Here is a 142,600-nt window from a genome sequence, read left to right as displayed (position 1 = left end):
GTAGAGGGTACCTGTGTATTCAGGGTTAGGGTCACTTTACAGGGTCCCTGTGTATTCAGCGTAAGGGTTACTGTACAGGGTCCCTGTGTATTCAGGGTAAGGGTCACTGTACAGGGTCCCTGTGTATTCAGGGTAAGGATTACTGTACTGGGTCTCTGTGTATTCAGGTTAAGGTTTATTGTACAGGGTCCCTGTGTATTCAGGGTAAGGGTCACTGTACAGGATCCCTGTGTATTCAGGGTAAGGATTACTGTACAGGGTCCCTGTGTATTCAGGGTAAGGGTTAATGTACAGGGTCCCTGTCTATTCAGGGTAAGGGTTATTGTATACGGTCCCTGTGTATTCAGGGTAAGGTTTACTGTACAGGATCCCTGTGTATTCAGGGTAAGGGTTACTGTAGACGGTCCTCGTGTAAACAGGGTAAGGTTTACTATACAGGGTCCCTGTGTATTCAGGGTAAGAGTTACTGTACACGGGCCCTGTGTATTCAGGGTAAGGTTTACTGTACAGGGTCCCTGTGTTTTCAGGGTAAGGGTCAGTGTACAGTGTTCCTGTGTATTCAGGGTAAGGGTTACTGTACAGGGTCCCTGTGTATTCAGTGTAAGGATTACTGTACAGGGTCCCTGTGTCTTCAGGGTACGGGTTACTGTACAAGGTCCCTGTGTATTCAGGGTAAGAGTTACTGTACACGGTCCCTGTGTATTCAGGGTAAGGTTTACTGTACAGGGTCCGTGTGTATTCAGTGTAAGGGTTAATGTACAGGGTACCTGTGTATTCAGGGTAAGGGTTAATGTACACGGTCCCAGTGTATTCAGGGTAAGGGTCAGTGTAGAGTGTCCCTATGTATTCAGGGTAAGGGTTACTATACAGGGTCCCTGTGTATTCAGGGTAAGGGTCACTGTACAGCATCCCTGTGTATTCAGGGTAAAGGTTACTGTACAGGGTCTCTGTGTATTCAGGTTAATGTTTATTGTAAAGGGTCCCTGTGTATTCAGGGTAAGGGTTACTGTACAGGATCCCTGAGTATTCAGGGTAAGGGATACTGTACAGGGTCCCTGTGTATTCAGGGTAAGGGTTACTGTACACGGTCCCTGTGTATTCAGGGTAAGGGTTACTGTACAGGGTCCCTGTGTATTCTGGGTAAGGGTTACTCTACAGGGTCCCTGTCTATTCAGGGTAAGGGTTATTGTATACGGTCCCTGTGTATTCAGGGTATGGTTTAATGTAAAGGATCCCTGTGTATTCAGGGTAAGGGTTACTGTACACGGTCCCCGTGTAAACAGGGTAAGGGTTACTGTACATGATCCCTGTTTATTCAGGTAAGGGTTAATGTACAGGGTACCTGTGTATTCAGGGTTAGGGTTACTGTACAGGGTCGCTGTGTATTCAAGGTAAGGGTCAGTATACAGGGTACCTGTGTATTCAGGGTTAGGGTCACTGTACAGGGTCCCTGTGTATTCAGGGTAAGGGTTACTGTACAGGGTCCCGGTGTATTCAGGGCAAGGGTCACTGTACAGGGTACCTGTGTATTCAGGGTTAGGGTCACTGTAAAGTATCCCTGTATATTCAGGGTAAGTGTTACTGTACAGTGTCCCTGTGTATTCAGGGTAATGGTCACTGTACAGGGTCCCTGTTTATTCAGGGTAAGGGTTACTGTAAAGTGTCCCTGTGTATACAGGGTAAGGGTTACTGTACAGTGTCCCTGTGTATTCAGGGTAAGATTTACTGTACAGGGTCCCTGTGTATTCAGGGTAAGGGTTACTGTACAGGGTCCCTGTGTATTCAGGGTAAGGGTCACTGTACAGGGTACCTGTGTATTCAGGGTTAGGGTCACTTTAAAGGGTCCCTGTGTATTCAGACTAAGGGTTACTGTACAGGGTTCCTGTGTATTCAGGGTAAGGGTTACTGTACAGAGTCCCTGTGTATTCAGGGTAAGGGTTACTGTACAGAGTCCCTGTGTATTCAGGGTAAGGGTTACTGCACAGGTTCCCTGTGTATTCAGGGTAAGGTTTACTGTACAGGGTCCCTGTGTATTCAGGGTAAGGGTTACTGTACAGGGTCCCTGTGTATTCAGGGTAAGGGTTACTGTACAGAGTCCCTGTGTATTCAGGGTAAGGGTTACTGTACAGAGTCCCTGTGTATTCAGGGTAAGGGTTACTGCACAGGGTCCCTGTGTATTCAGGGTAAGGGTTAATGTACAGGGTTCCTGTGTATTGAGGTTAAGGGTTAATGTACAGGGTACCTGTGTATTCAGGGTAAGGGTTAATGTACACGGTCCCTGTGTGTTCAGGGTAAGGTCAGTGTACAGTGTCCCTGTTTATTCAGCGTAAGGGTTACTGTACAGGGTCCCTGTGTATTCAGGATAAGGGTCACTGTACAGGGTCCCTGTGTATTCAGGGTAAGGGTTACTGTACAGGGTCTCTGTGTATTCTGGGTAAGGATTACAGTACAGGGTCCCTGTCTATTCAGGGTAAGGGTTATTGTATACGGTCCCTGTGTATTCAGGGTAAGGTTTACTGTACAGTATCCCTGTGTATTCAGGGTAAGGGTTACTGTAGACGGTCCTCGTGTAAACAGGGTAAGGTTTACTATACAGGGTCCCTGTGTATTCAGGGTAAGAGTTACTGTACACGGTCCCTGTGTATTCAGGGTAAGAGTAACTGTACACGGTCCCTATGTATTCAGGGTAAGGGTTACTGTACAGGGTCCCTGTGTATTCAGTGTAAGGGTTAATGTACAGGGTACCTGTGTATTCAGGGTAAGGGTTAATGTACACGGTCCCTGTGTATTCAGGGTAAGGGTCAGTGTACAGCGTCCCTATGTATTCAGGGTAAGGGTTACTATAGAGGGTCCCTGTGTATTCAGGGTAAGGGTCACTGTACAGCGTCCCTGTGTATTCAGGGTAAAGGTTACTGTACAGGGCCTCTGTGTATTCAGGTTAAGGTTTATTGTAAAGGGTCCCTGTGTATTCAGGGTAAGGGTTACTGTACAGGATCCCTGAGTATTCAGGGTAAGGGTTACTGTACAGGGTCCCTGTGTATTCAGGGTAAGGGTTACTGTACACGGTCCCTGTGTATTCAGGGTAAGGGTTACTGTACAGGGTCCCTGTGTATTCTGGGTAAGGGTTACTGTACAGGGTCCCTGTCTATTCAGGGTAAGGGTTACATTATACGGTCCCTGTGTATTCAGGGTAAGGTTTAATGTAAAGGATCCCTGTCTATTCAGGGAAAGGGTTACTGTACACGGTCCCCGTGTAAACAGGGTAAGGGTTACTGTACATGATCCCTGTTTATTCAGGTAAGAGTTACTGTACAGGGTCCCTGTGTATTCAGGGTAAGGGTTACTGTATAGGGTCCCTCTGTATGCAGGGTAAGGGTCAGTGTACAGTGTCCCTGTGTATTCAAGGTAAGGGTTAATTTACAGGGTCCCTGTGTATTCAGGCAAAGGGTTACTGTACAGGGTCCCTGTGTATTCAGGGTAAGGGTTACTGTACAGAGTCCCTGTGTATTCAGGGTAAGGGTTACTGTACAGAGTCCCTGTGTATTTAGGGTAAGGGTTACTGCACAGGGTCCATGTGTATTCAGGGTAAGGATTATTGTACAGGGTCGCTGTGTATTCAGGGTATGGGTTACTGTACAGAGTCCCTGTGTATTCAGGGTAAGGGTTACTGTACAGAGTCCCTGTGTATTCAGGGTAAGGGTTACTGCACAGGGTCCATGTGTATTCAGGGTAAGGATTATTGTACAGGGTCGCTGTGTATTCAGGGTATGGGTTACTGTACACGGTCCCTGTGTATTCAGGGTGAGGGTCAGTGTACAGTGTCCCTGTGTATTCAGGGTAAGGGTTACTGTACAGGGTCCCTGTGTATTCAGGGTAAGGGTTACTGTACAGGGTACCTGTGTATTCAGTGTAAGGGTTACTGTACAGAGTCCCTGTTTATTCAGGTAAGGGTTACTGTACAGGGTCCCTGTGTATTCAGGGTAAGGGTTACTGTAAAGTGTCCCTGTGTATTCAGGGTAAGGGTTAATGTACAGGGTCCCTGTGTATTCAGGGTAAGGGTCACTGTACAGGGTTAATGTGTATTCAGGGTAAGGGTCAATGTACAGGGTACCTGTGTATTCAGGGTTAGGGTTACTGTACAGGGTCGCTGTGTATTCAGGGTAAGGGTCAGTATACAGGGTACCTGTGTATTCAGGGTTAGGGTCACTGTACAGGGTCCCTGTGTATTCAGGGTAAGGGTTACTGTACAGGGTCCCGGTGTATTCAGGGCAAGGGTCACTGTACAGGGTAACTGTGTATTCAGGGTTAGGGTCACTGTAAAGTATCCCTGTATATTCAGGGTAAGTGTTACTGTACAGTGTCCCTGTGTATTCAGGGTAATGGTCACTGTACAGGGTCCCTGAGTATTCAGGGTAAGGGTTATTGTAAAGTGTCCCTGTGTATACAGGGTAAGCGTTACTGTACAGTGTCCCTGTGTATTCAGGGTAAGATTTACTGTACAGGGTTCCTGTGTATTCAGGGTAAGGGTTACTGTACAGGGTCCCTGTGTATTCAGGGTAAGGGTCACTGTACAGGATACCTGTGTATTAAGGGTTAGGGTCACTTTACAGGGTCCCTGTGTATTCAGACTAAGGTTTACTGTTCAGGGTCCCTGTGTATTCAGGGTAAGGGTTACTGTACAGAGTCCCTGTGTATTCAGGGTAAGGGTTACTGTACAGATTCCCAGTGTATTCAGGGTAAGGGTTACTGCACAGGGTCCATGTGTATTCAGGGTAAGGGTTATTGTATAGGGTCCCTGTGTATTCAGGGTATGGGTTACTGTACACGGTCCCCGTGTATTCAGGGTAAGGGTCAGTGTATATTGTCCCTGTGTATTCAGGGTAAGGGTTACTGTACAGGGTCCCTGTGTATTCAGCGTAAGGGTTACTGTACATGGTACCTGGGTATTCAGGGTAAGGGTTACTGTACAGAGTCCCTGTTTATTCAGGTAAGGGTTACTGTACAGGGTCCCTGTGTATTCAGGGTAAGGTTTACTGTACAGGGTCCCTGTGTATTCAGGGTAAGGGTCAGTGTACAGTGTCCCTGTGTATTCAGGGTAAGGGTCAGTGTACAGGGTCCCTGTGTATTCAGGGTAAGGGTTATTGTACAGGGTCCCTGTGTATTCAAGGTAAGGTTTACTGTACAGGGTCCCTGTGTATTCATGGTAAGCGTTACTGTACAAAGTCCCTGTGTAATCAGGGTAAGGGTTACTGTACAGAGACCCTGTGTATTCAGGGTAAGGGTCACTGTACAGGGTACCTGTGTATTCAGGGTTAGGGTCACTTTATAGGGTCCCTGTGTATTCAGACTAAGGGTTACTGTACAGGGTCCCTGTGTATTCAGGGTAAGGGTTACTGTACAGAGTCCCTGTGTATTCAGGGTAAGGGTTACTGTACAGAGTCCCTGTGTATTCAGGGTAAGGGTTACTGCACAGGGTCCCTGTGTATTCAGGGTAAGGGTTAATGTACAGGGTACCTGTGTATTCAGGGTAAGGGTTAATGTACACGGTCCCTGTGTATTCAGGGTAAGGTTCAGTGTACAGTGTCCCTGTGTTTTCAGCGTAAGGATTATTGTACAGGGTCCCTGTGTATTCAGGGTAAGGGTCACTGTACAGGGTCCCTGTGTATTCAGGGTAAGGGTTAATGTACAGGGTCTCTGTGTATTCAGGTTAAGGTTTATTGTACAGGGACCCTGTGTATTCAGGGTAAGGGTCACTGTACAGGATCCCTGTGTATTCAGGGTAAGGGTTACTGTACAGGGTCCCTGTGTATTCAGGGTAAGGGTTAATGTACACGGTCCCTGTGTATTCAAGGTAAGGGTTACTGTACAGGGTCCCTGTGTATACTGGGTAAGGGTTACTATACAGGGTCCCTGTCTATTCAGGGTAAGGGTTATTGTATACGGTCCCTGTGTATTCAGGGTAAGGTTTACTGTACAGGATCCTTGTGTATTCAGGGTAAGGGTGACTATAGACGGTCCTCGTGTAAACAGGGTAAGGTTTAATATACAGGGTCCCTGTGTATTCAGGGTAAGAGTTACTGTACACGGTCCCTGTGTATTCAGGGTAAGGGTTACTGTACAGGGTCCCTGTGTATTCAGGGTAAGGGTCAGTGTACAGTGTTCCTGTGTATTCAGGGTAAGGTTTACTGTACAGGGTCCCTGTGTATTCAGTGTAAGGGTTACTGTACAGGGTCCCTGTGTCTTCAGGGTACGGGTTACTGTACAAGGTCCCTGTGTATTCAGGGTAAGAGTTACTGTACACGGTCCCTGTGTATTCAGGGTAAGGGTTACTGTACAGGGTCCCTGTGTATTCAGGGTAAGGGTCAGTGTACAGTGTTCCTGTGTATTCAGGGTAAGGTTTACTGTACAGGGTCCCTGTGTATTCAGTGTAAGGGTTACTGTACAGGGTCCCTGTGTCTTCAGGGTACGGGTTACTGTACAAGGTCCCTGTGTATTCAGGGTAAGAGTTACTGTACACGGTCCCTGTGTATTCAGGGTAAGGGTTACTGTACAGTGTCCCTGTGTATTCAGGGTAAGGGTTACTGTACAGGGTCCCTGTGTATTCAGGGTAAGGGTTAATGTACACGGTCCCTGTGTATTCAGGTTAAGGGTCAGTGTAGAGTGTCCCTGTGTATTCAGGGTAAGGGTTAATATACAGGGTCCCTGTGTATTCAGTGTAAGGGTCACTGTACAGGGTCCCTGTGTATTCAGGGTAAAGGTTACTGTACAGGGTCTCTGTGTATTCAGGTTATAGTTTATTGTAAAGGGTCCCTGTGTATTCAGGGTAAGGGTTACTGTACAGGATCCCTGCGTATTCAGGGTAAGGGTTACTGTACAGGGTCCCTGTGTATTCATGGTAAGGGTTACTGTACACGGTCCCTGTGTATTCAGGGTAAGGGTTACTGTACAGGGTCCCTGTGTATTCTGGGTAAGGTTTACTGTACACGGTCCCTGTCTATTCAGGGTAAGGGTTATTGTATACGGTCCCTGTGTATTCAGGGTAAGGTTTACTGTAAAGGATCCCTGTGTATTCAGGGTAAGGGTTACTGTACACGGTCCCCGTGTAAACAGGGTAAGGGTTACTGTACATGATCCCTGTTTATTCAGGTAAAAGTTACTGTACAGGGTCACTGTGTATTCAGGGTAAGGGTTACTGTATAGGGTCCCTCTGTATTCAGGGTAAGGTTCAGTGTACAGTGTCCCTGTGTATTCAGGGTAAAGGTTAATTTACAGGGTCCCTGTTTATTCAGGCTAAGGGTTACTGTACAGGGACCCTGTGTATTCAGGGTAAGGTTTACTGTACAGAGTCACTGTGTATTCAGGGTAAGGGTTACTGTACAGAGTCCCTGTGTATTCAGGGTAAGGGTTATTGCACAGGGTCCATGTGTATTCAGGATAAGGGTTATTGTACAGGGTCCCTGTGTATTCAGGGTATGGGTTACTGTACGCGGTCCCTGTGTATTCAGGGTAAGGGTCAGTGTACAGTGTCCCTGTGTATTCAGGGTAAGGGTTACTGTACAGGGTCCCTATGTATTCAGGGTAAGGGTTACTGTACAGGGGATCTGTGTATTCAGGGTAAGGGTTACTGTACAGAGTCCCTGTTTATTCAGGTAAGGGTTACTGTACAGGGTCCCTGTGTATTCAGGGTAAGGGTTAATGTACAGGGTCCCTGTGCATTCAGGTTAAGGTTCACTGTACAGGGTCCCAGTTTATTCATGGTTAGGGTCACTGTACAGGGTCCCTGTGTATTCAGGGTAAGGGTTATTGTACAGGATCCCTGTGTATTCAGGGTAAGGGTCACTGTACAGGGTCCCTGTGTAGTCAGGGTAAGGGTTATTGTACAGGATCACTGTGTATTCAGGGTAAGGGTCACTGTACAGGGCCCCTGTGTATTCAGGGTAAGGGTTACTGTACAGGGTCCCTGTGTATTCAAGGTAAGGGTTATTGTACAGGAGCCCTGTGTATTCAGGGTAAGGGTTACTGTACAGGGTCCCTGTGTATTCAGGGTAAGGGTCAGTGTAAAGGCTCCCTGTGTATTAAGGGTAAGGGTTACTGTACAGGGTCCCTGTGTATTCAGTGTAAGAGTTACTGTACAGGTTCCCTGTGTATTCAGGGTAAGGTTTACTGTACAGGGTCCCTGTGTATTCAGAGTAAGGGTCACTGTACCGGGTCCCTGTGTATTCAGGGTAAGGGTTACTGTACAGGGATCCTGTGTATTCAGGGTAAGGGTCACTGTACAGGATCCCTGTGTATTCAGGGTAAGGATTACTGTACAGGGTCCCTGCGTTTTCAGGGTAAGTATCACTGTACACGGTCCCTGTTTATTCAGGGTAAGGTTCACTGTACAGGTACCTGTGTATTCAGTGTAAGGGTTACTGTACAGGGTCCCTGTGTATTCAGGGTAAGTTTCACTGTACAGGGTCCCTGTATATTCAGGGTAAGGGTCACTGTACATGTCCATGTGTATTCAGGATAAGGTTTACTGTACAGGGTCCCTGTGTATTCAGGGTAAGGGTTACTGTACAGTGTACCTGTTTATTCAGGGTAAGGGTCATTGTTCCGGGGTCCTGTGTATTCAGGGTAAGGGTTACTGTACAGGGTCCCTGTGTATTCACTGTAAGGGTTACTGTACAGGGTCCCTGTATATTCAGGGTAAGGGTCACTGTACAGTGTCCCTGTGTATTCAGGGTAAGGGTTACTGTACTGGGTCCCTGTGTATTCAGGGTAAGGGTTATTGTACAGGATCCCTGTGTATTCAGGGTAAGGGTCACTGTACAGGGTCCCTGTGTAGTCAGGGTAAGGGTTATTGTACAGGATCACTGTGTATTCAGGGTAAGGGTCACTGTACAGGGCCCCTGTGTATTCAGGGTAAGGGTTACTGTACAGGGTCCCTGTGTATTCAAGGTAAGGGTTATTGTACAGGAGCCCTGTGTATTCAGGGTAAGGGTTACTGTACAGGGTCCCTGTGTATTCAGGGTAAGGGTCAGTGTAAAGGCTCCCTGTGTATTAAGGGTAAGGGTTACTGTACAGGGTCCCTGTGTATTCAGTGTAAGAGTTACTGTACAGGTTCCCTGTGTATTCAGGGTAAGGTTTACTGTACAGGGTCCCTGTGTATTCAGAGTAAGGGTCACTGTACCGGGTCCCTGTGTATTCAGGGTAAGGGTTACTGTACAGGGATCCTGTGTATTCAGGGTAAGGGTCACTGTACAGGATCCCTGTGTATTCAGGGTAAGGATTACTGTACAGGGTCCCTGCGTTTTCAGGGTAAGTATCACTGTACACGGTCCCTGTTTATTCAGGGTAAGGTTCACTGTACAGGTACCTGTGTATTCAGTGTAAGGGTTACTGTACAGGGTCCCTGTGTATTCAGGGTAAGTTTCACTGTACAGGGTCCCTGTATATTCAGGGTAAGGGTCACTGTACATGTCCATGTGTATTCAGGATAAGGTTTACTGTACAGGGTCCCTGTGTATTCAGGGTAAGGGTTACTGTACATGGACCCTGTGTATTCATTGTAAGGGATACTGTACACGGTCCCTGTGTATTCAGGGTAAGGGTTACTGTACAGTTTCCCTGTGTATTCAGGGTTAGGATCAGTGTACAGTGTCCCTGTGTATTCAGGGTAAGTTTTACTGTACAGGGTCCCTGTGTATTCAGGGTAAGGGTTACTGTACAGGGTCCCTGTGTATTCAGTGGAAGGGTTACTGTACAGGTTCCCTGTTTATTCAGGGTAAGGTTTACTGTACACGGTTCCTGTGTATTCAGGGTAAGTGTTACTGTACAGGTTCCCTGTGTATTCAGGTTAAGGATCACTATACACGGTCCCTGTGTATTCAGGGTAAGGGTCAGTGTACAGTATCCCTGTGTATTCATGGTAAGGGTTACTTTACTGGGTCCCTGTTTATTCAGGGTAAGGGTCAGTGTACAGTGTCCCTGTATATTCAGGGTAAGGGTTATTGTACAGGGTCCCTGCTTATTCAGGTAAGGGTTACTGTACAGTGTCCCTGTGTATTCAGGTTAAGGGTTACTGTACAGGGTCCCTGTGTATTCAGGGTAAGGTTCAGTGAACAGTGTCCTTGTGTATTAAGGATAAGGGTTACTGTACAGGGTCCCTGTGTATTCAGGGTAAGGGTTACTGTACAGGGTACCTGTGTATTCAGGGTAAGGGTTACTGTACAGAGTCCCTGTTTATTCAGGTAAGGGTTACTGTACAGGGTCCCTGTGTATTCAGGGTAAGGTTTACTGTACAGGGTCCCTGTGTATTCAGGGTAAGGGTCAGTGTACAGTGTCCCTGTGTATTCAGGGTAAGGGTCAGTGTACAGGGTCCCTGTGTATTCAGGGTAAGGTTTATTGTACAGGGTCCCTGTGTATTCAAGGTAAGGTTTACTGTACAGGGTCCCTGTGTATTCATGGTAAGCGTTACTGTACAAAGTCCCTGTGTAATCAGGGTAAGGGTTACTGTATAGAGTCCCTGTGTATTTAGGGTAAGGGTTACTGCACAGGGTACATGTGTATTCAGGGTAAGGGTTATTGTACAGGGTCCCTGTGTATTCAGAGTATGGGTTACTGTACACGGTCCCTGTATATTCAGGGTAAGGGTTACTGTACTGGTCCCTGTGTATTCAGGGTAAGGGTTAATGTACAGGGTACCTGTGTATTCAGGGTAAGGGTTAATGTACACGGTCCCTGTGTATTCAGGGTAAGGGTCAGTGTAGAGTGTCCCTGTATATTCAGGGTAAGGGTTATTGTACAGGGTCCCTGTTTATTCAGGTAAGAGTCACTGTACAGGGCCCCTGTGTATTCAGGGTAAGGGTTACTGTACATGGTCCCTGTGTATTCAGGGTAAGGGTTATTGTACAGGAGCCCTGTGTATTCAGGGTAAGGGTTACTGTACAGGGTCCCTGTGTATTCAGGATAAGGGTCAGTGTAAAGGCTCCCTGTGTATTAAGGGTAAGTGTTACTGTACAGGGTCCCTGTGTATTCAGTGTAAGAGTTACTGTACAGGTTGCCTGTGTATTCAGGGTAAGGTTTACTGTACAGGGTCCCTGTGTATTCAGGGTAAGGGTCACTGTACCGGGTCCCTGTGTATTCAGGGTAAGGGTTACTGTACAGGGATCCTGTGTATTCAGGGTAAGGGTCACTGTACAGGATCCCTGTGAATTCAGGGTAAGGATTACTGTACAGGGTCCCTGTGTTTTCAGGGTAAGTGTCACTGTACACGGTCCCTGTTTATTCAGGGTAAGGTTCGCTGTACAGGTACCTGTGTATTCAGTGTAAGGGTTACTGTACAGGGTCCCTGTGTATTCAGGGTAAGTGTCACTGTACAGGGTCCCTGTATATTCAGGGTAAGGGTCACTGTACATGTCCCTGTGTATTCAGGATAAGGTTTACTGTACAGGTTCCCTGTGTATTCAGGGTAAGGGTTACTGTACATGGACCCTGTGTATTCATTGTAAGGGATACTGTACACGGTCCCTGTGTATTCAGGGTAAGGGTTACTGTACAGTTTCACTGTGTATTCAGGGTTAGGATCAGTGTACAGTGTCCCTGTGTATTCAGGGTAAGTTTTACTGTACAGGGTCCCTGTGTATTCAGGGTAAGGGTTACTGTACAGGGTCCCTGTGTATTCAGTGGAAGGGTTACTGTACAGGTTCCCTGTTTATTCAGGGTAAGGTTTACTGTACACGGTTCCTGTGTATTCAGGGTAAGTGTTAATGTACAGGTTCCCTGTGTATTCAGGTTAAGGATCACTGTACACGGTTCCTGTGTATTCAGGGTAAGGGTCAGTGTACAGTATCCCTGTGTATTCAGGGTAAGGGTTACTGTACTGGGTCCCTGTTTATTCAGGTAAGGGTTACTGTACAGGGTCCCTGTGTATTCAGAGTAAGGGTTACTGTACTGGATCCCTGTGTATTCAGGGTAAGGGTCAGTGTAGAGTGTGCCTGTATATTCAGGGTAAGGGTTATTGTACAGGGTCCCTGCTTATTCAGGTAAGGGTTACTGTACAGTGTCCCTGTGTATTCAGGTTAAGGGTTACTGTACAGGGTCCCTGTGTATTCAGGGTAAGGTTCAGTGAACAGTGTCCCTGTGTATTCAGGGTAAAGGTTACTGTACAGGGTCCCTGTGTATTCAGGGTAAGGGTTACTGTACAGGGTACCTGTGTATTCAGGGTAAGGGTTACTGTACAGAGTCCCTGTTTATTCAGGTAAGGGTTACTGTACAGGGTCCCTGTGTATTCAGGGTAAGGTTTACTGTACAGGGTCCCTGTGTATTCAGGGTAAGGGTCAGTGTACAGTGTCCCTGTGTATTCAGGGTAAGGGTCTGTGTACAGGGTCCCTGTGTATTCAGGGTAAGGTTTATTGTACAGGGTCCCTGTGTATTCAAGGTAAGGTTTACTGTACAGTGTCCCTGTGTATTCATGGTAAGCGTTACTGTACAAAGTCCCTGTGTAATCAGGGTAAGGGTTACTGTACAGAGTCCCTGTGTATTCAGGGTAAGGGTTACTGCACAGGGTACATGTGTATTCAGGGTAAGGGTTACTGTACAGGGTCCCTGTGTATTCAGGGTAAGGGTCAGTGTAAAGGCTCCCTGTGTATTAAGGGTAAGGGTTACTGTACAGGGTCCCTGTGTATTCAGTGTAAGAGTTACTGTACAGGTTCCCTGTGTATTCAGGGTAAGGTTTACTGTACAGGGTCCCTGTGTATTCAGGGTAAGGGTCACTGTACCGGGTCCCTGTGTATTCAGGGTAAGGGTTACTGTACAGGGATCCTGTGTATTCAGGGTAAGGGTCACTGTACAGGATCCCTGTGAATTCAGGGTAAGGATTACTGTACAGGGTCCCTGTGTTTTCAGGGTAAGTGTCACTGTACACGGTCCCTGTTTATTCAGGGTAAGGGTTACTGTACATGGACCCTGTGTATTCATTGTAAGGGATACTGTACACGGTCCCTGTGTATTCAGGGTAAGGGTTACTGTACAGTTTCACTGTGTATTCAGGGTTAGGATCAGTGTACAGTGTCCCTGTGTATTCAGGGTAAGTTTTACTGTACAGGGTCCCTGTGTATTCAGGGTAAGGGTTACTGTACAGGGTCCCTGTGTATTCAGTGGAAGGGTTACTGTACAGGTTCCCTGTTTATTCAGGGTAAGGTTTACTGTACACGGTTCCTGTGTATTCAGGGTAAGTGTTAATGTACAGGTTCCCTGTGTATTCAGGTTAAGGATCACTGTACACGGTTCCTGTGTATTCAGGGTAAGGGTCAGTGTACAGTATCCCTGTGTATTCAGGGTAAGGGTTACTGTACTGGGTCCCTGTTTATTCAGGTAAGGGTTACTGTACAGGGTCCCTGTGTATTCAGAGTAAGGGTTACTGTACTGGATCCCTGTGTATTCAGGGTAAGGGTCAGTGTAGAGTGTGCCTGTATATTCAGGGTAAGGGTTATTGTACAGGGTCCCTGCTTATTCAGGTAAGGGTTACTGTACAGTGTCCCTGTGTATTCAGGTTAAGGGTTACTGTACAGGGTCCCTGTGTATTCAGGGTAAGGTTCAGTGAACAGTGTCCCTGTGTATTCAGGGTAAAGGTTACTGTACAGGGTCCCTGTGTATTCAGGGTAAGGGTTACTGTACAGGGTACCTGTGTATTCAGGGTAAGGGTTACTGTACAGAGTCCCTGTTTATTCAGGTAAGGGTTACTGTACAGGGTCCCTGTGTATTCAGGGTAAGGTTTACTGTACAGGGTCCCTGTGTATTCAGGGTAAGGGTCAGTGTACAGTGTCCCTGTGTATTCAGGGTAAGGGTCTGTGTACAGGGTCCCTGTGTATTCAGGGTAAGGTTTATTGTACAGGGTCCCTGTGTATTCAAGGTAAGGTTTACTGTACAGTGTCCCTGTGTATTCATGGTAAGCGTTACTGTATAACGTCCCTGTGTAATCAGGGTAAGGGTTACTGTACAGAGTCCCTGTGTATTCAGGGTAAGGGTTACTGCACAGGGTACATGTGTATTCAGGGTAAGGGTTACTGTACAGGGTCCCTGTGTATTCAGGGTAAGGGTCAGTGTAAAGGCTCCCTGTGTATTAAGGGTAAGGGTTACTGTACAGGGTCCCTGTGTATTCAGTGTAAGAGTTACTGTACAGGTTCCCTGTGTATTCAGGGTAAGGTTTACTGTACAGGGTCCCTGTGTATTCAGGGTAAGGGTCACTGTACCGGGTCCCTGTGTATTCAGGGTAAGGGTTACTGTACAGGGATCCTGTGTATTCAGGGTAAGGGTCACTGTACAGGATCCCTGTGAATTCAGGGTAAGGATTACTGTACAGGGTCCCTGTGTTTTCAGGGTAAGTGTCACTGTACACGGTCCCTGTTTATTCAGGGTAAGGTTCGCTGTACAGGTACCTGTGTATTCAGTGTAAGGGTTACTTTACAGGGTCCCTGTGTATTCAGGGTAAGTGTCACTGTACAGGGTCCCTGTATATTCAGGGTAAGGGTCACTGTACATGTCCCTGTGTATTCAGGATAAGGTTTACTGTACAGGTTCCCTGTGTATTCAGGGTAAGGGTTACTGTACATGGACCCTGTGTATTCATTGTAAGGGATACTGTACACGGTCCCTGTGTATTCAGGGTAAGGGTTACTGTACAGTTTCACTGTGTATTCAGGGTTAGGATCAGTGTACAGTGTCCCTGTGTATTCAGGGTAAGTTTTACTGTACAGGGTCCCTGTGTATTCAGGGTAAGGGTTACTGTACAGGGTCCCTGTGTATTCAGTGGAAGGGTTACTGTACAGGTTCCCTGTTTATTCAGGGTAAGGTTTACTGTACACGGTTCCTGTGTATTCAGGGTAAGTGTTAATGTACAGGTTCCCTGTGTATTCAGGTTAAGGATCACTGTACACGGTTCCTGTGTATTCAGGGTAAGGGTCAGTGTACAGTATCCCTGTGTATTCAGGGTAAGGGTTACTGTACTGGGTCCCTGTTTATTAGGTAAGGGTTACTGTACAGGGTCCCTGTGTATTCAGAGTAAGTGTTACTGTACTGGATTCCTGTGTATTCAGGGTAAGGGTCAGTGTACAGTGTCCCTGTATATTCAGGGTAAGGGTTATTGTACAGGGTCCCTGCTTATTCAGGTAAGGGTTACTGTACAGTGTCCCTGTGTATTAAGGTTAAGGGTTACTGTACAGGGTCCCTGTGTATTCAGGGTAAGGTTCAGTGAACAGTGTCCCTGTGTATTCAGGGTAAGGGTTACTGTACAGGGTCCCTGTGTATTCAGGGTAAGGGTTACTGTACAGGGTCCCTGTGTATTCAGGGTAAGGTTTACTGTACAGGGTCCCTGTGTATTCAGGGTAAGGGTCAGTGTACAGTGTCCCTGTGTATTCAGGGTAAGGGTCAGTATACAGGGTCCCTGTGTATTCAGGGTAAGGTTTATTGTACAGGGTCCCTGTGTATTCAAGGTAAGGTTTACTGTACAGGGTCCCTGTGTATTCATGGTAGGCGTTACTGTACAAAGTCCCTGTGTAATCAGGGTAAGGGTTACTGTACAGAGTCCCTGTGTATTCAGGGTAAGGGTTACTGCACAGGGTACATGTGTATTCAGGGTAAGGGTTACTGTACAGGGACCCTGTGTATTCAGAGTATGGGTTACTGTACACGGTCCCTGTGTATTCAGGGTAAGGGTTACTGTACAGGGTCCCTGTGTATTCAGGGTAAGGGTTAATGTACAGGGTACCTGTGTATTCAGGGTAAGGGTTAATGTACACGGTCCCTGTGTATTCAGGGTAAGATCAGTGTATAGTGTCCCTGTGTATTCCGTGTAAGGGTTATTGTACAGGGTCCCTGTGTATTCAGGGTAAGGGTCACTGTATAGGGTCCCTGTGCATTCAGGGTAAGGTTAATGTACAGGGTCTCTGTGTATTCAGGTTAAAGTTTATTGTACAGGGTCCCTGTGTATTCAGGGTAAGGGTCACTGTACAGGATCCCTGTGTATTCAGGGTAAGGGTTACTGTACAGGGTCCCTGTTTATTCAGGTTAAGGATCACTGTACACGGTTCCTGTGTATTCAGGGTAAGGGTCAGTGTACAGTATCCCTGTGTATTCAGGGTAAGGGTTACTCTACTGGGTCCCTGTTTATTCAGGTAAGGGTTACTGTACAGGGTCCCTGTGTATTCAGAGTAAGGGTTACTGTACTGGATCCCTGTGTATTCAGGGTAAGGGTCAGTGTAGAGTGTGCCTGTATATTCAGGGTAAGGGTTATTGTACAGGGTCCCTGCTTATTCAGGTAAGGGTTACTGTACAGTGTCCCTGTGTATTCAGGTTAAGGGTTACTGTACAGGGTCCCTGTGTATTCAGGGTAAGGTTCAGTGAACAGTGTCCCTGTGTATTCAGGGTAAAGGTTACTGTACAGGGTCCCTGTGTATTCAGGGTAAGGGTTACTGTACAGGGTACCTGTGTATTCAGGGTAAGGGTTACTGTACAGAGTCCCTGTTTATTCAGGTAATGGTTACTGTACAGGGTCCCTGTGTATTCAGGGTAAGGTTTACTGTACAGGGTCCCTGTGTATTCAGGGTAAGGGTCAGTGTACAGTGTCCCTGTGTATTCAGGGTAAGGGTCAGTGTACAGGGTCCCTGTGTATTCAGGGTAAGGTTTATTGTACAGGGTCCCTGTGTATTCAAGGTAAGGTTTACTGTACAGGGTCCCTGTGTATTCATGGTAAGCGTTACTGTACAAAGTCCCTGTGTAATCAGGGTAAGGGTTACTGTACAGAGTCCCTGTGTATTCAGGGTAAGGGTTACTGCACAGGGTACATGTGTATTCAGGGTAAGGGTTACTGTACAGGGTCCCTGTGTATTCAGAGTATGGGTTACTGTACACGGTCCCTGTGTATTCAGGGTAAGGGTTACTGTACAGGGTCCCTGTGTATTCAGGGTAAGGGTCAGTGTAAAGGCTCCCTGTGTATTAAGGGTAAGGGTTACTGTACAGGGTCCCTGTGTATTCAGTGTAAGAGTTACTGTACAGGTTCCCTGTGTATTCAGGGTAAGGTTTACTGTACAGGGTCCCTGTGTATTCAGGGTAAGGGTCACTGTACCGGGTCCCTGTGTATTCAGGGTAAGGGTTACTGTACAGGGATCCTGTGTATTCAGGGTAAGGGTCACTGTACAGGATCCCTGTGAATTCAGGGTAAGGATTACTGTACAGGGTCCCTGTGTTTTCAGGGTAAGTGTCACTGTACACGGTCCCTGTTTATTCAGGGTAAGGTTCGCTGTACAGGTACCTGTGTATTCAGTGTAAGGGTTACTGTACAGGGTCCCTGTGTATTCAGGGTAAGTGTCACTGTACAGGGTCCCTGTATATTCAGGGTAAGGGTCACTGTACATGTCCCTGTGTATTCAGGATAAGATTTACTGTACAGGTTCCCTGTGTATTCAGGGTAATGGTTACTGTACATGGACCCTGTGTATTCATTGTAAGGGATACTGTACACGGTCCCTGTGTATTCAGGGTAAGGGTTACTGTACAGTTTCACTGTGTATTCAGGGTTAGGATCAGTGTACAGTGTCCCTGTGTATTCAGGGTAAGTTTTACTGTACAGGGTCCCTGTGTATTCAGGGTAAGGGTTACTGTACAGGGTCCCTGTGTATTCAGTGGAAGGGTTACTGTACAGGTTCCCTGTTTATACAGGGTAAGGTTTACTGTACACGGTTCCTGTGTATTCAGGGTAAGTGTTAATGTACAGGTTCCCTGTGTATTCAGGTTAAGGATCACTGTACACGGTTCCTGTGTATTCAGGGTAAGGGTCAGTGTACAGTATCCCTGTGTATTCAGGGTAAGGGTTACTGTACTGGGTCCCTGTTTATTAGGTAAGGGTTACTGTACAGGGTCCCTGTGTATTCAGAGTAAGGGTTACTGTACTGGATTCCTGTGTATTCAGGGTAAGTGTCAGTGTACAGTGTCCCTGTATATTCAGGGTAAGGGTTATTGTACAGGGTCCCTGCTTATTCAGGTAAGGGTTACTGTACAGTGTCCCTGTGTATTAAGGTTAAGGGTTACTGTACAGGGTCCCTGTGTATTCAGGGTAAGGTTCAGTGAACAGTGTCCCTGTGTATTCAGGGTAAGGTTTACTGTACAGGGTCCCTGTGTATTCAGGGTAAGGGTTACTGTACAGGGTCCCTGTGTATTCAGGGTAAGGTTTACTGTACAGGGCCCCTGTATATTCAGGGTAAGGGTCAGTGTACAGTGTCCCTGTGTATTCAGGGTAAGGGTCAGTGTACAGGGTCCCTGTGTATTCAGGGTAAGGTTTATTGTGCAGGGTCCCTGTGTATTCAAGGTAAGGTTTACTGTACAGGGTCCCTGTGTATTCATGGTAAGCGTTACTGTACAAAGTCCCTGTGTAATCAGGGTAAGGGTTACTGTACAGAGTCCCTGTGTATTCAGGGTAAGGGTTACTGCACAGGGTACATGTGTATTCAGGGTAAGGGTTACTGTACAGGGTCCCTGTGTATTCAGAGTATGGGTTACTGTACACGGTCCCTGTGTATTCAGGGTAAGGGTTACTGTACAGGGTCCCTGTGTATTCAGGGTAAGGGTTAATGTACAGGGTACCTGTGTATTCAGGGTAAGGGTTAATGTACACGGTCCCTGTGTATTCAGGGTAAGGGTCAGTGTACAGTGTCCCTGTGTATTCCGTGTAAGGGTTATTGTACAGGGTCCCTGTGTATTCAGGGTAAGGGTCACTGTACAGGGTCCCTGTGCATTCAGGGTAAGGTTAATGTACAGGGTCTCTGTGTATTCAGGTTAAAGTTTATTGTACAGGGTCCCTGTGTATTCAGGGTAAGGGTCACTGTACAGGATCCCTGTGTATTCAGGGTAAGGGTTACTGTACAGGGTTCCTGTTTATTCAGGGTAAGGGTTACTGTACACGGTCCCTGTGTATTCAAGGTAAGGGTTACTGTACAGGGTCCCTGTGTATTCTGGGTAAGGGTTACTGTACAGGGGGCCTGTCTATTCAGGGTAAGGGTTATTGTATACGGTCCCTGTGTATTCAGGATAAGGTTTACTGTACAGGATCCCTGTGTATTCAGGGTAAGGGTTACTGTAAAGGGTCCCTGTGTATTCAGGGTAAGGGTTACTGTACACGGTCCCTGTGTATTCAGTGTAAGGGTTACTGTACAGGGTCCCTGTGTATTCTGGGTAAGGGTTACTGTACACGGTCCCTGTGTATTCAGGGTAAGGGTTACTGTACAGGGTCCCTGTGTATTCTGGGTAAGGTTTACTCTACATGGTCCCTGTCTATTCAGGGTAAGGGTTATTGTATACGGTCCCTGTGTATTCAGGGTAAGGTTTACTGTAAAGGATCCCTGTGTATTCAGGGTAAGGGTTACTGTACACGGTCCCCGTGTAAACAGGGTAAGGGTTACTGTACATGATCCCTGTTTATTCAGGTAAGAGTTACTGTACAGGGTCCCTGTGTATTCAGGGTAAGGGTTACTGTATAGGGTCCCTCTGTATTCAGGGTAAGGGTCAGTGTACAGTGTCCCTGTGTATTCAGAGTAAGGGTTAATTTACAGGGTCCCTGTGTATTCAGGCTAAGGGTTACTGTACAGGGTCCCTGTGTATTCAGGGTAAGGGTTACTGTACAGAGTCCCTGTGTATTCAGGGTAAGGGTTACTGTACAGAGTCCCTGTGTATTCAGGGTAAGGGTTACTGCACAGGTTCCATGTGTATTCAGGGTAAGGGTTATTGTACAGGGTCCCTGTGTATTCAGGGTATGGGTTACTGTACGCGGTCCCTGTGTATTCAGGGTATGGGTCAGTGTACAGTGTCCCTGTGTATTCAGGGTAAGGGTTACTGTACAGGGTCCCTATGTATTCAGGGTAAGGGTTACTGTACAGGGGACCTGTGTATTCAGGGTAAGGGTTACTGTACAGGGTCCCTGTGTATTCAGGGTAATGGTCAGTGTACAGTGTCCCTGTGTATTCAGGGTAAGGGTCAGTGTACAGGGTCCCTGTGTATTCAGGGTAAGGGTTATTGTACAGGGTTCCTGTGTATTCAAGGTAAGGTTTACTATACAGGGTCCCTGTTTATTCATGGTAAGCGTTACTGTACAAAGTCCCTGTGTAATCAATGTAAGGGTTACTGTACAGAGTCCCTGTGTATTCAGGGTAAGGGTTACTGCACAGGGTACATGTGTATTCAGGGTAAGGGTTACTGTACAGTGTCCCTGTGTATTCAGTGTATGGGTTACTGTACACGGTCCCAGTGTATTCAGGGTAAGGGTTACTGTACAGGGTCCCTGTGTATTCAGGGTAAGGGTTAATGTACAGGGTACCTGTGTATTCAGGGTAAGGGTTAATGTACACGGTCCCTGTGTATTCAGGGTAAGGGTCAGTGTACAGTGTCCCTGTGTATTCAGCGTAAGGGTTATTGTACAGGGTCCCTGTGTATTCAGGGTAAGGGTCACTGTACAGGGTCCCTGTGTATTCAGGGTAAGGGTCACTGTACAGGATCCCTGTGTATTCAGGGTAAGGGTTACTGAACAGGGTCCCTGTGTATTCAGGGTAAGGGTTACTGTACACGGACCCTGTGTATTCAAGGTAAGGGTTACTGTACAGGGTCCCTGTGTATTCTGGGTAAGGGTTACTGTACAGGGTCCCTGTCTATTCAGGGTAAGGGTTATTGTATACGGTCCCTGTGTATTCAGGGTAAGGTTTACTGTACAGGATCCCTGTGTATTCAGGGTAAGGGTTACTGTACAGGGTCCCTGTGTATTCAGGGTAAGGGTTACTGTACACGGTCCCTGTGTATTCAGTGTAAGGGTTACTGTACAGGGTCCCTGTGTATTCTGGGTAAGGGTTACTGTACATGGTCCCTGTCTATTCAGGGTAAGGGTTATTGTATACGGTCCCTGTGTATTCAGGGTAAGGGTTACTGTACAGGGTCCCTGTGTATTCAGGGTAAGGTTTATTGTAAAGGGTCCCTGTGTATTCAGGGTAAGGGTTACTGCACAGGGTCCCTGTGTATTCAGGGTAAGGTTTAATGTACAGAGTCACTGTGTATTCAGGATAAGGGTTACTGTAAAGGGTCCCTGTGTATTCAGGGTAAGTGTTACTGTACATGGACCCTGTGTATTCAGGGTAAGGGATACTGTACACGGTCCCTGTGTATTCAGGGTAAGGGTTACTGTACAGTTTCCCTGTGTATTCAGGGTTAGGATCAGTGTACAGTGTCCCTGTGTATTCAAGGTAAGTTTTACTGTACAGGGTCCCTGTGTATTCAGGGTAAGGGTTACTGTACAGGGACACTGTGTATTCAGTGGAAGGGTTACTGTACAGGTTCCCTGTTTATTCAGGGTAAGGTTTACTGTACACGGTTCCTGTGTATTCAGGATAAGTGTTACTGTACAGGTTCCCTGTGTATTCAGGTTAAGGATCACTGTACACGGTCCCTGTGTAATCAGGGTAAGGGTCAGTGTACAGTATCCCTGTGTATTCAGGGTAAGGGTTACTGTACTGGGTCCCTGTTTATTCAGGTAAGGGTTACTGTACAGGGTCCCTGTGTATTCAGAGTAAGGGTTACTGTACTGGATCCCTGTGTATTCAGGGTAAGGGTCAGTGTACAGTGTCTCTGTATATTCTGGGTAAGGGTTTTGTACAGGGTCCCTGCTTATTCAGGTAAGGGTTACTGTACAGTGTCTCTGTGTATTCAGGTTAAGGGTTACTGTACAGGGTCCCTGTGTATTCAGGGTAAGGGTCAGTGTACAGTGTCCCTGTGTATTCAGGGTAAGGGTTACTGTACAGGGTCCCTGTGTATTCAGGGTAAGGGTTACTGTACAGGGTACCTGTGTATTCAGGGTAAGGGTTACTGTACAGAGTCCCTGTTTATTCAGGTAAGGATTACTGTACAGGGTCCCTGTATATTCAGGGTAAGGTTTACTGTACAGGGTCCCTGTGTATTCAGGGTAAGGGTCAGTGTACAGTGTCCCTGTGTATTCAGGGTAAGGGTCAGTGTACAGGATCCCTGTGTATTCAGGGTAAGGGTTATTGTACAGGGACCCTGTGTATTCAAGGTAAGGTTTACTGTACAGGGTCCCTGTGTATTCATGGTAAGCGTTACTGTACAAAGTCCCTGTGTAATCAGGGTATGGGTTACTGTACAGAGTCCCTGTGTATTCAGGGTAAGGGTTACTGCACAGGCTACATGTGTATTCAGGGTAAGGGTTACTGTACAGTGTCCCTGTGTATTCAGAGTATGGGTTACTGTACACGGTCCCTGTGTATTCAGGGTAAGGGTTACTGTACAGGGTCCCTGTGTATTCAGGGTAAGGGTTAATGTACAGGGTACCTGTGTATTCAGGGTAAGGGTTAATGTACACGGTCCCTGTGTATTCAGGGTAAGGGTCAGCGTACAGTGTCCCTGTGTATTCAGCGTAAGGGTTATTGTACAGGGTCCCTGTGTATTCAGGGTAAGGGTCAATGTACAGGGTCCCTGTGTATTCAGGGTAAGGGTCACTGTACAGGATCCCTGTGTATTCAGGGTAAGGGTTACTGTACAGGGTCCCTGTCTATTAAGGGTAAGGGTTACTGTACACAGTCCCTGTGAATTCAAGGTAAGGGTTACTGTACAGGGTCCCTGTGTATTCTGGGTAAGGGTTACTGTACAGTGTCCCTGTCTATTCAGTGTAAGGGTTATTGTATACGGTCCCTGTGTATTCAGGGTAAGGTTTACTGTACAGGATCCCTGTGTATTCAGGGTAAGGGTTACTGTACAGGGTCCCTGTGTATTCAGGGTGAGGTTTACTGTACACGGTCCCTGTGTATTCAGTGTAAGGGTTACTGTACAGGGTCCCTGTGTATTTTGGGTAAGGGTTACTGTACATGGTCCCTGTCTATTCAGGGTAAGGGTTATTGTATACGGTCCCTGTGTATTCAGGGTAAGGTTTACTGTAAAGGATCCCTGTGTATTCAGGGTAAGGGTTACTGTACACGGTCCCCGTGTAAACAGGGTAAGGGTTACTGTACATGATCCCTGTTTATTCAGGTAAGAGTTACTGTACAGCGTCCCTGTGTATTCAGGGTAAGGGTTACTGTATAGGGTCCCTCTGTATTCAGGGTAAGGGTCAGTGTACAGTGTCCCTTTGTATTCAGGGTAAGGGTTAATTTACAGGGTCCCTGTGTATTCAGGCTAAGGGTTACTGTACAGGGTCCCTGTGTATTCAGGTTAAGGGTCACTGTACAGAGTCCCTGTGTATTCAGGGTAAGGGTTATTGTACAGGGTCCCTGTGTATTCAGGGTATGGGTTACTGTACGCGGTCCCTGTGTATTCAGGGTAATGGTCAGTGTACAGTGTCCCTGTGTATTCAGGGTAAGGGTTAATTTACAGGGTCCCTGTGTATTCAGGCTAAGGGTTACTGTACAGGGTCCCTGTGTATTCAGGGTAAGGGTTACTGTACAGAGTCCCTGTGTATTCAGGGTAAGGGTTATTGTACAGGGTCCCTGTGTATTCAGGGTATGGGTTACTGTACGCGGTCCCTGTGTATTCAGGGTAAGGGTCAGTGTACAGTGTCCCTGTGTATTCAGGGTAAGGGTGACTGTACAGGAGCCCTATGTATTCAGGGTAAGGGTTACTGTAAAGGGTCCCTGTGCATTCAGGTTAAGGTTCACTGTACAGGGGCCCAGTTTATTCATGGTTAGGGTCACTGTACAGGGTCCCTGTGTATTCAGGGTAAGGTTTACTGTAAAGTTTCCCTGTGTATTCAGGGTAAGGGTTAATGTACAGGGTCCTTGTGTATTCAGGGTAAGGGTCACTGTACAGGGTTCCTGTGTATTCAGCGTAAGGTTCAATGTACAGTATACCTGTGTATTCAGGGTTAGGGTTACTGTACAGGGTCGCTGTGTATTCAGGGTAAGGGTCAGTATACAGGGTACCTGTGTATTCAGGGTTAGGGTCACTGTACAGGGTCCCTGTGTATTCAGGGTAAGGGTTACTGTACAGGGTCCCTGTGTATTCAGGGTAAGGGTTAATGTACAGGGTACCTGTGTATTCAGGGTAAGGGTTAATGTACACGGTCCCTGTGTATTCAGGGTAAGGGTCAGCGTACAGTGTCCCTGTGTATTCAGCGTAAGGGTTATTGTACAGGGTCCCTGTGTATTCAGGGTAAGGGTCAATGTACAGGGTCCCTGTGTATTCAGGGTAAGGGTCACTGTACAGGATCCCTGTGTATTCAGGGTAAGGGTTACTGTACAGGGTCCCTGTCTATTCAGGGTAAGGGTTACTGTACACAGTCCCTGTGAATTCAAGGTAAGGGTTACTGTACAGGGTCCCTGTGTATTCTGGGTAAGGGTTACTGTACAGTGTCCCTGTCTATTCAGGGTAAGGGTTATTGTATACGGTCCCTGTGTATTCAGGGTAAGGTTTACTGTACAGGATCCCTGTGTATTCAGGGTAAGGGTTACTGTACAGGGTCCCTGTGTATTCAGGGTAAGGTTTACTGTACACGGTCCCTGTGTATTCAGTGTAAGGGTTACTGTACAGGGTCCCTGTGTATTTTGGGTAAGGGTTACTGTACATGGTCCCTGTCTATTCAGGGTAAGGGTTATTGTATACGGTCCCTGTGTATTCAGGGTAAGGTTTACTGTAAAGGATCCCTGTGTATTCAGGGTAAGGGTTACTGTACACGGTCCCCGTGTAAACAGGGTAAGGGTTACTGTACATGATCCCTGTTTATTCAGGTAAGAGTTACTGTACAGGGTCCCTGTGTATTCAGGGTAAGGTTTACTGTACAGGGTCCCTGTGTATTCAGGGTAAGGGTCAGTGTACAGTGTCCCTATGTATTCAGGGTAAGGGTCAGTGTACAGGGTCCCTGTGTATTCAGGGTAAGGTTTATTGTACAGGGTCCCTGTGTATTCAAGGTAAGGTTTACTGTACAGGGTCCCTGTGTATTCATGGTAAGCGTTACTGTACAAAGTCCCTGTGTAATCAGGGTAAGGGTTACTGTACAGAGTCCCTGTGTATTTAGGGTAAGGGTTACTGCACAGGGTACATGTGTATTCAGGGTAAGGGTTATTGTACAGGGTCCCTGTGTATTCAGAGTATGGGTTACTGTACACGGTCCCTGTATATTCAGGGTAAGGGTTACTGTACTGGTCCCTGTGTATTCAGGGTAAGGGTTAATGTACAGGGAACCTGTGTATTCAGGGTAAGGGTTAATGTACACGGTCCCTGTGTATTCAGGGTAAGGGTCAGTGTAGAGTGTCCCTGTATATTCAGGGTAAGGGTTATTGTACAGGGTCCCTGTTTATTCAGGTAAGAGTCACTGTACAGGGCCCCTGTGTATTCAGGGTAAGGGTTACTGTACATGGTCCCTGTGTATTCAGGGTAAGGGTTATTGTACAGGAGCCCTGTGTATTCAGGGTAAGGGTTACTGTACAGGGTCCCTGTGTATTCAGGATAAGGGTCAGTGTAAAGGCTCCCTGTGTATTAAGGGTAAGGGTTACTGTACAGGGTCCCTGTGTATTCAGTGTAAGAGTTACTGTACAGGTTGCCTGTGTATTCAGGGTAAGGTTTACTGTACAGGGTCCCTGTGTATTCAGGGTAAGGGTCACTGTACCGGGTCCCTGTGTATTCAGGGTAAGGGTTACTGTACAGGGATCCTGTGTATTCAGGGTAAGGGTCACTGTACAGGATCCCTGTGAATTCAGGGTAAGGATTACTGTACAGGGTCCCTGTGTTTTCAGGGTAAGTGTCACTGTACACGGTCCCTGTTTATTCAGGGTAAGGTTCGCTGTACAGGTACCTGTGTATTCAGTGTAAGGGTTACTGTACAGGGTCCCTGTGTATTCAGGGTAAGTGTCACTGTACAGGGTCCCTGTATATTCAGGGTAAGGGTCACTGTACATGTCCCTGTGTATTCAGGATAAGGTTTACTGTACAGGTTCCCTGTGTATTCAGGGTAAGGGTTACTGTACATGGACCCTGTGTATTCATTGTAAGGGATACTGTACACGGTCCCTGTGTATTCAGGGTAAGGGTTACTGTACAGTTTCACTGTGTATTCAGGGTTAGGATCAGTGTACAGTGTCCCTGTGTATTCAGGGTAAGTTTTACTGTACAGGGTCCCTGTGTATTCAGGGTAAGGGTTACTGTACAGGGTCCCTGTGTATTCAGTGGAAGGGTTACTGTACAGGTTCCCTGTTTATTCAGGGTAAGGTTTACTGTACACGGTTCCTGTGTATTCAGGGTAAGTGTTAATGTACAGGTTCCCTGTGTATTCAGGTTAAGGATCACTGTACACGGTTCCTGTGTATTCAGGGTAAGGGTCAGTGTACAGTATCCCTGTGTATTCAGGGTAAGGGTTACTGTACTGGGTCCCTGTTTATTCAGGTAAGGGTTACTGTACAGGGTCCCTGTGTATTCAGAGTAAGGGTTACTGTACTGGATCCCTGTGTATTCAGGGTAAGGGTCAGTGTAGAGTGTGCCTGTATATTCAGGGTAAGGGTTATTGTACAGGGTCCCTGCTTATTCAGGTAAGGGTTACTGTACAGTGTCCCTGTGTATTCAGGTTAAGGGTTACTGTACAGGGTCCCTGTGTATTCAGGGTAAGGTTCAGTGAACAGTGTCCCTGTGTATTCAGGGTAAAGGTTACTGTACAGGGTCCCTGTGTATTCAGGGTAAGGGTTACTGTACAGGGTACCTGTGTATTCAGGGTAAGGGTTACTGTACAGAGTCCCTGTTTATTCAGGTAAGGGTTACTGTACAGGGTCCCTGTGTATTCAGGGCAAGGTTTACTGTACAGGGTCCCTGTGTATTCAGGGTAAGGGTCAGTGTACAGTGTCCCTGTGTATTCAGGGTAAGGGTCAGTGTACAGGGTCCCTGTGTATTCAGGGTAAGGTTTATTGTACAGGGTCCCTGTGTATTCAAGGTAAGGTTTACTGTACAGGGTCCCTGTGTATTCATGGTAAGCGTTACTGTACAAAGTCCCTGTGTAATCAGGGTAAGGGTTACTGTACAGAGTCCCTGTGTATTCAGGGTAAGGGTTACTGCACAGGGTACATGTGTATTCAGGGTAAGGGTTACTGTACAGGGTCCCTGTGTATTCAGGGTAAGGGTCAGTGTAAAGGCTCCCTGTGTATTAAGGGTAAGGGTTACTGTACAGGGTCCCTGTGTATTCAGTGTAAGAGTTACTGTACAGGTTCCCTGTGTATTCAGGGTAAGGTTTACTGTACAGGGTCCCTGTGTATTCAGGGTAAGGGTCACTGTACCGGGTCCCTGTGTATTCAGGGTAAGGGTTACTGTACAGGGATCCTGTGTATTCAGGGTAAGGGTCACTGTACAGGATCCCTGTGAATTCAGGGTAAGGATTACTGTACAGGGTCCCTGTGTTTTCAGGGTAAGTGTCACTGTACACGGTCCCTGTTTATTCAGGGTAAGGTTCGCTGTACAGGTACCTGTGTATTCAGTGTAAGGGTTACTTTACAGGGTCCCTGTGTATTCAGGGTAAGTGTCACTGTACAGGGTCCCTGTATATTCAGGGTAAGGGTCACTGTACATGTCCCTGTGTATTCAGGATAAGGTTTACTGTACAGGTTCCCTGTGTATTCAGGGTAAGCCTTACTGTACATGGACCCTGTGTATTCATTGTAAGGGATACTGTACACGGTCCCTGTGTATTCAGGGTAAGGGTTACTGTACAGTTTCACTGTGTATTCAGGGTTAGGATCAGTGTACAGTGTCCCTGTGTATTCAGGGTAAGTTTTACTGTACAGGGTCCCTGTGTATTCAGGGTAAGGGTTACTGTACAGGGTCCCTGTGTATTCAGTGGAAGGGTTACTGTACAGGTTCCCTGTTTATTCAGGGTAAGGTTTACTGTACACGGTTCCTGTGTATTCAGGGTAAGTGTTAATGTACAGGTTCCCTGTGTATTCAGGTTAAGGATCACTGTACACGGTTCCTGTGTATTCAGGGTAAGGGTCAGTGTACAGTATCCCTGTGTATTCAGGGTAAGGGTTACTGTACTGGGTCCCTGTTTATTAGGTAAGGGTTACTGTACAGGGTCCCTGTGTATTCAGAGTAAGGGTTACTGTACTGGATTCCTGTGTATTCAGGGTAAGGGTCAGTGTACAGTGTCCCTGTATATTCAGGGTAAGGGTTATTGTACAGGGTCCCTGCTTATTCAGGTAAGGGTTACTGTACAGTGTCCCTGTGTATTAAGGTTAAGGGTTACTGTACAGGGTCCCTGTGTATTCAGGGTAAGGTTCAGTGAACAGTGTCCCTGTGTATTCAGGGTAAGGGTTACTGTACAGGGTCCCTGTGTATTCAGGGTAAGGGTTACTGTACAGGGTCCCTGTGTATTCAGGGTAAGGTTTACTGTACAGGGTCCCTGTGTATTCAGGGTAAGGGTCAGTGTACAGTGTCCCTGTGTATTCAGGGTAAGGGTCAGTATACAGGGTCCCTGTGTATTCAGGGTAAGGTTTATTGTACAGGGTCCCTGTGTATTCAAGGTAAGGTTTACTGTACAGGGTCCCTGTGTATTCATGGTAAGCGTTACTGTACAAAGTCCCTGTGTAATCAGGGTAAGGGTTACTGTACAGAGTCCCTGTGTATTCAGGGTAAGGGTTACTGCACAGGGTACATGTGTATTCAGGGTAAGGGTTACTGTACAGGGACCCTGTGTATTCAGAGTATGGGTTACTGTACACGGTCCCTGTGTATTCAGGGTAAGGGTTACTGTACAGGGTCCCTGTGTATTCAGGGTAAGGGTTAATGTACAGGGTACCTGTGTATTCAGGGTAAGGGTTAATGTACACGGTCCCTGTGTATTCAGGGTAAGGGTCAGTGTATAGTGTCCCTGTGTATTCCGTGTAAGGGTTATTGTACAGGGTCCCTGTGTATTCAGGGTAAGGGTCACTGTATAGGGTCCCTGTGCATTCAGGGTAAGGTTAATGTACAGGGTCTCTGTGTATTCAGGTTAAAGTTTATTGTACAGGGTCCCTGTGTATTCAGGGTAAGGGTCACTGTACAGGATCCCTGTGTATTCAGGGTAAGGGTTACTGTACAGGGTCCCTGTTTATTCAGGTTAAGGATCACTGTACACGGTTCCTGTGTATTCAGGGTAAGGGTCAGTGTACAGTATCCCTGTGTATTCAGGGTAAGGTTTACTCTACTGGGTCCCTGTTTATTCAGGTAAGGGTTACTGTACAGGGTCCCTGTGTATTCAGAGTAAGGGTTACTGTACTGGATCCCTGTGTATTCAGGGTAAGGGTCAGTGTAGAGTGTGCCTGTATATTCAGGGTAAGGGTTATTGTACAGGGTCCCTGCTTATTCAGGTAAGGGTTACTGTACAGTGTCCCTGTGTATTCAGGTTAAGGGTTACTGTACAGGGTCCCTGTGTATTCAGGGTAAGGTTCAGTGAACAGTGTCCCTGTTTATTCAGGGTAAAGGTTACTGTACAGGGTCCCTGTGTATTCAGGGTAAGGGTTACTGTACAGGGTACCTGTGTATTCAGGGTAAGGGTTACTGTACAGAGTCCCTGTTTATTCAGGTAATGGTTACTGTACAGGGTCCCTGTGTATTCAGGGTAAGGTTTACTGTACAGGGTCCCTGTGTATTCAGGGTAAGGGTCAGTGTACAGTGTCCCTGTGTATTCAGGGTAAGGGTCAGTGTACAGGGTCCCTGTGTATTCAGGGTAAGGTTTATTGTACAGGGTCCCTGTGTATTCAAGGTAAGGTTTACTGTACAGGGTCCCTGTGTATTCATGGTAAGCGTTACTGTACAAAGTCCCTGTGTAATCAGGGTAAGGGTTACTGTACAGAGTCCCTGTGTATTCAGGGTAAGGGTTACTGCACAGGGTACATGTGTATTCAGGGTAAGGGTTACTGTACAGGGTCCCTGTGTATTCAGAGTATGGGTTACTGTACACGGTCCCTGTGTATTCAGGGTAAGGGTTACTGTACAGGGTCCCTGTGTATTCAGGGTAAGGGTCAGTGTAAAGGCTCCCTGTGTATTAAGGGTAAGGGTTACTGTACAGGGTCCCTGTGTATTCAGTGTAAGAGTTACTGTACAGGTTCCCTGTGTATTCAGGGTAAGGTTTACTGTACAGGGTCCCTGTGTATTCAGGGTAAGGGTCACTGTACCGGGTCCCTGTGTATTCAGGGTAAGGGTTACTGTACAGGGATCCTGTTTATTCAGGGTAAGGGTCACTGTACAGGATCCCTGTGAATTCAGGGTAAGGATTACTGTACAGGGTCCCTGTGTTTTCAGGGTAAGTGTCACTGTACACGGTCCCTGTTTATTCAGGGTAAGGTTCGCTGTACAGGTACCTGTGTATTCAGTGTAAGGGTTACTGTACAGGGTCCCTGTGTATTCAGGGTAAGTGTCACTGTACAGGGTCCCTGTATATTCAGGGTAAGGGTCACTGTACATGTCCCTGTGTATTCAGGATAAGTTTTACTGTACAGGTTCCCTGTGTATTCAGGGTAATGGTTACTGTACATGGACCCTGTGTATTCATTGTAAGGGATACTGTACACGGTCCCTGTGTATTCAGGGTAAGGGTTACTGTACAGTTTCACTGTGTATTCAGGGTTAGGATCAGTGTACAGTGTCCCTGTGTATTCAGGGTAAGTTTTACTGTACAGGGTCCCTGTGTATTCAGGGTAAGGGTTACTGTACAGGGTCCCTGTGTATTCAGTGGAAGGGTTACTGTACAGGTTCCCTGTTTATTCAGGGTAAGGTTTACTGTACACGGTTCCTGTGTATTCAGGGTAAGTGTTAATGTACAGGTTCCCTGTGTATTCAGGTTAAGGATCACTGTACACGGTTCCTGTGTATTCAGGGTAAGGGTCAGTGTACAGTATCCCTGTGTATTCAGGGTAAGGGTTACTGTACTGGGTCCCTGTTTATTAGGTAAGGGTTACTGTACAGGGTCCCTGTGTATTCAGAGTAAGGGTTACTGTACTGGATTCCTGTGTATTCAGGGTAAGTGTCAGTGTACAGTGTCCCTGTATATTCAGGGTAAGGGTTATTGTACAGGGTCCCTGCTTATTCAGGTAAGGGTTACTGTACAGTGTCCCTGTGTATTAAGGTTAAGGGTTACTGTACAGGGTCCCTGTGTATTCAGGGTAAGGTTCAGTGAACAGTGTCCCTGTGTATTCAGGGTAAGGTTTACTGTACAGGGTCCCTGTGTATTCAGGGTAAGGGTTACTGTACAGGGTCCCTGTGTATTCAGGGTAAGGTTTACTGTACAGGGCCCCTGTGTATTCAGGGTAAGGGTCAGTGTACAGTGTCCCTGTGTATTCAGGGTAAGGGTCAGTGTACAGGGTCCCTGTGTATTCAGGGTAAGGTTTATTGTGCAGGGTCCCTGTGTATTCAAGGTAAGGTTTACTGTACAGGGTCCCTGTGTATTCATGGTAAGCGTTACTGTACAAAGTCCCTGTGTAATCAGGGTAAGGGTTACTGTACAGAGTCCCTGTGTATTCAGGGTAAGGGTTACTGCACAGGGTACATGTGTATTCAGGGTAAGGGTTACTGTACAGGGTCCCTGTGTATTCAGAGTATGGGTTACTGTACACGGTCCCTGTGTATTCAGGGTAAGGGTTACTGTACAGGGTCCCTGTGTATTCAGGGTAAGGGTTAATGTACAGGGTACCTGTGTATTCAGGGTAAGGGTTAATGTACACGGTCCCTGTGTATTCAGGGTAAGGGTCAGTGTACAGTGTCCCTGTGTATTCCGTGTAAGGGTTATTGTACAGGGTCCCTGTGTATTCAGGGTAAGGGTCACTGTACAGGGTCCCTGTGCATTCAGGGTAAGGTTAATGTACAGGGTCTCTGTGTATTCAGGTTAAAGTTTATTGTACAGGGTCCCTGTGTATTCAGGGTAAGGGTCACTGTACAGGATCCCTGTGTATTCAGGGTAAGGGTTACTGTACAGGGTCCCTGTTTATTCAGGGTAAGGGTTACTGTACACGGTCCCTGTGTATTCAAGGTAAGGGTTACTGTACAGGGTCCCTGTGTATTCTGGGTAAGGGTTACTGTACAGGGGGCCTGTCTATTCAGGGTAAGGGTTATTGTATACGGTCCCTGTGTATTCAGGATAAGGTTTACTGTACAGGATCCCTGTGTATTCAGGGTAAGGGTTACTGTAAAGGGTCCCTGTGTATTCAGGGTAAGGGTTACTGTACACGGTCCCTGTGTATTCAGTGTAAGGGTTACTGTACAGGGTCCCTGTGTATTCTGGGTAAGGGTTACTGTACACGGTCCCTGTGTATTCAGGGTAAGGGTTACTGTACAGGGTCCCTGTGTATTCTGGGTAAGGTTTACTCTACATGGTCCCTGTCTATTCAGGGTAAGGGTTATTGTATACGGTCCCTGTGTATTCAGGGTAAGGTTTACTGTAAAGGATCCCTGTGTATTCAGGGTAAGGGTTACTGTACACGGTCCCCGTGTAAACAGGGTAAGGGTTACTGTACATGATCCCTGTTTATTCAGGTAAGAGTTACTGTACAGGGTCCCTGTGTATTCAGGGTAAGGGTTACTGTATAGGGTCCCTCTGTATTCAGGGTAAGGGTCAGTGTACAGTGTCCCTGTGTATTCAGAGTAAGGGTTAATTTACAGGGTCCCTGTGTATTCAGGCTAAGGGTTACTGTACAGGGTCCCTGTGTATTCAGGGTAAGGGTTACTGTACAGAGTCCCTGTGTATTCAGGGTAAGGGTTACTGTACAGAGTCCCTGTGTATTCAGGGTAAGGGTTACTGCACAGGTTCCATGTGTATTCAGGGTAAGGGTTATTGTACAGGGTCCCTGTGTATTCAGGGTATGGGTTACTGTACGCGGTCCCTGTGTATTCAGGGTATGGGTCAGTGTACAGTGTCCCTGTGTATTCAGGGTAAGGGTTACTGTACAGGGTCCCTATGTATTCAGGGTAAGGGTTACTGTACAGGGGACCTGTGTATTCAGGGTAAGGGTTACTGTACAGGGTCCCTGTGTATTCAGGGTAATGGTCAGTGTACAGTGTCCCTGTGTATTCAGGGTAAGGGTCAGTGTACAGGGTCCCTGTGTATTCAGGGTAAGGGTTATTGTACAGGGTTCCTGTGTATTCAAGGTAAGGTTTACTATACAGGGTCCCTGTTTATTCATGGTAAGCGTTACTGTACAAAGTCCCTGTGTAATCAATGTAAGGGTTACTGTACAGAGTCCCTGTGTATTCAGGGTAAGGGTTACTGCACAGGGTACATGTGTATTCAGGGTAAGGGTTACTGTACAGTGTCCCTGTGTATTCAGTGTATGGGTTACTGTACACGGTCCCAGTGTATTCAGGGTAAGGGTTACTGTACAGGGTCCCTGTGTATTCAGGGTAAGGGTTAATGTACAGGGTAACTGTGTATTCAGGGTAAGGGTTAATGTACACGGTCCCTGTGTATTCAGGGTAAGGGTCAGTGTACAGTGTCCCTGTGTATTCAGCGTAAGGGTTATTGTACAGGGTCCCTGTGTATTCAGGGTAAGGGTCACTGTACAGGGTCCCTGTGTATTCAGGGTAAGGGTCACTGTACAGGATCCCTGTGTATTCAGGGTAAGGGTTACTGAAAAGGGTCCCTGTGTATTCAGGGTAAGGGTTACTGTACACGGATCCTGTGTATTCAAGGTAAGGGTTACTGTACAGGGTCCCTGTGTATTCTGGGTAAGGGTTACTGTACAGGGTCCCTGTCTATTCAGGGTAAGGGTTATTGTATACGGTCCCTGTGTATTCAGGGTAAGGTTTACTGTACAGGATCCCTGTGTATTCAGGGTAAGGGTTACTGTACAGGGTCCCTGTGTATTCAGGGTAAGGGTTACTGTACACGGTCCCTGTGTATTCAGTGTAAGGGTTACTGTACAGGGTCCCTGTGTATTCTGGGTAAGGGTTACTGTACATGGTCCCTGTCTATTCAGGGTAAGGGTTATTGTATACGGTCCCTGTGTATTCAGGGTAAGGGTTACTGTACAGGGTCCCTGTGTATTCAGGGTAAGGTTTATTGTAAAGGGTCCCTGTGTATTCAGGGTAAGGGTTACTGCACAGGGTCCCTGTGTATTCAGGGTAAGGTTTAATGTACAGAGTCACTGTGTATTCAGGATAAGGGTTACTGTACAGGGTCCCTGTGTATTCAGGGTAAGGGTTACTGTACATGGACCCTGTGTATTCAGGGTAAGGGATACTGTACACGGTCCCTGTGTATTCAGGGTAAGGGTTACTGTACAGTTTCCCTGTGTATTCAGGGTTAGGATCAGTGTACAGTGTCCCTGTGTATTCAAGGTAAGTTTTACTGTACAGGGTCCCTGTGTATTCAGGGTAAGGGTTACTGTACAGGGACACTGTGTATTCAGTGGAAGGGTTACTGTACAGGTTCCCTGTTTATTCAGGGTAAGGTTTACTGTACACGGTTCCTGTGTATTCAGGATAAGTGTTACTGTACAGGTTCCCTGTGTATTCAGGTTAAGGATCACTGTACACGGTCCCTGTGTAATCAGGGTAAGGGTCAGTGTACAGTATCCCTGTGTATTCAGGGTAAGGGTTACTGTACTGGGTCCCTGTTTATTCAGGTAAGGGTTATTGTACAGGGTCCCTGTGTATTCAGAGTAAGGGTTACTGTACTGGATCCCTGTGTATTCAGGGTAAGGGTCAGTGTACAGTGTCTCTGTATATTCTGGGTAAGGGTTTTGTACAGGGTCCCTGCTTATTCAGGTAAGGGTTACTGTACAGTGTCTCTGTGTATTCAGGTTAAGGGTTACTGTACAGGGTCCCTGTGTATTCAGGGTAAGGGTCAGTGTACAGTGTCCCTGTGTATTCAGGGTAAGGGTTACTGTACAGGGTCCCTGTGTATTCAGGGTAAGGGTTACTGTACAGGGTACCTGTGTATTCAGGGTAAGGGTTACTGTACAGAGTCCCTGTTTATTCAGGTAAGGATTACTGTACAGGGTCCCTGTATATTCAGGGTAAGGTTTACTGTACAGGGTCCCTGTGTATTCAGGGTAAGGGTCAGTGTACAGTGTCCCTGTGTATTCAGGGTAAGGGTCAGTGTACAGGATCCCTGTGTATTCAGGGTAAGGGTTATTGTACAGGAACCCTGTGTATTCAAGGTAAGGTTTACTGTACAGGGTCCCTGTGTATTCATGGTAAGCGTTACTGTACAAAGTCCCTGTGTAATCAGGGTATGGGTTACTGTACAGAGTCCCTGTGTATTCAGGGTAAGGGTTACTGCACAGGCTACATGTGTATTCAGGGTAAGGGTTACTGTACAGTGTCCCTGTGTATTCAGAGTATGGGTTACTGTACACGGTCCCTGTGTATTCAGGGTAAGGGTTACTGTACAGGGTCCCTGTGTATTCAGGGTAAGGGTTAATGTACAGGGTACCTGTGTATTCAGGGTAAGGGTTAATGTACACGGTCCCTGTGTATTCAGGGTAAGGGTCAGCGTACAGTGTCCCTGTGTATTCAGCGTAAGGGTTATTGTACAGGGTCCCTGTGTATTCAGGGTAAGGGTCAATGTACAGGGTCCCTGTGTATTCAGGGTAAGGGTCACTGTACAGGATCCCTGTGTATTCAGGGTAAGGGTTACTGTACAGGGTCCCTGTCTATTCAGGGTAAGGGTTACTGTACACAGTCCCTGTGAATTCAAGGTAAGGGTTACTGTACAGGGTCCCTGTGTATTCTGGGTAAGGGTTACTGTACAGTGTCCCTGTCTATTCAGGGTAAGGGTTATTGTATACGGTCCCTGTGTATTCAGGGTAAGGTTTACTGTACAGGATCCCTGTGTATTCAGGGTAAGGGTTACTGTACAGGGTCCCTGTGTATTCAGGGTAAGGTTTACTGTACACGGTCCCTGTGTATTCAGTGTAAGGGTTACTGTACAGGGTCCCTGTGTATTTGGGTAAGGGTTACTGTACATGGTCCCTGTCTATTCAGGGTAAGGGTTATTGTATACGGTCCCTGTGTATTCAGGGTAAGGTTTACTGTAAAGGATCCTGTGTATTCAGGGTAAGGGTTACTGTACACGGTCCCCGTGTAAACAGGGTAAGGGTTACTGTACATGATCCCTGTTTATTCAGGTAAGAGTTACTGTACAGCGTCCCTGTGTATTCAGGGTAAGGGTTACTGTATAGGGTCCCTCTGTATTCAGGGTAAGGGTCAGTGTACAGTGTCCCTTTGTATTCAGGGTAAGGGTTAATTTACAGGGTCCCTGTGTATTCAGGCTAAGGGTTTTACTGTACAGGGTCCCTGTGTATTCAGGTTAAGGGTCACTGTACAGAGTCCCTGTGTATTCAGGGTAAGGGTTATTGTACAGGGTCCCTGTGTATTCAGGGTATGGGTTACTGTACGCGGTCCCTGTGTATTCAGGGTAATGGTCAGTGTACAGTGTCCCTGTGTATTCAGGGTAAGGGTTAATTTACAGGGTCCCTGTGTATTCAGGCTAAGGGTTACTGTACAGGGTCCCTGTGTATTCAGGGTAAGGGTTACTGTACAGAGTCCCTGTGTATTCAGGGTAAGGGTTATTGTACAGGGTCCCTGTGTATTCAGGGTATGGGTTACTGTACGCGGTCCCTGTGTATTCAGGGTAAGGGTCAGTGTACAGTGTCCCTGTGTATTCAGGGTAAGGGTGACTGTACAGGATCCCTATGTATTCAGGGTAAGGGTTACTGTAAAGGGTCCCTGTGCATTCAGGTTAAGGTTCACTGTACAGGGGCCCAGTTTATTCATGGTTAGGGTCACTGTACAGGGTCCCTGTGTATTCAGGGTAAGGGTTACTGTAAAGTTTCCCTGTGTATTCAGGGTAAGGGTTAATGTACAGGGTCCTTGTGTATTCAGGGTAAGGGTCACTGTACAGGGTTCCTGTGTATTCAGCGTAAGGTTCAATGTACAGTATACCTGTGTATTCAGGGTTAGGGTTACTGTACAGGGTCGCTGTGTATTCAGGGTAAGGGTCAGTATACAGGGTACCTGTGTATTCAGGGTTAGGGTCACTGTACAGGGTCCCTGTGTATTCAGGGTAAGGGTTACTGTACAGGGTCCCTGTGTATTCAGGGTAAGGGTTAATGTACAGGGTACCTGTGTATTCAGGGTAAGGGTTAATGTACACGGTCCCTGTGTATTCAGGGTAAGGGTCAGCGTACAGTGTCCCTGTGTATTCAGCGTAAGGGTTATTGTACAGGGTCCCTGTGTATTCAGGGTAAGGGTCAATGTACAGGGTCCCTGTGTATTCAGGGTAAGGGTCACTGTACAGGATCCCTGTGTATTCAGGGTAAGGGTTACTGTACAGGGTCCCAGTCTATTCAGGGTAAGGGTTACTGTACACAGTCCCTGTGAATTCAAGGTAAGGGTTACTGTACAGGGTCCCTGTGTATTCTGGGTAAGGGTTACTGTACAGTGTCCCTGTCTATTCAGGGTAAGGGTTATTGTATACGGTCCCTGTGTATTCAGGGTAAGGTTTACTGTACAGGATCCCTGTGTATTCAGGGTAAGGGTTACTGTACAGGGTCCCTGTGTATTCAGGGTAAGGTTTACTGTACACGGTCCCTGTGTATTCAGTGTAAGGGTTACTGTACAGGGTCCCTGTGTATTTTGGGTAAGGGTTACTGTACATGGTCCCTGTCTATTCAGGGTAAGGGTTATTGTATACGGTCCCTGTGTATTCAGGGTAAGGTTTACTGTAAAGGATCCCTGTGTATTCAGGGTAAGGGTTACTGTACACGGTCCCCGTGTAAACAGGGTAAGGGTTACTGTACATGATCCCTGTTTATTCAGGTAAGAGTTACTGTACAGGGTCCCTGTGTATTCAGGGTAAGGGTTACTGTATAGGGTCCCTCTGTATTCAGGGTAAGGGTCAGTGTACAGTGTCCCTTTGTATTCAGGGTAAGGGTTAATTTACAGGGTCCCTGTGTATTCAGGCTAAGGGTTACTGTACAGGGTCCCTGTGTATTCAGGTTAAGGGTTACTGTACAGAGTCCCTGTGTATTCAGGGTAAGGGTTATTGTACAGGGTCCCTGTGTATTCAGGGTATGGGTTACTGTACGCGGTCCCTGTGTATTCAGGGTAATGGTCAGTGTACAGTGTCCCTGTGTATTCAGGGTAAGGGTTAATTTACAGGGTCCCTGTGTATTCAGGCTAAGGGTTACTGTACAGGGTCCCTGTGTATTCAGGGTAAGGGTTACTGTACAGAGTCCCTGTGTATTCAGGGTAAGGGTTATTGTACAGGGTCCCTGTGTATTCAGGGTATGGGTTACTGTACGCGGTCCCTGTGTATTCAGGGTAAGGGTAAGTGTACAGTGTCCCTGTGTATTCAGGGTAAGGGTGACTGTACAGGATCCCTATGTATTCAGGGTAAGGGTTACTGTAAAGGGTCCCTGTGCATTCAGGTTAAGGTTCACTGTACAGGGGCCCAGTTTATTCATGGTTAGGGTCACTGTACAGGGTCCCTGTGTATTCAGGGTAAGGGTTACTGTAAAGTTTCCCTGTGTATTCAGGGTAAGGGTTAATGTACAGGGTCCTTGTGTATTCAGGGTAAGGGTCACTGTACAGGGTTCCTGTGTATTCAGCGTAAGGTTCAATGTACAGTATACCTGTGTATTCAGGGTTAGGGTTACTGTACAGGGTCGCTGTGTATTCAGGGTAAGGGTCAGTATACAGGGTACCTGTGTATTCAGGGTTAGGGTCACTGTACAGGGTCCCTGTGTATTCAGGGTAAGGGTTACTGTACAGGGTCCCGGTGTATTCAGGGCAAGTGTCACTGTACAGGGTACCTGTGTATTCAGGGTTAGGGTCATTGTAAAGTGTCCCTGTGTATTCAGGGTAAGTGTTACTCTACAGTGTCCCTGTGTATTCAGGGTAAGGGTCACTGTACAGGGTCCCTGTGTATTCAGGGTAAGGGTTACTATAAAGTGTTCCTGTGTATTCAGGGTAAGGTTTACTGTACAGTGTCCCTGTGTATTCAGGGTAAGATTTACTGTACAGGGTCCCTGTGTATTCAGGGTAAGGGTTACTGTTCAGGGTCCCTGTGTATTCAGGGTAAGGGTCACTGTACAGGGTACCTGTGTATTCAGGGTTAGGGTCACTTTACAGGGTCCCTGTGTATTCTGGGTAAGGGTTACTGTACAGGGTCCCTGTGTATTCGAGGTAAGGGTCATTGTACAGAGTCCCTGTTTATTCAGGCTAAGGGTTACTGTACAGTGTACCTGTTTATTCAGGGTAAGGGTCACTGTTCCGGGGTCCTGTGTATTCAGGGTAAGGGTTACTGTACAGGGTCCCTGTGTATTCACTGTAAGGGTTACTGTACAGGGTCCCTGTATATTCAGGGTAAGGGTCACTGTACAGTGTCCCTGTTTATTCAGGGTAAGGGTTACTGTACAGGGTCCCTGTGTATTCAGGGTAAGGGTTATTGTACAGGATCCCTGTGTATTCAGGGTAAGGGTCACTGTACAGGGTCCCTGTGTATTCAGGGTAAGAGTTATTGTACAGGATCACTGTGTATTCAGGGTAAGGGTCACTGTTCAGGGCCCCTGTGTATTCAGGGTAAGGGATACTGTACAGGGTCCCTGTATATTCAGGGTAAGGTTTATTGTACAGGATCCCTGTGTATTCAGGGTAAGGGTTACTGTACAGGGTCCCTGTGTATTCAGGGTAAGGGTCAGTGTAAAGGCTCCCTGTGTATTAAGGGTAAGGGTTACTGTACAGGGTCCCTGTGTATTCAGTGTAAGAGTTACTTTACAGGTTCCCTGTGTATTCAGGGTAAGGTTTACTGTACCGGGTCCCTGTTTATTCAGGGTAAGGGTTACTGTACAGGGATCCTGTGTATTCAGGGTAAGGGTCACTGTAGAGGATCCCTGTGTATTCAGGGTAAGGATTACTGTACAGGGTCCCTGTGTATTCAGGGTAAGTGTCACTGTACAGGGTCCCTGTTTATTCAGGGTAAGGTTCACTGTACAGGTACCTGTGTATTCAGGGTAAGGGTTACTGTACAGCGTCCCTGTGTATTCAGGGTAAGTGTCACTGTACAGGGTCCCTGTGTATTCAGGGTAAGGGTCACTGTACATGTCCCTGTGTATTCAGGGTAAGGGTTACTGTACAGGGTCCCTGTGTATTCAGGGTAAGGGTCACTGTCCAGTGTCCAGGTGTATTCAGGGTAAGGGTCAGTGCACAGTGTCCCTGTGTATTCAGGGTAAGGGTCACTGTAAATGGTCCCTGTGTATTCAGGGTAAGGGTTACTGTACAGGGTCCCTGTGTATTCAGGGTAAGGTTCACTGCACAGGGCCCCTGTGTATTCAAGGTACGGGTTACTGCACAGGGTCCCTGTGTATTCAGGGGAAGGTTTAATGTACAGAGTCACTGTGTATTCAGGATAAGGGTTACTGTACAGGGTCCCTGTGTATTCAGGGTAAGGGTTACTGTACATGGACCCTGTGTATTCAGGGTAAGGGACACTGTATACGGTCCCTGTGTATTCAGGGTAAGGGTTACTGTACAGTTTCCCTGTGTATTCAGGGTTAGGATCAGTGTACAGTGTCCCTGTGTATTCAAGGTAAGTTTTACTGTACAGGTTCCCTGTGTATTCAGGGTAAGGGTTACTGTACAGGGACCCTGTGTATTCAGTGGAAGGGTTACTGTACAGGTTCCCTGTTTATTCAGGGTAAGGTTTACTGTAAACGATTCCTGTGTATTCAGGGTAAGTGTTACTGTACAGGTTCCCTGTGTATTCAGGTTAAGGATCACTGTACACGGTCCCTGTGTATTCAGGGTAAGGGTCAGTGTACAGTATCCCTGTGTATTCAGGGTAAGGGTTACTGTACTGGGTCCCTGTTTATTCAGGTAAGGGTTACTGTACAGGGTCCCTGTGTATTCAGAGTAAGGGTTACTGTACTGGATTCCTGTGTATTCAGGGTAAGGGTCAGTGTACAGTGCCCCTGTATATTCAGGGTAAGGGTTTTGTACAGGGTCCCTGCTTATTCAGGTAAGGGTTACTGTACAGTGTCTCTGTGTATTCAGGTTAAGGGTTACTGTACAGGGTCCCTGTGTATTCATTGTAAGGGTCAGTGTACAGTGTCCCTGTGTATTCAGGGTAAGGGTTACTGTACAGGGTCCCTGTGTATTCAGGGTAAGGGTTATTGTACAGGGTACCTGTGTATTCAGGGTAAGGGTTACTGTACAGAGTCCCTGTTTATTCAGGTAAGGGTTACTGTACAGGGTCCCTGTGTATTCAGGGTAAGGTTTACTGTACAGGGTCCCTGTGTATTCAGGGTAAGGGTCAGTGTACAGTGTCCCTGTGTATTCAGGGTAAGGGTCAGTGTGCAGGGTCCCTGTGTATTCAGGGTAAGGGTTATTGTACAGGGTCCCTGTGTATTCAAGGTAAGGTTTACTATACAGGGTCCCTGTGTATTCATGGTAAGCGTTACTGTACAAAGTCCCTGTGTAATCAGGGTAAGGGTTACTGTACAGAGTCCCTGTGTATTCAGGGTAAGGGTTACTGCACAGGGTACATGTGTATTCAGGGTAAGGGTTACTGTACAGTGTCCCTGTGTATTCAGAGTATGGGTTACTGTACACGGTCCCTGTGTATTCAGGGTAAGGGTTACTGTACAGGGTCCCTGTGTATTCAGGGTAAGGGTTAATGTACAGGGTACCTGTGTATTCAGGGTAAGGGTTAATGTACACGGTCCCTGTGTATTCAGGGTAAGGGTCAGTGTACAGTGTCCCTGTGTATTCAGCGTAAGGGTTATTGTACAGGATCCCTGTGTATTCAGGGTAAGGGTCACTGTACAGGGTCCCTGTGTATTCAGGGTAAGGGTCACTGTACAGGATCCCTGTGTATTCAGGGTAAGGGTTACTGTACAGGGTCCCTGTGTATTCAGGGTAAGGGTTACTGTACACGGTCCCTGTGTATTCAAGGTAAGGGTTACTGTACAGGGTCCCTGTGTATTCTGGGTAAGGGTTACTGTACAGGGTCCCTGTGTATTCAGGGTAAGGGTTACTGTACAGGGTCCCTGTGTATTCAGGGTAAGGGTTACTGTACACGGTCCCTGTGTATTCAGTGTAAGGTTTACTGTACAGGGTCCCTGTGTATTCTGGGTAAGGGTTACTGTACATGGTCCCTGTCTATTCAGGGTAAGGGTTATTGTATACGGTCCCTGTGTATTCAGGGTAAGGGTTACTGTACAGGGTCCCTGTGTATTCAGGGTAAGGTTCACTGCACAGGGCCCCTGTGTATTCAGGGTAAGGGTTACTGCACAGGGTCCCTGTGTATTCAGGGTAAGGTTTAATGTACAGAGTCACTGTGTATTCAGGATAAGGGTTACTGTACAGGGTCCCTGTGTATTCAGGGTAAGGGTTACTGTACATGGACCCTGTGTATTCAGGGTAAGGGATACTGTACACGGTCCCTGTGTATTCAGGGTAAGGGTTACTGTAGAGTTTCCCTGTGTATTCAGGGTTAGGATCAGTGTACAATGTCCCTGTGTATTCAAGGTAAGTTTTACTGTACAGGGTCCCTGTATATTCAGGGTATGGGTTACTGTACAGGGACCCTGTGTATTCAGTGGAAGGGTTACTGTACAGGTTCCCTGTTTATTCAGGGTAAGGTTTACTGTACACGGTTCCTGTGTATTCAGGGTAAGTGTTACTGTACAGGTTCCCTGTGTATTCAGGTTAAGGATCACTGTACACGGTCCCTGTGTAATCAGGGTAAGGGTCAGTGTACAGTATCCCTGTGTATTCAGGGTAAGGGTTACTGTACTGGGTCCCTGTTTATTCAGGTAAGGGTTACTGTACAGGGTCCCTGTGTATTCAGAGTAAGGGTTACTGTACTAGATCCCTGTGTATTCAGGGTAAGGGTCAGTGTACAGTGTCCCTGTATATTCAGGGTAAGGGTTTTGTACAGGGTCCCTGCTTATTCAGGTAAGGGTTACTGTACAGGGTCCCTGTGTATTCAGGGTAAGGTTTACTGTACAGGGTCCCTGTGTATTCAGGGTAAGGGTCAGTGTACAGTGTCCCTGTGTATTCAGGGTAAGGGTCAGTGTACAGGGTCCCTGTGTATTCAGGGTAAGGGTTATTGTACAGGGTCCCTGTGTATTCAAGGTAAGGTTTACTGTACAGGGTCCCTGTGTATTCATGGTAAGCGTTACTGTACAAAGTCCCTGTGTAATCAGGGTAAGGGTTACTGTACAGAGTCCCTGTGTATTCAGGGTAAGGGTTACTGCACAGGGTACATGTGTATTCAGGGTAAGGGTTACTGTACAGGGTCCCTGTGTTTTCAGAGTATGGGTTACTGTACATGGTCCCTGAGTATTCAGGGTAAGGGTTACTGTACAGGGTCCCTGTGTATTCAGGGTAAGGGTTAATGTACAGGGTACCTGTGTATTCAGGGTAAGGGTTAATGTACACGGTCCCTGTGTATTCAGGGTAAGGGTCAGCGTACAGTGTCCCTGTGTATTCAGCGTAAGGGTTATTGTACAGGGTCCCTGTGTATTCAGGGTAAGGGTCAATGTACAGGGTCCCTGTGTATTCAGGGTAAGGGTCACTGTACAGGATCCCTGTGTATTTAGGGTAAGGGTTACTGTACAGGGTCCCTGTGTATTCAGGGTAAGGGTTACTGTACACGGTCCCTGTGTATTCAGTGTAAGGGTTACTGTACAGGGTCCCTGTGTATTCTGGGTAAGGGTTACTGTACATGGTCCCTGTCTATTCAGGGTAAGGGTTATTTTATACGGTCCCTGTGTATTCAGGGTAAGGTTTACTGTAAAGGATCCCTGTGTATTCAGGGTAAGGGTTACTGTACACGGTCCCCGTGTAAACAGGGTAAGGGTTACTGTACATGACCCTGTTTATTCAGGTAAGAGTTACTGTACAGGGTCCCTGTGTATTCAGGGTAAGGGTTACTGTATAGGGTCCCTCTGTATTCAGGGTAAGGGTCAGTGTACAGTGTCCCTTTGTATTCAGGGTAAGGGTTAATTTACAGGGTCCCTGTGTATTCAGGCTAAGGGTTACTGTACAGGGTCCCTGTGTATTCAGGGTAAGGGTTACTGTACAGAGTCCCTGTTTATTCAGGTAAGGGTTACTGTACAGGGTCCCTGTGTATTCAGAGTAAGGGTTACTGTACTAGATCCCTGTGTATTCAGGGTAAGGGTCAGTGTACAGTGTCCCTGTATATTCAGGGTAAGGGTTTTGTACAGGGTCCCTGCTTATTCAGGTAAGGGTTACTGTACAGGGTCCCTGTGTATTCAGGGTAAGGTTTACTGTACAGGGTCCCTGTGTATTCAGGGTAAGGGTCAGTGTACAGTGTCCCTGTGTATTCAGGGTAAGGGTCAGTGTACAGGGTCCCTGTGTATTCAGGGTAAGGGTTATTGTACAGGGTCCCTGTGTATTCAAGGTAAGGTTTACTGTACAGGGTCCCTGTGTATTCATGGTAAGCGTTACTGTACAAAGTCCCTGTGTAATCAGGGTAAGGGTTACTGTACAGAGTCCCTGTGTATTCAGGGTACGGGTTACTGCACAGGGTACATGTGTATTCAGGGTAAGGGTTACTGTACAGGGTCCCTGTGTTTTCAGAGTATGGGTTACTGTACACGGTCCCTGAGTATTCAGGGTAAGGGTTACTGTACAGGGTCCCTGTGTATTCAGGGTAAGGGTTAATGTACAGGGTACCTGTGTATTCAGGGTAAGGGTTAATGTACACGGTCCCTGTGTATTCAGGGTAAGGGTCAGCGTACAGTGTCCCTGTGTATTCAGCGTAAGGGTTATTGTACAGGGTCCCTGTGTATTCAGGGTAAGGGTCAATGTACAGGGTCCCTGTGTATTCAGGGTAAGGGTCACTGTACAGGATCCCTGTGTATTCAGGGTAAGGGTTACTGTACAGGGTCCCTGTGTATTCAGGGTAAGGTTTACTGTACACGGTCCCTGTGTATTCAGTGTAAGGGTTACTGTACAGGGTCCCTGTGTATTCTGGGTAAGGGTTACTGTACATGGTCCCTGTCTATTCAGGGTAAGGGTTATTTTATACGGTCCCTGTGTATTCAGGGTAAGGTTTACTGTAAAGGATCCCTGTGTATTCAGGGTAAGGGTTACTGTACACGGTCCCCGTGTAAACAGGGTAAGGGTTACTGTACATGAACCTGTTTATTCAGGTAAGAGTTACTGTACAGGGTCCCTGTGTATTCAGGGTAAGGGTTACTGTACAGAGTCCCTGTGTATTCAGGGTAAGGGTTATTGTACAGGGTCCCTGTGTATTCAGAGTATGGGTTACTGTACGCGGTCCCTGTGTATTCAGGGTAAGGGTCAGTGTACAGTGTCCCTGTGTATTCAGGGTAAGGGTTACTGTACAGGGACCCTATGTATTCAGGGTAAGGGTTACTGTACAGTGTACCTGTGTATTCAGAGTAAGGGTTACTGTACAGAGTCCCTGTTTATTCAGGTAAGGGTTACTGTACAGGGTCCCTGTGTATTCAGGGTAAGGGTTACTGTATAGGGTCCCTCTGTATTCAGGGTAAGGGTCAGTGTACAGTGTACCTGTGTATTCAGGGTAAGGGTTACTGTACAGAGTCCCTGTTTATTCAGGTAAGGGTTACTGTACAGGGTCCCTGTGTATTCAGGGTAAGGGTTACTGTATAGGGTCCCTGTGTATTCAGGGTAAGGGTCAGTGTACAGTGTCCCTGTGTATTCAGGGTAAGGGTCAGTGTGCAGGGTCCCTGTGTATTCAGGGTAAGGGTTATTGTACAGGGTCCCTGTGTATTCAAGGTAAGGTTTACTATACAGGGTCCCTGTGTATTCATGGTAAGCGTTACTGTACAAAGTCCCTGTGTAATCAGGGTAAGGGTTACTGTACAGAGTCCCTGTGTATTCAGGGTAAGGGTTACTGCACAGGGTACATGTGTATTCAGGGTAAGGGTTACTGTACAGTGTCCCTGTGTATTCAGAGTATGGGTTACTGTACACGGTCCCTGTGTATTCAGGGTAAGGGTTACTGTACAGGGTCCCTGTGTATTCAGGGTAAGGGTTAATGTACAGGGTACCTGTGTATTCAGGGTAAGGGTTAATGTACACGGTCCCTGTGTATTCAGGGTAAGGGTCAGTGTACAGTGTCCCTGTGTATTCAGCGTAAGGGTTATTGTACAGGATCCCTGTGTATTCAGGGTAAGGGTCACTGTACAGGGTCCCTGTGTATTCAGGGTAAGGGTCACTGTACAGGATCCCTGTGTATTCAGGGTAAGGGTTACTGTACAGGGTCCCTGTGTATTCAGGGTAAGGGTTACTGTACACGGTCCCTGTGTATTCAAGGTAAGGGTTACTGTACAGGGTCCCTGTGTATTCTGGGTAAGGGTTACTGTACAGGGTCCCTGTGTATTCAGGGTAAGGGTTACTGTACAGGGTCCCTGTGTATTCAGGGTAAGGGTTACTGTACACGGTCCCTGTGTATTCAGTGTAAGGTTTACTGTACAGGGTCCCTGTGTATTCTGGGTAAGGGTTACTGTACATGGTCCCTGTCTATTCAGGGTAAGGGTTATTGTATACGGTCCCTGTGTATTCAGGGTAAGGGTTACTGTACAGGGTCCCTGTGTATTCAGGGTAAGGTTCACTGCACAGGGCCCCTGTGTATTCAGGGTAAGGGTTACTGCACAGGGTCCCTGTGTATTCAGGGTAAGGTTTAATGTACAGAGTCACTGTGTATTCAGGATAAGGGTTACTGTACAGGGTCCCTGTGTATTCAGGGTAAGGGTTACTGTACATGGACCCTGTGTATTCAGGGTAAGGGATACTGTACACGGTCCCTGTGTATTCAGGGTAAGGGTTACTGTAGAGTTTCCCTGTGTATTCAGGGTTAGGATCAGTGTACAGTGTCCCTGTGTATTCAAGGTAAGTTTTACTGTACAGGGTCCCTGTATATTCAGGGTAAGGGTTACTGTACAGGGACCCTGTGTATTCAGTGGAAGGGTTACTGTACAGGTTCCCTGTTTATTCAGGGTAAGGTTTACTGTACACGGTTCCTGTGTATTCAGGGTAAGTGTTACTGTACAGGTTCCCTGTGTATTCAGGTTAAGGATCACTGTACACGGTCCCTGTGTAATCAGGGTAAGGGTCAGTGTACAGTATCCCTGTGTATTCAGGGTAAGGGTTACTGTACTGGGTCCCTGTTTATTCAGGTAAGGGTTACTGTACAGGGTCCCTGTGTATTCAGAGTAAGGGTTACTGTACTAGATCCCTGTGTATTCAGGGTAAGGGTCAGTGTACAGTGTCCCTATATATTCAGGGTAAGGGTTTTGTACAGGGTCCCTGCTTATTCAGGTAAGGGTTACTGTACAGGGTCCCTGTGTATTCAGGGTAAGGTTTACTGTACAGGGTCCCTGTGTATTCAGGGTAAGGGTCAGTGTACAGTGTCCCTGTGTATTCAGGGTAAGGGTCAGTGTACAGGGTCCCTGTGTATTCAGGGTAAGGGTTATTGTACAGGGTCCCTGTGTATTCAAGGTAAGGTTTACTGTACAGGGTCCCTGTGTATTCATGGTAAGCGTTACTGTACAAAGTCCCTGTGTAATCAGGGTAAGGGTTACTGTACAGAGTCCCTGTGTATTCAGGGTAAGGGTTACTGCACAGGGTACATGTGTATTCAGGGTAAGGGTTACTGTACAGGGTCCCTGTGTTTTCAGAGTATGGGTTACTGTACACGGTCCCTGAGTATTCAGGGTAAGGGTTACTGTACAGGGTCCCTGTGTATTCAGGGTAAGGGTTAATGTACAGGGTACCTGTGTATTCAGGGTAAGGGTTAATGTACACGGTCCCTGTGTATTCAGGGTAAGGGTCAGCGTACAGTGTCCCTGTGTATTCAGCGTAAGGGTTATTGTACAGGGTCCCTGTGTATTCAGGGTAAGGGTCAATGTACAGGGTCCCTGTGTATTCAGGGTAAGGGTCACTGTACAGGATCCCTGTGTATTCAGGGTAAGGGTTACTGTACAGGGTCCCTGTGTATTCAGGGTAAGGGTTACTGTACACGGTCCCTGTGTATTCAGTGTAAGGGTTACTGTACAGGGTCCCTGTGTATTCTGGGTAAGGGTTACTGTACATGGTCCCTGTCTATTCAGGGTAAGGGTTATTTTATACGGTCCCTGTGTATTCAGGGTAAGGTTTACTGTAAAGGATCCCTGTGTATTCAGGGTAAGGGTTACTGTACACGGTCCCCGTGTAAACAGGGTAAGGGTTACTGTACATGACCCTGTTTATTCAGGTAAGAGTTACTGTACAGGGTCCCTGTGTATTCAGGGTAAGGGTTACTGTATAGGGTCCCTCTGTATTCAGGGTAAGGGTCAGTGTACAGTGTCCCTTTGTATTCAGGGTAAGGGTTAATTTACAGGGTCCCTGTGTATTCAGGCTAAGGGTTACTGTACAGGGTCCCTGTGTATTCAGGGTAAGGGTTACTGTACAGAGTCCCTGTTTATTCAGGTAAGGGTTACTGTACAGGGTCCCTGTGTATTCAGAGTAAGGGTTACTGTACTAGATCCCTGTGTATTCAGGGTAAGGGTCAGTGTACAGTGTCCCTGTATATTCAGGGTAAGGGTTTTGTACAGGGTCCCTGCTTATTCAGGTAAGGGTTACTGTACAGGGTCCCTGTGTATTCAGGGTAAGGTTTACTGTACAGGGTCCCTGTGTATTCAGGGTAAGGGTCAGTGTACAGTGTCCCTGTGTATTCAGGGTAAGGGTCAGTGTACAGGGTCCCTGTGTATTCAGGGTAAGGGTTATTGTACAGGGTCCCTGTGTATTCAAGGTAAGGTTTACTGTACAGGGTCCCTGTGTATTCATGGTAAGCGTTACTGTACAAAGTCCCTGTGTAATCAGGGTAAGGGTTACTGTACAGAGTCCCTGTGTATTCAGGGTACGGGTTACTGCACAGGGTACATGTGTATTCAGGGTAAGGGTTACTGTACAGGGTCCCTGTGTTTTCAGAGTATGGGTTACTGTACACGGTCCCTGAGTATTCAGGGTAAGGGTTACTGTACAGGGTCCCTGTGTATTCAGGGTAAGGGTTAATGTACAGGGTACCTGTGTATTCAGGGTAAGGGTTAATGTACACGGTCCCTGTGTATTCAGGGTAAGGGTCAGCGTACAGTGTCCCTGTGTATTCAGCGTAAGGGTTATTGTACAGGGTCCCTGTGTATTCAGGGTAAGGGTCAATGTACAGGGTCCCTGTGTATTCAGGGTAAGGGTCACTGTACAGGATCCCTGTGTATTCAGGGTAAGGGTTACTGTACAGGGTCCCTGTGTATTCAGGGTAAGGTTTACTGTACACGGTCCCTGTGTATTCAGTGTAAGGGTTACTGTACAGGGTCCCTGTGTATTCTGGGTAAGGGTTACTGTACATGGTCCCTGTCTATTCAGGGTAAGGGTTATTTTATACGGTCCCTGTGTATTCAGGGTAAGGTTTACTGTAAAGGATCCCTGTGTATTCAGGGTAAGGGTTACTGTACACGGTCCCCGTGTAAACAGGGTAAGGGTTACTGTACATGAACCTGTTTATTCAGGTAAGAGTTACTGTACAGGGTCCCTGTGTATTCAGGGTAAGGGTTACTGTATAGGGTCCCTCTGTATTCAGGGTAAGGGTCAGTGTACAGTGTCCCTTTGTATTCAGGGTAAGGGTTAATTTACAGGGTCCCTGTGTATTCAGGCTAAGGGTTACTGTACAGGGTCCCTGTGTATTCAGGGTAAGGGTTACTGTACAGAGTCCCTGTGTATTCAGGGTAAGGGTTATTGTACAGGGTCCCTGTGTATTCAGAGTATGGGTTACTGTACGCGGTCCCTGTGTATTCAGGGTAAGGGTCAGTGTACAGTGTCCCTGTGTATTCAGGGTAAGGGTTACTGTACAGGGTCCCTATGTATTCAGGGTAAGGGTTACTGTACAGTGTACCTGTGTATTCAGGGTAAGGGTTACTGTACAGAGTCCCTGTTTATTCAGGTAAGGGTTACTGTACAGGGTCCCTGTGTATTCAGGGTAAGGGTTACTGTATAGGGTCCCTCTGTATTCAGGGTAAGGGTCAGTGTACAGTGTACCTGTGTATTCAGGGTAAGGGTTACTGTACAGAGTCCCTGTTTATTCAGGTAAGGGTTACTGTACAGGGTCCCTGTGTATTCAGGGTAAGGGTTACTGTATAGGGTCCCTCTGTATTCAGGGTAAGGGTCAGTGTACAGTGTCCCTGTGTATTCAGGGTAAGGGTTAACTTACAGGGTCCCTGTGTATTCAGGCTAAGGGTTACTGTACAGGGTCCCTGTGTATTCAGGGTAAGGGTTACTGTACAGAGTCCCTGTGTATTCAGGGTAAGGGTTATTGTACAGGGTCCCTGTGTATTCAGCGTATGGGTTACTGTACGCGGTCCCTGTGTATTCAGGGTAAGGGTTACTGTATAGGGTCCCTCTGTATTCAGGGTAAGGGTCAGTGTACAGTGTCCCTGTGTATTCAGGGTAAGGGTTAATTTACAGGGTCCCTGTGTATTCAGGCTAAGGGTTACTGTACAGGGTCCCTGTGTATTCAGGGTAAGGGTTACTGTACAGAGTCCCTGTGTATTCAGGGTAAGGGTTATTGTACAGGGTCCCTGTGTATTCAGGGTATGGGTTACTGTACGCGGTCCCTGTGTATTCAGGGTAAGGGTCAGTGTACAGTGTCCCTGTGTATTCAGGGTAAGGGTGACTGTACAGGGTCCCTATGTATTCAGGGTAAGGGTTACTGTACAGGGTACCTGTGTATTCATGGTAAGGGTTACTGTACAGAGTCCCTGTTTATTCAGGTAAGGGTTACTGTACAGGGTCCCTGTGTATTCAGGTAAGGATTAATGTACAGGGTCCCTGTGCATTCAGGTTAAGGTTCACTGTACAGGGTCCCAGTTTATTCATGGTTAGGGTCACTGTACAGGGTCCCTGTGTATTCAGGGTAAGGGTTACTGTAAAGTGTCCCTGTGTATTCAGGGTAAGGGTTAATGTTCAGGGTCCCTGTGTATTCAGGGTAAGGGTCACTGTACAGGGTTCCTGTGTATTCAGGGTAAGGTTCAATGTACAGGGTACCTGTGTATTCAGGGTTAGGGTTACTGTACAGGGTCGCTGTGTATTCAGGGTAAGGGTCAGTATACAGGGTAGCTGTGTATTCAGGGTTAGGGTCACTGTACAGGGTCCCTGTGTATTCAGGGTAAGGGTTACTGTACAGGGTCCCGGTGTATTCAGGGCAAGGGTCACTGTAAAGTGTCCCTGTGTATTCAGGGTAAGTGTTACTGTACAGTGTCCCTGTGTATTCAGGGTAAGGGTCACTGTACAGGGTTCCTGTGTATTCAGGGTAAGGGTTACTATAAAGTGTCGCTGTGTATTCAGGGTAAGGTTTACTGTACAGTGTCCCTGTGTATTCAGGGTAAGATTTACTGTACAGTGTCCCTGTGTATTCAGGGTAAGATTTACTGTACAGGGTCCCTGTGTATTCAGGGTAAGGGTTACTGTTCAGGGTCCCTGTGTATTCAGGGTAAGGGTCACTGTACAGGGTACCTGTGTATTCAGGGTTAGGGTCACTTTACAGGGTCCCTGTGTATTCTGGGTAAGGGTTACTGTACAGGGTCCCTGTGTATTCAGGGTAAGGGTCATTGTACAGAGTCCCTGTTTATTCAGGCTAAGGGTTACTGTACAGTGTACCTGTTTATTCAGGGTAAGGGTCACTGTTCCGGGGTCCTGTATATTCAGGGTAAGGGTTATTGTACAGGATCCCTGTGTATTCAGGGTAAGGGTCACTGTACAGGGTCCCTGTGTAGTCAGGGTAAGGGTTATTGTACAGGATCACTGTGTATTCAGGGTAAGGTTTACTGTACAGTGTCCCTGTGTATTCATGGTAAGCGTTACTGTACAAAGTCCCTGTGTAATCAGGGTAAGGGTTACTGTACAGAGTCCCTGTGTATTCAGGGTAAGGGTTACTGCACAGGGTACATGTGTATTCAGGGTAAGGGTTACTGTACAGGGTCCCTGTGTTTTCAGAGTATGGGTTACTGTACACGGTCCCTGAGTATTCAGGGTAAGGGTTACTGTACAGGGTCCCTGTGTATTCAGGGTAAGGTTAATGTACAGGGTACCTGTGTATTCAGGGTAAGGGTTAATGTACACGGTCCCTGTGTATTCAGGGTAAGGGTCAGCGTACAGTGTCCCTGTGTTTTCAGCGTAAGGGTTATTGTACAGGGTCCCTGTGTATTCAGGGTAAGGGTCAATGTACAGGGTCCCTGTGTATTCAGGGTAAGGGTCACTGTACAGGATCCCTGTGTATTCAGGGTAAGGGTTACTGTACAGGGTCCCTGTGTATTCAGGGTAAGGGTTACTGTACACGGTCCCTGTGTATTCAGTGTAAGGGTTACTGTACAGGGTCCCTGTGTATTCTGGGTAAGGGTTACTGTACATGGTCCCTGTCTATTCAGGGTAAGGGTTATTTTATACGGTCCCTGTGTATTCAGGGTAAGGTTTACTGTAAAGTTTCCCTGTGTATTCAGGGTAAGGGTTACTGTACACGGTCCCCGTGTAAACAGGGTAAGGGTTACTGTACATGACCCTGTTTATTCAGGTAAGAGTTACTGTACAGGGTCCCTGTGTATTCAGGGTAAGGGTTACTGTATAGGGTCCCTCTGTATTCAGGGTAAGGGTCAGTGTACAGTGTCCCTTTGTATTCAGGGTAAGGGTTAATTTACAGGGTCCCTGTGTATTCAGGCTAAGGGTTACTGTACAGGGTCCCTGTGTATTCAGGGTAAGGGTTACTGTACAGAGTCCCTGTGTATTCAGGGTAAAGGTTATTGTACAGGGTCCCTGTGTATTCAGAGTATGGGTTACTGTACGCGGTCCCTGTGTATTCAGGGTAAGGGTCAGTGTACAGTGTCCCTGTGTATTCAGGGTAAGGGTTACTGTACAGGGTCCCTATGTATTCAGGGTAAGGGTTACTGTACAGTGTACCTGTGTATTCAGGGTAAGGTTTACTGTACAGAGTCCCTCTTTATTCAGGTAAGGGTTACTGTACAGGGTCCCTGTGTATTCAGGGTAAGGGTTACTGTATAGGGTCCCTCTGTATTCAGGGTAAGGGTCAGTGTACAGTGTACCTGTGTATTCAGGGTAAGGGTTACTGTACAGAGTCCCTGTGTATTCAGGGTAAGGGTTAACTTACAGGGTCCCTGTGTATTCAGGCTAAGGGTTACTGTACAGGGTCCCTGGGTATTCAGGGTAAGGGTTACTGTACAGAGTCCCTGTGTATTCAGGGTAAGGGTTATTGTACAGGGTCCCTGTGTATTCAGGGTATGGGTTACTGTACGCGGTCCCTGTGTATTCAGGGTAAGGGTTACTGTATAGGGTCCCTCTGTATTCAGGGTAAGGGTCAGTGTACAGTGTCCCTGTGTATTCAGGGTAAGGGTTAATTTACAGGGTCCCTGTGTATTCAGGCTAAGGGTTACTGTACAGGGTCCCTGTGTATTCAGGGTAAGGGTTACTGTACAGAGTCCCTGTGTATTCAGGGTAAGGGTTATTGTACAGGGTCCCTGTGTATTCAGGGTATGGGTTACTGTACGCGGTCCCTGTGTATTCAGGGTAAGGGTCAGTGTACAGTGTCCCTGTGTATTCAGGGTAAGGGTGACTGTACAGGGTCCCTATGTATTCAGGGTAAGGGTTACTGTACAGGGTACCTGTGTATTCATGGTAAGGGTTACTGTACAGAGTCCCTGTTTATTCAGGTAAGGGTTACTGTACAGGGTCCCTGTGTATTCAGGTAAGGATTACTGTACAGGGTCCCTGTGCATTCAGGTTAAGGTTCACTGTACAGGGTCCCAGTTTATTCATGGTTAGGGTCACTGTACAGGGTCCCTGTGTATTCAGGGTAAGGGTTACTGTAAAGTGTCCCTGTGTATTCAGGGTAAGGGTTAATGTTCAGGGTCCCTGTGTATTCAGGGTAAGGGTCACTGTACAGGGTTCCTGTGTATTCAGGGTAAGGTTCAATGTACAGGGTACCTGTGTATTCAGGGTTAGGGTTACTGTACAGGGTCGCTGTGTATTCAGGGTAAGGGTCAGTATACAGGGTAGCTGTGTATTCAGGGTTAGGGTCACTGTACAGGGTCCCTGTGTATTCAGGGTAAGGGTTACTGTACAGGGTCCCGGTGTATTCAGGGCAAGGGTCACTGTAAAGTGTCCCTGTGTATTCAGGGTAAGTGTTACTGTACAGTGTCCCTGTGTATTCAGGGTAAGGGTCACTGTACAGGGTTCCTGTGTATTCAGGGTAAGGGTTACTATAAAGTGTCGCTGTGTATTCAGGGTAAGGTTTACTGTACAGTGTCCCTGTGTATTCAGGGTAAGATTTACTGTACAGTGTCCCTGTGTATTCAGGGTAAGATTTACTGTACAGGGTCCCTGTGTATTCAGGGTAAGGGTTACTGTTCAGGGTCCCTGTGTATTCAGGGTAAGGGTCACTGTACAGGGTACCTGTGTATTCAGGGTTAGGGTCACTTTACAGGGTCCCTGTGTATTCTGGGTAAGGTTTACTGTACAGGGTCCCTGTGTATTCAGGGTAAGGGTCATTGTACAGAGTCCCTGTTTATTCAGGCTAAGGGTTACTGTACAGTGTACCTGTTTATTCAGGGTAAGGGTCATTGTTCCGGGGTCCTGTATATTCAGGGTAAGGGTTATTGTACAGGATCCCTGTGTATTCAGGGTAAGGGTCACTGTACAGGGTCCCTGTGTAGTCAGGGTAAGGGTTATTGTACAGGATCACTGTGTATTCAGGGTAAGGGTCACTGTACAGGGCCCCTGTGTATTCAGGGTAAGGGTTACTGTACAGAGTCCCTGTGTATTCAGGGTAAGGGTTATTGTACAGGATCCCTGTGTATTCAGGGTAAGGGTTACTGTACAGGGTCCCTGTGTATTCAGGGTAAGGGTCAGTGTAAAGGCTCCGTGTGTATTAAGGGTAAGGGTTACTGTACAGGGTCCCTGTGTATTCAGTGTAAGAGTTATTGTACAGGTTCCCTGTGTATTCAGGGTAAGGTTTACTGTACAGCGTCCCTGTGTATGCAGGGTAAGGGTCACTGTACCGGGTCCCTGTGTATTCAGGGTAAGGGTTACTGTACAGGGATCCTGTGTATTCAAGGTAAGGGTCACTGTACAGGATCCCTGTGTATTCAGGGTAAGGATTACTGTACAGGGTCCCTGTGTATTCAGGGTAAGTGTCACTGTACAGGGTCCCTCTTTATTCAGGGTAAGGTTCACTGTACAGGTACCTGTGTATTCAGGGTAAGGGTTACTGTACAGGGTCCCTGTGTATTCAGGGTAAGTGTCACTGTACAGGGTCCCTGTGTATTCAGGGTAAGGGTCACTGTACATGTCCCTGTGTATTCAGGGTAAGGGTTACTGTACAGGGTCCCTGTGTATTCAGGGTAAGGATCACTGTCCAGTGTCCAGGTGTATTCAGGGTAAGGGTCAGTGCACAGGGTCCCTGTGTATTCAGGGTAAGGGTCACTGTAAAGGGTCCCTGTGTATTCAGGGTAAGGGTTACTGTACAGGGTCCCTGTGTATTCAGGGTAAGGTTCACTGCACAGGGCCCCTGTGTATTCAGGGTAAGGATTACTGCACAGGGTCCCTGTATATTCAGGGTAAGGGTTTAATGTACAGAGTCACTGTGTATTCAGGATAGGGGTTACTGTACAGGGTCCCTGTGTATTCAGGGTAAGGGTTACTGTACATGGACCCTGTGTATTCAGGGTAAGGGATACTGTAGACGGTCCCTGTGTATTCAGGGTAAGGGTTACTGTACAGTTTCCCTGTGTATTCAGGGTTAGGATCAGTGTACAGTGTCCCTGTGTATTCAGGGTAAGTTTTACTGTACAGGGTCCCTGTGTATTCAGGGTAAGGGTTACTGTACAGGGTCCCTGTGTATTCAGTGGAAGGGTTACTGTACAGGTTCCCTGTTTATTCAGGGTAAGGTTTACTGTACACGGTTCCTGTGTATTCAGGGTAAGTGTTACTGTACAGGTTCCCTGTGTATTCAGGTTAAGGATCACTGTACACGGTCCCTGTGTATTCAGGGTATGGGTCAGTGTACAGTATCCCTGTGTATTCAGGGTAAGGGTTACTCTACTGGGTCCCTGTTTATTCAGGTAAGGGTTACTGTACAGGGTCCCTGTGTATTCAGAGTAAGGGTTACTGTACTGGATCCCTGTGTATTCAGGGTAAGGGTCAGTGTACAGTGTCCCTGTATATTCAGGGTAAGGGTTATTGTACAGGGTCCCTGTTTATTCAGGTAAGGGTTACTGTACAGGGTCCCTGTGTATTTAGGGTAAGGATTACTGTACAGGGTCCCTGTGTATTCAGGGTAAGGGTCAGTGTACAGTGTCCCTGTGTATTCAGGGTAAGGGTTACTGAACAGAGCCCCTGTGTATTCAGGGTAAGGGTTACTGTACAGGGTACCTGTGTATTCAGGGTAAGTGTTACTGTACAGAGTCGCTGTTTATTCAGGTAAGGGTTACTGTACAGGGTCCCTGTGTATTCAGGGTAAGGTTTACTGTACAGGGTCCCTGTGTATTCAGGGTAAGGGTCAGTGTACAGTGTCCCTGTGTATTCAGGGTAAGGGTCAGTGTACAGTGTCCCTGTGTATTCAGGGTAAGGGTTATTGTACAGGGTCCCTGTGTATTCAAGGTAAGGTTTACTGTACAGGGTCCCTGTGTATTCATGGTAAGCGTTACTGTCCAAAGTCCCTGTGTAATCAGGGTAAGGTTTACTGTACAGAGTCCCTGTGTATTCAGGGTAAGGGTTACTGCACAGGGTACATGTTTATTCAGGGTAATGGTTACTGTAAAGGGTCCCTGTGTATTCAGAGTATGGGTTACTGTACACGGTCCCTGTGTATTCAGGGTAAGGGTTACTGTAGAGGGTCCCTGTGTATTCAGCGTAAGGGTTATTGTACAGGGTCCCTGTGTATTCAGGGTAAGGGTCACTGTACAGGGTCCCTGTGTATTCAGGGTAAGGGTTAATGTACAGGGTCTCTGTGTATTCAGGTTAAGGTTTATTGTACAGGGTCCCTGTGTATTCAGGGTAAGTGTCACTGTACAGGATCCCTGTGTATTCAGGGTAAGTGTTACTGTACAGGGTCCCTGTGTATTCAGGGTAAGGGTTACTGTACACGGTCCCTGTGTATTCAAGGTATGAGTTACTGTACAGGGTCCCTGTGTATTCTGGGTAAGGGTTACTGTACAGGGTCCCTGTCTATTCAGGGTAAGGGTTATTGTATACGGTCCCTGTGTATTCAGGGTAAGGTTTACTGTACAGGATCCCTGTGTATTCAGGGGAAGGGTTACTATAGAAGGTCCTCGTGTAAACAGGGTAAGGTTTACTATACAGGGTTCCTGTGTATTCAGGGTAAGAGTTACTGTACACGGTCCCTGTGTATTCAGGGTAAGGGTTACTGTACAGGGTCCCTGTGTATTCAGGGTAAGGGTCAGTGTACAGTGTTCATGTGTATTCAGGGTAAGGGTTACTGTACAGAGTCCCTGTGTATTCAGTGTACGGGTTACTGTACAGGGACCCTGTGTCTTCAGGGTAAGGGTTACTGTACAAGGTCCCTGTGTATTCAGGGTAAGAGTTACTGTACACGGTCCCTGTGTATTCAGGGTAAGGGTTACTGTACAGGGTCCCTGTGTATTCAGGGTAAGGGTTAATGTACAGGGTACTTGTGTATTCAGGGTAAGGGTTAATGTACACGGTCCCTGTGTATTCAGGGTAAGGGTCAGTGTAGAGTGTCCCTGTGTATTCAGGGTAAGGGTTACTGTACAGGGTCCCTGTGTATTCAGTGTAAGGGTCACTGTACAGTGTCCCTGTGTATTCAGGGTAAAGGTTACTGCACAGGGTCTCTGTGTATTCAGGTTAAGGTTTATTGTAAAGGGTCCCTGTGTATTCAGGGTAAGGGTTACTGTACAGGATCCCTGAGTATTCAGGGTAAGGGTTACTGTACAGGGTCCCTGTGTATTCAGGGTAAGGGTTACTGTACACGGTCCCTGTGTATTCAGGGTAAGGGTTACTGTACAGGGTCCCTGTGTATTCTGGGTAAGGGTTACTGTACATGGTCCCTGTCTATTCAGGGTAAGGGTTATTGTATACGGTCCCTGTGTATTCAGGGTAAGGTTTACTGTAAAGGATCCCTGTGTATTCAGGGTAAGGGTTACTGTACACGGTCCCCGTGTAAACAGGGTAAGGGTTACTGTACATGATCCCTGTTTATTCAGGTAAGAGTTACTGTACAGGGTCCCTGTGTTTTCAGGGTAAGGGTTACTGTATAGGGTCCCTCTGTATTCAGGGTAAGGGTCAGTGTACAGTGTCCCTGTGTATTCAGGGTAAGGGTTAATTTACAGGGTCCCTGTGTATTCAGGCTAAGGGTTACTGTACAGGGTCCCTGTATATTCAGGGTAAGGGTTACTGTACAGAGTCCCAGTGTAATCCGGGTAAGGGTTACTGTACAGAGTCCCTGTGTATTCAGGGTAAGGGTTACTGCACAGGGTCCATGTGTATTCAGGGTAAGGGTTATTGTACAGGGTCCCTGTGTATTCAGGGTATGGGTTACTGTACGCGGTCCCTGTGTATTCAGGGTAAGGGTCAGTGTACAGTGTCCCTGTGTATTCAGGGTAAGGTTACTGTACAGGGTCCCTATGTATTCAGGGTAAGGGTTACTGTACAGGGGACCTGTGTATTCAGGGTAAGGATTACTGTACAGAGTCCCTGTTTATTCAGGTAAGGGTTACTGTACAGGGTCCCTGTGTATTCAAGGTAAGGGTTATTGTACAGGGTCCCTGTGCATTCAGGTTAAGGTTCACTGTACAAGGTCCCAGTTTATTCATGGTTAGGGTCACTGTACACGGTCCGTGTGTATTCAGGGTATGGGTTACTGTAAAGTGTCCCTGTGTATTCAGGGTAAGGGTTAATGTACAGGGTCCCTGTGTATTCAGGGTAAGGGTCCACTGTACAGGGTTCCTGTGTATTCAGGGTAAGGTTCAATGTACAGGGAACCTGTGTATTCAGGGTTAGGGTTACTGTACAGGGTCGCTGTGTATTCAGGCTAAGGGTCAGTATACAGGGTACCTGTGTATTCAGGGTTAAGGTCACTGTACAGGGTCCCTGTGTATTCAGGGTAAGGGTTACTGTACAGGGTCCCGGTGTATTCAGGGCAAGGGTCACTGTACAGGGTACCTGTGTATTCAGGGTTAGGGTCACTGTAAAGTGTCCGTGTGTATTCAGGGTAAGTGTTACTGTACAGTGTCCCTGTGTATTCAGGGTAAGGGTCACTCTACAGAGTCCCTGTGTATTCCGGGTAAGGGTTATATAAAGTGTCCCTGTGTATTCAGGGTAAGGGTTACTGTACAGTGTCCCTGTGTATTCAGGGTAAGATTTAATGTACAGGGTCCCTTTGTATTCAGGGTAAGGGTTACTGTTCAGGGTCCCTGTGTATTCAGGGTAAGGGTCACTGTACAAGGTACCTGTGTATTCAGGGTTAGGGTCACTTTACAGGGTCCCTGTGTATTCTGGGTAAGGGTTACTGTACAGGGTCCCTGTGTATTCAGGGTAAGGGTCATTGTACAGAGTCCCTGTTTATTCAGGCTAAGGGTTACTGTACAGTGTACCTGATTATTCAGGGTAAGGGTCACTGTTCCGGGGTCCTGTGTATTCAGGGTAAGGGTTACTGTACAGGGTCCCTGTGTATTCACTGTAAGGGTTACTGTACAGGGTCCCTGTATATTCAGGGTAAGGGTCACTGTACAATGTCCCTGTGTATTCAGGGTAAGGGTTACTCTACAGGGTCCCTGTATATTCAGGGTAAGGGTTATTGTACAGGATCCCTGTGTATTCAGGGTAAGGGTCACTGTACAGGGTCCCTGTGTAGTCAGGGTAAGGGTTATTCTACAGGATCACTGTGTATTCAGGGTAAGGGTCACTGTACAGGGCCCCTGTGTATTCAGGGTAAGGGTTACTGTACAGGGTCCCTGTGTATTCAGGGTAAGGGTTATTGTACAGGATCCCTGCGTATTCAGGGTAAGGGTTACTGTACAGGGTCCCTGTGTATTCAGGGTAAGGGTCAGTGTAAAGGCTCCCTGTGTATTAAGGGTAAGGGTTACTGTACAGGGTCCCTGTGTATTCAGTGTAAGAGTTACTGTACAGGTTCCCTGTGTATTCAGGGTAAGGTTTACTGTACAGGGTCCCTGTGTATTCAGGGTAAGGGTCACTGTACCGGGTCCCTGTGTATTCAGGGTAAGGGTTACTGTACAGGGATCCTGTGTATTCAGGGTAAGCGTCACTGTACAGGATCCCTGTGTATTCAGGGTAAGGATTACTGTACAGGGTCCCTGTGTATTCAGTGTAAGGTTCACTGTACAGGGTCCCTGTGTATTCAGGGTAAAGGTTACTGTACAGGGTCTCTGTGTATTCAGGTTAAGGTTTATTGTAAAGGGTCCCTGTGTATTCAGGGTAAGGGTTACTGTACAGGATCCCTGAGTATTCAGGGTAAGGGTTACTGTACAGGGTCCCTGTGTATTCAGGGTAAGGGTTACTGTACACGGTCCCTGTGTATTCAGGGTAAGGGTTACTGTACAGGGTCCCTGTGTATTCTGGGTAAGGGTTACTGTACATGGTCCCTGTCTATTCAGGGTAAGGGTTATTGTATACGGTCCCTGTGTATTCAGGGTAAGGTTTACTGTAAAGGATCCCTGTGTATTCAGGGTAAGGGTTACTGTACAGGGTCCCTGTGTATTCAGGGTAAGCGTTACTGTCCAAAGTCCCTGTGTAATCAGGGTAAGGTTTACTGTACAGAGTCCCTGTGTATTCATGGTAAGTGTTACTGCACAGGGTACATGTTTATTCAGGGTAAGGGTTAATGTACAGGGTCCCTGTGTTTTCAGGGTAAGGGTTACTGTATAGGGTCCCTCTTTATTCAGGGTAAGGGTCAGTGTACAGTGTCCCTGTGTATTCAGGGTAAGGGTTAATTTACAGGGTCCCTGTGTATTCAGGCTAAGGGTTACTGTACAGGGTCCCTGTGTATTCAGGGTAAGGGTTACTGTACAGAGTCCCTGAGTATTCAGGGTAAGTGTTATTGTACAGGGTCCCTGTGTATTCAGGGTATGGGTTACTGTACGCGGTCCCTGTTTATTCAGGGTAAGGGTCAGTGTACAGTGTACCTGTGTATTCAGGGTAAGGGTTACTGTACAGGGTCCCTATGTATTCAGGGTAAGGGTTACTGTGCAGGGTACCTGTGTATTCAGGGTAAGGGTTACTGTACAGAGTCCCTGTTTATTCAGGTAAGGGTAACTGTACAGGGTCCCTGTTTATTCAGGGTAAGGATTACTGTACAGGGTCCCTGTGCATTCAGGTTAAGGTTCACTGTACAGGGTCCCAGTTTATTCATGGTTAGGGTCACTGTACAGGGTCCCTGTGTATTCAGGGTAAGGGTTACTGTAAAGTGTCCCTGTGTATTCAGGGTATGGGTTAATGTACAGGGTCCCTGTGTATTCAGAGTAAGGGTCACTGTACAGGGTTCCTGTGTATTCAGGGTAAGGTTCAATGTACAGGGTACCTGTGTATTCAGGGTTAGGGTTACTGTACAGGGTCGCTGTGTATTCAGGGTAAGGGTCAGTATACAGGGTAGCTGTGTATTCAGGGTTAGGGTCACTGTACAGGGTCCCTGTGTATTCAGGGTAAGGGTTACTGTACAGGGTCCCGGAGTAATCAGGGCAAGGGTCACTGTACAGGGTACCTGTGTATTCAGGGTTAGGGTCACTGTAAAGTGTCCCTGTGTATTCAGGGTAAGTGTTACTGTACAGTGTCCCTGTGTATTCAGGGTAAGGGTCACTGTACAGGGTCCCGGTGTATTCAGGGTAAGGGTTACTATAAAGTGTCGCTGTGTATTCAGGGTAAGGTTTACTGTACAGTGTCCCTGTGTATTCAGGGTAAGATTTACTGTACAGGGTCCCTGTGTATTAAGGGTAAGGGTTACTGTTCAGGGTCCCTGTGTATTCAGGGTAAGGGTCACTGTACAGGGTACCTGTGTATTCAGGGTTAGGGTCACTTTACAGGGTCCCTGTTTATTCTGGGTAAGGGTTACTGTACAGGGTCCCTGTGTATTCAGGGTAAGGGTCATTGTACAGAGTCCCTGTTTATTCAGGCTAAGGTTTACTGTACAGGGTCCCTGTGTAGTCAGGGTAAGGGTTATTGTACAGGATCACTGTGTATTCAGGGTAAGGGTCACTGTACAGGGCACCTGTGTATTCAGGGTAAGGGTTACTGTACAGGGTCCCTGTGTATTCAGGGTAAGGGTTATTGTACAGGATCCCTGTGTATTCAGGGTAAGGTTTACTGTACAGGGTCCCTGTGTATTCAGGGTAAGGGTCAGTGTAAAGGCTCCCTATGTATTCAGGGTAAGGGTTACTGTACAGCGTCCCTGTGTATTCAGGGTAATTGTCACTGTACCGGGTCCCTGTGTATTCAGGGTAAGGGTTACTGTACAGGGATCCTGTGTATTCAAGGTAAGGGTCACTGTACAGGATCCCTGTGTATTCAGGGTAAGGATTACTGTACAGGGTCCCTGTGTTTTCAGGGTAAGTGTCACTGTACAGGGTCCCTGTTTATTCAGGGTAAGGTTCACTGTACAGGTACCTGTGTATTCAGGGTAAGGGTTACTGTACAGGGTCCCTGTGTATTCAGGGTAAGTGTCACTGTACAGGGTCCGTGTATTCAGGGTAAGGGTCACTGTACATGTCCCTGTGTATTCAGGGTAAGGGTTACTGTACAGGGTCCCTGTGTATTCAGGGTAAGGGTCACTGTCCAGTGTCCAGGTGTATTCAGGGTAAGATTCAGTGCACAGGGTCCCTGTGTATTCAGGGTAAGGGTCACTGTAAAGGGTCCCTGTGTATTCAGGGTAAGGATTACTGTAGAGGGTCCCTGTGTATTCAGGGTAAGGTTCACTGCACAGGGCCCCTGTGTATTCAGGGTAAGGGTTACTGCATAGGGTCTCTGTGTATTCAGGGTAAGGTTTAATGTACAGAGTCACTGTGTATTCAGGATAGGGGTTACTGTACAGGGTCCCTGTGTATTCAGGGTAAGGGTTACTGTACATGGACCCTGTGTATTCAGGGTAAGCGATATTGTACACGGTCCCTGTGTATTCAGGGTAAGGGTTACTGTACAGTTTCCCTGTGTATTCAGGGTTAGGATCAGTGTACAGTGTCCCTGTGTATTCAGGGTAAGTTTTACTGTACAGGGTCCCTGTGTATTCAGGGTAAGGGTTACTGTACAGGGTCCCTGTGTATTCAGTGGAAGGGTTACTGTACAGGTTCCCTGTTTATTCAGGGTAAGGTTTACTGTACACGGTTCCTGTGTATTCATGGTAAGTGTTACTGCACAGGGTACATGTTTATTCAGGGTAAGGGTTAATGTACAGGGTCCCTGTGTATTCAGGGTAAGGGTCACTGTACAGGGTTCCTGTGTATTCAGGGTAAGGTTCAATGTACAGGGTACCTGTGTATTCAGGGTTAGGGTTACTGTACAGGGTCGCTGTGTATTCAGGGTAAGGGTCAGTATACAGGGTAGCTGTGTATTCAGGGTTAGGGTCACTGTACAGGGTCCCTGTGTATTCAGGGTAAGGGTTACTGTACAGGGTCCCGGTGTATTCAGGGCAAGGGTCACTGTACAGGGTACCTGTGTATTCAGGGTTAGGGTCACTGTAAAGTGTCCCTGTGTATTCAGGGTAAGTGTTACTGTACAGTGTCCCTGTGTATTCAGGGTAAGGGTCACTGTACAGGGTCCCGGTGTATTCAGGGTAAGGGTTACTATAAAGTGTCGCTGTGTATTCAGGGTAAGGTTTACTGTACAGTGTCCCTGTGTATTCAGGGTAAGATTTACTGTACAGGGTCCCTGTGTATTAAGGGTAAGGGTTACTGTTCAGGGTCCCTGTGTATTCAGGGTAAGGGTCACTGTACAGGGTACCTGTGTATTCAGGGTTAGGGTCACTTTACAGGGTCCCTGTTTATTCTGGGTAAGGGTTACTGTACAGGGTCCCTGTGTATTCAGGGTAAGGGTCATTGTACAGAGTCCCTGTTTATTCAGGCTAAGGTTTACTGTACAGGGTCCCTGTGTAGTCAGGGTAAGGGTTATTGTACAGGATCACTGTGTATTCAGGGTAAGGGTCACTGTACAGGGCCCCTGTGTATTCAGGGTAAGGGTTACTGTACAGGGTCCCTGTGTATTCAGGGTAAGGGTTATTGTACAGCATCCCTGTGTATTCAGGGTAAGGTTTACTGTACAGGGTCCCTGTGTATTCAGGGTAAGGTTCAGTGTAAAGGCTCCCTGTGTATTAAGGGTAAGGGTTACTGTACAGCGTCCCTGTGTATTCAGGGTAATTGTCACTGTACCGGGTCCCTGTGTATTCAGGGTAAGGGTTACTGTACAGGGATCCTGTGTATTCAAGGTAAGGGTCACTGTACAGGATCCCTGTGTATTCAGGGTAAGGATTACTGTACAGGGTCCCTGTGTTTTCAGGGTAAGTGTCACTGTACAGGGTCCCTGTATATTCAGGGTAAGGTTCACTGTACAGGTACCTGTGTATTCAGGGTAAGGGTTACTGTACAGGGTCCCTGTGTATTCAGGGTAAGTGTCACTGTACAGGGTCCGTGTATTCAGGGTAAGGGTCACTGTACATGTCCCTGTGTATTCAGGGTAAGGGTTACTGTACAGGGTCACTGTGTATTCAGGGTAAGGGTCACTGTCCAGTGTCCAGGTGTATTCAGGGTAAGATTCAGTGCACAGGGTCCCTGTGTATTCAGGGTAAGGGTCACTGTAAAGGGTCCCTGTGTATTCAGGGTAAGGATTACTGTAGAGGGTCCCTGTGTATTCAGGGTAAGGTTCACTGCACAGGGCCCCTGTGTATTCAGGATAAGGGTTACTGCACAGGATCCCTGTGTATTCAGGGTAAGGTTTAATGTACAGAATCACTGTGTATTCAGGATAGGGATTACTGTACAGGTTCCCTGTGTATTCAGGGTAAGGGTTACTGTACATGGACCCTGTGTATTCAGGGTAAGGAATACTGTACACGGTCCCTGTGTATTCAGGGTAAGGGTTACTGTACAGTTTCCCTGTGTATTCAGGGTTAGGATCAGTGTACAGTGTCCCTGTGTATTCAGGGTAAGTTTTACTGTACAGTGTCCCTGTGTATTCAGGGTAAGGGTTACTGTACAGGGTCCCTGTGTATTCAGTGGAAGGGTTACTGTACAGGTTCCCTGTTTATTCAGGGTAAGGTTTACTGTACACGGTTCCTGTGTATTCAGGGTAAGTGTTACTGTACAGGTTCCCTGTGTATTCAGGTTAAGGATCACTGTACACGGTCCCTGTGTATTCAGGGTAAGGGTCAGTGTACAGTATCCCTGTGTATTCAGGGTAAGGGTTACTGTACTGGGTCCCTGTTTATTCAGGTAAGGGTTATTGTACAGGGTCCCTGTGTATTCAGAGTAAGGGTTACTGTACTGGATCCCTGTGTATTCAGGGTAAGGGTCAGTGTACAGTGTCCCTGTATATTCAGGGTAAGGGTTATTGTACAGGGTCCCTGTTTATTCAGGTAAGGGTTACTGTACAGGGTCCCTGTGTATTCAGGGTAAGGGTTACTGTACAGGGTCCCTGTGTATTCAGGGTAAGGGTCAGTGTACAGTGTCCCTGTGTATGCAGGGTAAGGGTTACTGTACAGGGTGCCTGTGTATTCAGGGTAAGGGTTACTGTACAGGGTACCTGTGTATTCAGGGTAAGGGTTACTGTACAGAGTCCCTGTTTATTCAGGTAAGGGTTACTGTACAGGGTCCCTGTGTATTCAGGGTAAGGGTCAGTGTTCAGGGTCCCTGTGTATTCAGGGTAAGGGTTATTGTACAGGGTCCCTGTGTATTCAAGGTAAGGTTTACTGTACAGGGTCCCTGTGTATTCATGGTAAGCGTTACTGTCCAAAGTCCCTGTGTAATCCGGGTAAGGTTTACTGTACAGAGTCCCTGTGTATTCAGGGTAAGGGTTACTGCACAGGGTACATGTTTATACAGGGTAAGGGTTACTGTACAGGGTCCCTGTGTTTTCAGAGTATGGGTTACTGTACACGGTCCCTGTGTATTCAGGGTAATGGTTACTGTACAGGGTCCCTGTGTATTCAGGGTAAGGTTTAATGTACAGGGTACCTGTGTATTCTGGGTAAGGGTTAATGTACACGGTCCCTGTGTATTCAGGGTAAGGGTCAGTGTACAGTGTCCCTGTGTATTCAGCGTAAGGGTTATTGTACAGGGTCCCTGTGTATTCAGGGTAAGGGTCACTGTACAGGGTCCCTGTGTATTCAGGGTAAGGGTTAATGTACAGGGTCTCTGTGTATTCAGGTTAAGGTTTATTGTACAGGGTCCCTGTGTATTCAGGGTAAGGATCACTGTACAGGATCCCTGTGTATTCAGGGTAAGGGTTACTGTACAGGGTCCCTGTGTATTCAGGGTAAGGGTTACTGTACACGGTCCCTGTGTATTCAAGGTATGGGTTACTGTACAGGGTCCCTGTGTATTCTGGGTAAGGGTTACTGTACAGGGTCCCTGTCTATTCAGGGTAAGGGTTATTGTATACGGTCCCTGTGTATTCAGGGTAAGGTTTACTGTACAGGATCCCTGTGTATTCAGGGTAAGGGTTACTATAGACGGTCCCTGTATATTCAGGGTAAGAGTTACTGTACAGTTTCCCTGTGTATTCAGGGTAAGGGTTAATGTACAGGGTCCCTGTGTATTCAGGGTAAGGGTTAATGTACAGGGTACCTGTGTATTCAGGGTAAGGGTTAATGTACACGGTCCCTGTGTATTCAGGGTAAGGGTCAGTGTAGAATGTCCCTGTGTATTCAGGGTAAGGGTTACTATACAGGGTCCCTGTGTATTCAGTGTAAGGGTCACTGTACAGGGTCTCTGTGTATTCAGGGTAAGGGTTACTGTACAGAGTCCCTGTGTATTCAGGGTAAGGGTTACTGCACAGGGTCCATGTGTATTCAGGGTAAGGGTTATTGTACAGGGTCCCTGTGTATTCAGGGTATGGGTTACTGTACGCGGTCCCTGTGTATTCAGGGTAAGGGTCAGTGTACAGTGTCCCTGTGTATTCAGGGTCAGGGTTACTGTACAGGGTCCCTATGTATTCAGGGTAAGGGTTACTGTACAGGGGACCTGTGTATTCAGGGTAAGGGTTACTGTACAGAGACCCTGTTTATTCAGGTAAGGGTTACTGTACAGGGTCCCTGTGTATTCAAGGTAAGGGTTACTGTACAGGGTCCCTGTGCATTCAGGTTAAGGTTCACTGTACAGGGTCCCAGTTTATTCATGGTTAGGGTCACTGTACAGGGTCCCTGTGTATTCAGGGTAAGGGTTACTGTAAAGTGTCCCTGTGTATTCAGGGTAAGGGTTAATGTACAGGGTCCCTGTGTATTCAGGGTAAGGGTCACTGTACAGGGTTCCTGTGTATTCAGGGTAAGGTTCAATGTACAGGGTACCTGTGTATTCAGGGTTAGGGTTACTGTAAAGGGTCGCTTTGTATTCAGGGTAAGGGTCAGTATAAATGGTAGCTGTGTATTCAGGGTTAGGGTCACTGTACAGGGTCCCTGTGTATTCAGGGTAAGGGTTACTGTACAGGGTCCCGGTGTATTCAGGGCAAGGGTCACTGTACAGGGTACCTGTGTATTCAGGGTTATCGTCACTGTAAAGTGTCCCTGTGTATTCAGGGTAAGTGTTACTGTTGAGTGTCCCTGTGTATTCAGGGTAAGGGTCACTGTACAGGGTCCCTGTGTATTCAGGGTAAGGGTTACTATAAATTGTCCCTGTGTATTCAGGGTAAGGGTTACTGTACAGTGTCCCTGTGTATTCAGGGTAAGATTTACTGTACAGGGTCTCTGTGTATTCAGGGTAACTGTTACTGTTCAGGGTCCCTGTGTATTCAGGGTAAGGGTCACTGTAAAGGGTACCTGTGTATTCAGGGTTAGGGTCACTTTACAGGGTCCCTGTGTGTTCTGGGTATGGGTTACTGTACAGGGTCCCTGTGTATTCAGGGTAAGGGTCATTGTACAGAGTCCCTGTTTATTCAGGCTAAGGGTTACTGTACAGTGTACCTGTTTATTCAGGGTAAGGGTCACAGTTCCGGGGTCCTGTGTATTCAGGGTAAGGGTTACTGTACAGGGTCCCTGTGTATTCACTGTAAGGGTTACTGTACAGGGTCCCTGTATATTCAGGGTAAGGGTCACTGTACAATGTCCCTGTGTATTCAGGGTAAGGGTTACTGTACAGGGTCCCTGTGTATTCAGGGTAAGGGTTATTGTACAGGATCCCTGTGTATTCAGGGTAAGGGTCACTGTACAGGGTCACTGTGTAGTCAGGGTAAGGGTTATTGTACAGGATCACTATGTATTCAGGGTAAGGGTCACTGTACAGGACCCCTGTGTATTCAGGGTAAGGGTTACTGTACAGGGTCCCTGTGTATTCAGGGTAAGGGTTATTGTACAGGATCCCTGTGTATTCAGGGTAAGGGTCAGTGTAAATGCTCCCTGTGTATTAAGGGTAAGGTTACTGTACAGGGTCCCTGTGTATTCAGTGTAAGAGTTACTGTACAGGTTCCCTGTGTATTCACGGTAAGGTTTACTGTACAGGGTCCCTGTGTATTCAGGGTAAGGGTCACTGTACAGTGTCCCTGTGTATTCAGGGTAAGGGTTACTGTACAGGGATCCTGTATATTCAGGGTAAGGGTCACTGTACAGGATCCCTGTGTATTCAGGGTAAGGATTACTGTACAGGATCCCTGTGTATTCAGTGTAAGGGTCACTGTACAGGATCCCTGTGTATTCAGGGTAAAGGTTACTGTACAGGGTCTCTGTGTATTCAGGTTAAGGTTTATTGTAAAGGGTCCCTGTGTATTCAGGGTAAGGGTTACTGTACAGGATCCCTGAGTATTCAGGGTAAGGGTTACTGTACAGGGTCCCTGTGTATTCAGGGTAAGGGTTACTGTACAGAGTCCCTGTGTATTCAGGGTAAGGGTTACTGCACAGTGTCCATGTGTATTCAGGGTAAGGGTTATTGTACAGGGTCCCTGTGTATTCAGGGTATGGGTTACTGTACGCGGTCCCTGTGTATTCAGGGTAAGGGTCAGTGTACAGTGTCCCTGTGTATTCACGGTAAGGGTTACTGTACAGGGTCCCTATGTATTCAGGGTAAGGGTTACTGTACAGGGGACCTGTGTATTCAGGGTAAGGTTTACTGTACAGAGTCCCTGTTTATTCAGGTAAGGGTTACTGTACAGGGTCCCTGTGTATTCAGGGTAAGGGTTACTGTACAGGGTCCCTGTGCATTCAGGTTAAGGTTCACTGTACAGGGTCCCAGTTTATTCATGGTTAGGGTCACTGTACAGGGTCCCTGTGTATTCAGGGTAAGGGTTACTGTATAGAGTCCCTGTGTATTCAGGGTAAGGGTTACTGTACAGAGTCCCTGTGTATTCAGGGTAAGGGTTACTGCACAGTGTCCATGTGTATTCAGGGTAAGGGTTATTGTACAGGGTCCCTGTGTATTCAGGGTATGGGTTACTGTACGCGGTCCCTGTGTATTCAGGGTAAGGGTCAGTGTACAGTGTCCCTGTGTATTCAGGGTAAGGGTTACTGTACAGGGTCCCTATGTATTCAGGGTAAGGGTTACTGTACAGGGGACCTGTGTATTCAGGGTAAGGTTTACTGTACAGAGTCCCTGTTTATTCAGGTAAGGGTTACTGTACAGGGTCCCTGTGTTTTCAGGGTAAGGGTTACTGTACAGGGTCCCTGTGCGTTCAGGTTAAGGTTCACTGTACAGGGTCCCAGTTTATTCATGGTTAGGGTCACTCTACAGGGTCCCTGTGTATTCAGGGTAAGGGTTACTGTAAAGTGTCCCTGTGTATTCAGGGTAAGGGTTAATGTACAGGGTCCCTGTGTATTCAGGGTAAGGGTCACTGTACAGGGTTCCTGTGTATTCAGGGTAAGGTTCAATGTACAGGGTACCTGTGTATTCAGGGTTAGGGTTACTGTACAGGGTCGCTGTGTATTCAGGGTAAGGGTCAGTATACAGGGTACCTGTGTTTCAGGGTTAGGGTCACTGTACAGGGTCCCTGTATATTCAGGGTAAGGGTTACTGTACAGGGTCCCGGTGTATTCAGGGCAAGGTTCACTGTACAGGGTACCTGTGTATTCAGGGTTAGCGTCACTGTAAAGTGTCCCTGTGTATTCAGGGTAAGTGTTACTGTACAGTGTCCCTGTGTATTCAGGGTAAGGGTCACTGTACAGGGTCCCTGTGTATTCAGGGTAAGGGTTACTATAAAGTGTCCCTGTGTATTCAGGGTAAGGGTTATTGTACAGTGTCCCTGTGTATTCAGGGTAAGATTTACTGTACAGGGTCCCTGTGTATTCAGGGTAAGGGTTACTGTTCAGGGTCCCTGTGTATTCAGGGTAAGGGTCACTGTACAGGGTACCTGTGTATTCAGGGTTAGGGTCACTTTACAGGGTCCCTGTTTATTCATGCTAAGGGTTACTGTACAGTTTACCTGTTTATTCAGGGTAAGGGTCACTGTTCCGGGGTCCTATATATTCAGGGTAAGGGTTACTGTACAGGTTCCCTGTGTATTCACTGTAAGGGTTACTGTACAGGGTCCCTGTATATTCAGGGTAAGGGTCACTGTACAGTGTCCCTGTGTATTCAGGGTAAGGGTTACTGTACAGGGTCCCTGTGTATTCAGGGTAAGGGTTATTGTACAGGATCCCTGTGTATTCAGGGTAAGGGTCACTGTACAGGGTCCCTGTTAGTCAGGGTAAGGGTTATTGTACAGGATCATTGTGTATTCAGGGTAAGGGTCACTGTACAGGGCCCCTGTGTATTCAGGGTAAGGGTTACTGTACAGGGTCCCTGTGTATTCAGGGTAAGGGTTATTGTACAGCATCCCTGTCTATTCAGGGTAAGGGTTACTGTACAGGGTCCCTGTGTATTCAGGGTAAGGGTCAGTGTAAAGGCTCCTTGTGTATTAAGGGTAAGGGTTACTGTACAGGGTCCCTGTGTATTCAGTGTAAGAGTTACTGTAAAGGTTCCCTGTGTATTCAGGGTAATGTTTACTGTACAGTGTCCCTGTGTATTCAGGGTAAGGGTCACTGTACCGGGTCCCTGTGTATTCAGGGTAAGGGTTACTGTACATGTCCCTGTGTATTCAGGGTAAGGGTTACTGTACAGGGTCCCTGTGTATTCAGGGTAAGGTTCACTGTACAGGCACCTGTGTATTCAGGGTAAGGGTTACTGTACAGGGTCCCTGTGTATTCAGGGTAAGTGTCACTGTACAGGGTCCCTGTGTATTCAGGGTAAGGGTCACTGTACATGTCCCTGTGTATTCAGGGTAAGGGTTACTGTACAGGGTCCCTGTGTATTCAGGGTAAGGGTCACTGTCCAGTGTCCAGGTGTATTCAGGGTAAGGGTCAGTGCACAGGGTCCCTGTGTATTCAGGGTAAGGGTTACTGTACAGTGTCCCTGTGTATTCAGGGTAAGGTTCACAGCACAGGGCCCCTGTGTATTCAGGGTAAGGGTTACTGCACAGGGTCCCTGTGTATTCAGGGTAAGGTTTAATGTACAGAGTCAGTGTATTCAGGATAAGGGTTACTGTACAGGGTCCCTGTGTATACAGGGTAAGGGTTACTGTACATGGACCCTGTGTATTCATGGTAAGGGATACTGTACACGGTCCCTGTGTATTCAGGGTAAGGGTTACTGTACAGATTCCCTGTGCATTCAGGGTTAGGATCATTGTAGAGTGTCCCTGTGTATTCAGGGTAAGTTTTACTGTACAGGGTCCCTGTGTATTCAGGGTAAGGGTTACTGTACAGGGTCCCGTTGTATTCAGTGGAAGGGTTACTGTACAGGTTCCCTGTTTATTCAGGGTAAGGTTTACTGTACACATTTCCTGTTTATTCAGGGTAAGTGTTACTGTACAGGTTCCCTGTGTATTCAGGATAAGGATCACTGTACACGGTCCCTGTGTATTCAGGGTAAGGGTCAGTGTACAGTATCCCTGTGTATTCAGGGTAAGGGTTACTGTACAGGGTCCCCGTTTATTCAGGTAAGAGTTACTGTACAGGGTCCCTGTGTATTCAGGGTAAGGGTTACTGTACAGGGTCCCTGTGTATTCAGGGTAAGGGTCAGTGTACAGTGTCCCTGTGTATTCAGGGTAGCGTTACTGTACAGAGTCCCTGAGTAATCAGGGTAAGGGTTACTGTACAGAGTCCCTGTGTATTCAGGGTAAGGGTTACTGCACAGGGTACATGTGTATTCAGGGTAAGGGTTACTGTACAGGGTCCCTTTGTATTCAGGGTATGGGTTACTGTACACGGTCCCTGTTTATTCAGGTTAAGGGTTACTGTACAGGGTCCCTGTGTATTCAGGGTAAGGGTTAATGTACAGTGTACCTGTGTATTCAGGTTGAGGGTTAATGTACACGGTCCCTGTGTATTCAGGGTAAGGGTCAGTGTATAGTGTCCCTGTGTATTCAGGGTAAGGGTTACTGTACAGGGTCCCTGTATATTCAGGGTAAGGGTCAGTGTAAAGGGTCCCTGTGTATTCAGGGTAAGGGTTACTGTACAGGGTTCCAGTGTATTCAGGGTAAGGGTTACTGTACAGAGTCCCTGTGTATTCAGGGTAAGGGTTACTGCACAGGGTCCATGTGTATTCAGGGTAAGGGTTATTGTACAGGGTCCCTGTGTATTCAGGGTATGGTTACTGTACACGGTCCCTGTGTATTCAGGGTAAGGGTCAGTGTACCGTGTCCCTGTGTATTCAGGGTAAGGGTTACTGTACAGGGTCCCTGTGTATTCAGGGTAAGGGTTACTCTACAGGGTACCTGTGTATTCAGGGTAAGGGTTACTGTACAGAGTCCCTGTTTATTCAGGTAAGGGTTACTGTACAGGGTCCCTGTGTATTCAGGGTAATGTTTACTGTACATGGTCCCTGTGTATTCAGGGTAAGGGTCAGTGTACAGTCTCCCTGTGTATTCAGGGTAAGGGTCAGTGTACAGGGTCCCTGTGTATTCAGGGTAAGGGTTATTGTACAGGGTCCCTGTGTATTCAAGGTAAGGTTTACTGTACAGGGACCCTGTGTATTCAGGGTAAGCGTTACTGTACAGGTTCCCAGTGTATTCAGGGTAAGGGTTAATGTACAGGGTACCTGTGTATTCAGGGTAAGGGTTAATGTACACGGTCCCTGTGTATTCAGGGTAAGGGTCATTGTACAGTGTCCCTGTGTATTCAGCGTAAGGGTTACTGTTCAGGGTCCCTGTGTATTCATGGTAAGGGTCACTGTACAGGGTACCTGTGTATTCAGGGTTAGGGTCACTTTACAGGGTCCCTGTTTATTCATGCTAAGGGTTACTGTACAGTTTACCTGTTTATTCAGGGTAAGGGTCGCTGGTCCGGGGTCCTGTGTATTCAGGGTAAGGGTTACTGTACAGGGTCCCTGTGTATTCACTGTAAAGGTTACTGTACAGGGTCCCTGTATATTCAGGGTAAGGGTCACTGTACAGTGTCCCTGTGTATTCAGGGTAAGGGTTACTGTACAGGGTCCCTGTGTATTCAGGGTAAGGGTTATTGTACCTGATCCCTGTGTATTCAGGGTAAGGGTCACTGTACAGGGTCCCTGTTAGTCAGGGTAAGGGTTATTGTACAGGATCATTGTGTATTCAGGGTAAGGGTCACTGTACAGGGCCCCTGTGTATTCAGGGTAAGGGTTACTGTACAGGGTCCCTGTGTATTCAGGGTAAGGGTTATTGTACAGCATCCCTGTCTATTCAGGGTAAGGGTTACTGTACAGTGTCCCTGTGTATTCAGGGTAAGGGTCAGTGTAAAGGCTCCTTGTGTATTAAGGGTAAGGGTTACTGTACAGGGTCCCTGTTTATTCAGTGTAAGAGTTACTGTAAAGGTTCCCTGTGTATTCAGGGTAATGTTTACTGTACAGTGTCCCTGTGTATTCAGGGTAAGTGTCACTGTACCGGGTCCCTGTGTATTCAGGGTAAGGGTTACTGTACAGGGATCCTGTGTATTCAGGGTAAGGGTCACTGTACAGGATCCCTGTGTATTCAGGGTAAGGATTACTGTACAGGGTCCCTGTGTATTCAGGGTAAGGGTTACTGTACAGGGTCCCTGTGTATTCAGGGTAAGTGTCACTGTACAGGGTCCCTGTGTATTCAGGGTAAGGGTCACTGTACATGTCCCTGTGTATTCAGGGTAAGGGTTACTGTACAGGGTCCCTGTGTATTCAGGGTAAGGGTCACTGTCCAGTGTCCAGGTGTATTCAGGGTAAGGGTCAGTGCACAGGGTCCCTGTGTATTCAGGGTAAGGGTCACTGTAAATGGTCCCTGTGTATTCAGGGTAAGGGTTACTGTACAGGGTCCCTGTGTATTCAGGGTAAGGTTCACTGCACAGGGCCCCTGTGTATTCAGGGTAAGGGTTACTGCACAGGGTCCCTGTGTATTCAGGGTAAGGTTTAATGTACAGAGTCACTGTGTATTCAGGATAAGGGTTACTGTACAGGGTCCCTGTGTATACAGGGTAAGGGTTACTGTACATGGACCCTGTGTATTCATGGTAAGGGATACTGTACACGGTCCCTGTATATTCAGGGTAAGGGTTACTGTACAGTTTCCCTGTGCATTCAGGGTTAGGATCATTGTACAGTGTCCCTGTGTATTCAGGGTAAGTTTTACTGTACAGGGTCCCTGTGTATTCAGGGTAAGGGTTACTGTACAGGGTCCCGTTGTATTCAGTGGAAGGGTTACTGTACAGGTTCCCTGTTTATTCAGGGTAAGGTTTACTGTACACGTTTCCTGTTTATTCAGGGTAAGTGTTACTGTACAGGTTCCCTGTGTATTCAGGATAAGGATCACTGTACACGGTCCCTGTGTATTCAGGGTAAGGGTCAGTGTACAGTATCCCTGTGTATTCAGGGTAAGGGTTACTGTACAGGGTCCCTGTTTATTCAGGTAAGGGTTACTGTACAGGGTTCCTGTGTATTCAGAGTAAGGGTTACTGTACTGGATCCCTGTGTATTCAGGGTAAGGGTCAGTGTACAGTGTCCCTGTATATTCAGGGTAAGGGTTATTGTACAGGGTCCCTGTTTATTCAGGTAAGAGTTACTGTACAGGGTCCCTGTGTATTCAGGGTAAGGGTTACTGTACAGGGTCCCTGTGTATTCAGGGTAAGGGTCAGTGTACAGTGTCCCTGTGTATTCAGGGTAGCGTTACTGTACAGAGTCCCTGAGTAATCAGGGTAAGGGTTACTGTACAGAGTCCCTGTGTATTCAGGGTAAGGGTTACTGCACAGGGTACATGTGTATTCAGGGTAAGGGTTACTGTACAGGGTCCCTTTGTATTCAGGGTATGGGTTACTGTACACGGTCCCTGTTTATTCAGGGTAAGGGTTACTGTACAGGGTCCCTGTGTATTCAGGGTAAGGGTTAATGTACAGGGTACCTGTGTATTCAGGGTGAGGGTTAATGTACACGGTCCCTGTGTATTCAGGGTAAGATCAGTGTACAGTGTCCCTGTGTATTCAGGGTAAGGGTTACTGTACAGGGTCCCTGTGTATTCAGGGTAAGGGTCACTGTACATGGTCCCTGTGTATTCAGGGTAAGGTTTACTGTACAGGGTTCCAGTGTATTCAGGGTAAGGGTTACGGTACAGAGTCCCTGTGTATTCAGGGTAAGGGTTACTGCACAGGGTCCATGTGTATTCAGGGTAAGGGTTATTGTACAGGGTCCCTGTGTATTCAGGGTATGGTTACTGTACACGGTCCCTGTGTATTCAGGGTAAGGGTCAGTGTACCTTGTCCCTGTGTATTCAGGGTAAGGGTTACTGTACAGGGTCCCTGTGTATTCAGGGTAAGGGTTACTCTACAGGGTACCTGTGTATTCAGGGTAAGGGTTACTGTACAGAGTCCCTGTTTATTCAGGTAAGGGTTACTGTACAGGGTCCCTGTGTATTCAGGGTAATGTTTACTGTACATGGTCCCTGTGTATTCAGGGTAAGGGTCAGTGTACAGTCTCCCTGTGTATTCAGGGTAAGGGTCAGTGTACAGGGTCCCTGTGTATTCAGGGTAAGGGTTATTGTACAGAGTCCCTGTGTATTCAAGGTAAGGTTTACTGTACAGGGACCCTGTGTATTCAGGGTAAGCGTTACTGTACAGAGTCCCTGTGTAATCAGGGTAAGGGTTACTGTACAGAGTCCCTGTGTATTCAGGGTAAGGGTTACTGCACAGGGTATATATGTATTCAGGGTAAGGGTTATTGTACAGGGTCCCTGTTTATTCAGAATATGGGTTACTGTACACGGTCCCTGTGTATTCAGGGTAAGGGTTACTGTACAGGTTTCCTGTGTATTCAGGGTAAGGGTTAATGTACAGGGTACCTGTGTATTCAGGGTAAGGGTTAATGTACACGGTCCCTGTGTATTCAGGGTAAGGGTCAGTGCACAGTGTCCCTGTGTATTCAGCGTAAGGGTTACTGTACAGGGTCCCTGTGTATTCAGCGTAAGGGTCACTGTACAGAGTCCCTGTGTATTCAGGGTAAGGGTTACTGTACAGGGTCTCTGTGTATTCAGGTTAAGGTTTATTGTACATGGTCCCTGTGTATTCAGGGTAAGGGTCACTGTACAGGATCCCTGTGTATTCAGAGTAAGGGTTACTGTACAGGGACCCTGTGTATTCAGGGTAAGGGTTACTGTACACGGTTCCTGTTTGTTCAAGGTAAGGGTTACTGTACAGGGTCCCTGTGTATTCTGGGTAAGGGTTACTGTACAGGGTCCCTGTCTATTCAGGGTAAGCGTTATTGTATACGGTCCCTGTGTATTCAGGGTAAGGTTTACTGTACAGGATCCCTGTGTATTCAGGGTAAGGGTTACTGTAGACGGTCCTCGTGTAAACAGGGTAAGGTTTACTATACAGGGTCCCTGTGTATTCAGGGTAAGAGTTACTGTACACGGTCCCTGTGTATTCCGGGTAAGGGTTACTGTACAGGGTCCCTGTGTATTCAGGGTAAGGGTCAGTGTACAGTGTCCCTGTGTATTCAGGTTAAGGGTTACTGTACAGGGTCCCTGTGTTTTCTGTGTAAGGGTTACTGTACAGGGTCCCTGTGTCTTCAGGGTACGGGTTACTGTACAAGGTCCCTGTGTATTCAGGGTAAGAGTTACTGTACACGGTCCCTGTGTATTCAGGGTAAGGGTTACTGTACAGGTTCCCTGTGTATTCAGGGTAAGGGTTAATGTACAGGGTACCTGTGTATTCAGGGCAAGGGTTAATGTACACGGTCCCTGTGTATTCAGGGTAAGGGTCAGTGTAGAGTGTCCCTGTGTATTCAGAGTAAGGGTTACTGTACAGGGTCCCTGTGTATTCAGAGTAAGGGTCACTGTACAGGGTCGCTGTGTATTCTGGGTAAGGGTTACTGTACAGAGTCTCTGTGTATTCAGGTTAAGGTTTATTGTAAAGGGTCCCTGTGTATTCAGGGTAAAGGTTACTGTACAGGATCCCTGAGTATTCAGGTGAAGGGTTACTGTACAGGGTCTCTGTGTATTCAGGTTAAGGTTTATTGTAATGGGTCCCTGTGTATAAGGGTAAGGGTTACTGTACAGGATCCCTGAGTATTCAGGTTAAGGGTTACTGTACAGGGTCCCTGTCTATTCATGGTAAGGGTTATTGTATACGGGCCCTGTGCATTCAGGGTAAGGTTTACTGTAAAGGATCCCTGTGTATTCAGGGCAAGGGTTACTGTACACGGTCCCCGTGTAAACAGGGTAAGGGTTACTGTACATGGTCCCTGTTTATTCAGGTAAGGTTACTGTACAGGGTCCCTGTGTATTCAGGGTAAGGGTTACTGTATAGGGTCCCTCTGTATTCAGGGTAAGGGTCAGTGTACAGTGTCCCTGTGTATTCAGGGTAAGGGTTAATTTACAGCGTCCCTGTGTATTCAGGCTAAGGGTTACTGTACAGGTCCCTGTGTATTCAGGGTAAGGGTTACTGTACAGAGTCCCTGTGTATTCAGGGTAAGGGTTACTGTACAGTGTCCCTGTGTATTCAGGGTAAGGGTTTCTGCACAGGGTCCATGTGTATTCAGGGTAAGGGTTATTGTACAGGGTCCCTGTGTATTCAGGGTATGGGTTAATGTACACGGTCCCTGTGTATTCAGGGTAAGGGTCAGTGTACAGTGTCCCTGTGTATTCAGGGTAAGGGTTACTGTACAGGGTCCCTGTGTATTCAGGGTAAGGGTTACTGTACAGGGTACCTGTGTATTCAGGGTAAGGGTTACTGTACAGAGTCCCTGTGTATTCAGGGTAAGGGTTACTGTACAGAGTCCCTGTGTATTCAGGTAAGGGTTACTGTACAGGGTCCCTGTGTATTCAGGGTAAGGGTTACTGTACATGGCCCCTGTGTATTCAGGGTAAGGGTCAGTGTAAAGTGTCCCTGTGTATTTAAGGTAAGGTTTACTGTACAGGGTCCCTGTGTATTCAGGGTAAGCGATACTGTACAGAGTCCCTCTGTAATCAGGGTAAGGGTTACTGTACAGAGTCCCTGTGTACTCAGGGTAAGGGTTACTGCACAGGGTACATGTGTATTCAGGGTAAAGGGTACTGTACAGGGTTCCTGTGTATTCAGGGTATTGGTTACTGTACACGGTCCATGTGTATTCAGGGTAATGGTTACTGTACAGGGTCCCTGTGTATTCAGGGTAAGGGTTAATGTACACGGTCCCTGTGTATTCAGGGTAAGGGTCAGTGTACAATGGCCTTGTGTATTCAGGGTAAGGGTTACTGTACAGGGTCCCTGTGTATTCAGGGTAAGGGAGACTGTACAGGGTCCCTGTGTATTCAGAGTAAGGGTTACTGGACAGGGTCCCTGTGTATTCAGGGTAAGGGTTACTGTACACGGTTCCTGTTTATTCAAGGTAAGGGTTACTGTACAGGGTCCCTGTGTATTCTGGGTAAGGGTTACTGTACAGGGTCCCTGTCTATTCAGGGTAAGCTTTATTGTATACGGTCCCTGTGTATTCAGGGTAAGGTTTACTGTACAGGATCCCTGTGTATTCAGGGTAAGGGTTACTGTAGACGGTCCTCGTGTAAACAGGGTAAGGTTTTCTATACAGGGTCCCTGTGTATTCAGGGTAAGAGTTACTGTACACGGTCCCTGTGTATTCCGGGTAAGGGTTACTGTACAGGGTCCCTGTGTATTCAGGGTAAGGGTCAGTGTACAGTGTCCCTGTGTATTCAGGTTAAGGGTTACTGTACAGGGTCCCTGTGTTTTCTGTGTAAGGGTTACTGTACAGGGTCCCTGTGTCTTCAGGGTACGGGTTCCTGTACAAGGTCCCTGTGTATTCAGGGTAAGAGTTACTGTACACGGTCCCTGTGTATTCAGGGTAAGGGTTACTGTACAGGTTCCCTGTGTATTCAGGGTAAGGGTTAATGTACAGGGTACCTGTGTATTCAGGGCAAGGGTTAATGTACACGGTCCCTGTGTATTCAGGGTAAGGGTCAGTGTAGATTGTCCCTGTGTATTCAGAGTAAGGGTTACTGTACAGGGTCCCTGTGTATTCAGAGTAAGGGTCACTGTACAGGGTCGCTGTGTATTCTGGGTAAGGGTTACTGTACAGAGTCTCTGTGTATTCAGGTTAAGGTTTATTGTAAAGGGTCCCTGTGTATTCAGGGTAAAGGTTACTGTACAGGATCCCTGAGTATTCAGGTGAAGGGTTACTGTACAGGGTCTCTGTGTATTCAGGTTAAGGTTTATTGTAATGGGTCCCTGTGTATAAGGGTAAGGGTTACTGTACAGGATCCCTGAGTATTCAGGTTAAGGGTTACTGTACAGGGTCCCTGTCTATTCATGGTAAGGGTTATTGTATACGGGCCCTGTGCATTCAGGGTAAGGTTTACTGTAAAGGATCCCTGTGTATTCAGGGCAAGGGTTACTGTACACGGTCCCCGTGTAAACAGGGTAAGGGTTACTGTACATGGTCCCTGTTTATTCAGGTAAGGTTACTGTACAGGGTCCCTGTGTATTCAGGGTAAGGGTTACTGTATAGGGTCCCTCTGTATTCAGGGTAAGGGTCAGTGTACAGTGTCCCTGTGTATTCAGGGTAAGGGTTAATTTACAGCGTCCCTGTGTATTCAGGCTAAGGGTTACTGTACAGGTCCCTGTGTATTCAGGGTAAGGGTTACTGTACAGAGTCCCTGTGTATTCAGGGTAAGGGTTACTGTACAGTGTCCCTGTGTATTCAGGGTAAGGGTTTCTGCACAGGGTCCATGTGTATTCAGGGTAAGGGTTATTGTACAGGGTCCCTGTGTATTCAGGGTATGGGTTAATGTACACGGTCCCTGTGTATTCAGGGTAAGGGTCAGTGTACAGTGTCCCTGTGTATTCAGGGTAAGGGTTACTGTACAGGGTCCCTGTGTATTCAGGGTAAGGGTTACTGTACAGGGTACCTGTGTATTCAGGGTAAGGGTTACTGTACAGAGTCCCTGTGTATTCAGGGTAAGGGTTACTGTACAGAGTCCCTGTGTATTCAGGTAAGGGTTACTGTACAGGGTCCCTGTGTATTCAGGGTAAGGGTTACTGTACATGGCCCCTGTGTATTCAGGGTAAGGGTCAGTGTAAAGTGTCCCTGTGTATTTAAGGTAAGGTTTACTGTACAGGGTCCCTGTGTATTCAGGGTAAGCGATACTGTACAGAGTCCCTGTGTAATCAGGGTAAGGGTTACTGTACAGAGTCCCTGTGTACTCAGGGTAAGGGTTACTGCACAGGGTAGATGTGTATTCAGGGTAAAGGGTACTGTACAGGGTTCCTGTGTATTCAGGGTATTGGTTACTGTACACGGTCCATGTGTATTCAGGGTAATGGTTACTGTACAGGGTCCCTGTGTATTCAGGGTAAGGGTTAATGTACACGGTCCCTGTGTATTCAGGGTAAGGGTCAGTGTACAATGGCCTTGTGTATTCAGGGTAAGGGTTACTGTACAGGGTCCCTGTGTATTCAGGGTAAGGGAGACTGTACAGGGTCCCTGTATATTCAGGGTAAGGGTTACTGTACAGGGTCTCTGTGTATTCAGGTTAAGGTTTATTGTACAGGGTCTCTGTGTATTCAGGGTAAGGGTTACTGTACAGGGTCCCTGTGTATTCAGGGTAATGTTTACTGTACATGGTCCCTGTGTATTCAGGGTAAGGGTCAGTGTACAGTCTCCCTGTGTATTCAGGGTAAGGGTCAGTGTACAGGGTCCCTGTGTATTCAGGGTAAGGGTTATTGTACAGAGTCCCTGTGTATTCAAGGTAAGGTTTACTGTACAGGGACCCTGTTTATTCAGGGTAAGCGTTACTGTACAGAGTCCCTGTGTAATCAGGGTAAGGGTTACTGTACAGAGTCCCTGTGTATTCAGGGTAAGGGTTACTGCACAGGGTACATGTGTATTCAGGGTAAGGGTTATTGTACAGGGTCCCTGTTTATTCAGAATATGGGTTACTGTACACGGTCCCTGTGTATTCAGGGTAAGGGTTACTGTACAGGTTTCCTGTGTATTCAGGGTAAGGGTTAATGTACAGGGTACCTGTGTATTCAGGGTAAGGGTTAATGTACACGGTCCCTGTGTATTCAGGGTAAGGGTCAGTGTACAGTGTCCCTGTGTATTCAGCGTAAGGGTTACTGTACAGGGTCCCTGTGTATTCAGCGTAAGGGTCACTGTACAGAGTCCCTGTGTATTCAGGGTAAGGGTTACTGTACAGGGTCTCTGTGTATTCAGGTTAAGGTTTATTGTACATGGTCCCTGTGTATTCAGGGTAAGGGTCACTGTACAGGATCCCTGTGTATTCAGAGTAAGGGTTACTGTACAGGGTCCCTGTGTATTCAGGGTAAGGGTTACTGTACACGGTTCCTGTTTATTCAAGGTAAGGGTTACTGTACAGGGTCCCTGTGTATTCTGGGTAAGGGTTACTGTACAGGGTCCCTGTCTATTCAGGGTAAGCGTTATTGTATACGGTCCCTGTGTATTCAGGGTAAGGTTTACTGTACAGGATCCCTGTGTATTCAGGGTAAGGGTTACTGTAGACGGTCCTCGTGTAAACAGGGTAAGGTTTACTATACAGGGTCCCTGTGTATTCAGGGTAAGAGTTACTGTACACGGTCCCTGTGTATTCCGGGCAAGGGTTACTGTACAGGGTCCCTGTGTATTCAGGGTAAGGGTCAGTGTACAGTGTCCCTGTGTATTCAGGTTAAGGGTTACTGTACAGGGTCCCTGTGTTTTCTGTGTAAGGGTTACTGTACAGGGTCCCTGTGTCTTCAGGGTACGGGTTACTGTACAAGGTCCCTGTGTATTCAGGGTAAGAGTTACTGTACACGGTCCCTGTGTATTCAGGGTAAGGGTTACTGTACAGGTTCCCTGTGTATTCAGGGTAAGGGTTAATGTACAGGGTACCTGTGTATTCAGGGCAAGGGTTAATGTACACGGTCCCTGTGTATTCAGGGTAAGGGTCAGTGTAGAGTGTCCCTGTGTATTCAGAGTAAGGGTTACTGTACAGGGTCCCTGTGTATTCAGAGTAAGGGTCACTGTACAGGGTCGCTGTGTATTCTGGGTAAGGGTTACTGTACAGAGTCTCTGTGTATTCAGGTTAAGGTTTATTGTAAAGGGTCCCTGTGTATTCAGGGTAAAGGTTACTGTACAGGATCCCTGAGTATTCAGGTGAAGGGTTACTGTACAGGGTCTCTGTGTATTCAGGTTAAGGTTTATTGTAATGGGTCCCTGTGTATAAGGGTAAGGGTTACTGTACAGGATCCCTGAGTATTCAGGTTAAGGGTTACTGTACAGGGTCCCTGTCTATTCATGGTAAGGGTTATTGTATACGGGCCCTGTGCATTCAGGGTAAGGTTTACTGTAAAGGATCCCTGTGTATTCAGGGCAAGGGTTACTGTACACGGTCCCCGTGTAAACAGGGTAAGGGTTACTGTACATGGTCCCTGTTTATTCAGGTAAGGTTACTGTACAGGGTCCCTGTGTATTCAGGGTAAGGGTTACTGTATAGGGTCCCTCTGTATTCAGGGTAAGGGTCAGTGTACAGTGTCCCTGTGTATTCAGGGTAAGGGTTAATTTACAGCGTCCCTGTGTATTCAGGCTAAGGGTTACTGTACAGGTCCCTGTGTATTCAGGGTAAGGGTTACTGTACAGAGTCCCTGTGTATTCAGGGTAAGGGTTACTGTACAGTGTCCCTGTGTATTCAGGGTAATGGTTTCTGCACAGGGTCCATGTGTATTCAGGGTAAGGGTTATTGTACAGGGTCCCTGTGTATTCAGGGTATGGGTTAATGTACACGGTCCCTGTGTATTCAGGGTAAGGGTCAGTGTACAGTGTCCCTGTGTATTCAGGGTAAGGGTTACTGTACAGGGTCCCTGTGTATTCAGGGTAAGGGTTACTGTACAGGGTACCTGTGTATTCAGGGTAAGGGTTACTGTACAGAGTCCCTGTGTATTCAGGGTAAGGGTTACTGTACAGAGTCCCTGTGTATTCAGGTAAGGGTTACTGTACAGGGTCCCTGTGTATTCAGGGTAAGGGTTACTGTACATGGCCCCTGTGTATTCAGGGTAAGGGTCAGTGTAAAGTGTCCCTGTGTATTTAAGGTAAGGTTTACTGTACAGGGTCCCTGTGTATTCAGGGTAAGCGATACTGTACAGAGTCCCTGTGTAATCAGGGTAAGGGTTACTGTACATAGTCCCTGTGTACTCAGGGTAAGGGTTACTGCACAGGGTACATGTGTATTCAGGGTAAAGGGTACTGTACAGGGTTCCTGTGTATTCAGGGTATTGGTTACTGTACACGGTCCATGTGTATTCAGGGTAATGGTTACTGTACAGGGTCCCTGTGTATTCAGGGTAAGGGTTAATGTACACGGTCCCTGTGTATTCAGGGTAAGGTTCAGTGTACAATGGCCTTGTGTATTCAGGGTAAGGGTTACTGTACAGGGTCCCTGTGTATTCAGGGTAAGGGAGACTGTACAGGGTCCCTGTATATTCAGGGTAAGGGTTACTGTACAGGGTCTCTGTGTATTCAGGTTAAGGTTTATTGTACAGGGTCTCTGTGTATTCAGGGTAAGGGTTACTGTACAGGGTCCCTGTGTATTCAGGGTAAGGGTTATTGTACAGGGTCCCTGTCAATTCAGGGTAAGGGTTATTGTATACGGACCCTGTGTATTGAGGGTATGGTTTACTGTACAGGATCCCTGTGTATTCAGGGTAAGGATTACTATACACGGTCCCCGTGTAAACAGGGTAAGGGTTACTGTACAGGGTCCCTGTGTATTCAGGGTAAGAGTTACTGTACACGGTCCCTGTGTATTCAGGGTAAGGGTTACTGTTCAGGGTCTATTGTATATTCAGGGTAAGGGTCACTGTACAGGCTACCTGTGTATTCAGGGTTAGGGTCACTTTACAGGGTCCCTGTTTATTCATGCTAAGGGTTACTGTAAAGTTTACCTGTTTATTCAGGGTAAGGGTCACTGTTCCGGGGTCCTGTATATTCAGGGTAAGGGTTACTGTACAGGTTCCCTGTGTATTCACTGTAAGGGTTACTGTACAGGGTCCCTGTATATTCAGGGTAAGGGTCACTGTACAGTGTCCCTGTGTATTCAGGGTAAGGGTTACTGTACAGGGTCCCTGTGTATTCAGGGTAAGGGTTATTGTACAGGATCCCTGTGTATTCAGGGTAAGGGTCACTGTACAGGGTCCCTGTTAGTCAGGGTAAGGGTTATTGTACAGGATCATTGTGTATTCAGGTAAGGGTCACTGTACAGGGCCCCTGTGTATTCAGGGTAAGGGTTACTGTACAGGGTCCCTGTGTATTCAGGGTAAGGGTTATTGTACAGCATCCCTGTCTATTCAGGGTAAGGGTTACTGTACAGGGTCCCTGTGTATTCAGGGTAAGGGTCAGTGTAAAGGCTCCTTGTGTATTAAGGGTAAGGGTTACTGTACAGGGTCCCTGTGTATTCAGTGTAAGAGTTACTGTAAAGGTTCCCTGTGTATTCAGGGTAATGTTTACTGTACAGTGTCCCTGTGTATTCAGGGTAAGGGTCACTGTACCGGGTCCCTGTGTATTCAGGGTAAGGGTTACTGTACATGTCCCTGTGTATTCAGGGTAAGGGTTACTGTACAGGGTCCCTGTGTATTCAGGGTAAGGTTCACTGTACAGGCACCTGTGTATTCAGGGTAAGGGTTACTGTACAGGGTCCCTGTGTATTCAGGGTAAGTGTCACTGTACAGGGTCCCTGTGTATTCAGGGTAAGGGTCACTTTACATGTCCCTGTGTATTCAGGGTAAGGGTTACTGTACAGGGTCCCTGTGTATTCAGGGTAAGGGTCACTGTCCAGTGTCCAGGTGTATTCAGGGTAAGGGTCAGTGCACAGGGTCCCTGTGTATTCAGGGTAAGGGTCACTGTAAAGGGTCCCTGTGTATTCAGGGTAAGGGTTACTGTACAGTGTCCCTGTGTATTCAGGGTAAGGTTCACAGCACAGGGCCCCTGTGTATTCAGGGTAAGGGTTACTGCACAGGGTCCCTGTGTATTCAGGGTAAGGTTTAATGTACAGAGTCACTGTGTATTCAGGATAAGGGTTACTGTACAGGGTCCCTGTGTATACAGGGTAAGGGTTACTGTACATGGACCCTGTGTATTCATGGTAAGGGATACTGTACACGGTCCCTGTGTATTCAGGGTAAGGGTTACTGTACAGTTTCCCTGTGCATTCAGGGTTAGGATCATTGTACAGTGTCCCTGTGTATTCAGGGTAAGTTTTACTGTACAGGGTCCCTGTGTATTCAGGGTAAGGGTTACTGTACAGGGTCCCGTTGTATTCAGGGTAAGTGTTACTGTACAGGTTCCCTGTGTATTCAGGATAAGGATCACTGTACACGGTCCCTGTGTATTCAGGGTAAGGGTCAGTGTACAGTATCCCTGTGTATTCAGGGTAAGGGTTACTGTACAGGGTCCCCGTTTATTCAGTTAAGGGTTACTGTACAGGGTCCCTGTGTATTCAGGGTAAGGGTTACTGTACAGGGTCCCTGTGTATTCAGGGTAAGGGTCAGTGTACAGTGTCCCTGTGTATTCAGGGTAGCGTTACTGTACAGAGTCCCTGAGTAATCAGGGTAAGGGTTACTGTACAGAGTCCCTGTGTATTCAGGGTAAGGGTTACTGCACAGGGTACATGTGTATTCAGGGTAAGGGTTACTGTACAGGGTCCCTTTGTATTCAGGGTATGGGTTACTGTACACGGTCCCTGTTTATTCAGGGTAAGGGTTACTGTACAGGGTCCCTGTGTATTCAGGGTAAGGGTTAATGTACAGGGTACCTATGTATTCAGGTTGAGGGTTAATGTACACGGTCCCTGTGTATTCAGGGTAAGGGTCAGTGTATAGTGTCCCTGTGTATTCAGGGTAAGGGTTACTGTACAGGGTCCCTGTATATTCAGGGTAAGGGTCAGTGTAAAGGGTCCCTGTGTATTCAGGGTAAGGGTTATTGTACAGGGTTCCAGTGTATTCAGGGTAAGGGTTACTGTACAGAGTCCCTGTGTATTCAGGGTAAGGGTTACTGCACAGGGTCCATGTGTATTCAGGGTAAGGGTTATTGTACAGGGTCCCTGTGTATTCAGGGTATGGTTACTGTACACGGTCCCTGTGTATTCAGGGTAAGGGTCAGTGTACCGTGTCCCTGTGTATTCAGGGTAAGGGTTACTGTACAGGGTCCCTGTGTATTCAGGGTAAGGGTTACTCTACAGGGTACCTGTGTATTCAGGGTAAGGGTTACTGTACAGAGTCCCTGTTTATTCAGGTAAGTGTTACTGTACAGGGTCCCTGTGTATTCAGGGTAATGTTTACTGTACATGGTCCCTGTGTATTCAGGGTAAGGGTCAGTGTACAGTCTCCCTGTGTATTCAGGGTAAGGGTCAGTGTACAGGGTCCCTGTGTATTCAGGGTAAGGGTTATTGTACAGGGTCCCTGTGTATTCAAGGTAAGGTTTACTGTACAGGGACCCTGTGTATTCAGGGTAAGCGTTACTGTACAGAGTCCCTGTGTAATCAGGGTAAGGGTTACTGTACAGAGTCCCTGTGTATTCAGGGTAAGGGTTACTGCACAGGGTACATGTGTATTCAGGGTAAGGGTTATTGTACAGGGTCCCTGTTTATTCAGAGTATGGGTTACTGTACACGGTCCCTGTGTATTCAGGGTAAGGGTTACTGTACAGGTTCCCAGTGTATTCAGGGTAAGGGTTAATGTACAGGGTACCTGTGTATTCAGGGTAAGGGTTAATGTACACGGTCCCTGTGTATTCAGGGTAAGGGTCAGTGTACAGTGTCCCTGTGTATTCAGCGTAAGGGTTACTGTTCAGGGTCCCTGTGTATTCATGGTAAGGGTCACTGTACAGGGTACCTGTGTATTCAGGGTTAGGGTCACTTTACAGGGTCCCTGTTTATTCATGCTAAGGGTTACTGTACAGTTTACCTGTTTATTCAGGGTAAGGGTCACTGGTCCGGGGTCCTGTGTTTTCAGGGTAAGGGTTACTGTACAGGGTCCCTGTGTATTCACTGTAAAGGTTACTGTACAGGGTCCCTGTATATTCAGGGTAAGGGTCACTGTACAGTGTCCCTGTGTATTCAGGGTAAGGGTTACTGTACAGGGTCCCTGTGTATTCAGGGTAAGGGTTATTGTACAGGATCCCTGTGTATTCAGGGTAAGGGTCACTGTACAGGGTCCCTGTTAGTCAGGGTAAGGGTTATTGTACAGGATCATTGTGTATTCAGGGTAAGGGTCACTGTACAGGGCCCCTGTGTATTCAGGGTAAGGGTTACTGTACAGGGTCCCTGTGTATTCAGGGTAAGGGTTATTGTACAGCATCCCTGTCTATTCAGGGTAAGGGTTACTGTACAGTGTCCCTGTGTATTCAGGGTAAGGGTCAGTGTAAAGGCTCCTTGTGTATTAAGGGTAAGGGTTACTGTACAGGGTCCCTGTTTATTCAGTGTAAGAGTTACTGTAAAGGTTCCCTGTGTATTCAGGGTAATGTTTACTGTAGAGTGTCCCTGTGTATTCAGGGTAAGGGTCACTGTACCGGGTCCCTGTGTATTCAGGGTAAGGGTTACTGTACAGGGATCCTGTGTATTCAGGGTAAGGGTCACTGTACAGGATCCCTGTGTATTCAGGGTAAGGATTACTGTACAGGGTCCCTGTGTATTCAGGGTAAGTGTCACTGTACAGGGTCCCTGTTTATTCAGGGTAAGGTTCACTGTACAGGCACCTGTGTATTCAGGGTAAGGGTTACTGTACAGGGTCCCTGTGTATTCAGGGTAAGTGTCACTGTACAGGGTCCCTGTGTATTCAGGGTAAGGGTCACTGTACATGTCCCTGTGTATTCAGGGTAAGGGTTACTGTACAGGGTCCCTGTGTATTCAGGGTAAGGGTCACTGTCCAGTGTCCAGGTGTATTCAGGGTAAGGGTCAGTGCACAGGGTCCCTGTGTATTCAGGGTAAGGGTCACTGTAAATGGTCCCTGTGTATTCAGGGTAAGGGTTACTGTACAGGGTCCCTGTGTATTCAGGGTAAGGTTCACTGCACAGGGCCCCTGTGTATTCAGGGTAAGGGTTACTGCACAGGGTCCCTGTGTATTCAGGGTAAGGTTTAATGTACAGAGTCACTGTGTATTCAGGATAAGGGTTACTGTACAGGGTCCCTGTGTATACAGGGTAAGGGTTACTGTACATGGACCCTGTGTATTCATGGTAAGGGATACTGTACACGGTCCCTGTATATTCAGGGTAAGGGTTACTGTACAGTTTCCCTGTGCATTCAGGGTTAGGATCATTGTACAGTGTCCCTGTGTATTCAGGGTAAGTTTTACTGTACAGGGTCCCTGTGTATTCAGGGTAAGGGTTACTGTACAGGGTCCCGTTGTATTCAGTGGAAGGGTTACTGTACAGGTTCCCTGTTTATTCAGGGTAAGGTTTACTGTACACGTTTCCTGTTTATTCAGGGTAAGTGTTACTGTACAGGTTCCCTGTGTATTCAGGATAAGGATCACTGTACACGGTCCCTGTGTATTCAGGGTAAGGGTCAGTGTACAGTATCCCTGTGTATTCAGGGTAAGGGTTACTGTACAGGGTCCCTGTTTATTCAGGTAAGGGTTACTGTACAGGGTCCCTGTGTATTCAGAGTAAGGGTTACTGTACTGGATCCCTGTGTATTCAGGGTAAGGGTCAGTGTACAGTGTCCCTGTATATTCAGGGTAAGGGTTATTGTACAGGGTCCCTGTTTATTCAGGTAAGAGTTACTGTACAGGGTCCCTGTGTATTCAGGGTAAGGGTTACTGTACAGGGTCCCTGTGTATTCAGGGTAAGGGTCAGTGTACAGTGTCCCTGTGTATTCAGGGTAGCGTTACTGTACAGAGTCCCTGAGTAATCAGGGTAAGGGTTACTGTACAGAGTCCCTGTGTATTCAGGGTAAGGGTTACTGCACAGGGTACATGTGTATTCAGGGTAAGGGTTACTGTACAGGGTCCCTTTGTATTCAGGGTATGGGTTACTGTACACGGTCCCTGTTTATTCAGGGTAAGGGTTACTGTACAGGGTCCCTGTGTATTCAGGGTAAGGGTTAATGTACAGGGTACCTGTGTATTCAGGGTGAGGGTTAATGTACACGGTCCCTGTGTATTCAGGGTAAGGGTCAGTGTACAGTGTCCCTGTGTATTCAGGGTAAGGGTTACTGTACAGGGTCCCTGTGTATTCAGGGTAAGGGTCACTGTACAGGGTCCCTGTGTATTCAGGGTAAGGTTTACTGTACAGGGTTCCAGTGTATTCAGGGTAAGGGTTACGGTACAGAGTCCCTGTGTATTCATGGTAAGGGTTACTGCACAGGGTCCATGTGTATTCAGGGTAAGGGTTATTGTACAGGGTCCCTGTGTATTCAGGGTATGGTTACTGTACACGGTCCCTGTGTATTCAGGGTAAGGGTCAGTGTACCTTGTCCCTGTGTATTCAGGGTAAGGGTTACTGTACAGGGTCCCTGTGTATTCAGGGTAAGGGTTACTCTACAGGGTACCTGTGTATTCAGGGTAAGGGTTACTGTACAGAGTCCCTGTTTATTCAGGTAAGGGTTACTGTACAGGGTCCCTGTGTATTCAGGGTAATGTTTACTGTACATGGTCCCTGTGTATTCAGGGTAAGGGTCAGTGTACAGTCTCCCTGTGTATTCAGGGTAAGGGTCAGTGTACAGGGTCCCTGTGTATTCAGGGTAAGGGTTATTGTACAGAGTCCCTGTGTATTCAAGGTAAGGTTTACTGTACAGGGACCCTGTGTATTCAGGGTAAGCGTTACTGTACAGAGTCCCTGTGTAATCAGGGTAAGGGTTACTGTACAGAGTCCCTGTGTATTCAGGGTAAGGGTTACTGCTCAGGGTACATGTGTATTCAGGGTAAGGGTTATTGTACAGGGTCCCTGTTTATTCAGAATATGGGTTACTGTACACGGTCCCTGTGTATTCAGGGTAAGGGTTACTGTACAGGTTTCCTGTGTATTCAGGGTAAGGGTTAATGTACAGGGTACCTGTGTATTCAGGGTAAGGGTTAATGTACACGGTCCCTGTGTATTCAGGGTAAGGGTCAGTGTACAGTGTCCCTGTGTATTCAGCGTAAGGGTTACTGTACAGGGTCCCTGTGTATTCAGCGTAAGGGTCACTGTACAGAGTCCCTGTGTATTCAGGGTAAGGGTTACTGTACAGGGTCTCTGTGTATTCAGGTTAAGGTTTATTGTACATGGTCCCTGTGTATTCAGGGTAAGGGTCACTGTACAGGATCCCTGTGTATTCAGAGTAAGGGTTACTGTACAGGGTCCCTGTGTATTCAGGGTAAGGGTTACTGTACACGGTTCCTGTTTATTCAAGGTAAGGGTTACTGTACAGGGTCCCTGTGTATTCTGGGTAAGGGTTACTGTACAGGGTCCCTGTCTATTCAGGGTAAGCGTTATTGTATACGGTCCCTGTGTATTCAGGGTAAGGTTTACTGTACAGGATCCCTGTGTATTCAGGGTAAGGGTTACTGTAGACGGTCCTCGTGTAAACAGGGTAAGGTTTACTATACAGGGTCCCTGTGTATTCAGGGTAAGAGTTACTGTACACGGTCCCTGTGTATTCCGGGTAAGGGTTACTGTACAGGGTCCCTGTGTATTCAGGGTAAGGGTCAGTGTACAGTGTCCCTGTGTATTCAGGTTAAGGGTTACTGTACAGGGTCCCTGTGTTTTCTGTGTAAGGGTTACTGTACAGGGTCCCTGTGTCTTCAGGGTACGGGTTACTGTACAAGGTCCCTGTGTATTCAGGGTAAGAGTTACTGTACACGGTCCCTGTGTATTCAGGGTAAGGGTTACTGTACAGGTTCCCTGTGTATTCAGGGTAAGGGTTAATGTACAGGGTACCTGTGTATTCAGGGCAAGGGTTAATGTACACGGTCCCTGTGTATTCAGGGTAAGGGTCAGTGTAGAGTGTCCCTGTGTATTCAGAGTAAGGGTTACTGTACAGGGTCCCTGTGTATTCAGAGTAAGGGTCACTGTACAGGGTCGCTGTGTATTCTGGGTAAGGGTTACTGTACAGAGTCTCTGTGTATTCAGGTTAAGGTTTATTGTAAAGGGTCCCTGTGTATTCAGGGTAAAGGTTACTGTACAGGATCCCTGAGTATTCAGGTGAAGGGTTACTGTACAGGGTCTCTGTGTATTCAGGTTAAGGTTTATTGTAATGGGTCCCTGTGTATAAGGGTAAGGGTTACTGTACAGGATCCCTGAGTATTCAGGTTAAGGGTTACTGTACAGGGTCCCTGTCTATTCATGGTAAGGGTTATTGTATACGGGCCCTGTGCATTCATGGTAAGGTTTACTGTAAAGGATCCCTGTGTATTCAGGGCAAGGGTTACTGTACACGGTCCCCGTGTAAACAGGGTAAGGGTTACTGTACATGGTCCCTGTTTATTCAGGTAAGGTTACTGTACAGGGTCCCTGTGTATTCAGGGTAAGGGTTACTGTATAGGGTCCCTCTGTATTCAGGGTAAGGGTCAGTGTACAGTGTCCCTGTGTATTCAGGGTAAGGGTTAATTTACAGCGTCCCTGTGTATTCAGGCTAAGGGTTACTGTACAGGGTCCCTGTGTATTCAGGGTAAGGGTTACTGTACAGAGTCCCTGTGTATTCAGGGTAAGGGTTACTGTACAGTGTCCCTGTGTATTCAGGGTAAGGGTTTCTGCACAGGGTCCATGTGTATTCAGGGTAAGGGTTATTGTACAGGGTCCCTGTGTATTCAGGGTATGGGTTAATGTACACGGTCCCTGTGTATTCAGGGTAAGGGTCAGTGTACAGTGTCCCTGTGTATTCAGGGTAAGGGTTACTGTACAGGGTCCCTGTGTATTCAGGGTAAGGGTTACTGTACAGGGTACCTGTGTATTCAGGGTAAGGGTTACTGTACAGAGTCCCTGTGTATTCAGGTAAGGGTTACTGTACAGAGTCCCTGTGTATTCAGGTAAGTGTTACTGTACAGGGTCCCTGTGTATTCAGGGTAAGGGTTACTGTACATGGCCCCTGTGTATTCAGGGTAAGGGTCAGTGTAAAGTGTCCCTGTGTATTTAAGGTAAGGTTTACTGTACAGGGTCCCTGTTTATTCAGGGTAAGCGATACTGTACAGAGTCCCTGTGTAATCAGGGTAAGGGTTACTGTACAGAGTCCCTGTGTACTCAGGGTAAGGGTTACTGCACAGGGTACATGTGTATTCAGGGTAAAGGGTACTGTACAGGGTTCCTGTGTATTCAGGGTATTGGTTACTGTACACGGTCCATGTGTATTCAGGGTAATGGTTACTGTACAGGGTCCCTGTGTATTCAGGGTAAGGGTTAATGTACACGGTCCCTGTGTATTCAGGGTAAGGGTCAGTGTACAATGGCCTTGTGTATTCAGGGTAAGGGTTACTGTACAGGGTCCCTGTGTATTCAGGGTAAGGGAGACTGTACAGGGTCCCTGTATATTCAGGGTAAGGGTTACTGTACAGGGTCTCTGTGTATTCAGGTAAAGGTTTATTGTACAGGGTCTCTGTGTATTCAGGGTAAGGGTTACTGTACAGGGTCCCTGTGTATTCAGGGTAAGGGTTATTGTACAGGGTCCCTGTCAATTCAGGGTAAGGGTTATTGTATACGGTCCCTGTGTATTCAGGGTATGGTTTACTGTACAGGATCCCTGTGTATTCAGGGTAAGGATTACTATACACGGTCCCCGTGTAAACAGGGTAAGGGTTACTGTACAGGGTCCCTGTGTATTCAGGGTAAGAGTTACTGTACACGGTCCCTGTGTATTCAGGGTAAGGTTTACTGTACAGGGTCCATGTTTATTCAAGGTAAGGTTTACTGTACAGGGTCCCTGTGTATTCAGGGTAAGCGTTACTGTACAGAGTCCCTGTGTAATCAGGGTAAGGGTTAGTGTACAGAGTCCCTGTGTATTAAGGGTAAGGGTTCCTGCACAGGGTACATGTGTATTCAGGGTAAGGGTTACTGTACAGGGACCCTGTGTATTCAGAGTATGGGTTACTGTACACGGTCCCTGTGTATTCAGGGTAAGGGTTACTGTACAGGGTTCCTGTGTATGCAGGGTAAGGGTTAATGTACAGGGTATCTGTGTATTCAGGGTAAGGGTTAATGTACATGGTCCCTGTGTATTCAGGGTAAGGTTTACTGTACAGGATCCCTGTGTATTCAGGGTAAGGGTTACTGTAGACGGTCCTCGTGTAAACAGGGTAAGGTTTACTATAGAGGGTCCCTGTGTATTCAGGGTAAGAGTTACTGTACACGGTCCCTGTGTATTCCGGGTAAGGGTTACTGTACAGGGTCCCTGTGTATTCTGGGTAAAGGTTACTGTACAGGGTCTCTGTGTATTCAGGTTAAGGTTTATTGTAAAGGGTCCCTGTGTATTCAGGGTAAGGGTTACTGTACAGGGTCCCTGTGTCTTCAGGGTACGGGTTACTGTACAAGGTCCCTGTATATTCAGGGTAAGAGTTACTGTACACGGTCCCTGTGTATTCAGGGTAAGGGTTACTGTACAGGGTCCCTGTGTATTCAGGGTAAGGGTTAATGTACAGGGTACCTGTGTATTCAGGGCAAGGGTTAATGTACACGGTCCCTGTGTATTCAGGGTAAGGGTCAGTGTAGAGTGTCCCTGTGTATTCAGGGTAAGGGTTACTGTACAGGGTCCCTGTGTATTCAGGGTAAGGGTCACTGTACAGGGTCCCTGTGTATTCTGGGTAAGGATTATTGTACAGTGTCTCTGTGTATTCAGGTTAAGGTTTATTGTAAAGGGTCCCTGTGTATTCAGGGTAAGGGTTACTGTACAGGATCCCTGAGTATTCAGGTTAAGGGTTACTGTACAGGGTCCCTGTCTATTCAGGGTAAGGGTTATTGTATACGGTCTCTGTGCATTCAGGGTAAGGTTTACTGTAAAGGATCCCTGTGTATTCAGGGTAAGGGTTACTGTACATGTTCCCCGTGTAAACAGGGTAAGGGTTACTGTACATGGTCCCTGTTTATTCAGGTAAGGGTTACTGTACAGGGTCCCTGTGTATTCAGGGTAAGGGTTACTGTATAGGGTCCCTCTGTATTCAGGGTAAGGGTTACTGTACAGTGTCCCTGTGTATTCAGGGTAAGGGTTAATTTACAGGGTCCCTGTGTATTCAGGCTAAGGGTTACTGTGCAGTGTCGCTGTGTATTCAGGGTAAGGGTTACTGTACAGAGTCCCTGTGTATTCAGGGTAAGGGTTACTGTACAGTGTCCCTGTGTATTCAGGGTAAGGGTTTCTGCACAGGGTCCTTGTGTATTCAGAGTAAGGGTTATTGTACAGGGTCCCTGTGTATTCAGGGTATGGGTTACTGTACACGGTCCCTGTGTATTCAGGGTAAGGGTTACTGTACAGGGTCCCTGTGTATTCAGGGTAAGGGTTACTGTACAGGGTCCCTGTGTATTCAGGTTAAGGGTTACTGTCCAGGGTACCTTGTGTATTCAGGGTAAGGGTTACTGTACAGAGTCCCTGTTTATTCAGGTAAGGGTTACTGTACAGGGACCCTGTGTATTCAGGGTAAGGGTTACTGTACAAGGTCCCTGTGTATTCAGGGTAAGGGTCAGTTTACAGTGTCCCTGTGTATTCAGGGTAAGGTTCAGTGTACAGGGTCCCTGTGTATTCATGGTAAGGGTTATTGTACAGGGTCCCTGTGTATTCAAGGTAAGGTTTACTGTACAGGGTCCCTGTGTATTCAGGGTAAGCGTTACTGTACACGGTCCCTGTGTATTCAGGGTAAGGTTTACTGTACAGGGTCCCTGTGTATTCAAGGTAAGGTTTACTGTACAGGGTCCCTGTGTATTCAGGGTAAGCGTTACTGTACAGAGTCCCTGTGTAATCAGGGTAAGGGTTAGTGTACAGAGTCCCTGTGTATTAAGGGTAAGGGTTCCTGCACAGGGTACATGTGTATTCAGGGTAAGGGTTACTGTACAGGGACCCTGTGTATTCAGAGTATGGGTTACTGTACACGGTCCCTGTGTATTCAGGGTAAGGGTTACTGTACAGGGTTCCAGTGTATTCAGGGTAAGGGTTAATGTACATGGTATCTGTGTATTCAGGGTAAGGGTTAATGTACATGGTCCCTGTGTATTCAGGGTAAGGTTTACTGTACAGGATCCCTGTGTATTCAGGGTAAGGGTTACTGTAGACGGTCCTCGTGTAAACAGGGTAAGGTTTACTATAGAGGGTCCCTGTGTATTCAGGGTAAGAGTTACTGTACACGGTCCCTGTGTATTCCGGGTAAGGGTTACTGTACAGGGTCCCTGTGTATTCTGGGTAAGGGTTACTGTACAGGGTCTCTGTGTATTCAGGTTAAGGTTTATTGTAAAGGGTCCCTGTGTATTCAGGGTAAGGGTTACTGTACAGGGTCCCTGTGTCTTCAGGGTACGGGTTACTGTACAAGGTCCCTGTGTATTCAGGGTAAGAGTTACTGTACACGGTCCCTGTGTATTCAGGGTAAGGGTTACTGTACAGGGTCCCTGTGTATTCAGGGTAAGGGTTAATGTACAGGGTACCTGTGTATTCAGGGCAAGGGTTAATGTACACGGTCCCTGTGTATTCAGGGTAAGGGTCAGTGTAGAGTGTCCCTGTGTATTCAGGGTAAGGGTTACTGTACAGGGTCCCTGTGTATTCAGGGTAAGGGTCACTGTACAGGGTCCCTGTGTATTCTGGGTAAGGATTATTGTACAGTGTCTCTGTGTATTCAGGTTAAGGTTTATTGTAAAGGGTCCCTGTGTATTCAGGGTAAGGGTTACTGTACAGGATCCCTGAGTATTCAGGTTAAGGGTTACTGTACAGGGTCCCTGTCTATTCAGGGTAAGGGTTATTGTATACGGTCTCTGTGCATTCAGGGTAAGGTTTACTGTAAAGGATCCCTGTGTATTCAGGGTAAGGGTTACTGTACATGGTCCCCGTGTAAACAGGGTAAGGGTTACTGTACATGGTCCCTGTTTATTCAGGTAAGGGTTACTGTACAGGGTCCCTGTGTATTCAGGGTAAGGGTTACTGTATAGGGTCCCTCTGTATTCAGGGTAAGGGTTACTGTACAGTGTCCCTGTGTATTCAGGGTAAGGGTTAATTTACAGGGTCCCTGTGTATTCAGGCTAAGGGTTACTGTACAGTGTCCCTGTGTATTCAGGGTAAGGGTTACTGTACAGAGTCCCTGTGTATTCAGGGTAAGGGTTACTGTACAGTGTCCCTGTGTATTCAGGGTAAGGGTTTCTGCACAGGGTCCTTGTGTATTCAGAGTAAGGGTTATTGTACAGGGACCCTGTGTATTCAGGGTATGGGTTACTGTACACGGTCCCTGTGTATTCAGGGTAAGGGTTACTGTACAGGGTCCCTGTGTATTCAGGGTAAGGGTTACTGTACAGGGTCCCTGTGTATTCAGGTTAAGGGTTACTGTACAGGGTACCTTGTGTATTCAGGGTAAGGGTTACTGTACAGAGTCCCTGTTTATTCAGGTAAGGGTTACTGTACAGGGACCCTGTATATTCAGGGTAAGGGTTACTGTACAAGGTCCCTGTGTATTCAGGGTAAGGGTCAGTTTACAGTGTCCCTGTGTATTCAGGGTAAGGTTCAGTGTACAGGGTCCCTGTGTATTCATGGTAAGGGTTATTGTACAGGGTCCCTGTGTATTCAAGGTAAGGTTTACTGTACAGGGTCCCTGTGTATTCAGGGTAAGCGTTACTGTACAGAGTCCCTGTGTAATCAGGGTAAGGGTTACTGTACAGAGTCCCTGTGTACTCAGGGTAAGGGTTACTGCACAGGGTACATGTTTATTCAGGGTTAGGGTTACTGTACAGGGTCCCTGTATATTCAGGGTAAGCGTTACTGTACAGAGTCCCTGTGTAATCAGGGTAAGGGTTACTGTACAGAGTCCCTGTGTACTCAGGGTAAGGGTTACTGCACAGGGTACATGTGTATTCAGGGTTAGGGTTACTGTACAGGGTCCCTGTGTATTCAGGGTATTGGTTACTGTACACTGTCCCTGTGTATTCAGGGTAAGGTTTACTGTACAGGGTCCCTGTGTATTCAGGGTAAGTGTTAATGTACAGGGTCCCTGTGTATTCAGGGTAAGGGTTAATGTACACGGTCCCTGTTTATTAAGGGTAAGGGTTACTGCACAGGGTACATGTGTATTCAGGGTAAGGGTTACTGTACAGGGTCCCTGTGTATTCAGAGTATGGTTTACTGTACACGGTCCCTGTGTATTCAGGGTAAGGGTTACTGTACAGGGTCCCTGTGTATTCAGGGTAAGGGTTAATGTACAGGGTACCTGTGTATTCAGGGTAAGGGTTAATGTACAGTGTACCTGTGTATTCAGGGTAAGGGTCAGTGTACAGTGTCCCTGTGTATTCAGCGTAAGGGTTACTGTACAGTGTCCCTGTGTATTCAGGGTAAGGGTCACTGTACAGAGTCCCTGTGTATTCAGGGTAAGGGTTACTGTACAGGGTCTCTGTGTATACAGGTTAATGTTTATTGTACAGGGTCCCTGTGTATTCAGGTTAAGGGTCACTGTACAGGATCCCTGTGTATTCAGGGTAAGGATTACTGTACAGGGTCCCTGTGTATTCAGGGTAAGGGTTACTGTACACGGTTCCTGTGTATTCAAGGTAAGGGTTACCGTACAGGGTCCCTGTGTATTCTGGGTAAGGGTTACTGTACAGGGTCCCTGTCTATTCAGGGTAAGGGTTATTGTATACGGTCCCTGTGTATTCAGGGTAAGGTTTACTGTACCGGATCCCTGTGTATTCAGGGTAAGGGTTACTGTAGACGGTCCTCGTGTAAACACGGTAAGGTTTACTATAGAGGATCCCTGTGTATTCAGGGTAAGAGTTACTGTACACGGTCCCTGTGTATTCCGGGTAAGGGTTACTGTACAGGGTCCCTGTGTATTCAGGGTAAGGGTTAATGTACAGGGTACCTGTGTATTCAGGGCAAGGGTTAATGTACACGGTCCCTGTGTATTCAGGGTAAGGGTCAGTGTAGAGTGTCCCTGTGTATTCAGGGTAAGGGTTACTGTACAGGGTCCCTGTGTATTCAGGGTAAGGGTCACTGTACAGGGTCCCTGTGTATTCTGGGTAAGGATTATTGTACAGTGTCTCTGTGTATTCAGGTTAAGGTTTATTGTAAAGGGTCCCTGTGTATTCAGGGTAAGGGTTACTGTACAGGATCCCTGAGTATTCAGGTTAAGGGTTACTGTACAGGGTCCCTGTCTATTCAGGGTAAGGGTTATTGTATACGGTCTCTGTGCATTCAGGGTAAGGTTTACTGTAAAGGATCCCTGTGTATTCAGGGTAAGGGTTACTGTACATGGTCCCCGTGTAAACAGGGTAAGGGTTACTGTACATGGTCCCTGTTTATTCAGGTAAGGGTTACTGTACAGGGTCCCTGTGTATTCAGGGTAAGGGTTACTGTATAGGGTCCCTCTGTATTCAGGGTAAGGGTTACTGTACAGTGTCCCTGTGTATTCAGGGTAAGGGTTAATTTACAGGGTCCCTGTGTATTCAGGCTAAGGGTTACTGTACAGTGTCCCTGTGTATTCAGGGTAAGGGTTACTGTACAGAGTCCCTGTGTATTCAGGGTAAGGGTTACTGTACAGTGTCCCTGTGTATTCAGGGTAAGGGTTTCTGCACAGGGTCCTTGTGTATTCAGAGTAAGGGTTATTGTACAGGGACCCTGTGTATTCAGGGTATGGGTTACTGTACACGGTCCCTGTGTATTCAGGGTAAGGGTTACTGTACAGGGTCCCTGTGTATTCAGGGTAAGGGTTACTGTACAGGGTCCCTGTGTATTCAGGTTAAGGGTTACTGTACAGGGTACCTTGTGTATTCAGGGTAAGGGTTACTGTACAGAGTCCCTGTTTATTCAGGTAAGGGTTACTGTACAGGGACCCTGTATATTCAGGGTAAGGGTTACTGTACAAGGTCCCTGTGTATTCAGGGTAAGGGTCAGTTTACAGTGTCCCTGTGTATTCAGGGTAAGGTTCAGTGTACAGGGTCCCTGTGTATTCATGGTAAGGGTTATTGTACAGGGTCCCTGTGTATTCAAGGTAAGGTTTACTGTACAGGGTCCCTGTGTATTCAGGGTAAGCGTTACTGTACAGAGTCCCTGTGTAATCAGGGTAAGGGTTACTGTACAGAGTCCCTGTGTACTCAGGGTAAGGGTTACTGCACAGGGTACATGTTTATTCAGGGTTAGGGTTACTGTACAGGGTCCCTGTATATTCAGGGTAAGCGTTACTGTACAGAGTCCCTGTGTAATCAGGGTAAGGGTTACTGTACAGAGTCCCTGTGTACTCAGGGTAAGGGTTACTGCACAGGGTACATGTGTATTCAGGGTTAGGGTTACTGTACAGGGTCCCTGTGTATTCAGGGTATTGGTTACTGTACACTGTCCCTGTGTATTCAGGGTAAGGTTTACTGTACAGGGTCCCTGTGTATTCAGGGTAAGTGTTAATGTACAGGGTCCCTGTGTATTCAGGGTAAGGGTTAATGTACACGGTCCCTGTTTATTAAGGGTAAGGGTTACTGCACAGGGTACATGTGTATTCAGGGTAAGGGTTACTGTACAGGGTCCCTGTGTATTCAGAGTATGGTTTACTGTACACGGTCCCTGTGTATTCAGGGTAAGGGTTACTGTACAGGGTCCCTGTGTATTCAGGGTAAGGGTTAATGTACAGGGTACCTGTGTATTCAGGGTAAGGGTTAATGTACAGTGTACCTGTGTATTCAGGGTAAGGGTCAGTGTACAGTGTCCCTGTGTATTCAGCGTAAGGGTTACTGTACAGTGTCCCTGTGTATTCAGGGTAAGGGTCACTGTACAGAGTCCCTGTGTATTCAGGGTAAGGGTTACTGTACAGGGTCTCTGTGTATACAGGTTAATGTTTATTGTACAGGGTCCCTGTGTATTCAGGTTAAGGGTCACTGTACAGGATCCCTGTGTATTCAGGGTAAGGATTACTGTACAGGGTCCCTGTGTATTCAGGGTAAGGGTTACTGTACACGGTTCCTGTGTATTCAAGGTAAGGGTTACCGTACAGGTTCCCTGTGTATTCTGGGTAAGGGTTACTGTACAGGGTCCCTGTCTATTCAGGGTAAGGGTTATTGTATACGGTCCCTGTGTATTCAGGGTAAGGTTTACTGTACCGGATCCCTGTGTATTCAGGGTAAGGGTTACTGTAGACGGTCCTCGTGTAAACACGGTAAGGTTTACTATAGAGGATCCCTGTGTATTCAGGGTAAGAGTTACTGTACACGGTCCCTGTGTATTCCGGGTAAGGGTTACTGTACAGGGTCCCTGTGTATTCAGCGTAAGGTTCAGTGTACAGTGTCCCTGTGTATTCAGGTTAAGGATTACTGTACAGGGTCCCTGTGTATTCAGTGTAAGGGTTACTGTACAGGGTCCCTGTGTCTTCAGGGTACGGGTTACTGTACAATGTCCCTGTGTATTCAGGGTAAGAGTTACTGTACACGGTCCCTGTGTATTCAGGGTAAGAGTCAGTGTAGAGTGTCCCTGTGTATTCAGGGTAAGGGTTACTGTACAGGGTCCCTGTTTATTCAGGGTAAGGGTCACTGTACAGGGTCCCTGTGTATTCTGGGTAAGGGTTACTGTACAGGGTCTCTGTGTATTCAGGTTAAGGTTTATTGTAAAGGGTCCCTGTGTATTCAAGGTAAGGGTTACTGTACAGGGTCCCTGTGTCTTCAGGGTACGGGTTACTGTACAAGGTCCCTGTGTATTCAGGGTAAGAGTTACTGTACACGGTCCCTGTGTATTCAGGGTAAGGGTTACTGTACAGGGTCCATGTGTATTCAGGGTAAGGGTTAATGTACAGTGTGCCTGTGTATTCAGGGCAAGGGTTAATGTACACGGTCCCTGTGTATTCAGGGTAAGGGTCAGTGTAGAGTGTCCCTGTGTATTCATGGTAAGGGTTACTGTACAGGGTCCCTGTGTATTCAGGGTAAGGGTCACTGTACAGGGTCCCTGTGTATTCTGGGTAAGGATTATTGTACAGTGTCTCTGTGTATTCAGGTTAAGGTTTATTGTAAAGGGTCCCTGTGTATTCAGTGTAAGGGTTATTGAACAGGATCCCTGAGTATTCAGGTTAAGGGTTACTGTACAGGGTCCCTGTCTATTCAGGGTAAGGGTTATTGTATACGGTCTCTGTGCATTCAGGGTAAGGTTTACTGTAAAGGATCCCTGTGCATTCAGGATAAGGGTTACTGTACATGGTCCCCGTGTAAACAGGGTAAGGGTTACTGTACATGGTCCCTGTTTATTCAGGTAAGGGTTACTGTACAGGGTCCCTGTGTATTCAGGGTAAGGGTTACTGTATAGGGTATCTCTGTATTCAGGGTAAGGGTTACTGTACAGTGTCCCTGTGTATTCAGGGTAAGGGTTAATTTACAGGGTCCCTGTGTATTCAGGCTAAGGGTTACTTTACAGTGTCCCTGTGTATTCAGGGTAAGGGTTACTGTACAGAGTCCCTGTGTATTCAGGGTAAGGGTTACTGTACAGTGTCCCTGTGTATTCAGGGTAAGGGTTTCTGCACAGGGTCCTTGTGTATTCAGAGTAAGGGTTATTGTACAGGGTCCCTGTGTATTCAGGGTATGGGTTACTGTACACGGTCCCTGTGTATTCAGGGTAAGGGTTACTGTACAGGGTCCCTGTGTATTCAGGGTAAGGGTTACTGTACAGGGTCCCTGTGTATTCAGGGTAAGGGTTACTGTACAGGGTACCTGTGTATTCAGGGTAAGGGTTACTGTACAGAGTCCCTGTTTATTCAGGTAAGGGTTACTGTACAGGGTCCCTGTGTATTCAGGGTAAGGGTTACTGTACAAGGTCCCTGTGTATTCAGGGTAAGGGTCAGTGTACAGTGTCCCTGTGTATTCAGGGTAAGGTTCAGTGTACAGGGTCCCTGTGTATTCATGGTAAGGGTTATTGTACAGGGTCCCTGTGTATTCAAGGTAAGGTTTACTGTACAGGGTCCCTGTGTATTCAGGGTAAGCGTTACTGTACAGAGTCCCTGTGTAATCAGGGTAAGGGTTACTGTACAGAGTCCCTGTGTACTCAGGGTAAGGGTTACTGCACAGGGTACATGTTTATTCAGGGTTAGGGTTACTGTACAGGGTCCCTGTGTATTCAGGGTAAGCGTTACTGTACAGAGTCCCTGTGTAATCAGGATAAGGGTTACTGTACAGAGTCCCTGTGTACTCAGGGTAAGGGTTACTGCACAGGGTACATGTGTATTCAGGGTTAGGGTTACTGTACAGGGTCCCTGTGTATTCAGGGTATTGGTTACTGTACACGGTCCCTGTGTATTCAGGGTAAGGGTTACTGTACAAGGTCCCTGTGTATTCTGGGTAAGTGTTAATGTACAGGGTCCCTGTGTATTCAGGGTAAGGGTTAATGTACACGGTCCCTGTGTATTAAGGGTAAGGGTTACTGCACAGGGTACATGTGTATTCAGGGTAAGGGTTACTGTACAGGGTCCCTGTGTATTCAGAGTATGGTTTACTGTACACGGTCCCTGTGTATTCAGGGTAAGGGTTACTGTACAGGGTCCCTGTGTATTCAGGGTAAGGTTTAATGTACAGGGTACCTGTGTATTCAGGGTAAGGGTTAATGTACAGTGTACCTGTGTATTCAGGGTAAGGGTCAGTGTACAGTGTCCCTGTGTATTCAGCGTAAGGGTTACTGTACAGTGTCCCTGTGTATTCAGGGTAAGGGTCACTGTACAGAGTCCCTGTGTATTCAGGGTAAGGGTTACTGTACAGGGTCTCTGTGTATTCAGGTTAAGGTTTATTGTACAGGGTCCCTGTGTATTCAGGTTAAGGGTCACTGTACAGGATCCCTGTGTATTCAGGGTAAGGATTACTGTACAGGGTCCCTGTGTATTCAGGGTAAGGGTTACTGTACACGGTTCCTGTGTATTCAAGGTAAGGGTTACCGTACAGGGTCCCTGTGTATTCAGGGTAAGGGTTACTGTACAGGGTCCCTGTCTATTCAGGGTAAGGGTTATTGTATACGGTCCCTGTGTATTCAGGGTAAGGTTTACTGTACCGGATCCCTGTGTATTCAGGGTAAGGGTTACTGTAGACGGTCCTCGTGTAAACACGGTAAGGTTTACTATACAGGATCCCTGTGTATTCAGGGTAAGAGTTACTGTACACGGTCCCTGTGTATTCCGGGTAAGGGTTACTGTACAGGGTCCCTGTGTATTCAGGGTAAGGTTCAGTGTACAGTGTCCCTGTGTATTCAGGTTAAGGATTACTGTACAGGGTCCCTGTGTATTCAGTGTAAGGGTTACTGTACAGGGTCCCTGTGTCTTCAGGGTACGGGTTACTGTACAAGGTCCCTGTGTATTCAGGGTAAGAGTTACTGTACACTTTCCCTGTGTATTCAGGGTAAGGGTTACTGTACAGGGTCCCTGTGTATTCAGGGTAAGGGTTAATGTACAGGGTACCTGTGTATTCAGGGCAAGGGTTAATGTACACGGTCCCTGTGTATTCAGGGTAAGGGTCAGTGTAGAGTGTCCCTGTGTATTCAGGGTAAGGGTTACTGTACAGGGTCCCTGTGTATTCAGGGTAAGGGTCACTGTACAGGGTCCCTGTGTATTCTGGGTAAGGGTTACTGTATAGGGTCCCTGTGTATTCAGGGTAAGGGTCAGTGTACAGTGTCCCTGTGTATTCAGGTTAAGGGTTACTGTACAGGGTCCCTGTGTATTTAGTGTAAGGATTACTGTACAGGGTCCCTGTGTCTTCAGGGTACGGGTTACTGTACAAGGTCCCTGTGTATTCAGGGTAAGAGTTACTGTACACGGTCCCTGTGTTTTCAGGGTAAGGGTTACTGTACAGGGTCCCTGTGTATTCAGGGTAAGGGTTAATGTACAGGGTACCTGTGTATTCAGGGCAAGGGTTAATGTACACGGTCCCTGTGTATTCAGGGTAAGGGTCAGTGTAGAGTGTCCCTGTGTATTCAGGGTAAGGGTTACTGTACAGGGTCCCTGTGTATTCAGGGTAAGGGTCACTGTACAGGGTCCCTGTGTATTCTGGGTAAGGGTTACTGTACAGGGTCCCTGTGTATTCAGGGTAAGGGTTACTGTACAGGATCCCTGAGTATTCAGGTTAAGGGTTATTGTACAGGGTCCCTGTCTATTCAGGGTAAGGGTTATTGTATACGGTCCCTGTGCATTCAGGGTAAGGTTTACTGTAAAGGATCCCTGTGTATTCAGGGTAAGGGTTACTGTACACGGTCCCCGTGTAAACAGGATAAGGGTTACTGTAGATGGTCCCTGTTTATTCAGGTAAGGGTTACTGTACAGGGTCCCTGTGTATTCAGGGTAAGGGTTACTGTATAGGGTCCCCCTGTATTCAGGGTAAGGGTTACTGTACAGAGTCCCTGTGTATTCTGGGTAAGGGTTACTGTACAGGGTCCCTGTGTATTCAGGGTAAGGGTTACTGTACAGGATCCCTGAGTATTCAGGGTAAGGGTCACTGTACAGGGTCCCTGTGTATTCAGGATAAGGGTTACTGTACAGAGTCCCTGTGTATTCAGGGTAAGGGTTACTGTACAGTGTCCCTGTGTATTCAGGGTAAGGGTTTCTGCACAGGGTCCTTGTGTATTCAGGGTAAGAGTTATTATACAGGGTCCCTGTGTATTCAGGGTATGGGTTACTGTACACGGTCCCTGTGTATTCAGGGTAAGGGTCAGTGTACAGTGTCCCTGTGTATTCAGGGTAAGGGTTACTGTACAGGGTCCCTGTGTATTCAGGGTAAGGGTTACTGTACAGTGTACCTGTGTATTCAGGGTAAGGGTTACTGTACAGGGTCCCTGTTTATTCAGGTAAGGGTTACTGTACAGGCTCCCTGTGTATTCAGGGTAAGTGTTACTGTACAGGGTCCCTGTGTATTCAGGGTAAGGGTCAGTGTACAGTGTCCCTGTGTATTCAGGGTATATGTCAGTGTACAGGGTCCCTGTGTATTCAGGGTAAGGGTTATTGTTCATGGTTCCTGTGTATTCAAGGTAAGGTTTACTGTACAGGGTCCCTGTGTATTCAGGGTAAGCGTTACTGTACAGAGTCCCTGTGTAATCAGGGTAAGGGTTACTGTACAGAGTCCCTGTGTACTCAGGGTAAGGGTTACTGCACAGTGTACATGTGTATTCAGGGTTAGGTTTACTGTAGAGGGTCCCTGTGTATTCAGGGTATTGGTTACTGTACACGGTCCCTGTGTATTCAGGGTAAGGGTTACTGTACAGGGTCCCTTTGTATTCAGGGTAAGTTTTAATGTACATGGTCCCTGTGTATTCAGGGTAAGGGTCAGTGTACAGTGTCCTTGTGTATTCAGGGTAAGGGTTACTGTACAGGGTCCCTGTGTATTCAGTGTTAGGGATACTGTATAGGGTCCCTGTGTATTCAGGGTAAGGGTTACTTTACAGGGTCTCTGTGTATTCAGGTTAAGGTTTATTGTACAGGGTCTCTGTGTATTCAGGGTAAAGGTTACTGTACACGGTCCCTGTGTATTCCGGGTAAGGGTCAGTGTACAATGTCCCTGCTTATTCAGGGTAAAGGTTACTGTACAGGGTCCCTGTGTATTCAGTGTAAGGGTTACTGTACAAGGTCACTGTGTCTTCAGGGTACGGGTTACTGTACAAGGTCCCTGTTTATTCAGGGTAAGAGTTACTGTACACGGTCCCTATGTATTCAGGGCAAGGGTTACTGTACAGGGTCCCTGTGTATTCAGGGTAAGGGTCACTGTACAGCGTCCCTGTGTATTCCGGGTAAGGGTCAGTGTACAGTGTCCCTGTCTATTCAGGATAAAGGTTACTGTAGAGGGTCCCTGTTTATTCAAGGGAAGGGTTACTCTACATGGTCCCTGTGTATTCAGGGTAAGGGTTGCTGTACAGGGTCCCTGTGTATTCAGGGTAGGGTTACTGTACAGGATCCCTGTGTATTCAGGGTAAGGGTCAGTGTGCAGTGTCCCTGCGTATTCAGTGTAAGGGTTACTGTACAGTGTCCCTGTGTATTCAGGGTATGGGTTACTGTACACGGTCCCTGTCTATTCAGGTTAAGGGTCAGTGTACAGTGTCCCTGTGTATTCAGGATAAGGGTTACTGTACAGGGTCCCTGTTTATTCAGGGTAAGGGTTACTGTACATGGTCCCTGTGTATTCAGGGTAAGGGTTACTGTACAGGGTCCCTGTGTATTCAGGGTAGGGTTACTGTACAGGATCCCTGTGTATTCAGGGTAAGGGTTACTGTACAGGGTCCCTGTGTATACAGGGTAAGGGTTACTGTAGACGGTCCCTGTGTATTCAGGGTAAATGTCACTGTACAGGGTCCCTGTGTATTTAGGGTAAGGGTTCCTGTACAGTGTCTCTGTGTATTCAGGGTAAGGATTACTGTACATGGTCCCTGTGTATTCAGGGTAAGGGTTACTGTGCAGGTTCCCTGTGTATTCAGGGTAAGGGTCACTGTACAGTGTCCCTGTGTATTCAGGGTGAGGGTTACTGTGCAGGGTCACTGTGTATTCATGGTAAGGGTCACTGTACAGGGTCCCTGTGTATTCAGTGTAAGTTTTACTGTGCAGGGTCCCTGTGTATTCAGGGTAAGGGTTACTGTACAGGGTCCCTGTCTATTCAGGTTAAGGGTTACTGTACAGTGTCCCTGTGTATTCATGGTAAGGGTCAGTGTACAGTGTCCCTGTGTATTCAGGGTAAGGGTCACTGTACAGTGTCCCTGTTTATTCAGGTAAGGGTTAATGTACAGGATCCCTGAGTATTCAGGTTAAGGGTTACTGTACAGGGTCCCTGTCTATTCAGGGTAAGGGTTATTGTATACGGTCCCTGTGCATTCAGGGTAAGGTTTACTGTAAAGGATCCCTGTGTATTCAGGGTAAGGGTTATTGTACATGGACCCGTGTAAACAGGGTAAGGGTTACTGTACATGGTCCCTGTTTATTCAGGTAAGGGTTACTGTACAGGGTCTCTGTGTATTCAGGGTAAGGGTTACTGTATAGGGTCCCTCTGTATTCAGGGTAAGGGTTACTGTACAGTGTCCCTGTGTATTCAGGGTAATGGTTAATTTACAGGGTCCCTGTGTATTCAGGCTAAGGGTTACTGTACAGGGTCCCTGTGTATTCAGGATAAGGGTTACTGTACAGAGTTCCTGTGTATTCAGGGTAAGGGTTACTGTACAGTGTCCCTGTGTATTCAGGGTAAGGGTTTCTGCAGAGGGTCCTTGTGTATTCAGGGTAAGGGTTATTGTACAGGGTCCCTGTGTATTCAGGGTATGGGTTACTGTACGCGGTCCCTGTGTATTCAGGGTAAGGGTCAGTGTACAGTGTCCCTGTGTATTCAGGGTAAGGGTTACTGTACAGGGTCCCTGTGTATTCAGGGTAAGGGTTACTGTACAGGGTACCTGTGTATTCAGGTAAGGGTTACTGTACAGAGTCCCTGTTTATTCAGGTAAGGGTTACTGTACAGGGTCCCTGTGTATACAGGGTAAGGGTTACTGTACAAGCTCCCTGTGTATTCAGGGTAAGGGTCAGTTTACAGTGTCCCTGTGTATTCAGGGTAAGGTTCAGTGTACAGGGACCCTGTGTATTCAGGGTAAGGGTTATTGTACAGGGACCCTGTGTATTCAAGGTAAGGTTTACTGTACAGGGTCCCTGTGTATTCAGGGTAAGCGTTACTGTACAGAGTCCCTGTGTAATCAGGGTAAGGGTTACTGTACAGAGTCCCTGTGTACTCAGGGTAAGGGTTACTGCACAGGCTACATGTGTGTTCAGGGTTAGGGTTACTGTACTGGGTCCCTGTGTATTCAGGGTAAGCGTTACTGTACAGAATCCCTGTGTAATCAGGGTAATGGTTACTGTACAGAGTCCCTGTGTACTCAGGGTAAGGGTTACTGCACAGGGTACATGTGTATTCAGGGTTAGGGTTACTGTACAGGGTCCCTGTGTATTCAGGGTATTGGTTACTGTACACGGTCCCTGTGTATTCAGGGTAAGGGTTACTGTACAGGGTCCCTGTGTATTCAGGGTAAGTGTTAATGTACAGGGTCCCTGTGTATTCAGGGTAAGGGTTAATGTACACGGTCCCTGTATATTAAGGGTAAGGGTTACTGCACAGGGTACATGTGTATTCAGGGTAAGGGTTACTGTACAGGGTCCCTGTGTATTCAGAGTATGGTTTACTGTACACGGTCCCTGTGTATTCAGGGTAAGGGTTACTGTACAGGGTCCCTGTGTATTCCGGGTAAGGGTTAATGTACAGGGTACCTGTTTATTCAGGGTAAGGGTTAATGTACACGGTCCCTGTGTATTCAGGGTAAGGGTCAGTGTACAGTGTCCCTGTGTATTCAGCGTAAGGGTTACTGTACAGTGTCCCTATGTATTCAGGGTAAGGGTCACTGTACAGAGTCCCTGTGTATTCAGGGTAAGGGTTACTGTACAGGGTCTCTGTGTATTCAGGTTAAGGTTTATTGTACAGGGTCCCTGTGTATTCAGGTTAAGGGTCACTGTACAGGATCCCTGTGTATTCAGGGTAAGGATTACTGTACAGGGTCCCTGTGTATTCAGGGTAAGGGTTACTGTTCACGGTTCATGTGTATTCAAGGTAAGGGTTACTGTACAGGGTCCCTGTGTATTCTGGGTAAGGGTTACTGTACAGGGTCCCTGTCTATTCAGGGTAAGGGTTATTGTATACGGTCCCTGTGTATTCAGAGTAAGGTTTACTGTACAGGATCCCTGTGTATTCAGGGTAAGGGTTACTGTAGACGGTCCTCGTGTAAACAGGGTAAGGTTTACTATACAGGGTCCCTGTGTATTCAGGGTAAGTGTTACTGTACACGGTCCCTGTGCATTCAGTGTAAGGGTTACTGTACAGGGTCCCTGTGTCTTCAGGGTACGGGTTACTGTACAAGGTCCCTGTGTATTCAGGGTAAGAGTTACTGTACACGGTCCCTGTGTATTCAGGGTAAGGGTTACTGTACAGGGTCCCTGTGTATTCAGGGTAAGGGTTAATGTACAGGGTACCTGTGTATTCAGGGCAAGGGTTAATGTACACGGTCCCTGTGTATTCAGGGTAAGGGTCAGTGTAGAGTGTCCCTGTGTATTCAGGGTAAGGGTTACTGTACAGGGTCCCTGTGTATTCAGGGTAAGGGACACTGTACAGGGTCCCTGTGTATTCTGGGTAAGGGTTACTGTACAGGGTCTCTGTGTATTCAGGTTAAGGTTTATTGTAAAGGGACCCTGTGTATTCAGGGTAAGGGTTACTGTACAGGATTCCTGAGTATTCAGGTTACGGGTTACTGTACAGGGTCCCTGTCTATTCAGGGTAAGGGTTAATGTATACGGTCCCTGTGCATTCAGGGTAAGGTTTACTGTAAAGGATCCCTGTGTATTCAGGGTAAGGGTTACTGTACACGGTTCCCGTGTAAACAGGGTAAGGGTTACTGTACATGGTCCCTGTTTATTCAGGTAAGGGTTACTGTACAGGGTCCCTGTGTATTCAGGGTAAGGGTTACTGTATAGGGTCCCTCTGTATTCAGGGTAAGGGTTACTGTACAGTGTCCCTGTGTATTCAGGGTAAGGGTTAATTTACAGCGTCCCTGTGTATTCAGGCTAAGGGTTACTGTACAGGGTCCCTGTGTATTCAGGGTAAGGGTTACTGTACAGAGTCCCTGTGTATTCAGGGTAAGGGTTACTGTACAGTGTCCCTGTGTATTCAGGGTAAGGGTTTCTGCACAGTGTCCTTGTGTATTCTGGGTAAGGGTTATTGTACAGGGTCCCTGTGTATTCAGGGTAAGGGTTAATGTACACGGTCCCTGTGTATTCAGGGTAAGGGTCAGTGTACAGTGTCCCTGTGTATTCAGGGTAAGGGTTACTGTACAGGGTCCCTGTGTATTCAGGGTAAGGGTTACTGTACAGTGTACCTGTATATTCAGGGTAAGGTTTACTGTACAGAGTCCCTGTTTATTCAGGTAAGGGTTACTGTACAGGGTCCCTGTGTATTCATGGTAAGGGTTACTGTACAGGGTCCCTGTGTATTCAGGGTAAGGGTCATTGTACAGTGTCCCTGTGTATTCAGGGTAAGGGACAGTGTACAGGGTCCCTGTGTATTCAGGGTAAGGGTTATTGTACAGGGTCCCTGTGTATTCAAGGTAAGGTTTACTGTACAGGGTCCCTGTGTATTCAGGGTAAGCGTTACTGTACAGAGTCCCTGTGTAATCAGGGTAAGGGTTACTGTACAGAGTCCCTGTGTACTCAGGGTAAGGGTTACTGCACAGGGTACATGTGTATTCAGGGTTAGGGTTACTGTACAGGGTCCCTGTGTATTCAGGGTATTGGTTACTGTACACGGTCCCTGTGTATTCAGGGTAAGGGTTACTGTATAGGGTCCCTGTGTATTCAGGGTAAGTGTTAATGTACAGGGTCCCTGTGTATTCAGGGTAAGGGTTAATGTACACGGTCCCTGTGTATTCAGGGTAAGGGTCAGTGTACAGTGTCCTTGTGTATTCAGGGTAAGGGTTACTGTACAGGGTCCCTGTGTATTCAGGGTAAGGGATACTGTACAGGGTCCCTGTGTATTCAGGGTAAGGTTTACTGTACAGGGTCTCTGTGTATTCAGGTTAAGGTTTATTGTACAGGGTCTCTGTGTATTCAGGGTTAGGGTTACTGTACAGGGTCCCTGTGTATTCAGGGTAAGGGTTACTGTACACGGTCCCTGTGTATTCAAGGTAAGGGTTACTGTAAAGGGTCCCTGTGTATTCTGGGTAAGGGTTACTGTACAGTGTCCCTGTCTATTCAGGGTAGGGGTTATTGTATACGGTCCCTGTGTATTCAGGGTATGGTTTACTGTACAGGATCCCTGTGTATTCAGGGTAAGGGTTGCTGTACACGGTCCCCGTGTAAACAGGGTAAGGGTTACTGTACAGGGTCCCTGTGTATTCAGGGTAAGAGTTAATGTACACAGTCCCTGTGTATTCAGGGTAAGGGTTACTGTACAGGGTCCCTGTGTATTCAGGGTAAGGTTCAGTGTACAGTGTCCCTGTGTATTCAGGGTAAGGGTTACTGTACAGGGTCCCTGTGTATTCAGTGTAAGGGTTACTGTACAGGGTCCCTGTGTCTTCAGGGTACGGGTTACTGTACAAGGTCCCTGTGTATTCAGGGTAAGAGTTACTGTACACGGTCCCTGTGTATTCAGGGTAAGGGTTACTGTACAGGGTCCCTGTGTATTCAGGGTAAGGGTCACTGTACAGCGTCCCTGTGTATTCAGGGTAAGGGTCAGTGTGCAGTGTCCCTGTGTATTCAGTGTAAGGGTTACTCACAGTGTCCCTGTGTATTCAGGGTATGGGTTACTGTACACGGTCCCTGTGTATTCAGGGTAAGGGTCAGTGTACAGTGTCCCGGTGTATTCAGGATAAGGGTTACTGTACAGGGTCCCTGTTTATTCAGGGTAAGGGTTACTGTACATGGTCCCTGTGTATTCAGGGTAAGGGTTACTGTACAGGGTCCCTGTGTATTCAGGGTAGGGTTACTGTAGAGGATCTCTGTGTATTCAGGGTAAGGGTTACTGTACAGGGTCCCTGTGTATACAGGGTAAGGGTTACTGTAGACGGTCCCTGTGTATTCAGGGTAACTGTCACTGTACAGGGTCCCTTTTTATTCAGGGTAAGGGTTCCTGTACAGTGTCTCTGTGTATTCAGGGTAAGGATTACTGTACATGGTCCCTGTGTATTCAGGGTAAGGGTTACTGTACAGGGTCCCTGTATATTCAGGGTAAGGGTCACTGTACAGTGTCCCTGTGTATTCAGGGTGAGGGTTACTGTGCAGGGTCACTGTGTATTCATGGTAAGGATCACTGTACAGGGTCCCTGTGTATTCAGGGTAAGTTTTACTGTGCATGGTCCCTGTGTATTCAGGGTAAGGGTTACTTTACAGGGTCCCTGTCTATTCAGGTTAAGGGTTACTGTACAGTGTCCTGTGTATTCATGGTAAGGGTCAGTGTACAGTGTCCCTGTCTATTCAGGGTAAGGGTTAATGTACAGGGTCCCTGTGTATTCAGGGTAAGGGTTACAGTATAGGGTCCCTGTGTATTCAGGGTATGGGTTACGGTACACGGTCCCTGTGTATTCAGGGTAAGGGTCAGTGTACAGTGTCCCTGCGTATTCAGGGTAAGGGTTACTGTACTGTGTCTCTGTGTATTCACGCTAAGATTTACTGTACAGGGTTCATGTCCATTCAGGGTAAGGGTTACTGTACACGGTACCTGTGTATTCAGGGTAAAGGTCAGTGTACAGTGTCCCTGTTTATTCAGGGTAAGGGTTACTGTACAGGGTCCCTGAGTATTCAGGTTAAGGTTCACTGTACATGGTCCCTATGTATTCAGGGTAAGTGTTACTGTACAGGGTCCCTGTGTATTCAGGGTAAGGGTTTACTGTACAGGGTCCCTGTGTATACAGAGTAAGGGTTAATGTACAGGGTCCCTGTGTATTCAGGGTAAGGGTCACTGAACAGGGTTCCTGTGTATTCAGGGTAAGGGTCAATGTACAGGGTACCTGTGTATTCAGCGTAAGGGTTACTGTACAGTGTCCCTGTGTATTCAGGGTAACGGTTATTGTACACGATCCCTGAGTATTCTGGGTAAGGGTCACTGTACAGGGTCCCTGTGTATTCAGGGTAACGGTTATTGTACAGGATCCCTGTGTATTCAGGGTAAGGGTCACTGTACAGGGTCCCTGTGTATTCAAGGTAAGGTTTACTGTACAGGGTCCCTGTGTATTCATGGTAAGCGTTACTGTACAGAGTCCCTGTGTAATCAGGGTAAGGGTTACAGTACAGAGTCCCTGTGTATTCAGGGTAAGGGTTACTGCACAGGGTACATGTGTATTCAGGGTAAGGGTTACTGTACAGGGTCCCTGTGTATTCAGGGTATGGGTTAATGTACACGGTCCCTGTGTATTCAGGGTAAGGGTTACTGTACAGGGTCCCTGTGTATTCAGGGTAAGGGTTAATGTACAGGGTCCCTGTGTATTCAGGGTAAGGTTTAATGTACACGGAGCCTGTGTATTCAGGGTAAGGGTCAGTGTACAGTGTCCTTGTGTATTCAGGGTAAGGTTACTGTACAGGGTCCCTGTGTATTCAGGGTAAGGGATACTGTACAGGGTCTCTGTGTATTCTGGGTAAGGGTTACTGTACAGGGTCTCTGTGTATTCAGGTTAAGGTTTATTGTACAGGGTCTCTGTGTATTCAGGGTAAGGGTTACTGTACAGGGTCCCTGTCTATTCAGGGTAAGGGTTACTGTACACGGTCCCTGTGTATTCAAGGTAAGGGTTACTGTACAGGGTCCCTGTGTATTCTGGGTAAGGGTTACTGTACAGGGTCCCTGTCTATTCAAGGTAAGGGTTATTGTATACGGTCCCTGTGTATTCAGGGTATGGTTTACTGTACAGGATCCCTGTGTATTCAGGGTAAGGGTTACTTAACACGGTCCCCGTGTAAACAGGGTACGGGTTACTGTACAGGGACCCTGTGTATTCAGCGTAAGAGTTACTGTACACGGTCCCTGTGTATTCAGGGTAAGGGTTACTGTACAGCGACCCTGTGTATTCAGGGTAAGGGTCAGTGTACCGTGTCCCTGTGTATTCAGGGTAAGGTTTACTGTACAGAGTCCCTGTGTATTCTGTGTTAGGGTTTCTGTACAGGGTCCCTGTGTCTTCAGGGTACGGGTTACTGTACAAGGTCCCTGTGTATTCAGGGTAAGAGTTACTGTACACGGTCCCTGTGTATTCAGGGTAAGGGTTACTGTACAGGGTCCCTGTGTATTCAGGGTAAGGGTCACTGTACAGCGTCCCTGTGAATTCAGGGTAAGGGTCAGTGTGCAGTGTCCCTGTGTATTCAGTGTAAGGGTTACTGTACAGTGTCCCTGTGTATTCAGGGTAAGGGTTACTGTACACGGTCCCTGTGTATTCAGGGTAAGGGTCAGTGTAGAGTGTCCCTGTGTATTCAGGATAAGGGTTACTGTACAGGGTCCCTGTGTATTCAGGGTAATGGTTACTGTGCAGGGTCCCTGTTTATTCACGGTAAGGGTTACTGTACATGGTCCCTGTGTATTCAGCGTAAGGGTTACTGTACACGGTCCCTGTGTATTCAGGGTAGGGTTACTGTACAGGATCCCTGTGTATTCAGGGTAAGGTTTACTGTACAGGGTCCCTGTGTATACAGGGTAAGGGTTACTGTAGACGGTACCTGTGTATTCAGGGTAAGTGTCACTGTACAGGGTCCCTGTGTATACAGGGTAAGGGTTACTGTAGACGGTACCTGTGTGTTCAGGGTAAGGGTCACTGTACAGTGTCCCTGTGTATTCAGCGTGAGTGTTACTGTGCAGGGTCCCTGTGTATTCATGGTAAGGTCACTGTACAGGGTCCCTGTGTATTCAGGGTAAGTGTTACTGTACACGGTCCCTGTGTATTCAGGGTAAGGGTTACTGTACAGGGTCCCTGTCTATTCAGGTTAAGGGTTACTGTACAGTGTCCCTGTGTATTCATGGTAAGGGTCAGTGTACAGTGTCACTGTCTATTCAGGGTAAGGGTTAATGTACAGGGTCCGTGTGTATTCAGGGTATGGGTTACTGTACACGGTCCATGTGTATTCAGGGTAAGGGTCAGTGTACAGTGTCCCTGTGTATTCAGGGTAAGGGTTACTGTACAGGGTACCTGTGTATTCACGCTAAGGTTTACTGTACAGGATACATGTCTATTCAGGGTAAGGGTTACTGTACACGGTACCTGTGTATTCAGGGTAAGGGTCAGTGTACAGTGTCCTTGTGTATTCAGGGGAAGGGTTACTGTACAGGGTTCCTGAATATTCAGGTTAAGGTTCACTGTACATGGTCCCTATGTATTCAGAGTAAGGGTTACTGTACAGGGTCCCTGTGTATTCAGGGTAAGGGTTACTGTACAGGTTCCCTGTGTATACAGAGTAAGGGTTAATGTACAGGGTCCCTGTGTATTCAGGGTAAGGATCACTGTACAGGGTTCCTGTATATTCAGGGTAAGGGTCAATGTACAGGGTACCTTTGTATTCAGGGTAAGGGTTACTGTACAGCGTCACTGTGTATTCAGTGTAAGGTTTACTGTACAGGGTCCTGTGTATTCAGGGTATGGGTTATTGTACAGGATCCCTGTGTATTCAAGGTAAGGGTTACTGTACAGGATCCCTGTGTATTCAGGGTAAGGGTCAGTGTACAGGGTCCCTGTGTATTCAGGGTAAGGGTTACTGTACAGAGTCCCTGTGTATTCAGGGTCAGAGTTACTGTACAGGTTCCCTGTGTATTCAGGCTAAGGGATACTGTACAGGGTCCCTGTGTATTCAGGGTAAGGGTTACTGTACAGGGTCTCTGTGTATTCAGGTTAAGGTTTATTGTACAGGGTCTCTGTGTATTCAGGGTAAGGGTTACTGTACAGGTTCCCTGTGTATTCAGGGTAAGGGTTACTGTACACGGTCCCTGTGTATTCAAGGTAAGGGTTACTGTACAGGGTCCCTGTGTATTCTGGGTAAGGGTTACTCTAAAGGGTCCCTGTCTATTCAGGGTAAGGGTTATTGTATACGGTCCCTGTGTATTCAGGGTATGGTTTACTGTACAGGATCCCTGTGCATTCAGGGTAAGGGTTACTGTACACGGACCCCGTGTAAACAGGGTAAGGGTTACTGTACAGGGTCCCTGTGTATTCAGGGTAAGAGTTACTGTACATGGTCCCCGTGTATTCACGGTAAGGGTTACTGTACAGCGTCCCTATGTATTCAGGGTAAGGGTCAGTGTACCGTGTCCCTGTTTATTCAGGGTAAGGTTTACTGTACAGGGTCCCTGTGTATTCTGTGTTAGGGTTACTGTACAGGGTCCCTGTGTCATCAGGGTACGGGTTACTGTACAAGGTCCCTGTGTATTCAGGGTAAGAGTTACTGTACACGGTCCCTGTGTATTCAGGGTAAGGGTTACTGTACAGGTTCCCTGTGTATTCAGGGTAAGGGTCACTGTACAGCGTCCCTGTGTATTCAGGGTAAGGGTCAGTGTGCGGTGTCCCTGTGTATTCAGTGTAAGGGTTACTGTACAGTCTCCCTGTGTATTCAGGGTAAGGGTTAATGTACACGGTCCCTGTGTATTCAGGGTAAGGGTCAGTGTAGAGTGTCCCTGTGTATTCAGGGTAAGTGTCACTGTACAGGGTCCCTGTGTATTCAGGGTAAGGGTTACTGTACAGTGTCTCTGTGTATTCAGGGTAAGGATTACTGTACACGGTCCCTGTGTATTCAGGGTAAGGGTTACTGTACAGGGTCCCTGTGTATTCAGGGTAAGGGTCACTGTACAGTGTCCCTGTGTATTCAGGGTGAGGCTTACTGTGCAGGGTCCCTGTGTATTCATGGTAAGGGTCACTGTACAGGGTCCCTGTGTTTTCAGGGTAAGTTTTACTGTGCAGGGTCCCTGTGTATTCAGGGTAAGGGTTACTCTACAGGGTCCCTGTCTATTCAGGTTAAGGGTTACTGTACAGTGTCCCTGTGTATTCATGGTAAGGGTCAGTGTAAAGTGTCCCTGTCTATTCAGGGTAAGGGTTAATGTACAGGGTCCCTGTGTATTCAGGTTAAGGGTTACAGTATAGGGTCCCTGTGTATTCAGGGTATGGGTTACTGTACACGGCCCCTGTGTATTCAGGGTAAGGGTCAGTGTACAGTGTCCCTGTGTATTCAGGGTAAGGGTTACTGTACAGGGTACCTGTGTATTCATGCTAAGGTTTACTGTACAGGGTACATGTCTATTCAGGGTAAGGGTTACTGTACACGGTACCTGTGTATTCAGGGTAAGGGTCAGTGTAAAGCGTCCGTGTGTATTCAGGGTAAGGGTTACTGTACATGGTCCCTATGTATTCAGGGTAAGGGTTACTGTACAGGGTCCCTGTGTATTCAGGGTAAGGGTTAGTGTACAGGTTTCCTGTGTATACAGAGTAAGGGTTAATGTACAGGGTCCCTGTGTATTCAGGGTAAGGTCACTGTACAGGGTTCCTGTATATTCAGAGTAAGGGTCAATGTACAGGGTACCTGTATATTCAGGGTAAGGGTTACTGTACAGGGTCCCTGTGTATTCAGCGTAAGGTTTACTGTACAGGGTCCTGTGTATTCAGGGTAAGGTTTATTGTACATGATCCCTGTGTATTCAGGGTAAGGGTTACTGTACAGGATCCCTGTGTATTCAGGGTAAGGGTCAGTGTACAGGGTCCCTGTGTATTCAGGGTAAGGGTTACTGTAAAGGGTCCCTGTGTATTCAGGGTCAGAGTTACTGTACAGGTTCCCTGTGTATTCAGGCTAAGGGATATTGTACGGGGTCCCTGTGTATTCAGGGTAAGGGTTACTGTACAGGGTCTCTGTTTATTCAGGTTAAGGTTTATTGTACAGGGTCTCTGTGTATTCAGGGTAAGGGTTACTGTACAGGGTCCCTGTATATTCCGGGTAAGGGTTACTGTACACGGTCCCTGTGTATTCAAGGTAAGGGTTACTGTACAGGGTCCCTGTGTATTCTGGGTAAGGGTTACTCTACAGGGTCCCTGTCTATTCAGGGGAAGGGTTATTGTATACGGTCCCTGTGTATTCAGGGTATGGTTAACTGTACAGGATCCCTGCGCATTCAGGGTAAGGGTTACTGTACACGGACCCCGTGTAAACAGGGTAAGGGTAACTGTACAGTGTCCCTGTGTATTCAGGGTAAGAGTTACTGTACACGGTCCCCGTGTATTCAGGGTAAGGGTTACTGTACAGCGTCCCTGTGTATTCAGGGTAAGGGGTGTACTGTGTCCCTGTGTATTCAGGGTAAGGGTTACTGTACAGGGTACCTGCGTATTCTGTGTTAGGGTTACTGTACAGTGTCCCTGTGTCTTCAGGGTACGGGTTACTGTACAAGGTCCCTGTGTATTCAGGGTAAGAGTTACTGTACACGGTCCCTGTGTATTCAGGGTAAGGGTTACTGTACAGGGTCCCTGTGTATTCAGGGTAAGGGTCACTGTACAGCGTCCCTGTGTATTCATGGTAAGGGTCAATGTGCAGTGTCCCTGTGTTTTAAGTGTAAGGGTTACTGTACAGTGTCCCTGTGTATTCAGGGTAAGGGTTACTGTACACGTTCCCTGTGTATTCAGGGTAAGGGTCAGAGTAGAGTGTCCCTGTGTATTCAGGATAAGGGTTACTGTAAAGGGTCCCTGTGTATTCAGGGTAATGGTTACTGTACAGGGTCCCTGTTTATTCACGGTAAGGGTTACTGTACATGGTCCCTGTGTATTCAGGGTAAGGGTTACTGTACAGGGTCCCTGTGTATTCAGGGTAGGGTTACTGTACAGGATCCCTGTGTATTCAGGGTAAGGGTTACTGTAAAGGGTCCCTGTGTATACAGGGTAAGGGTTACTGTAGACGGTCCCTGTGTATTCAGGGTAAGTGTCACTGTACAGGGTCCCTGTGTATTCAGGGTAAGGGTCACTGTACAGTGTCCCTGTGTATTCAGGGTGAGGGTTACTGTGCAGGGTCCCTGTGTATTCATGGTAAGGGTCACTGTACAGGGACCCTGTGTATTCAGGGTAAGTTTTACTGTGCAGGGTCCCTGTGTATTCAGGGTAAGGGTTACTGTACAGGGTCCCTGTCGCTTCAGGTTAAGGGTTACTGTACAGTGTCCCTGTGTATTCATGGTAAGGGTCAGTGTACAGAGTCCCTGTCTATTCAGGGTAAGGGTTAATGTACAGGGTCCCTGTGTATTCAGGGTAAGGGTTACAGTATAGGATCCCTGTGTATTCAGGGTATGGATTACTGTACACGGTCCCTGTGTATTCAGGGTTAGGGTCAGTGTACAGTGTCCCTGTGTATTCAGGGTAAGGGTTACTGTACAGGGTACATGTGTATTCTGTGTTAGGTTTACTGTACAGGGTCCCTGTGTCTTCAGGGTACGGGTTACTGTACAAGGTCACTGTGTATTCAGGGTAAGAGTTATTGTACACGGTCCCTGTGTATTCAGGGTAAGGGTTACTGTACAGGGTCCCTGTGTATTCAGGGTAAGGGTCACTGTACAGCGTCCCTGTGTATTCAGGGTAAGGGTCAGTGTGCAGTGTCCCTGTGTATTCAGTGTAAGGGTTACTGTACAGTGTCCCTGTGTAATCAGGGTAAGGGTTACTGTACACGTTCCCTGTGTATTCAGGGTAAGGGTCAGAGTAGAGTGTCCCTGTGTATTCAGGATAAGGATTACTGTACAGGGTCCCTGTGTATCCAGGGTAATGGTGACTGTACAGGGTCCCTGTTTATTCAGGGTAAGGGTTACTGTACATGGTCCCAGTGTATTCAGGGTAAGGGTTACTGTACAGGGTCCCTGTGTATTCAGGGTAGGGTTACTGTACAGGATCCCTGTGTATTCAGGGTAAGGGTTACTGTACAGGGTCCCTGTGTATACAGGGTAAGGGTTACTGTAGACGGTCCCTGTGTATTCAGGGTAAGTGTCACTGTACAGGGTCCCTGTGTATTCAGGGTAAGGGTTCCTGTACAGTGTCTCTGTGTATTCAGGGTAAGGATTACTGTACACGGTCCCTGTGTATTCAGGGTAAGGGTTACTGTACAGGATCCCTGTGTATTCAGGGTAAGGGTCACTGTACAGTGTCCCTGTGTATTCAGGGTGAGGGTTACTGTGCAGGGTCCCTGTGTATTCATGGTAAGGGTCACTGTACAGGGTCCCTGTGTATTCAGGGTAAGTTTTACTGTGCAGGGTCCCTGTGTATTCAGGGTAAGGGTTACTGTACAGGGTCCCTGTCGATTCAGGTTAAGGGTTACTGTACAGTGTCCCTGTGTATTCATGGTAAGGGTCAGTGTACAGTGTCCCTGTCTATTCAGGGTAAGGGTTAATGTAAAGGGTCCCTGTGTATTCAGGGTAAGGTTTACAGTATAGGGTCCCTGTGTATTCAGGGAATGGGTTACTGTACACGGTCCCTGTGTATTCAGGGTAAGGGTCAGTGTACAGTGTCCCTGTGTATTCAGGGTAAAGGTTACTGTACAGGGTACCTGTGTATTCACGCTAAGGTTTACTGTACAGGGTACATGTCTATTCAGGGTAAGGGTTACTGTACACGGTCCCTGTGTATTCAGGGTAAGGCTAACTGTACAGCGTCCCTGTGTATTCAGGGTAAGGGTCAGTGTACCGTGTCCCTGTGTATTCAGGGTAAGGTTTACTGTACAGGGTCCCTGTGTATTCTGTGTTAGGGTTACTGTACAGGGTCCCTGTGTCTTCAGGGTACGGGTTCCTGTACAAGGTCCCTGTGTATTCAGGGTAAGAGTTACTGTACACGGTCCCTGTGTATTCAGGGTAAGGGTTACTGTACAGGTTCCCTGTGTATTCAGGGTAAGGGTCACTGTACAGCGTCCCTGTGTATTCAGGGTAAGGGTCAGTGTGCGGTGTCCCTGTGTATTCAGTGTAAGGGTTACTGTACAGTGTCCCTGTGTATTCAGGGTAAGGGTTACTGTACACGGTCCCTGTGTATTCAGGGTAAGGGTCAGTGTAGAGTGTCCCTGTGTATTCAGGATAAGGGTTACTGTACAGGGTCCCTGTGTATTCAGGGTAATGGTTACTGTACAGGGTCCCTGTTTATTCACGGTAAGGGTTACTGTACATGGTCCCTGTGTATTCAGGGTAAGGGTTACTGTACAGGGTCCCTGTGTATTCAGGGTAGGGTTACTGTACAGGATCCCTGTGTATTCAGGGTAAGGTTTACTGTACAGGGTCCCTGTGTATACAGGGTAAGGGTTACTGTAGACGGTCCCTGTGTATTCAGGGTAAGTGTCACTGTACAGGGTCCCTGTGTATTCAGGGTAAGGGTTCCTGTACAGTGTCTCTGTGTATTCAGGGTAAGGATTACTGTACACGGTCCCTGTGTATTCAGGGTAAGGGTTACTGTACAGGGTCCCTGTGTATTCAGGGTAAGGGTCACTGTACAGTGTCCCTGTGTATTCAGGGTGAGGTTTACTGTGCAGGGTCCCTGTGTATTCATGGTAAGGGTCACTGTACAGGGTCCCTGTGTATTCAGGGTAAGTTTTACTGTGCAGGGTCCCTGTGTATTCAGGGTAAGGGTTACTCTACAGGGTCCCTGTCTATTCAGGTTAAGGGTTACTGTACAGTGTCCCTGTGTATTCATGGTAAGGGTCAGTGTACAGTGTCCCTGTCTATTCAGGGTAAGGGTTAATGTACAGGGTCCCTGTGTATTCAGGTTAAGGGTTACAGTATAGGGTCCCTGTGTATTCAGGGTATGGGTTACTGTACACGGCCCCTGTGTATTCAGGGTAAGGGTCAGTGTACAGTGTCCCTGTGTATTCAGGGTAAGGGTTACTGTACAGGGTACCTGTGTATTCATGCTAAGGTTTACTGTACAGGGTACATGTCTATTCAGGGTAAGGGTTACTGTACACGGTACCTGTGTATTCAGGGTAAGGGTCAGTGTAAAGCGTCCGTGTGTATTCAGGGTAAGGGTTACTGTACAGGGTCCCTGAGTATTCAGATTAAGGTTCACTGTACATGGTCCCTATGTATTCAGGGTAAGGGTTACTGTACAGGGTCCCTGTGTATTCAGGGTAAGGGTTAGTGTACAGGTTTCCTGTGTATACAGAGTAAGGGTTAATGTACAGGGTCCCTGTGTATTCAGGGTAAGGTCACTGTACAGGGTTCCTGTATATTCAGAGTAAGGGTCAATGTACAGGGTACCTGTATATTCAGGGTAAGGGTTACTGTACAGGGTCCCTGTGTATTCAGCGTAAGGTTTACTGTACAGGGTCCTGTGTATTCAGGGTAAGGTTTATTGTACAGGATCCCTGTGTATTCAGGGTAAGGGTTACTGTACAGGATCCCTGTGTATTCACTGTAAGGGTCAGTGTACAGGGTCCCTGTGTATTCAGGGTAAGGGTTACTGTACAGGGTCCCTGTGTATTCAGGGTCAGAGTTACTGTACAGGTTCCCTGTGTATTCAGGCTAAGGGATACTGTACAGGGTCCCTGTGTATTCAGGGTAAGGGTTACTGTACAGGGTCTCTGTTTATTCAGGTTAAGGTTTATTGTACAAGGTCTCTGTGTATTCAGGGTAAGGGTTACTGTACAGGGTCCCTGTATATTCAGGGTAAGGGTTACTGTACATGGTCCCTGTGTATTCAAGGTAAGGGTTACTGTACAGGGTCCCTGTGTATTCTGGGTAAGGGTTACTCTACAGGGTCCCTGTCTATTCAGGGGAAGGGTTATTGTATACGGTCCCTGTGTATTCAGGGTATGGTTAACTGTACAGGATCCCTGTGCATTCAGGGTAAGGGTTACTGTACACGGACCCCGTGTAAACAGGGTAAGGGTTACTGTACAGGGTCCCTGTGTATTCAGGGTAAGAGTTACTGTACACGGTCCCCGTGTATTCAGGGTAAGGGTCACTGTACAGCGTCCCTGTGTATTCAGGGTAAGGGTCAGTGTACTGTGTCCCTGTGTATTCAGGGTAAGGGTTACTGTACAGGGTACCTGTGTATTCTGTGTTAGGGTTACTGTACAGTGTCCCTGTGTCTTCAGGGTACGGGTTACTGTACAAGGTCCCTGTGTATTCAGGGTAAGAGTTACTGTACACGGTCCCTGTGTATTCAGGGTAAGGGTTACTGTACAGGGTCCCTGTGTATTCAGGGTAAGGGTCACTGTACAGCGTCCCTGTGTATTCAGGGTAAGGGTCAATGTGCAGTGTCCCTGTGTATTCAGTGTAAAGGTTACTGTACAGTGTCCCTGTGTATTCAGGGTAAGGGTTACTGTACACGTTCCCTGTGTATTCAGGGTAAGGGTCAGAGTAGAGTGTCCCTGTGTATTCAGGATAAGGGTTACTGTACAGGGTCCCTGTGTATTCAGGGTAATGGTTACTGTACAGGGTCCCTGTTTATTCACGGTAAGGGTTACTGTACATGGTCCCTGTGTATTCAGGGTAAGGGTTACTGTACAGGGTCCCTGTGTATTCAGGGTAGGGTTACTGTACAGGATCCCTGTGTATTCAGGGTAAGGGTTACTGTAAAGGGTCCCTGTGTATACAGGGTAAGGGTTACTGTAGACGGTCCCTGTGTATTCAGGGTAAGTGTCACTGTACAGGGTCCCTGTGTATTCAGGGTAAGGGTCACTGTACAGTGTCCCTGTGCATTCAGGGTGAGGGTTACTGTGCAGGGTCCCTGTGTATTCATGGTAACGGTCACTGTACAGGGTCCCTGTGTATTCAGGGTAAGTTTTACTGTGCAGGGTCCCTGTGTATTCAGGGTAAGGGTTACTGTACAGGGTCCCTGTCGCTTCAGGTTAAGGGTTACTGTACAGTGTCCCTGTGTATTCATGGTAAGGGTCAGTGTACAGAGTCCCTGTCTATTCAGGATAAGGGTTAATGTACAGGGTCCCTGTGTATTCAGGGTAAGGTTACAGTATAGGATCCCTGTGTATTCAGGGTATGGGTTACTGTACACGGTCTCTGTGTATTCAGGGTTAGGGTCAGTGTACAGTGTCCCTGTGTATTCAGGGTAAGGGTTACTGTACAGGGTCCCTGTGTATTCATGCTAAGGTTTACTGTACAGGGTACATGTCTATTCAGGGTAAGGGTTACTTTACACGGTACCTGTGTATTCAGGGTAAGTGTCAGTGTACAGTGTCCTTGTGTATTCAGGGTAAGGGTTACTGTACAGGGTCCCTGAGTATTCAGGTTAAGGTTCACTGTACATGGTCTCTATGTATTCAGGGTAAGGTTTACTGTACAGGGTCCCTGTGTATTCAGGGTAAGGGTTACTGTACAGGTTCCCTGTGTATACAGAGTAAGGGTTAATGTACAGGGTCCCTGTATATTCAGGGTAAGGGTCACTGTACAGGGTTCCTGTGTATTCAGGATAAGGGTCAATGTACAGGGTACCTGTGTATTCAGGGTAAGGGTTACTGCACAGGGTCCCTGTGTATTCAGGGTAAGGTTTATTGTACAGCTTCCCTGTGTATTCCGGGTAAGGGTCACTGTACAGGGTCCCTGTGTATTCAGGGTAACGGTTATTGTACAGGATCCCTGTGTATTCAGGGTAAGGTTCACTGTACAGGGTCCCTGTGTATTCAAGGTAAGGTTTAATGTAAAGGGTCCCTGTGTATTCATGGTAAGCGTTACTGTACAGAGTCCCTGTGTAATCAGGGTAAGGGTTACTGCACAGGGTACATGTGTATTCAGGGTAAGGGTTAATGTACAGGGTCCCTTAGTATTCAGGGTATGGGTTACTGTACACGGTTCCTGTGTATTCAGGGTAAGGGTTACTGTACAGGGTCCCTGTGTATTCAGGGTAAGGATTAATGTACAGGGTCCCTGTATATTCAGGGTAAGGGTTAATGTACACGGTCTCTGTTTATTCAGGGTAAGGGTGGGTGTACAGTGTCCTTGTGTATTCAGGGTAAGGGTTACTGTACAGGGTCCCTGTGTATTCAGGGTAAGGGATACTGTACAGGGTCCCTGTGTATTCAGGGTAAGGGTTACTGTACAGGGTCTCTGTGTATTCAGGTTAAGGTTTATTGTACAGGGTCTCTGTGTATTCAGGGTAAGGGTTACTGTACAGGTTCCCTGTGTATTCAGGGTAAGGGTTACTGTACACGGTCCCTGTGTATTCAAGGTAAGGGTTACTGTACAGGGTCCCAGTGTATTCTGCGTAAGGGTTACTGTACAGGGTCCCTGTGTATTCAGGGTAAGGGTTACTGTACAGCGTCCCTGTGTATTCAGGGTAAGGGTCAGTGTACCGTGTCCCTGTGTATTCAGGGTAAAGGTTACTGTAGGGTCCCTGTGTATTCTGTGTTAGGGTTACTGTACAGAGTCCCTGTGTCTTCAGGGTACGGGTTACTGTACAAGGTCCCTGTGTATTTAGGGTAAGAGTTACTGTACACGGTCCCTGTGTATTCAGGGTAAGGGTTACTGTACAGGGTCCCTGTGTATTCAGGGTAAGGGTCACTGTACAGCGTCCCTGTGTATTCAGGGTAAGGGTCAGTGTGCAGTGTCCCTGTGTATTCAGTGTAATGGTTACTGTACAGTGTCCCTGTGTATTCAGGGTAAGGGTTACTGTGCACGGTCCCTGTGTATTCAGGGTAAGGGTCAGTGTAGAGTGTCCCTGTGTATTCAGGATAAGGGTTACTGTACAGGATCCCTGTGTGTTCAGCGTAATTGTTATTGTACAGGCTCCCTGTTTATTCAGGGTAAGGGTTACTGTACATGGTCCCTGTGTATTCAGGGTAAGGGTTACTGTACAGGGTCCCTGTGTATTCAGGGTAGGGTTACTGTACAGGATCCCTGTGTATTCAGGGTAAGGGTTACTGTACAGGGTCCCTGTGTATACAGGGTAAGGGTTACTGTAGACGGTCCCTGTGTATTCAGGGTACGTGTCACTGTACAGGGTCCCTGTGTATTCAGGGTACGGGTCACTGTACAGTGTCTCTGTGTATTCAGGGTAAGGATTACTGTACACGGTCCCTGTGTATTCAGGGTAAGGGTTACTGTACAGGGTCCCTGTGTATTCAGGGTAAGGGTCACTGTACAGTGTCCCTGTGTATTCAGGGTGAGGGTTACTGTGCAGGGTCCCTGTGTATTCATGGTAAGGGTCACTGTACAGGGTCCCTGTGTATTCAGGGTAAGTTTTACTGTGCAGGGTCCCTGTGTATTCAGGGTAAGGGTTAGTGTACAGGGTCCCTGTCTATTCAGGTTAAGGGTTACTGTACAGGGTCCCTGTTTATTCAAGGTAAGAGTTATTGTATACGGTCCCTGTGTATTCAGGGTATGGTTTACTGTACAGGATCCCTGGGTATTCAGGGTAAGGGTTACTCTACACGGTCCCCGTGTAAACAGGGTAAGGGTTACTGTAAAGGGTACATGTGTATTCAGGGTAAGGGTTAATGTACAGGGTCCCTTAGTATTCAGGGTATGGGTTACTGTACACGGTTCCTGTGTATTCAGGGTAAGGGTTACTGTACAGGGTCCCTGTGTATTCAGAGTAAGGATTAATGAACAGTGTCCCTGTGTATTCAGGGTAAGGGTTAATGTACACGGTCTCTGTTTATTCAGGGTAAGGTTCAGTGTACAGTGTCCTTGTGTATTCAGGGTAAGGGTTACTGTACAGGGTCCCTGTGTATTCAGGGTAAGGGATACTGTACAGGGTCCCTGTGTATTCAGGGTAAGGGTTACTGTACAGGGTCTCTGTGTATTCAGGTTAAGGTTTATTGTACAGGGTCTCTGTGTATTCAGGGTAAGGGTTACTGTACAGGATCCCTGTGTATTCAGGGTAAGGGTTACTGTACACGGTCCCTGTGTATTCAAGGTAAGGGTTACTTTACAGGGTCCCTGTCTATTCAGGGTAAGGGTTATTGTATACGGTCCCTGTGTATTCAGGGTATGGTTTACTGTACAGGATCCCTGTTTATTCAGGGTAAGGGTTACTGTACACGGTCCCCGTGTAAACAGGGTAAGGGTTACTGTACAGGGTCCCTGTGTATTCAGGGTAAGAATTACTGTACACGGTCCCTGTGTATTCAGGGTAAGGGTTACTGTACAGCGTCCCTGTGTATTCAGGGTAAGGGTCAGTGTACCGTGTCCCTGTGTATTCAGGGTAAAGGTTACTTTAGGGTCCCTGTGTATTCTGTGTTAGGGTTACTGTACAGGGTCCCTGTGTCTTCAGGGTACGGGTTACTGTACAAGGTCCCTGTGTATTTAGGGTAAGAGTTACTGTACACGGTCCCTGTGTATTCAGGGTAAGGGTTACTGTACAGGGTCCCTGTGTATTCAGGGTAAGGGTCACTGTACAGCGTCCCTGTGTATTCAGGGTAAGGGTCAGTGTGCAGTGTCCCTGTGTATTCAGTGTAAGGGTTACTGTACAGTGTCCCTGTGTATTCAGGGTAAGGGTTACTGTACACGGTCCCTGTGTATTCAGGGTAAGGGTCAGTGTAGAGTGTCCCTGTGTATTCAGGATAAGGGTTACTGTACAGGATTCCTGTGTATTCAGGGTAATTGTTATTGTACAGGGTCCCTGTTTATTCAGGGTAAGGGTTACTGTACATGGTCCCTGTGTATTCAGGGTAAGGGTTACTGTACAGGGTCCCTGTGTATTCAGGGTAGGGTTACTGTACAGGATCCCTGTGTATTCAGGGTAAGGGTTACTGTACAGGGTCCCAGTGTATACAGGGTAAGGGTTACTGTAGACGGTCCCTGTGTATTCAGGGTACGTGTCACTGTACAGGGTCCCTGTGTATTCAGGGTACGGGTCACTGTACAGTGTCTCTGTGTATTCAGGGTAAGGATTACTGTACACGGTCCCTGTGTATTCAGGGTAAGGGTTACTGTACAGGGTCCCTGTGTATTCAGGGTAAGGGTCACTGTACAGTGTCCCTGTGTATTCAGGGTGAGGGTTACTGTGCAGGGTCCCTGTGTATTCATGGTAAGGGTCACTGTACAGGGTCCCTGTGTATTCAGGGTAAGTTTGACTGTGCAGGGTCCCTGTGTATTCAGGGTAAGGGTTAGTGTACAGGGTCCCTGTCTATTCAGGTTAAGGGTTACTGTACAGGGTCCCTGTCTATTCAAGGTAAGGGTTATTGTATACGGTCCCTGTGTATTCACGGTATGGTTTACTGTACAGGATCCCTGTGTATTCAGGGTAAGGGTTACTCTACACGGTCCCCGTGTAAACAGGGTAAGGGTTACTGTACAGGGTCCCTGTGTATTCAGCGTAAGAGTTACTGTACACGGTCCCTGTGTATTCAGGGTTAGGGTTACTGTACAGCGTCCCTGTGTATTCAGGGTAAGGGTCAGTGTACCGTGTTCCTGTGTATTCAGGGTAAGGGTTACTGTACAGGGTCCCTGTGTATTCTGTGTTAGGGTTACTGTACAGGGTCCCTGTGTCTTCAGGGTACGGGTTACTGTACAAGGTCCATGTGTATTCAGGGTAAGGGTCAGTGTGCAATGTCCCTGTGTATTCAGTGTAAGGGTTACTGTACAGTGTCCCTGTGTATTCAGGGTAAGGGTTACCGTACCAGGTCCCTGTGTATTCAGGGTAAGGGTCAGTGTAGAGTGTCCCTGTGTATTCAGGATAAGGGTTACTGTACAGGGTCCCTGTGTATTTAGGGTAATGTTTACTGTACAGGGTCCCTGTTTATTCACCGTAAGGGTTACTGTACATGGTCCCTGTGTATTCAGGGTAAGGGTTACTGTACAGGGTCCCTGTGTATTCAGGGTAGGGTTATTGTACAGGATCCCTGTGTATTCAGGGTAAGGTTTACTGTACAGGTGCCCTGTGTATACAGGGTAAGGGTTACTGTAGACGGTCCCTGTGTATTCAGGGTAAGTGTCATTCTACAGGGTCCCTGTGTATTCAGGATAAGGGTTCCTGTACAGTGTCTCTGTGTATTCAGGGTAAGGATTACTGTACACGGTCCCTGTGTATTCAGGGTAAGGGTTACTGTACAGGGTCCCTGTGTATTCAGGGTAAGGGTCACTGTACAGTGTCCCTGTGTATTCAGGGTGAGGATTACTGTACACGGTCCCTGTGTATTCAGGGTAAGGGTTACTGTACAGGGTACCTGTGTATTCACGCTAAGGTTTACTGTACAGGGTACATGTCTATTCAGGGTAAGGGTTACTGTACACGGTACCTGTGTATTCAGGGTAAGGGTTACTGTACAGGGTCCCTGTGTATTCAGGGTAAGGGTTACTGTAGAGGGTCCCTGTATATACAGAGTAAGGGTTAATGTACAGGGTCCCTGTGTATTCAGGGTAAGGGTCACTGTACAGGGTTCCTGTATATTCAGGGTAAGGGTCAATGTACAGGGTACCTGTGTATTCAGGGTAAGGGTTCATGTACAGGGTAGCTGTGTATTCAGCGTAAGGTTTACTGTACAGGGTCCTGTGTATTCAGGGTAAGGGTTATTGTACAGGATCCCTGTGTATTCGGGGAAAGGGTTACTGTACAGGATCCCTGTGTATTCAGGGTAAGGGTCAGTGTACAGGGTCCCTGTGTATTCAGGGTAAGGTTTACTGTACAGGGTCCCTGTGTATTCAGGGTCAGAGATACTGTACAGGTTCCCTGTGTATTCAGGCTAAGGGATACTGTACAGGGTCCCTGTGTATTCAGAGTAAGGGTTACTGTACAGGGTCTCTGTGTATTCAGGTTAAGGTTTATTGTACAGGGTCTCTGTGTATTCAGGGTAAGTGTTACTGTACACGGACCCCGTGTAAACAGGGTAAGGGTTACCGTAGAGGGTCCCTGTGTATTCAGGGTAAGAGTTACTGTACACGGTCCCCGTGTATTCAGGGTAAGGGTTACTGTACAGCGTCCCTGTGTATTCTGTGTTAGGGTTACTGTACAGGGTCCCTGTGTCTTCAGGGTACGGGTTACTGTACAAGGTCCCTGTGTATTCAGGGTAAGAGTTACTGTACACGGTCCCTGTGTATTCAGGGTAAGGGTTACTGTATAGGGTCCCTGTGTATTCAGGGTAAGGGTCAGTGTGCAGTGTCCCTGTGTATTCAGTGTAAGGTTTACTGTACAGTGTCCCTGTGTATTCAGGGTAAGGGTTACCGTACACGGTCCCTGTGTATACAGGGTAAGGGTCAGTGTAGAGTGTCCCTGTGTATTCAGGATAAGGGTTACTGTACAGGGTCCCTGTGTATTTAGGGTAATGTTTACTGTACAGGGTCCCTGTTTATTCACGGTAAGGGTTAATGTACATGGTCCCTGTGTATTCAGGGTAAGGGTTACTGTACAGGGTCCCTGTGTATTCAGGGTAGGGTTATTGTACAGGATCCCTGTGTATTCAGGGTAAGGTTTACTGTACAGGTGCCCTGTGTATACAGGGTAAGGGTTACTGTAGACGGTCCCTGTGTATTCAGGGTAAGTGTCACTCTACAGGGTCCCTGTGTATTCAGGGTAAGGGTTCCTGTACAGTGTCTCTGTGTATTCAGGGTAAGGATTACTGTACACGGTCCCTGTGTATTCAGGGTGAGGGTTACTGTGCAGGGTCCCTGTGTATTCATGGTAAGGGTCACTGTACAGGGTCCCTGTGTATTCAGGGTAAGTTTTACTGTGCAGGGTCCCTGTGTATTCAGGGTAAGGGTTACTGTACAGGGTCCCTGTCTATTCAGGTTAAGGGTTACTGTACAGTGTCCCTGTGTATTCATGGTAAGGGTCAGTGTACAGTGTCCCTGTTATTCAGGGTAAGGGTTAATGTACAGGGTCCCTGTGTATTCAGGGTAAGGGTTACAGTATAGGGTCCCTGTGTTCTCAGGGTATGGATTACTGTACACGGTCCCTGTGTATTCAGGGTAAGGGTCAGTGTACAGTGTCCCTGTGTATTCAGGGTAAGGGTTACTGTACAGGGTACCTGTGTATTCACGCTAAGGTTTACTGTACAGGGTACATGTCTATTCAGGGTAAGGGTTACTGTACACGGTACCTGTGTATTCAGGGTAAGGGTTACTGTACAGGGTCCCTGTGTATTCAGGGTAAGGGTTACTGTAGAGGGTCCCTGTATATACAGAAGAAGGGTTAATGTACAGGGTCCCTGTGTATTCAGGGTAAGGGTCACTGTACAGGGTTCCTGTATATTCAGGGTAATGGTCAATGTATAGGGTACCTGTGTATTCAGGGTAAGGGTTCATGTACAGGGTAGCTGTGTATTCAGCGTAAGGTTTACTGTACAGGGTCCTGTGTATTCAGGGTAAGGGTTATTGTACAGGATCCCTGTGTATTCAGGGAAAGTGTTACTGTACAGGATCCCTGTGTATTCAGGGTAAGGGTCAGTGTACAGGGTCCCTGTGTATTCAGGGTAAGGTTACTGTACAGGGTCCCTGTGTATTCAGCGTCAGAGTTACTGTACAGGTTCTCTGTGTATTCAGGCTAAGGGATACTGTACAGGGTCCCTGTGTATTCAGAGTAAGGGTTACTGTACAGGGTCTCTGTGTATTCAGGGTAAGGGTTACTGTACAGGGTCCCTGTGTATTCAGGGTAAGGGTTACTGTACACGGTCCCTGTTTATTCAAGGTAAGGGTTACTGTACAGGGTCCCTGTGTATTCTGGGTAAGGGTTACTCTACAGGGTCCCTGTCTATTCAGGGTAAGGGTTATTGTATACGGTCCCTGTGTGTTTAGGGTATGGTTAACTGTACAGGATCCCTGTGCATTCAGGGTGAGGGTTACTGTACACGGACCCCGTGTAAACAGGGTAAGGGTTACTGTAGAGGGTCCCTGTTTATTCAGGGTAAGAGTTACTGTACACGGTCCCCGTGTATTCAGGGTAAGGGTTACTGTACAGCGTCCCTGTGTATTCAGGGTAAGGGTCAGTGTACCGTGTCCCTGTGTATTCAGGGTAAGGGTTACTGTACAGGGTACCTGTGTATTCTGTGTTAGGGTTACTGTACAGGGTCCCTGTGTCTTCAGGGTACGGGTTACTGTACAAGGTCCCTGTGTATTCATGGTAAGAGTTACTGTACACAGTCCCTGTGTATTCAGGGTAAGGGTTACTGTAAAGGATCCCGGTGTATTCAGGGTAAGGGTCACTGTACAGCGTCCCTGTGTATTCAGGGTAAGGGTCAGTGTGCAGTGTCCCTGTGTATTCAGTGTAAGGGTTACTGTACAGTGTCTCTGTGTATTCAGGGTAAGGGTTACTGTACATGTTCTCTGTGTATTCAGGGTAAGGGTCAGAGTAGAGTGTCCCTGTGTATTCAGGATAAGTGTTACTGTACAGGGTCCCTGTGTATTCATGGTAATGGTTACTGTACAGGGTCCCTGTGTATTCAGGGTAAGGGTTACTCTACATGGTCCCTGTGTATTCAGGGTAAGGGTTACTGTACAGGGTCCCTGTGTATTCAGTGTAGGGTTACTGTACAGGATCCCTGTGTATTCAGGGTAAGGGTTACTGTACAGGGTCCCTGTGTATACAGGGTAAGATTTACTGTAGACGGTCCCTGTGTATTCAGGGTAAGTGTCACTGTACAGGGTCCCTGTGTATTCAGGGTAAGGGTTCCTGTACAGTGTCTCTGTGTATTCAGGGTAAGGATTACTGTACACGGTCCCTGTGTATTCAGGGTAAGGGTTACTCTATAGGGTCCCTGTGTATTCAGGGTAAGGGTCACTGTACAGTGTCCCTGTGTATTCAGGGTGAGGGTTACTGTGCAGGGTCCCTGTGTATTCATGGTAAGGGTCACTGTACAGGGTCCCTGTGTATTCAGGGTAAGTTTTACTGTGCAGGGTCCCTGTGTATTCAGGGTAAGGGTTACTGTACAGGGACCCTGTCGATTCAGGTTAAGGGTTACTGTACAGTGTCCCTGTGTATTCATGGTAAGGGTCAGTGTACAGTGTCCCTGTCTATTCAGGGTAAGGGTTAATGTACAGGGTCCCTGTGTATTCAGGGTAAGGGTTACAGAATAGGGTCCCTGTGTATTCAGGGTATGGGTTACTGTACACGGTCCCTGTTTATTCAGGGTAAGGGTCAGTGTACAGTGTCCCTGTGTATTCAGGGTAAGGGTTACTGTACAGGGTACCTGTGTATTCACGCTAAGATTTACTGTACAGGGTACATGTCTATTCAGGGTAAGGGTTACTGTACACGGTACCTGTTTATTCAGGGTAAGTGTCAGTGTACAGTGTCCTTGTGTATTCAGGGTAAGGGTTACTGTACAGGGTCCCTGAATATTCAGGATTAGGTTCACTGTAAATAGTCCCTATGTATTCAGGGTAAGGGTTACTGTACAGGGTCCCTGTGTATTCAGGGTAAGGGTTACTGTACAGGTTCCCTGTGTAAACAGAGTAAGCGTTAATGTACAGGGTCCCTGTGTATTCAGGGTAAGGGTCACTGTACAGCGTTCCTGTGTATTCAGGGTAAGGGTCAATGTACAGGGTACCTGTGTATTCAGGGTAAGGGTTACTGTACAGGGTCCCTGTGTATTCAGGGTAAGGGTTATTGTACAGGATCCCTGTGTATTCCGGGTAAGGGTCCCTGTACAGGGTCCCTGTGTATTCAGGGTAACGGTTATTGTACAGGATCCCTGTGTATTCAGGGTAAGGGTCACTGTACAGGGTCCCTGTGTATTCAAGGTAAGATTTACTGTACAGGGTCCCTGTGTATTCATGGTAAGCGTTACTGTACAGAGTCCCTGTGTAATCAGGGTAAGGGTTACTGTACAGAGTCCCTGTGTATTCAGGGTAAGGGTTACTGCACAGGGTACATGTGTATTCAGGGTAAGGGTTACTGTACAGGGTCCCTTAATATTCAGGGTATGGGTTACTGTACACGGTCCCTGTGTATTCAGGGTAAGGGTTACTGTACAGGGTCCCTGTGTATTCAGGGTAAGGGTTAATGTACAGGGTCCCTGTGTATTCAGGGTAAGGGTTAATGTACACGGTCCCTGTGTATTCAGGGTAAGGGTCAGTGTACAGTGTCCTTGTGTATTCAGGGTAAGGGTTACTGTACAGGGTCCCTGTGTATTCAGGGTAAGCGATACTGTACAGGGTCCCCGTGTATTCAGGGTAAGGGTTACTGTACAGGGTCTCTGTGTATTCAGGTTAAGGTTTATTGTACAGGGTCTCTGTGTATTCAGGGTAAGGGTTACTGTACAGGGTCCCTGTGTATTCAGGGTAAGGGTTACTGTACATGGTCCCTGTGTATTCAAGGTAAGGGTTACTGTACAGGGTCCCAGTGTATTCTGGGTAAGGGTTACTGTACAGGGTCCCTGTCTATTCAGGGTTAGGGTTATTGTATACGGTCCCTGTGTATTCAGGGTATGGTTTACTGTACGGGATCCCTGTGTATTCATGGTAAGGGTTACTGTACACGGTCCCCGTGTAAACAGGGTAAGGGTTACTGTACAGGGACCCTGTGTATTCAGGGTAAGAGTTACTGTACACGGTCCCTGTGTATTCAGGGTAAGGGTTACTGTACAGTGTCCCAGTGTATTCAGGGTAAGGGTCAGTGTACCGTGTCCCTGTGTATTCACGGTAAGGGTTACTGTACAGGGTCCCTGTGTATTCTGTGTTAGGGTTACTGTACAGGGTCCCTGTGTCTTCAGGGTACGGGTTACTGTACAAGGTCCCTGTGTATTTAGGGTAAGAGTTACTGTACACTGTCCCTGTGTATTCAGGGTAAGGGTTATTGTACAGGGTCCCTGTGTATTCAGGGTAAGGGTCACTGTACAGCGTCCCTGTGTATTCAGGGTAAGGGTCAGTGTGCAGTGTCCCTGTGTATTCAGTGTAAGGGTTACTGTACAGTGTCCCTGTGTATTCAGGGTAAGGGTTACTGTACACGGTCCCTGTGTATTCAGGGTAAGTGTCAGTGTAGAGTGTCCCTGTGAATTCAGGATAAGGGTTACTGTACAGGGTCCCTGTGTATTCAGGGTAATGGTTACTGTACATCGTCCCTGTTTATTCAGGGTAAGGGTTACTGTACATGGTCCCTGTGTATTCAGGGTAAGGGTTACTGTACAGGGTCCCTGTGTATTCAAGGTAGGGTTACTGTACAGGATCCCTGTGTATTCAGGGTAAGGGTTACTGTACAGGGTACCTGTGTATTCACGCTAAGGTTTACTGTACAGGGTACATGTCTATTCAGGGTAAGGGTTACTGTACACGGTACCTGTGTATTCAGGGTAAGGGTTACTGTACAGGGTCCCTGTGTATTCAGGGTAAGGGTTACTGTAGAGGGTCCCTGTATATACAGAGTAAGGGTTAATGTACAGGGTCCCTGTGTATTCAGGGTAAGGGTCACTGTACAGGGTTCCTGTATATTCAGGGTAAGGGTCAATGTACAGGGTATCTGTGTATTCAGGGTAAGGGTTCATGTACAGGGTAGCTGTGTATTCAGCGTAAGGTTTACTGTACAGGGTCCTGTGTATTCAGGGTAAGGGTTATTGTACTGGATCCCTGTGTATTCGGGGAAAGGGTTACTGTACAGGATCCCTGTGTATTCAGGGTAAGGGTCAGTGTACAGGGTCCCTGTGTATTCAGGGTAAGGGTTACTGTACAGGGTCCCTGTGTATTCAGGGTCAGAGTTACTGTACAGGTTCCCTGTGTATTCAGGCTAAGGGATACTGTACAGGGTCCCTGTGTATTCAGAGTAAGGGTTACTGTACAGGGTCTCTGTGTATTCAGGTTAAGGTTTATTGTACAGGGTCTCTGTGTATTCAGGGTAAGTGTTACTGTACACGGACCCCGTGTAAACAGGGTAAGGGTTACTGTAGAGGGTCCCTGTGTATTCAGGGTAAGAGTTACTGTACACGGTCCCCGTGTATTCAGGGTAAGGGTTACTGTACAGTGTCCCTGTGTATTCTGTGTTAGGGTTACTGTACAGGGTCCCTGTGTCTTCAGGGTACGGGTTACTGTACAAGGTCCCTGTGTATTCAGGGTAAGAGTTACTGTACACGGTCCCTGTGTATTCAGGGTAAGGGTTACTGTATAGGGTCCCTGTGCATTCAGGGTAAGGGTCACTGTACAGCATCCCTGCGTATTCAGGGTAAGGGTCAGTGTGCAGTGTCCCTGTGTATTCAGTGTAAGGTTTACTGTACAGTGTCCCTGTGTATTCAGGGTAAGGGTTACCGTACACGGTCCCTGTGTATTCAGGGTAAGGGTCAGTGTAGAGTGTCCCTGTGTATTCAGGATAAGGATTACTGTACAGGGTCCCTGTGTATTTAGGGTAATGTTTACTGTACAGGGTCCCTGTTTATTCACGGTAAGGGTTAATGTACATGGTCCCTGTGTATTCAGGGTAAGGGTTACTGTACAGGGTCCCTGTGTATTCAGGGTAGGGTTATTGTACAGGATCCCTGTGTATTCAGGGTAAGGTTTACTGTACAGGTGCCCTGTGTATACAGGGTAAGGGTTACTGTAGACGGTCCCTGTGTATTCAGGGTAAGTGTCACTCTACAGGGTCCCTGTGTATTCAGGGTAAGGGTTCCTGTACAGTGTCTCTGTGTATTCAGGGTAAGGATTACTGTACACGGTCGCTGTGTATTCAGGGTAAGGGTTACTGTACAGGGTCCCTGTGTATTCAGGGTAAGGGTCACTGTACAGTGTCCCTGTGTATTCAGGGTGAGGGTTACTGTGCAGGGTCCCTGTGTATTCATGGTAAGGATCACTGTACAGGGTCCCTGTGTATTCAGGGTAAGTTTTACTGTGCAGGGTCCCTGTGTATTCAGGGTAAGGGTTACTGTACAGGGTCCCTGTCTATTCAGGTTAAGGGTTACTGTACAGTGTCCCTGTGTATTCATGGTAAGGGTCAGTGTACAGTGTCCCTGTCTATTCAGGGTAAGGGTTAATGTACAGGGTCCCTGTGTATTCAGGGTAAGGGTTACAGTATAGGGTCCCTGTGTTCTCAGGGTATGGATTACTGTACACGGTCCCTGTGTATTCAGGGTAAGGGTCAGTGTACAGTGTCCCTGTGTATTCAGGGTAAGGGTTACTGTACAGGTTACCTGTGTATTCACACTAAGGTTTACTGTACAGGGTACATGTCTATTCAGGGTAAGGGTTACTGTACACGGTACCTGTGTATTCAGGGTAAGGGTTACTGTACAGGGTCCCTGTGTATTCAGGGTAAGGGTTACTGTAGAGGGTCCCTGTATATACAGAAGAAGGGTTAATGTACAGGGTCCCTGTGTATTCAGGGTAAGGGTTACTGTACAGGGTTCCTGTATATTCAGGGTAATGGTCAATGTATAGGGTACCTGTGTATTCAGGGTAAGGGTTCATGTACAGGGTAGCTGTGTATTCAGCATAAGGTTTACTGTACAGGGTCCTGTGTATTCAGGGTAAGGGTTATTGTACAGGATCCCTGTGTATTCAGGGAAAGGGTTACTGTACAGGATCCCTGTGTATTCAGGGTAAGGGTCAGTGTACAGGGTCCCTATGTATTCAGGGTAAGGGTTACTGTACAGGGACCCTGTGTATTCAGCGTCAGAGTTACTGTACAGGTTCTCTGTGTATTCAGGCTAAGGGATACTGTACAGGGTCCCTGTGTATTCAGAGTAAGGGTTACTGTACAGGGTCTCTGTGTATTCAGGTTAAGGTTTATTGTACAGGGTCTCTGTGTATTCAGGGTAAGGGTTACTGTACAGGGTCCCTGTGTATTCAGGGTAAGGGTTACTGTACACGGTCCCTGTGTATTCAAGGTAAGGGTTACTGTACAGGGTCCCTGTGTATTCTGGGTAAGGGTTACTCTACAGGGTCCCTGTCTATTCAGGGTAAGGGTTATTGTATACGGTCCCTGTGTATTTAGGGTATGGTTAACTGTACAGGATCCCTGTGCATTCAGGGTGAGGGTTACTGTACACGGACCCCGTGTAAACAGGGTAAGGTTTACTGTAGAGGGTCCCTGTGTATTCAGGGTAAGAATTACTGTACACGGTCCCCGTGTATTCAGGGTAAGGGTCACTGTACAGCGTCCCTGTGTATTCAGGGTAAGGGTCAGTGTACCATGTCCCTGTGTATTCAGGGTAAGGGTTACTGTACAGGGTACCTGTGTATTCTGTGTTAGGGTTACTGTATAGGGTCCCTGTGTCTTCAGGGTACGGGTTACTGTACAAGGTCCCTGTGTATTCATGGTAAGAGTTACTGTACACGGTCCCTGTGTATTCAGGGTAAGGGTTACTGTACAGGCTCCCGGTGTATTCAGGGTAATGGTCACTGTACAGCGTCCCTGTGTATTCAGGGTAAGGGTCAGTGTGCAGTGTCCCTGTGTATTCAGTGTAAGGGTTACTGTACAGTGTCTCTGTGTATTCAGGGTAAGGGTTACTGTACATGTTCTCTGTCTATTCAGGGTAAGGGTCAGAGTAGAGTGTCCCTGTGTATTCAGGATAAGTGTTACTGTACAGGGTCCCTGTGTATTCAGGGTAATGGTTACTGTACAGGTTCCCTGTTAATTCAGGGTAAGGGTTACTCTACATGGTCCCTGTGTATTCAGGGTAAGGGTTACTGTACAGGGTCCCTGTGTATTCAGTGTAGGGTTACTGTACAGGATCCCTGTGTATTCAGGGTAAGGGTTACTGTACAGGGTCCCTGTGTATACAGGGTAAGGGTTACTGTACAGGGTCCCTGTGTATTCAGGGTAAGGGTTCCTGTACAGGGTCTCTGTGTATTCAGGGTAAGGATTACTGTACACGGTCCCTGTTTATTCAGGGTAAGGGTTACTGTATAGGGTCCCTGTGTATTCAGGGTAAGGGTCACTGTACAGTATCCCTGTGTATTCAGGGTGAGGGTTACTGTGCAGGGTTCCTGTGTATTCATGGTAAGGGTCACTGTACAGGGTCCCTGTGTATTCAGGGTAAGTTTTACTGTGCAGGGTCCCTGTGTATTCAGGGTAAGGGTTACTGTACAGGGACCCTGTCGATTCAGGTTAAGGGTACTGTACAGTGTCCCTGTGTATTCATGGTAAGGGTCAGTGTACAGTGTCCCTGTCTATTCAGGGTAAGGGTTAATGTACAGGGTCCCTGTGTATTCAGGGTAAGGGTTACAGTATAGGGTCCCTGCGTATTCAGTGTATGGGTTACTGTACACGGTCCCTGTGTATTCAGGGTAAGGGTCAGTGTACAGTATCCCTGTGTATTCAGGGTAAGGGTTACTGTACAGGGTACCTGTGTATTCACGCTAAGATTTACTGTACAGGGTACATGTCTATTCAGGGTAAGGGTTACTGTACAGGGTCCCGGTGTATTCAGGGTAAGTGTCAGTGTACAGTGTCCTTGTGTATTCAGGGTAAGGGTTACTGTACAGGGTCCCTGAATATTCAGGATTAGGTTCACTGTACATAGTCCCTATGTATTCAGGGTAAGGGTTACTGTACAGGGTCCCTGTGTATTCAGGGTAAGGGTTACTGTACAGGTTCCCTGTGTAAACAGAGTAAGCGTTAATGTACAGGGTCCCTGTGTATTCAGGGTAAGGGTCACTGTACAGCGTTCCTGTGTATTCAGGGTAAGGGTCAATGTACAGGGTACCTGTGTATTCAGGGTAAGGGTTACTGTACAGGGTCCCTGTGTATTCAGGGTAAGGGTTATTGTACAGGATCCCTGTGTATTCCGGGTAAGGGTCACTGTACAGGGTCCCTGTGTATTCAGGGTAACGGTTATTGTACAGGATACCTGTGTATTCAGGGTAAGGGTCACTGTACAGGGTCCCTGTGTATTCAAGGTAAGATTTACTGTACAGGGTCCCTGTGTATTCATGGTAAGCGTTACTGTACAGAGTCCCTGTGTAATCAGGGTAAGGGTTACTGTACAGAGTCCCTGTGTATTCAGGGTAAGGGTTACTGCACAGGGTACATGTGTATTCAGGGTAAGGGTTACTGTACAGGGTCCCTTAATATTCAGGGTATGGGTTACTGTACACGGTCCCTGTGTATTCAGGGTAAGGGTTACTGTACAGGGTCCCTGTGTATTCAGGGTAAGAGTTAATGTACAGGGTCCCTGTGTATTCAGGGTAAGGGTTAATGTACACGGTCCCTGTGTATTCAGGGTAAGGGTCAGTGTACAGTGTCCTTGTGTATTCAGGGTAAGGGTTACTGTACAGGGTCCCTGTGTATTCAGGGTAAGCGATACTGTACGGGGTCCCTGTGTCTTCAGGGTATGGGTTACTGTACAAGGTCCCTGTGTATTCATGGTAAGAGTTACTGTACACGGTCCCTGTGTATTCAGGGTAAGGGTTACTGTACAGGGTCCCGGTGTATTCAGGGTAAGGGTCACTGTACAGCGTCCCTGTGTATTCAGGGTAAGGGTCAGTGTGCAGTGTCCCTGTGTATTCAGTGTAAGGGTTACTGTACAGTGTCTCTGTGTATTCAGGGTAAGGGTTACTGTACATGTTCTCTGTGTATTCAGGGTAAGGGTCAGAGTAGAGTGTCCCTGTGTATTCAGGATAAGTGTTACTGTACAGGGTCCCTGTGTATTCAGGGTAATGGTTACTGTACAGGTTCCCTGTTAATTCAGGGTAAGGGTTACTCTACATGGTCCCTGTGTATTCAGGGTAAGGGTTACTGTACAGGGTCCCTGTGTATTCAGTGTAGGGTTATTGTACAGGATCCCTGTGTATTCAGGGTAAGGGTTACTGTACAGGGTCCCTGTGTATACAGGGTAAGGGTTACTGTAGACGGTCCCTGTGTATTCAGGGTAAGTGTCACTGTACAGGGTCCCTGTGTATTCAGTGTAAGGGTTCCTGTACAGTGTCTCTGTGTATTCAGGGTAAGGATTACTGTACACGGTCCCTGTGTATTCAGGGTAAGGGTTACTGTATAGGGTCCCTGTGTATTCAGGGTAAGGGTCACTGTACAGTGTCCCTGTGTATTCAGGGTGAGGGTTACTGTGCAGGGTTCCTGTGTATTCATGGTAAGGGTCACTGTACAGGGTCCCTGTGTATTCAGGGTAAGTTTTACTGTGCAGGGTCCCTGTGTATTCAGGGTAAGGGTTCCTGTACAGTGTCTCTGTGTATTCAGGGTAAGGATTACTGTACACGGTCCCTGTGTATTCAGGGTAAGTTTTACTGTGCAGGGTCCCTGTGTATTCAGGGTAAGGGTTACTGTACAGGGACCCTGTCGATTCAGGTTAAGGGTTACTGTACAGTGTCCCTGTGTATTCATGGTAAGGGTCAGTGTACAGTGTCCCTGTCTATTCAGGGTAAGGGTTAATGTACAGGGTCCCTGTGTATTCAGGGTAAGGGTTACAGTATAGGGTCCCTGCGTATTCAGGGTATGGGTTACTGTACACGGTCCCTGTGTATTCAGGGTAAGGGTCAGTGTACAGTATCCCTGTGTATTCAGGGTAAGGGTTACTGTACAGGGTACCTGTGTATTCACGCTAAGATTTACTGTACAGGGTACATGTCTATTCAGGGTAAGGGTTACTGTACAGGGTCCCGGTGTATTCAGGGTAAGTGTCAGTGTACAGTGTCCTTGTGTATTCAGGGTAAGGGTTACTGTACAGGGTCCCTGAATATTCAGGATTAGGTTCACTGTACATAGTCCCTATGTATTCAGGGTAAGGGTTACTGTACAGGGTCCCTGTGTATTCAGGGTAAGGGTTACTGTACAGGTTCCCTGTGTAAACAGAGTAAGCGTTAATGTACAGGGTCCCTGTGTATTCAGGGTAAGGGTCACTGTACAGCGTTCCTGTGTATTCAGGGTAAGGGTCAATGTACAGGGTACCTGTGTATTCAGGGTAAGGGTTACTGTACAGGGTCCCTGTGTATTCAGGGTAAGGGTTATTGTACAGGATCCCTGTGTATTCCGGGTAAGGGTCACTGTACAGGGTCCCTGTGTATTCAGGGTAACGGTTATTGTACAGGATCCCTGTGTATTCAGGGTAAGGGTCACTGTACAGGGTCCCTGTGTATTCAAGGTAAGATTTACTGTACAGGGTCCCTGTGTATTCATGGTAAGCGTTACTGTACAGAGTCCCTGTGTAATCAGGGTAAGGGTTACTGTACAGAGTCCCTGTGTATTCAGGGTAAGGGTTACTGCACAGGGTACATGTGTATTCAGGGTAAGGGTTACTGTACAGGGTCCCTTAATATTCAGGGTATGGGTTACTGTACACGGTCCCTGTGTATTCAGGGTAAGGGTTACTGTACAGGGTCCCTGTGTATTCAGGGTAAGGGTTAATGTACAGGGTTCCTGTGTATTCAGGGTAAGGGTTAATGTACACGGTCCCTGTGTATTCAGGGTAAGGGTCAGTGTACAGTGTCCTTGTGTATTCAGGGTAAGGGTTACTGTCCAGGGTCCCTGTGTATTCAGGGTAAGCGATACTGTACAGGGTCCCCGTGTATTCAGGGTAAGGGTTACTGTACAGGGTCTCTGTGTATTCAGGTTAAGGTTT

This window comes from Pristiophorus japonicus, chromosome Y, assembly GCF_044704955.1.
Source record: "Pristiophorus japonicus isolate sPriJap1 chromosome Y, sPriJap1.hap1, whole genome shotgun sequence".
Lineage (NCBI taxonomy): Eukaryota > Metazoa > Chordata > Chondrichthyes > Pristiophoridae > Pristiophorus > Pristiophorus japonicus.
This window is presented reverse-complemented; position numbering follows the sequence as displayed.